The 144,179-nt window shown below is 43.5% G+C and overlaps 1 protein-coding gene across 1 annotated transcript; it reads left to right on the forward strand.

Annotated features, from left to right (window-relative positions):
* The first annotated feature begins 8,967 nt into the window (after positions 1-8,967).
* Positions 8,968-109,401, forward strand: LOC134601766 (zinc metalloproteinase-disintegrin-like ACLD). The gene is made up of 15 exons (XM_063446267.1): positions 8,968-9,052; positions 39,349-39,431; positions 45,937-46,013; positions 48,163-48,241; positions 48,818-48,894; positions 60,740-60,923; positions 61,103-61,165; positions 61,609-61,680; positions 62,437-62,606; positions 67,534-67,618; positions 76,588-76,718; positions 78,585-78,762; positions 98,798-98,887; positions 100,900-101,095; positions 109,298-109,401. The coding sequence occupies exons 1-15, from the start codon at positions 8,968-8,970 to the stop codon at positions 109,399-109,401; spliced, it is 1,674 nt and encodes a 557-aa protein (XP_063302337.1).
* The last annotated feature ends 34,778 nt before the right edge of the window (positions 109,402-144,179 follow it).

Raw genomic sequence — 144,179 nt, forward strand, 5'->3', positions numbered from 1 at the left:
TGTAATATTTAGGCCATAAGGAAAAAGAAAATTGAACTCACCGCAGGTGATGCCTGTTATTTGGTCCGCGTCTTCCCAGTGCGTGTGCGCATACGTGTAAGTAACGCAACCCGGCAAAACGTGACCCCGTTGCCATGGCTACCGTTCCATACAAAGGGTGCCCTGGAAACCTCTGTAAACAATAAGAAATGCAGTGCATAGATAGGATATCAAAGCGATAAATAGTTTCAAAGAACTGTATATCGAAGCAACAATTTGTATAGTACCCCATAAGAAGGGTGTTAAAATTGTGTAATAAAGAAATCTGCGTTATCAGCCGTAAGGGCTTGATGACAGTCTATTGAAGTGCCAGTGATTAAATGGGGCAACGACTATCCTTAACCACTTAAGGACTGAGCCAAATGTACACGTTGTGAAGAAAACAAAACGTAAACAAAACCTGGCATTTGCGCTATATGTCTGTCCAACCGTAATTCACCTCTTTCATATTAAATGCACCCCCCCCCCCCTTATTATATATCATTTTATTCAGGGGAAACAGGGCTTTCATTTAATATCAAATATTTTAATATCAAAAACTTAGCGTTAGTATTTGTTTGTGTGTGAAAAATGAAAAAAAACACCAATTTTGGCCAGTGTTTGTGACTAAGTGGCTACTAAAAAAGACTGGACATACCCCGTTTGCAATACCTTGGTTGTCTACTATTGCAAATGGTATGCCATCATAGGGGTAATTTTCATTCTTGGGCTACCATAGGGACTCAAAGGCAACGTAACCAATCTGGCGAATTTTAATGTGAAAAAAATTAAACACAAGCCTTCTATTTGACGCTGTAACTTTTGAAAACACCATAAAACCTGTACATGAGGGGTACTGTTGTACTCGGGAGACTTCGCTGAACACAAATATTTGTGTTTCAAAACAGTAAAAAGTATCGCAGCAATAATATCGTCCGTGTAAGTGCTGTTTGTGCGTGAAAAATGCAAAAAAGTCACTTTTACTGGTGATATCATCGTTGTAATACATTTTACTGTTTTGAAACACTAATATTTGTGTTCAGCGAAGTCTCCTGAGTAGAACAGTACCCCACATGTACAGGTTTTATGGTGTCTTGGAAAGTTATAGGGTTAAATATAGTGCTAGCAAATTAAATTCCCTTTACTTTCGGCATGGGTTGTCAGGCAGGTCCCGCTAATTGTAATTAATTAAGATACCTAATTATGAAGAAATATTACATAAATATATGTGTAGAATTAATATATGTATATATATATATACACGTAGTGTATATATATATATGTATATATATATATATATATATAATTTTTTTTAAATATTTTTATTTATATATAGGTATATATATAGTGATATATATATTTATGTATATATATATATATTATTTCGTTCTACATGTATTTTGATATCAATATATATATATTAATATCACAATACAGTTAGAACGAAATAACACACATCTATATATTTTTTAATTATTTATTTTTAATTATTTTTTAAATTTTATTTTTTAACGTATTTACATATTTTTTTATATTATATATAAATATATATATAACAATAATTATATATATATATTTAATCAATGTCAGTCTACGTGTAATTTGATATTAATATATATATATATAATTATATATATATTAATAGTAAAATACACCTAGACAGTGTATGTGTGTGTATGTATATGTGTATATATATACTTAGATTATATATATATATATATATATATATATATATATAATCTAAGTATATGTTTTAACATTTTTTTATTTTATTTCCAGCCAGCTGGGGGACTACCTGTCATTACAGTTAGTGTCCCTACTGGCAATGCCTGAGCCAGCTAACCCGGCCATGTGATTGTGAGGTCCTCGCAAGGACCTCACTCTCACATGGCCGGGGGGGGGGGGGGTCGGAAGAGGACGGACGTGCCGCGGGGGGCTCCCTGGGAGTCCCCCCAACCGCGATCGCCGGCGACCGGGTAAGTAAAAAAAAAATGGAATGCGTACTATTAAGCCCGGCGGCATTTAGAGCCGCTTAATATAGGGCGTAATAGTACGCCCTCCGGTCTTAAGGGGTTAATTGCCTTAATTGGTAAAGTGCCAACGTGCAAAGAGTGACTTTTGTGTGAAATACTTGCTATAGAATCACAAAAGTGTAAATTCATGCATTACAGTGACAAGTGAAACTGTGCATTAAATAGTGTGCCCACTAATTAAGCTACAGAAGTTGTATTTGATTTGTGATTTCAAGGCATGTGCATGGGGAAAATCTTCGGTTTGGTTCGGCATTCTGAAATTCGGGACTTCGGCAATTCGGGACTTCGGCAATTCGGGACTTCGGCAATTCGGGACTTCGGCACTTCAACACTTAGGAACTTCAGCACAAGCGGTGAAACTGAGCGGCGGGTGGGGGCCCTAAAGTAAAATGATGGGAGGGGGACCTATTTTCCTCTCCCCCGGCCCCCACCCTGGAGCGGCGGGTGGCTGTGTAAAATGACACAGAGCACTCTGATTGGTGGATTTCAAGCCAACCATTTAGAGTGCTGTGACAGTTTACCTGTCAGAGCACTCTGATTGGATGGCATAAACCCACCAATGAGAGTGCTCTGAGCCTAATTGCAGGGCGGGGCAAGGCTTTACAAGCCTTGCCCCGCCCTGCAGAGCTCAATCTGCGCAGAGCCCTCCATGGATGAAGAAGGATTAATTTATTTTGCGCTTTTTTTTTTTTTTTTTTTTTTAAAGTGCGTCGGTTATTATGGATTTTTTATTTGCCCTTTTTTGGGGCTGACCATTAGGTCCCCCCCTTATTCTAATTTAGGGCCCCCACCCACCACTCAGGGGTGGGGGCCAGGGGGAGAACATTAGGTCCCCCCCTTATTCTAATTTAGGGCCCCCACCCACCACTCAGGGGTGGGGGCCAGGGGGGAGGACATTAGGTCCCCCCCTTATTCTGAATTAGGGCCCCCACCCGCCACTCATTCGAACCGAAACGAATTGCACATGTCTAGTGATTCGTATTTGATTTGCGGTTTCTTATATCCTGACCGACTTCATATTTGACTTGTGATTTCTGGTATCCTGACCTCGGCTTCGTATTTGACTTGTGATTTCTGGTATCCTGACTCGGCTTCGTATTTGATTTGTGATTTCTTATATCCTGACCCGACTTCGTATTTGACTTGTGATTTCTGGTATCCTGACCTCTGCTTCGTATTTCACTTGTGATTTCTGGTATCCTGACCTCGACTTTGTATTTGACTTGTGATTTCTTGTATCCTGACCTCTGCTTCGTATTTCACTTGTGATTTCTGACCCGGCTTTGTCTTGACTCTGTATATTTCTGTATTCCTGGCCTAGATTTATTCTTGACCTTGTATCTCGCTGTATTAATACTTTAAGTCCGGCCATTCTAAGGCTCGGTAATACGTCTTTCGGATACACCTTTTGTCGGTTTCCTCTTTCCTGCGTGTTTTGGGTATGACTCCTGTGACAGTATGCTTGTATAATCATTAGTTGTGATAAAGCAGCTTTTATTTAGGTGCCATATAGTAAAGGTAAAATAGAGAAACGAAAGGTAAGTAACTACATGTTTTATTTATTTATTTTTCTTCAGAGGAGCAATAGTTTCTTAGATTTTTATTTAGTTCCTGAAACAATAATCTGATTTAAATGTAACTACCATCTAGCTGTCACAATTCTATTGCTAGGTAGATACATTTATGCAAAGGACTTCATTATGTGTCTAATCTGCTAATAATAAATCTGTAAATCTAAACTCTGTGCCAGCTAAATGGCTAGTGTGATTGTAGTCACCATCGCTGGCAACTTATAAACTCTGCCCTTCCCTCTGGCAGTTATCCCTCTTGACAGTTAACATGCTTGCCTCCCCATTTTCCCCAAAGTTGCTCCACCTTGAGCTTGGATTATGTGTGATTGGGTTTGCTGTTGGGAATTATGGAACTGTGGATTTTTATATGTCTGATGCCTCATGGGGTTTCCCAGATGTTTCATGCGTGTAAGTCACCCTGTGCCCATTAGAGGTGCAGGGTGTGTGTATTATAGTTAGGTTATTTGTCACATCTTGTGTGCTCTTATGCTCTCTACCAACTAGGTGGATAAGGCTGTGGAGCCTGTTAGTTGTAAAGATCTTGAGCCAGTTATGTGCAGTACCTAAACAGCAAGGCTTGTTAGTTTGCATATTCAGGTAGATTTGCTAATATTATATTTCTTGACAGTGTTTAACTTGATAGTGTTTATCTTCCTCACCTTTTTATGAATATTGTATTGTTGTATATGAGTGGCTGTATGATTTCACACATGATTATGTTTTATGTATTGGGTGAGTGTGTCGCCATAAGTGTGATGTAACATGCATAGGGGTTAGTCCTGAGTGTAAAAAAATTATTTTGTGCTAGTTCCATTGGGAACTCTGTGTCCTGTCTGGTTTGTTTGGGGATTTTTAGTAACATAATTTTCAGACTTGCTTGCTGGCTACACTTTTTCCTGCTTTCTTGGGATGTTTTAAAGGGACACTATAGTCACCTGAACAACTTTAGCTTAATGTAGCTGTTTTGGTGTATAGAACATGCCCCTGCAGTCTCACTGCTCAATCCTCTGCCATTTAGGAGTTAAATCCCTTTGTTTATGAACCCTAGTCACACCTCCCTGCATGTGACTTGCACAGCCTTCCATAAACACTCCCTGTAAAGAGAGTCCTATTTAGGCTTTCTTTATTGCAAGTTCTGTTTAATTAAGATTTTCTTATCCCCTGCTATGTTAATAGCTTGCTAGACCCTTCAAGAGCCTCCTGTATGTGATTAAAGTTCAATTTAGAGATTGAGATACAATTATTTAAGGTAAATTACATCTGTTTGAAAGTGAAACCAGTTTTTTTTTTTCATGCAGGCTCTGTCAATCATAGCCAGGGGAGGTGTGGCTAGGGCTGCATAAACAGAAACAAAGTGATTTAACTCCTAAATGACGGTGAATCGAGCAGTGAAATTGCAGGGGAATGATCTATACACTAAAACTGCTTTATTTAGCTAAAGTAATTTAGGTGACTATAGTGTTCCTTTAAGAAAGAGCTGGACATAAGAGCCACAAGTGCCTTTGTAAAGGCAGTAGTTGGGGAGAGTGCAGGCAGAGTGGTCGATAACTGTCAGGGACAAGGAGATACAGGCAGAGGGGATAATACCTTCCTGGAAGGAGAGAGAACGTCCAGGAAAAGAGAACTGTAACGACTTGTCCTGTGGAAAACGTCTCCACAGACCCCAGTCCAGCGCTCCAGGGTCTCCTGGTGGCAGCGAGGAAGCTGACCTAACAGACGTTCTGAGCTCCATTATAACTAGAAAATCTAGTTCAAAACTTTGTAAAAATAAAATGTTTACCTCAAATCAAAATCTGCACTAGCTGACCTATAGCAGCGGACGGTCATCCGCTCCCCAGCCCTATTTTGTTGCAAAGATAAAAAAAAAATATCTAATTATTGGCATTATAAGGACTACTAAAAGTGTGGGTTAGAAAAAAATGTGTGTCATGATTATATCTGCAGTTTCCATATATTACTTTATTGATGACTGAGTCAGTGAGTAGATCCCAACAAGCCAGGGGTACAGCAGCCCACCGTCTTTAATCTTCACAAGCCACTACCGGTATCTACTTTGAGATTCAGTTTATAACTTTCATTCATCAGGTATCCTCTGCATTATTTTTGGGAATATTTTATCTTTGAAACAGATTTGCAGATGATGTCAATTGAAGCACACATGGATCTGAGCAGCCACACAGCTATGAGTTATTTGTTGTTAGTGTCTATTGGTTATTCAGCTATCACAATGTTAATATATAAGCTGATTAAAAAGAAGCTATACCAGCATTAAAACATTTTACAAAAAGTATCTACCTCTTTCCCTCCATATGGTTGTTCTATGTTATCAGATTTCCAATTATCTGTTCCATATCTTCTACATGTTTCATGTACTTTGTTATTTTAAATCTATAATGATAAATTAATTATATTTAATATATTATAATATTACATGTGATCATAAGGTGTGTTGAAAAAAGATTTATATATAAGATTGTCTGTGTTTTTTTCCAAAGCTACAAACCTTTGGTTTTAGATTGATATATTGATTCTAATGAGCCTTAAACCAAGTTAGGCCTCACTTTAATATTTTTGGAGAAGATTTTAAAAATATTTTTTCAAAATATTAAAATATATATAAATAATATATCAACGAATTTGAAAATATGAAAATATTTTTCAAATTATTAAATCATTTGAAAAGCATATCCAAACACCTTAATGTTTGCAGTGTTAGTTCACTTCCTTGTTGAGTGTGGACAATGAGTCACTTCTACCCAACACTGAGTGTTGCGCCAAAAGCACATTTGTTTATGCTAAAGTACATTTTTTTAGGCTAGGCAATATTGTTATACATATATATAGTTCAATAAAAATAGTCCAAAAATAGACATCTTTAAATGCTGTATCATTGTAATTAATTGAAAATACTTGTATGAGTGTATGAGTGTGAGCATCACTGAACTTCATCTGTTTTACAATAAAGTATAAAGAGAAATGATTTAAAAAAAAATGTTCATTGAATTGTGATGTTCTTTTACTTAAATAGTAACAGATATCAGGGAGCTGGAAAAAGAGTCAGACCTCCATTTTTACAACTAGCTCCTCCCCTCAGATCACATGACTAAAACATGAACTGTTTCCTAGTGCACTGAATAAATGAACATGGTTCCTAAACGTAAAACATTACATGATGCATACACATCATTACATCTCCCCCCTAAAGAATAAACACTTAATCTGAGACAAAGTCTTTCCATATTTATGATTCATTAGCTCGACCAATGAGAGAAAGTAACCATTGGTTTAAAAGTAGTGGCATTGGTGTCAACTTGAGAGTAATCTTCAACATGGCGATAAACTTATAATATCTTCAGTAGATAAGTCCTTGGTCTGCAGTATATCCGTATTTGGAAGTGCTCTTTATTGTCATTACTGTGTGTTCTAACCAAGTATCCGCAGAATGTGTCAGGACGAAGATGACACTTGTTGCATCTGAATTTTTGTCCACACTTGGTTTCAATTACATATGATTTTGGTGCATCAGTTTCACTGACAATTCAAGTAGGTTCCCATGTATTCCCAATCACTTTGTGTCTCACAACTTGCCCAGCTCCAAGTGGACAAAATACAAATTTTGCTTTTTCATGTTTATATTCCGCTGACTTATTACCTGACCCTGTGGAATACTCTGCGGCTGTAGTTTTGGTGGTGCAATGGGGACTTTGGTTTTCAGTGCTCTGCTTATTAACAACTGTGCAGGTGAACCTAAACTTTTAAAAATTTTTAGTAACCAGTTCCGAATTTTCATGTTTCCAATTCCACAGTGTCAGTCCAAGACATTGTGCTGTCTGGGACCAAGACTCCATCCCTCTCCCCCCCCCCCCCTCCCCCTAAGTCATGCACGCGCACATCAACGCAATCACACATATATGCCCTGGTTGGCAAAAACACATGGGCAGCAGGTTAATTCTATTAATGTAAATGCATAAACCTTGTATATAATGCCAATGAAGCAATAAATACATAAACTTGATATATAATGCCAATGAGCAGCAAATGCATAAACTTGATATATCATGCCAATGAGCAGCAAAATGCATACATCCTGAATATCATGCCAAAGAGCAGTAAATTCTTAAACTTTGTATATTTAGATTGATGCCAGTGTGGGAATGGTGGTAATATGGAAGGTGGTGAGTGTGGGGTGATAGTGACAGTGTAGGGGGTGGTGACAGTGGGGGGGGGGGGGTGACAGTGGGGATGATGGTAGCATGAGGGTATAGTGACAGTGGGGGAGTGGGTGGTAATGTGTGTGTGAATGGTGGTAGTGTGAGGGGACGGTGATAGTGTGGAAAGTTATAATGTGAGGGGATAATATCAGTGTGTGTGGGAGGGTGAAAGTGTGTGGGGTGATAGTGTGGGAGGGGGACAGTGTGTTTGTGTGATAGTGTATGGGATGATGATAATGTGTGGGTGACAGTGTGTGGTTGGTGATAGAGTGTGGGTAACAGTGTGGGGGGTGGGGACAGTGTGTGTGGGAGGCTGACAGTGTGGGGATGGGGACGATGTGGGGTGGTGACAGTAGGGCGGATGGTGACAGTGGGGCGGATTGTGGCAGTGTGTGTGGTAGGGTAACAGTGTGGGAGGGTGACTGTGTGAGAAGTGGTGACAGTGAGAGGGGATTGTGGGAAGTGGTGACAGTGAGAGAGGATGGTGACAGTGGAGGGAAGGTGACAGTGTGGGAAGTGGTGACAGTGAGAGAGGATGGTGACAGTGGAGGGAAGGTGACAGTGTGGGAGGTGGTGACAGTGTAGGATGGTGACAGTGGGGGAGGTGGTGACAGTGCAGGAAGTGGTGACAATGGGGTGCTGGTGACAGTGTGGTAAGTGGGGGAGGTGGTGACAGTGGTGAGGGATGGGAACAGTGGGGGTGGTGGTGACAGTGTGGGAAGTGGTGACAGTGAGGGGGATGGTGACAGTGGGGGAAGTGTGGACAGTGGGGGGAGATGATGACAGTGGTGGTGGTGGTGACAATGGGGGGATGGTGACAGTGGTGGTGGTGACATTGGGGGGGTGGTGACAGTGGGGGTGGTGGTGACAGTGGAGGTAGTGGTGACAGTGTGGGAAGTGGTGACAGTGGGGGGATGATGGTGGTGACAATGGGGGGGATGGTGGCAGTGGGGGTGTGGTGACAGTGTGGGAAGTAGTGACAATGGGGGGATGGTGACAGTGGGGTTGGTGGTGATGGTGTGTAAAGTTGTGTAAATGGGGGGATGGTGACAGTGGGGGTGGTGGTTACAGTGTGGGGAGTGGTGATAGTGGGAGGGATGGTGACAGTGGAGGAAGTGCTGACAGTGGGTAGAGATGATGACAGTGGTGGTAGTGACAATGGGAGATGGTGACAGTGGGGTGGATGATGACAGTGAGGGGGATGATGACAGTGATGGTGGTGACTATGGGGGGATGGTGACAGTGGGGGTGGTTGTAGTGTAAGGAAAGGTGACAGCTGGGGGGTGGTAGTGTGAGGGATGGTTACAGCTGTGGGCTGGTAGGGTGAGGGATGGTGACAGCTGGGGGGGCTGGTAGTATGAGGGGATGTAGCAGTGGGGGGGTAGCACGTGGGGAGGCTGTTGCATAATTAAAAAACTTTTTTGTGTGTAATCTATTCCCTGGTGGTCTAGTGGTCTCCTACTCCCTGGTGGTCCAGTGGGCTAGGTATCCAGTCTGCCACTAAGTAGAGATATCGTGATCTCTGGCACTTGATGTGTCACAGCGTTGCCGTGGTAACCAATGGCAACGCTGTGTTTTGCTGGAGATCGCAAGATCTCTACTCCATGGTCTGTAGCTCTGCACCCGGCGGAGCTGCAGACCGGAGGCAGTGGTAGACTACACGGAGGGGCCCCACACCCGTCGGCATACAGGGCAAGTCGCCGGGGCCCCTGCTGGTGTTGACCCTCGGTCATGGACATAGGGCCGACACCTCAGTCAGCCAGGTTAATCACTGGTTCAGCAAACTTGTTACATTTTAGTAACAGGTTCGCACAAACCAGTGAATCGACTGAATCCCACCACTGCCTGACTCCCATTCATTTAGGAAGCACTAGACTACAGCACTTGGCTTTCACTCAAAAGTGAAAGCCAAGTGAAAGCCACAGTGAAACACGTAAAGTAATCTGTTCAAATCCTGGCTGACTCAGCCCTTTAACATTCTGAGGTAGATAAAATGAATACCATTAAATTGGACAATAGTAACAACCCCTGGATGTTGGTGCTAAGGTAACATCCCCAGGATGTACTTGAAAACCAGAGTAATCTGAATGTACCTTTCCTGGTTAAATACTTTATTATTATTATTATTATTATTATTATTATATGTAATAATTCCATTTAGAATCCCCTCTAACTTACTTATTTTATATTGGGCTATAAAAAAAAAAAACAACCATATTTCGTCTCAGATTCTAACTAGAAAAATTAAAAACTGTGGCCTGAGTATTCCCAACGTAAAGGAGATTCATGATAACATTATGTTTATTCATTACTTTATAATCTGTATAATCTTAGACTTAGTGATCCAAGTTGGAAACAATTGGAGAAAGTAACAAACTTTGACCAATCTCTTCCAAATTTGATTTGGATAAACTCGGAGCATTATAAAGAGATTAAGACCTCAGAATAGTTATCAATGTTATTAAGAGTTTAAAAATATTTTTTAAAAATATTGGAATCTCAAATAAACTATTGCTATCTACTCCTATCAATATTCTCCAATTTTGCATTCAGAATTTGAATTTAACTACATGGAAAGAATGTGACATTTTGAATTTAAATCAAATTACCCCATTAGGTATAATTCTAACACTCTACATTTTAAAACTTAAAAATAGTTTATGGACTCCTGGACTCTGAAGTATATAATTACATAAGGATTAAGCATTGTATCAATATTTTAGGGATTGAAGAAAATCCCACTTTTGAAAATTGTATAAATAAACAACATAAAAATAAATTAATCTCCAAAACTATGCAATTAAGACTTGATCTTATGATAATAAACAAAACATCTTCCATTGAAAAATGGGAAAGAGATGTGGGTAAGGTTTTTCCAATGAATATCTGTGAAGAAGCACGTTAGATCCACAAATTAGACCAAAAATTATCAAATTTATGTTGGAGATGCTCTAGTGGTATTGGTACATATATCACATGTGGTGGGAGTGTGAAAGGTTGCAAGAAATTATTAAAGGAACACTCCAGGCACCCAGACCACTTCTGCCCATTGGAGTGGTCTGGGGGCCAACTCCCACTACCCTAAACCCTGCAAGTGTAATTATTGCAGTTTTCATAAACTGCAATATTTACCTTGCAGGGTTAAGTCCTCCTCTAGTGGCTGTCTATCAGACAGCCACTAGAGGGACTTCCGTGTTCTTAGAACACGAAAAGTGTGATATACGACGCTGGAAGTCCTCATACTATATAATAATAATAATAATAATAATGCTTTCCTATGGTGAGGTCTAATGCGCGTGCCGGCCATTGCCACATATGCACATTAGGTCTCCCCCGCCGACGTCAGGAGGAGAGTAGGTGGAGCATGACCCAGCACTGAGGAACATCGGCGCTGATTCCGGTAAGTCACTGAAGGGATTTTTGGGATGGGGTGTGGGAGGGAGAGGGGCACTACAGGATCCTGCAGTGCCAGGAAAACAAATATGTTTTCCTGGCACTGGAGAATCCCTTTAAAGCTATAATCTCTCAAAGATTTTTGGTTATAATGTATTGATATACCCTCAACTATTCCTTTTTGATTTGGATTTTCCAAGATGTAGCCTTCAACAAAAAATATTAACAATACACACATTTATGGTTACAAAACTAATAATTCTTAAAAAAAAAACAAAAAAAAAAACAACGAAATCACCAGTAAGCATTTTATGGCTAGAAATACTTAATCAAATCAATTATCAAATCCAAATGGAATTTTTTTTTTATAGAAAGGCTAATAACATCTCTCTACATAATATGATTTGGCTAGAATGGGCTGATACCTGATTAATATGTAATAATACACTTCACCAAGAAACAGAAAGCTAAACTATCGGTCTAGACAGATCCCAATAATTACAATCCACACTGCGGAATAAGCTGGCGCTATATAAATACCAATAATAATAATACGATTACTAATAAGCAGTATGCCTGAATTTTTAATGTTTACACCTCGCACTATTTATGTATGTATGTTAATATGTATGTTTGTCCTGTATTGTATGTAAAACATTTTTAAAATTGCAATAAAGAAATACAACTGTGAAAAAACAAATAACCCATTCTGATGGTTCTGTGACTTTTTTACTACTCCCAACTTCTCTATTCTTGTTAATTCTTGTCTGACTATAGGCTCAAGCATTAGAGGTATTTTTTAATGGCACATGCATGACAGATATTGGTTATCCCTGGGAGACTTTCTCAAGATTTATTAACTTAAAGGGACACTATTGTCACCAGAACAAATACAGTTTAATGTAGTGGTTCTCCTGTCTCTAGCATGTTTTGCTGGCTGAGCACGTAAACATTCGGACGGCCACTGGAGGTACTTCCTAGTCCAGTGCTGCATAGTGTGCAGCACTAAGATGCTGAACGCTCCCCATAAAGATGCATTGATTCAATGCATCTCTATGAGGAGATGGTGATTGGCGCAGTGCAGCGTTTTGCCGTGCATGAAAAATAGCCTCCCAATGCTTTCTTTTAATAAACCATTGGATTGGCTGAGATCATCATGATTATCAAGCCGAATAAGAGAGTAAACATGGATGGTTTGGAATTTTTTTCATTGGTTTTGTTGCAATTCAGGGATTTTTGTTATTTTCTCAAGTCACTCAGTCCTGCATTTTTATTTATCCATGTATGGTTAAAGAAAAGAAGACCTTCAATCAGGACATCTGCAAAGATTATTTATTTTACAAGCTAATTTATTTTTCTTTTTGATTATCAGGCCCACTCACTAATAATAGGTGTGAGGGTGTATATGTCCACCTAGTTGTAGGGTTGGGGCCTGACTCGGTTCTTGAGAAGCCCCATCCAACCCTTTTTCTGTAATTAGTGTGTTAATCCCTAATGGATTAACCATATAAGGACCCAGAAAACCGTACATATCCAGAGCTATTTATGAGGACCATGAATATTTATAACACACACTTACAAGACCACAAAAGGCCTCTCCTGAACTCTTTACAGGTCACATATCTTTAAAAGTGCCCAAGAAACTGGGCATCTTCTGGGTCTTCTATGGGGGTCATAAAGTTTATGTATAAAAGGCCTTAGGAGCCTGGGCATCCCCTAGGCTGTTTACACATATTACTCTCTATCCTGCAGCCCATGGGGTAGAAAGAGAGAAGATGACAACTGCTGCTTTTTTAAGGATTCCAGATACCCTACATTTTGTTTATTTATATTTTAAATATGGAGAGAGCTGAACATCTCTCTTAGTCCACGACAAGTATGTTATTATGTATAACAATAGAGACATGTTCTTGGACAAATCTAAATATTGACATTTCTCAGAAACAGCAGTGTTTGCCACTGCCCAAGAAAAGGGACTGAATCTATGCACTAAACCTTCATTAAGATATAGTAGTTATGGTGCCTAGAGTGATAGTTGCTCTCTCTCCTCCTCCTTAGTCTTAAATAGTGTTATTCTGTAACAGCTTCCTTCACTATTTTGTGTAGCCTTTTCGCTGACAGGCTGACAGCATGAGTATAAAACTCTGAGACCGATCACTATTTAGTTACTTCCTCTACCACAATAACCACATGCAGAAATAGGAAAGGCACTCTCCACAGATGTAATTGAGAACCATGCTACACAAAGTGCTACTGCTTGCCGGTCTGCTGTGCTGCTATGGTCTAGGTGAGTTACAGTTGGTGCCCAGCTTTTATACAGACAGGGTCAAAGGTCTAAATGTCTACTGCAAGATGGTTTCATGTTTGTTCTTTTAACACCTTAAGGACACATGACGGAAATAGTCCATCATGATTCCCTTTTATTTCTAAAGTTGTGTCCTTAAAGGACCACTATAGGCGCCCAGACCACTTCAGCTCAATGAAGTGGTCTGGGTGCCAGGTCCCCCCAGTTTTAACCCTGCAGCTGCAAACATAGCAGTTTCAGAGAAACTGCTATGTTTACACTGCAGGGTTAATCCAGCCTCTAGTGGCTGTCTCCCTGACAGCCACTAGAGGCGCTTCCGCGATTTACACTGAGGAAATCACACTTATCTGACGCTGGACGTTCTCATGGACCTCCAGCATCAAATTTGATCCCCATAGGAAAGCACTGAGTAACGCTTTCCTATGTGCGGGTTTGTGTCTGGCCGCACATGCGCATTCGGCTCCACTTAAGGGGGCTGACGTCGGCGGGGGAGGAGAGGTCACCAGGGAGCCCGGCACTAGATTAAGGTAAGTGGCTGAAAGGAGTTTAACCCCTTCGGCGCCGAGGGAGGGGGGCAAGAGACTACAGTGCCAGGAAAACGGGTTTGTTTTCCTGGCACTATAGGATCCCTTTAAGGGGTTAAAGAGGAACTACCTCCAGAAATGTTATTTAATTCAAGCTTAGAATCAAAAGAGCAATATATATATATTGTGTTTTGGTGCACAGAAAGTGTAAAAAATTTGCATCAAATTATCATGTACTGTAAATGTTATTTCAATATTTGGGTTTATTACTAAATATGGGATAGTGAAAAACTGAAATACTAAAAAACAATGTTCAAGTTGGCTATTTTGATTTAACATGTGCAATTCCCTTTTAATGCTCCAGAATTCCTTGTTTAGAGAATACACCCCCATGTTTTTGAATTTTTTCCCACGCCTTATTGGGTTTTACACCTATCTCTTGTCATTTTCACAACTGCCCCTCTACATCTAAATTATCATTTTGGCAATAATGCTAGAGACGAGAAAGGATTTTCTAATTTGCTCCAACAATGTCATCATGATAATTAATGAATTGCTCTATATTACACAATGCTCTACTTGCTTAAAGGGAATCCGGTTTCCTAAAAATAATCTTTACATTATTTAACACTTGAATGACACCGTAAGTACTCTCTATAACATTTAAAAGGTAGATCCCAATATAAGTCGTTTTATTTATGAAAATAATTATTTTGAAAGTTCAACGATTCCACTGGACAGGAATGTTATTTGATGTTTTGCAATAGGTGTTTACAATCTTTTTTAGTTATGGTGTACAAACAGTCATGTTTCACTTTTATCTATATTTAATATTTTAGTCGTATTTTTCTCCTTTTATCGTATCACTATGCTTTCCTGCAAAAAACAAAACTTACTTGACTTAAAAAGATGAATTATTTTTCTCTGTAAATAAATCTTCAATCTTACAATTGCAACTGCTTTCTGAAATTGCTCAGATATGTAATTTTATGGAAATTTACTTTAAATCCCATAATGTCTGTCCCATAATTTCTACCTAATTTTGGGCACCCTCCTAGAAAAGACTCAAACGATTAAAGGATCACTATTGCCTGACACTCTGGCACGGCTAAATGCCATATTTGCAGCCTGCTGGAGGAAACGCCAAGACACTCCAGATGAGTACTCACCGCCACCGCTGCTCACGCGCTCCTGCTTCCAAGGCACATCCTATAGAGGCAAACGAGCACGAAAATGGTGCCACCGAAAGCGACTCTATCCACCAGCAAGCAATCCCACGCTGATGCACTCTGATGCGATCACCTTCTCACGCAAGCACAAGCTAACCCTATCCAAACACACCTACCGGCCTTTGATCAACGCTAGCTCCAAGAAGAGCCTGCATCCCTTCACACACAGTACCGGGACAGCACTGAGGAGCACCCGGCGGGCCCCGAGAAGCAGGTCCTACCACGGTCATCCTGTAGGGTGCCTCCAATTGCGTGCACAGCTAGACCTGATACTGAGACACGGGCGGAGAACACCCCCATGGCTCATGGGAGACAGAACCCTGCTGAGAAGTCCTCCCTGCCCTTATCCCCAGCGCACCTGTCAAGCCTCCAGAGCCGGCATCAGCTGAGTAATGAGGACTGAGTAGGGGACAAGTTATGATACTGAACACCTGAAGGCGGATAGCCTAACCATACAGCCGGTAGTTAGACGCATTTATAAGTACTTGTGACTCTCTTGCTTTATCACTTGATAATACTAGTAATTGCTCAGATTACATGTGACTTACAACAGATTAAAATCCTAATGCTATAGCCTGCCCGCTAGCCTGAATCAAGCATGATTAACGCACCACCTGTAATGCCTAATAGATAGGTCTCCTAACTACCCAACTCACTTACATATGTTATCAAATAACCACAGCATGTTACTCTACTCTTAACTGACTCATCAGTTCCCATATATGTTATATGTTTGTGTGTTGCACTATTGTTTAGCAGTCGATATGACTACTACTTTTCTTGTGAGTCTAGCTTGTTTATAACTAGCACAGTGTAGTATTATTTTATGCTGTTTGTGTATATTACCTAACCTAGCATGTCTCCTAGCCAAACAACTCACCTTTATATGTTTGCACTTAGCCTGTATCATGATTTTCAGCTGGATAGACCTAACTAGAAGTCTTACTACCCTGTTTATCTCTTGCTCATAATATCAAAAATTGTGCATGCCTTATCTAATACTATGCTAAGCCTGAGGATTGCCGTTGGGATACCTCAGGCCTCTGATGCACTGCAAAAATATTTAAAAAAAACAAACAAAAAACATTAGATTCACAGTGCACATTAGCACCTAGAAATCATTTTAAGGACTTCTAACATGATTATTATAGATCATTCAAGAAGTGGTTTTGGAATAGGAATTAGATTGTAAGCCACTCAATAAAATGTTACCTAATTCTATAAATGGAATAGGTGCTATGTGTATGTTGGTAGCCATAGCTACTCAGTGACTATTTTATTTAACCCTCACATGCTTGGAATGGGTAGACGCATTGAGGCGAAAACAGGACCGGTTAATACCCCATCCTTCCATTGGGGCATAGGATATTAAGCCCTCATATACTTTTTTCTTACTTTTAACTGTGGGTCTAGCTAGCAGTTTACAACTTTCAGTTTCAGATTTCAGCTGTCTGTTAGTAACCACACAGGCTAAAAATCAAGCAAACATTCATGGTTATTATTGATTAATATTTTGAACAATGCCCATATTGCTTAAAATGCCATTGGATTGTTGCAGAATTAAACCTACACTTTACTGAATAACCATGTTTGTCTACAACCACACAGAGTATTAAATAATAATCATCATAACCACTCCAGCTCACTTTTTTTAACCAATCATTGTTAACAGGAGTAGTCCCAGAAGATTGGAAGTTAGCGAATGTTGTGCCCATTCACAAGAAAGGTAGTAGGGAGGAGTCGGGCAACTATAGGCCAGTAAGCCTTACTTCAGTAGTGGGTAAGGTAATGGAAACCATGTTAAAGGATAGGATTGTTGAACATTAGAGATGTCGCAAACATAAAATTTTCCGTTGGCGAACGGCGAATGCGAACTTCTGCAAATGTTCGCGAACGGGCGAACCGCCATAGACTTCAATAGGCAGGCGAATTTTAAAACCCACAGGGACCCAACCAACGATCCACTCCAGAGGCCTGACCTCCCCAAGAGCTACAGAGACTATAACAAACAAGATATATATTTTACGGTTACAGCTGTTTATAACCTGTTGGCCTATAGCCATACCTAGCCCACTCTTCCCCCCCCCCTTTAAAAGGAGGGATCGGCCGCTCCAAGTCCAATTACCCCCCTCCCGGCCCACATGGGCTCTGAGTATACCTAGAAGAAGGCCATAACTCAAAAACCCGATAGGGTTACTTTAAGCCCATCATTACCACTCAGCCATTCTCCCGAAGCAGTTTACACACTCCTGATAACGTACCAATGTTGGTCCACACCTCATAATGCATAATTTTGTACTCACGCTATTGTTTACACTGTAATGTGTCCAATAATTACATGTTCTGTAAGTTTACTGTGTTTCATGACCCACATGGGTGCGACAAAAAACAAAAAGTTCAATAAAAAGAGATTGACAAAAAAAAAAACCACAGGGACTATTTCTGGCCACAATAGTGATGGAAAAGGTGTTTTAAGGGGACTAACACCTGGACTTTTAAGGGGACTAACACCTTTCTCCCATAGAAAATTACATAGTTGATGCAGAGTCTGGTTTTAATCCATAAAGGGCATAAATCACCTAACATTCCAAAATTGTTTGGAATAACGTGCTTTAAAACATCAGGTATGATGTTGTATCGATAAGGTAGTGTAAGGGTTACGCCCGCTTCACAGTGACAGACCAAATTCCCCGTTTAACGCACCGCAAACAACCGCAAACAGTCCATTTGCACAACCGCAAACTCCCCATTTGCACAAGGTTGGATACCAAGCTAGCCATGTCCCGTTCCTTTGCCCACTTGACCTTGCACAAGGACTGAGCCCAGAGACATTACGCAAGGCACGGTCACAACCGCCTAAGAGAAGACCCAGACCCCCCCGTGATGAGAGCAGTTCCAGAGTCAACCATCTCCAATGTTTTACCTTTTATTGTTTAGTTGTACTGCTGCAACTCACTCATCACACATTGCATTGCACATCTGTCTCTGTGCCCCTCTCCCTCTCTCTCTCTCTTTTCCCCCTCTTTTCTTAAATACAACCACAGCCTTGGCGCCTCCGCTTTCCCAAGAACGACAGACGGCCCCCCACGCACAATAGAACACTGGCGCCCACTCTGGTTTAACACCACTCCGCCCACCCCCGCCACCCCCAGGGATAGGGGGTAGAGATGCCACACAGGGTACGACGCCCACCGGAGCACCCAACATATGTCAGCCCAATCAGCATGGAACAACTCGGTGCCCCACGCATCTGAACATACCTGCAACACACATACACCTGCTCCCACACACACCGACACACAAGAACCCGAACTAAGGAGCATACTCACACTCTCACACTTGTAGTACACCTGGGGATTAACGTACGTGTCACTATGCCTGTCACATCCTTGTAGACCCCGGGTATGTCATCCAGCTTGCTTGCAATATAAAAATGTGCTTCCTACCTTGTCATATATGTTAACACCATTTCACTGTTCCGCTCAAATTGTCATACCATTGTATCTGTGTGATTCTGTTAACTTGTTAAACCAAGCACGCATAAATAAAGAATTTTAAAAAAAAAACAAACAAAAAAAAAAACATCAGGTATGATGTTGTATCGATCAGGTAGTGTAAGAAGCCCGCTTCACAGTGACAGACCAAACTCCCCATTTAACGCACCGCAAACAACCGCAAACAGTCCATTTGCACAAGGTTGGATACCAAGCTAGCCATGTCCCGTTCCTTGTCCTCACTGATGTCATTGAAGGTCTCTTCCTCCACCCAGCCACGTACAACACCAAGGGTCCCCGAAAGGTGACAACAAGGCCCCTGTATTTTTTTTTCAAGTGTACACTACTGTTACACCAGATATGAGTTGCACTGGTGTGACACTGTGCCCTGGCAGGCCCTGAAATGCACACGTGTGAAGGAAACTGACTGCTATTATTTCACAGTCAAATTTCTAGTTTTTTTTTTTTTTTAATGTACACTACTGTTACACCAGATATGAGTTGCACTGGTGTGACACCGTGCCCTGGCAGACGCTGAAACGCACACATGTGAAGGAAACTGACTGCTATTATATTACAGTCAAAAAAGTTTGTTGTTTTTTTTAAATGCAAGCTATTGTGACACCAGATATGAGTGGTGGCACTGGGCAAGTGGGCACAGTATACGCTGTGAGCCTGACACACACGCTGGAAGGCAGGCAACTGCAATTAGATTACAGAGGAAAAAAAAAAAACACGCTTCCACCACCTCAAGCCGCGAACCCGGCACTCAGCCAGAGACTTGCCTTTGTTTTTCCAGGTATCAGGGACTCCCAGGGTCTGCAACTGGCACCCAGAAGGGAGCCCAGAAGGCAGCCTGCCAGGCATGTCCCACTATAGCCGATCCTCCACACCATGCCTTTGATCACATGAACTGCTCTCTGCACATTAACTAATCGTAAAGTAGCAAGCGTTTAAACATGTCATTATTTCACCTCCTAAAGAGTTTATTGTCGTAGTTCCTTACATGCCTTTACCTTAACCGTTCATGTATTATGTTATTCACTAGTCTCATCTCATGGGGCGACTCACACTTGATTTATAACTAGTGGTGGAGCTTCTGATATAAATACACAGTTGATAACGTGCAAGCTACACCCTAAACATGACTGCCATCTTTCACAACAATGTACTGCTATATACTCATACCCTCAGTGCAACTAGCCATGATATACGCACGTTCAGCCTAGCATGCTCAAAAAAAAAAGGATGCAGCTTCCAAATGAATCTAAAATGGATGCTGTCCAGGAGGTGGGAGGGTCTGGGAGGGAGGGTCTGCTGCTGATTGGCTGGAATGTGTCTGCTGACTGTGAGGTACAGGGTCAAAGTTTACTCGATGACAAATAGGGGGCGGACCGAACATCGCATATGTTCGCCATCCGTGCTGAACGCGAACAAGCTATATTCGCCTGGAACTATTCACCAGCGAACCGTTCGGGACATCTCTATTGAACATCTAAAAACACATGGATTTTAAAATCAGAGACAGCATGGGTTTACTTCAGGGAGATCATGCCAAACTAATCTTATTGATTTTTTTGATTGGGTAACTAAAATAATAGATCAGGGTGGTGCAGTAGACATTGCTTACCTAGATTTCAGTAAAGCTTTTGACACTGTTGCACATAGAAGGCTTATCAATAAATTGCAATCTTTAAGTTTGGATTCCAATATTGTTGAATGGGTAAGGTAGTGGCTGAGTGACAGGCAACAGAGGGTTGTAGTCAATGGAGTATATTCGAAGCTTGGGCTTGTCACCACTGGGGTACCTCAGGGATCTGTACTTGGACCCATTCTCTTTAATATTTCTATTAGTGATATTGCAGAAGGTCTTGATGGTAAGGTATGTCTTTTTGCGGATGATACTAAGATATGTAACAGGGTTGATGTTCCAGGAGGGATAAGCCAAATGGCAAATGATTTAGGTAAACTAGAAAAATGGTCAGAGTTGTGGCAACTGACACTTAATGTGGATAAGTGCAAGATAATGCATCTTGGACGTAAAAACCCAAGGGCAGAGTACAGAATATTTGATAGAGTCCTAACCTCAACATCTGAGGAAAGGGATTTAGGGGTGATTATTTCTGATGACTTAAAGGTAGGCAGACAATGTAATAGAGCAGCAGGAAATGCTAGCAGAATGCTTGGTTGTATAGGGAGAGGTATTAGCAGTAGAAAGAGGGAAGTGCTCATGCCATTGTACAGAACACTGGTGAGACCTCACTTGGAGTATTGTACGCAGTACTGGAGACCGTATCTCCAGAAGGATATTGATACTTTGGAGAGAGTTCAGAGAAGGGCTACTAAACTGGTTCATGGATTGCAGGATAAAACTTACCAGGAAAGGTTAAAGGATCTTAACATGTATAGCTTGGAGGAAAGACGAGACGGGGGGGATATGATTGAAACATTTAAATACATAAAGGGAATCAACACAGTAAAGGAGGAGACTGTATTTAAAAGAAGAAAAACTACCACAACAAGAGGACATAGTCTTAAATTAGAGGGACAAAGGTTTAAAAATAATATCAGAAATTATTACTTTACTGAGAGGGTAGTGGATGCATGGAATAGCCTTCCAGCTGAAGTGGTAGAGGTTAACATAGTAAAGGAGTTTAAGCATGCATGGGATAGGCATAAGGCTATCCTAACTATAAGATAAGGCCAGGGACTAAGGAAAGCATTTAGAAACTTGGGCAGACTAGATGGGCCGAATGGTTCTTATCTGCCGTCACATTCTATGTTTCTATGATGTGAGGAGTTCCCAAGTAATGAGGGAAATGTATTGTTTCCTTTACTGAGTCGCTGTCAATGACACCCCAATGACGCAGTCTGAGGTGGAGTTACATCTCCAGCAACAGATGGGTTAAACGCTGTGTAGCGGAGAGCTGATTTCTCGCAGCTATTCTCCACTTTAGATCCAAGGAAGGCTCAGGAACAAGTCATTAGTAAATCCACAGCAGAGTTTCCAGCAGGTAAAAAGGTACAGAAATATCCCCACAGCACTCCCAATAACTGGACGACACACAGTTTCAGGAGTAGAACTGACAATTGTTTATTTCAGGGTTTCTTATAAAGCCTGCTCCCATGCAAGGGAGGGAACTACAATAATTATGACAGTGACCAATGCAGGGCTTGTTACCTCCCACACATCTCCTCCCCTCGGTGTGAGTCATAATCCCCTTAACTTGTACAGGACTTTACCCCAAACTTGGATGTACCCCTAAACCATCACATATCCTCAATATTAGGGTACCGCTAGGTAGCCCTGATCTGGGTGAATATAATATCCAAAATTCACCCAGATCGGACCGGTGGTTCGGCAGTTACCAGAAGGTGAAGTTTGACCGACCGCACACGAGTTGGTATCCGAAAAGGGTTCCACGTGAATGGGCCCTGCGGTCGGTCTCCGTTCGGCAGATAAAACAGACATTTCTAACAGCCATCCATACTTTAATCCACCCAGATAGTGATTCCCTCATTCGGTACTTTGTAACTACCGAATGGGGATTTGTTAGGACTCTCCGTTCGGTAGTTACGGAGCTCTGGAGGTCTCAGCGGTGTTTGGTCGTCTGAGTGTCCGATTTGGGTTCCAGACACTCGACGACACAACACCGCTGAGATTTTCATGCGTAAGATGGCCGCCGCCACGTGTACGCATGCCGAATGGCGGCCACCCCGATACAATGTTAACTTGTGGTTTTGGAGAGAATGGGAACCTTAATTGTTGGCACACTTCTCTCCGGGGGGGTCCCTCCGTTCGGTAGTTTCCATAAGTATATAGTACGGAGGGAAACTACCGAATAACATATAATTCACACTTTACATACATGAATAGCAATTCAACACAGGTAAAATTATAATGAATATAGTCACACAGGCAGTTTGCAGGACAGGCTTACGGCGTTCCGCTACACTGCTCCCCCTTGCCCACAAGCCGGCATACACAGTCTGATCCCACACGGATCGGCTTGGGGATGACCGGGGTGCTCACGGATTATTTCTCCAGATCAGTTTGTCGTGACAACCCGTCGGCGTTTCCATTTTGCTTACCCGGGCGGTATTGAATGTTAAAGTCAAAGGGCTGCAGCGCCAAACTCCAGCGCAGCAGCCGGGCATTGTCCCCAGCCACCCGGTTCAGCCAGACCAACGGGTTGTGATCCGTGAGCAAAGAAAAAGCCTGTCCATACAAGTAGGGTTGTAATTTCTTTAAGGCCCACACCACAGCTAGGCATTCCTTCTCGATGGCGGCGTAGCTTACTTCCCGAGGTAAAAGTTTGCGACTGATGTAAGCCACGGGGTGTTCTCCGCCATCGGCCCCGACTTGGCTCAGTACTGCCCCCAATCCAAACATAGAAGCGTCTGTGTGGACAAGAAAACGTTTAGTTGGATTGGGAGCGGCCAAGACAGGGGCATTAACAAGTGCATCTTTCAAGTGTTGGAATGCCTGCTCACACTCCGGGGTCCAGGTTACTTGGCGGGGAAGGTTTTTACGGGTCAGGTCAGTGAGGGGTTTGGCCAGGGCACTATAATTGGGCACAAACTTCCGGTAATACCCCGCTGTCCCTAGGAAGGCTAATACCTGGGTTTTAGTTTTCGGGGTAGGCCACTGTGCTACTGCCTCTACTTTGGCTGGTTCCGGCTTTTGTTTACCACAGCCCACTCTGTGGCCCAGGTACTGTACCTCGGCCATCCCAATGCTACATTTCGCTGGCTTTAAGGTCAAGCCAGCCTCCCTGATTCTGTCTAGAACCGCTCCTATATGGGCCAAGTGTTCCTGCCAGGTATCGCTAAATATGGCAATATCATCGAGATACGCGCAGGTATAGTCTTGGAACCCATCTAGGAGGCGGTCCACCATCCGTTGGAAGGTAGCCGGCGCGTTTTTCATCCCAAACGGCATGACCTTAAATTGGTACAAGCCGAATGGGGTGACAAAGGCGGACTTAGGGATGGCGTCCGGGGCCAAGGGAATCTGCCAATACCCTTTACACAAATCAATAGTGGTAAGGTATTGACCCCTGGCCATCCGGTCCAGCAACTCATCTATCCTAGGCATCGGGTATGCGTCGGATACGGTTTTCTCATTCAATCTCCTGTAGTCCACGCAAAAGCGGGTCGTGCCGTCCCGCTTTGGTACGAGGACTACGGGAGAGGCCCAGGGGCTATCGGAGGGCTCAATGACTCCTAACTGAATCATCTCTTCAATTTCCTTGCGCATATTCTCCCGTACCGCTTCAGGGATGCGGTACGGAGTCTGGCGCATGGGAAGTTGGCCAGGGGTTTCTACTCGGTGGGTAGCCAGAGGGGTGTATCCAGGTACATTAGAAAAGGTCTCCTGCTTTTCTTGCAGTAGTTGTTGTACCTCGATACGCTCCTGTGGGCTTAACCGATCCCCCAGTACAACTGCTCCTAAATCTCCAGCCATCTGTCCGTCCTCTAACAGATCGGGGAGGGGTAAGCTGTCGCCTTCTTCAGAGGTGGGGGCGCAGATAGCTGTCACCTCCTCTGATCGCTCTTGGTAAGGCTTCAGCATGTTCACATGGATCATGCGTCGCCCCCCATTCCCTGCGCAGTGGCCGATTATATAAGTGGTGTCACACCGTTGCTCTACCACCTTATAAGGGCCTTGCCAGGCGGCCTGTAGCTTATCGTGTCGGACAGGTTTTAAAATTAAAACTTTCTGTCCGACCTGAAAGCTACGGTCCCTGGCGCCTCTATCGTACCAGGTGCGCTGACGCGTCTGAGCTGCCTGTAGGTTTTCCTTTACCGTCTTTGTGAGAGCTTCCAGGCGATCTCGGAGGGCCAACACATATGGTACAATAGGGGTGCCGTCAGCGCTACGGTCTCCCTCCCAGTGTTCTCTAATCAAGTCCAGGGGTCCCCTTACTCTCCTCCCGAAAAGCAGTTCAAAGGGAGAAAATCCCGTAGATTCCTGCGGCACCTCCCTGTAAGCAAACAGTAAGTGCGGCAGGAATTTTTCCCAGTCTCGGTGGGTCTCTGCGAAGGTTCGGAGCATCTGTTTTAAGGTGCCATTGAACCGTTCGCAGAGCCCATTAGTCTGGGGGTGGTACGGGGCACTAATGATGGGCTTAATCTTACAGAACTTCCAGAGCTGTTGGGTGACCTCTGCCGTGAACTGAGTGCCCTGATCCGAGATGATCTCCCTGGGTAACCCCATCCGGGAGAAAATCTGCATCAGCGCCTCAGCCACCGTCTCTGCATGGATATTAGTTAAGGCTACCGCCTCGGGGTAGCGAGTGGCGTAGTCCACTACGGTCAAAATGTACCGTTTGCCTGATGGGCTAGGCTTTCGGAAGGGGCCTACTATGTCTACTGCAACCCTATGAAAGGGTTCCTCAATTATGGGTAGGGGGTGCAGCTTTGCCTTACGTTTATCCCCCCTCTTTCCTACCCTCTGGCACGTATCGCAGGTATTACAATACCTGCGCACCTCCTGGCTAATCCCTGGCCAGAAGAAACTTTGGGTCAGCCGATATCTGGTACGGCTGACCCCCAAATGTCCGGATAGCGGAATATCGTGCGCTATCCGGAGTAATTCGGTTCGGTACCTCTGCGGTACCACGAGCTGTCTTGCAGTTATGGGTTCTGACCCCGCTATCTCTTTACTCGTTTCTCGGTATAATAACTGCCTGTCCCATACAAATCTTTCCCCCTCCGCCCCAGGTTGGCTAGAGGTGACCTTGTCTCGATATACTTGTAAGGTAGGGTCAGTGATCACCTCGGCTACAAACTCGTCAGGAGAGGCCCACGGCATACAGTCTAGGGAAGGGGAGGAATCTCTTACCTGGACCTCCGGCAGTGCGTTGTTGTTGTGCTGGGTGCGGGCCTGTTGCCTGGTGACTACTGGGTGTGCTTCCTCAGTAGTTTGTGGTTCAAAGGCGGAGGTGAGTTTGCCCAGATCATTCCCTAGGACCACCTCAGCAGGTAATTGCGGCATTAGTCCCACTTCCACATTCCCAAACCCCGCACCCCAATGCAAGTGTACCCGGGCTGTGTCTAGCCGATACACGGCTCCCCCTGCAACCCTGACAGCCACAGTCTTATTCAGTTTGGCTTTGTCCGAAACCAAATGACTTTGCACCAGGGTGATGGTGGCTCCCGAGTCTCTGAGCCCCTGCATAGGCTTCCCTTCGAGATATACGGTCTGCCTATGGTGCTGTCGATTATCCGCCTGTGCTTGTAAGGGATTGGCCTCATGCAGCACTTCCCACTGTTCCACAGTCGTGACTGGAACGGCAGAGCTGTAGGGAAGTGGTACCTCATCTTGGTAGTGATGCGCGGCTGCTCTCGGTGGTGGTGGTGGAGGCCCTGGTCGGATCCAGGTGTTGCGGTCTCTAGACTGTGGACACTCTCGTTGGAAATGTCCCCACTTCTGGCATCGGTGGCATTGCACAGAAGCAGGTGTGCGGTATCTCTGCTGTGCTGCTGCTGGTGCTGGTGGAGGGAGTTGTCTTGGTGGGGGTTGAGGGTTAGGAGAGAAGGAATTCCCCCCTGGTGGCCGCATGGCAGGTTTGGTACTCACTGCCTTGGTCTGTCTGCGAGCGTCCATAAAATCATCTGCCTTTTTGGCAGCCTCGGTGAGGGTGGTGGGGTTACGATCCCTCACCCATTCCTGTAGTTCTGAGGATATCCCCTCATAAAACTGCTCCAACAGCAGCATTTGTAACAAGTCCTCCATGGACCGCGCTTTACTGGACTGCATCCACCCAAGAGCTGCCCTTTCCAGTCGGCAAGCCCACTCTGCATGCGAATCTTTGTCCGCCTTTTTCAATTCCCTGAAGCGCCTCCGGTATGCCTCTGCTGTTATTGCATACCGGGCCAGGATAATTTCTTTTACCCGGTTATAGTTCCTAATTTCAATATCAGGCACAGTGCGGTAAGCTTCAGCTGCCCTTCCTGACAGCCGTCCTGCTAATATGGGTACCCACTCTTCCCTTGGTATGTTATGCAGCGTACACAGTCTCTCAAAGTCTTGGAGGAAGGCATCTATATCCTCCTCTGCTTCCACATACGTTTTAAAAGCTTGATAGGGAATTTTGGGCTTACCCTCTTGTGCCACAGCTCCTGCTGCACTTCTTTCCGGTGTTTGTGGTCTCCTGTTTCTCATCACAAACTCCTGCACCTCTGTCATCGTTTTAGAGATGATCTCTGTTGGTGGGTTTTCTCCATAAAAGGCCAGTCTGAATTGTAAGTGCCTTTGGAACTCCTCCTGTTCTGTTTCAGGTCTTTGTTCCGTGGCCTGGACCTCTTCTGCTCTGTACTCTGCCATTACTTCGGTGATAAGCGTTGCTTTGGATTTGCTGCTGGCAGAACCACCTTTCGCTTCTAGAAGGTCTTTCAATGTGGTTCTCTTTAGCGTGGAAAGGTCAATCTCCATTAATCCTTGTTCCTCTGTGAGTCTGGATCCCAGCGCTGCCAACCAATGTAGCGGAGAGCTGATTTCTCGCAGCTATTCTCCACTTTAGATCCAAGGAAGGCTCAGGAACAAGTCATTAGTAAATCCACAGCAGAGTTTCCAGCAGGTAAAAAGGTACAGAAATATCCCCACAGCACTCCCAATAACTGGACGACACACAGTTTCAGGAGTAGAACTGACAATTGTTTATTTCAGGGTTTCTTATAAAGCCTGCTCCCATGCAAGGGAGGGAACTACAATAATTATGACAGTGACCAATGCAGGGCTTGTTACCTCCCACACATCTCCTCCCCTCGGTGTGAGTCATAATCCCCTTAACTTGTACAGGACTTTACCCCAAACTTGGATGTACCCCTAAACCATCACATATCCTCAATATTAGGGTACCGCTAGGTAGCCCTGATCTGGGTGAATATAATATCCAAAATTCACCCAGATCGGACCGGTGGTTCGGCAGTTACCAGAAGGTGAAGTTTGACCGACCGCACACGAGTTGGTATCCGAAAAGGGTTCCACGTGAATGGGCCCTGCGGTCGGTCTCCGTTCGGCAGATAAAACAGACATTTCTAACAGCCATCCATACTTTAATCCACCCAGATAGTGATTCCCTCATTCGGTACTTTGTAACTACCGAATGGGGATTTGTTAGGACTCTCCGTTCGGTAGTTACGGAGCTCTGGAGGTCTCAGCGGTGTTTGGTCGTCTGAGTGTCCGATTTGGGTTCCAGACACTCGACGACACAACACCGCTGAGATTTTCATGCGTAAGATGGCCGCCGCCACGTGTACGCATGCCGAATGGCGGCCACCCCGATACAATGTTAACTTGTGGTTTTGGAGAGAATGGGAACCTTAATTGTTGGCACACTTCTCTCCGGGGGGGTCCCTCCGTTCGGTAGTTTCCATAAGTATATAGTACGGAGGGAAACTACCGAATAACATATAATTCACACTTTACATACATGAATAGCAATTCAACACAGGTAAAATTATAATGAATATAGTCACACAGGCAGTTTGCAGGACAGGCTTACGGCGTTCCGCTACACGCTGCACACATAGTCCATGCACCATAACCACTTCAAATTACATAGAGGTCATGGTGCTCTATGTAACTGTCTGTCTGTAGTTTTCACACATACAGGGTTATTCACTGGAGTGAGAATTCAAAGGGAATACAAAGTAAATTTCAAACGTAAGGTCACTTAAAGTGGAAACATTCTCTAAATCAGCTAGGCTTTCAAATCAAGTTCTTTGGCCTAAAATGTGAAATTTCCTTTAATTCCCAGTTTAGTGAATAGTCCTGTTAGTACAGTTGCATCCTGAGATTTTAAATAAACTGTAATATAAACAAGTGGCATGGGCGCTCCTATTATAAAATATACACTAGATACAAGTTAGATAACAAATCTGACTTTAATAAAAAGAAACACAGACTGCCCATTGATGCCGTCAATGGGGATTCCGGAGATCCAGATGCCCAGTGAGCCCCATCCCTAAATCGCACAGTGCTCATATGAGTGAGTGCTCAAACAGCAAGCTATGTGCTGTTCTTTTCTATGACACTCAGTCGAGACGGGGGAGCACAACCAGTGGGGGACACGAGGTGAGCCGCAACTGGTAACTTCAAAAAAGACAGGGGCTGCCTTAAAGGAGTAGCTCATCAGTCCGGACGTGAACAAAGTGAATGGACCACTAAATAAACTGTATCAAAGTGTAACTTTCTTGAATGTTTAATATAAAGATAACGAACATGCATTTTAGTGTCTTCTATATTTTTCCTGAACTAGACTAATCCAAGTGCCTTGTATTTTTGTTTTATTTGGCTGTGCTCCCTGTACCAGACATATATTGCTGGCTTGAATTATATAATGTTAGTATGTTATGACATTTTACTTCTAAAGAAAAACAATTTTTTATCGCCGAGGAACAGTTATAAAACAATTTCACACATATAGTTGAAAAACAAGATTTTACCATGTATTGATAACGATTCCAGTGAAGCTGAAGTTTACTTTAGTTTTGTGACAACATCCTATCTCTCTAGTGCTTTTGATAGACTCAGTTTAATATTTCTGGCAATATGACTCCTGAGCAAGCAAATAGTACTTCAAATTACGATAATTTGCTAATTTGCATCCGGTTCTGAATTTTGTTAATATCAGAGCTTTGTGGATCTTTTATTTTTGTAATTCTTTATTTTTGTAGTGCATAGATAGGCATACAAGTTTTGAAGGACATTTTGTGAGAAAATAGACAATACAAGTCATAACAGTGAAACACAAAACATCAAGAGATACTGCACTATTTTGGTAAAGTAGATCATGCTAAATCTATGCATATATTTTGTGAGAAGATAGACAGTAATGCAAATCATAAAGATGAGACACAACTTCAAGAAATACTACCCTGTCTTTGATAGAGTAGAATCAGTTAAAACTATGCTTTGTGGATCTTTTGAATTTTGCGAAAGACTGTATCTGGGCAATTGCTGCAGATTGGCTCGTCCTGACAGAAGTCTGACCATATTTGGCTTTAGTTAATATTTTGTCTTGTTGCAAAGCCTATTGTTCCAAGACTTCTTTTGGACCAAAATCCCTCTGCCCTTCTTTTCTATCCTAATGTCCCTCTTTTTAGGAGCTCCACACTGTTCTTGTTCTAAATTACAATTTAGATGCAAAAAGTGTAAGTAAGTCTCCATACTTCATAATCTCAAAACAGCTCCACATACCCTCTGATATTAAAGTGTCTATCTTTGTCCATTTGAAAAGTTGAGAGGCATGTGAATGACTATAGGCTCGTAGGGTAACTGAAGGTAAATATATTGTTCTTTCAGTTAGAAGAGCCAATGTTTTTTAATCAAACAGTGCTCTCACTACTGCAAGGGATTCTGGGTAGACAAAAATGTAGTTCTTTGTTGAGCTCATTTGCAGTAACCAACCTCATGCTGATGAGTTGCCTTAACAACAAAACAGCTGTCCATGAGTGGTTCACTGGCTTTGCTCCTCTTCCTGAGTAGTGTTTCAAAGCTGTTGTATACAGCAGACACATACTCCAATGAATCCATGTATAAAGTGGAATTATGAGTCAAAAATGTGGTTCTTTGTTGAGCTCATTTGCATACGCCTACCCAGAATCCCTTGCAGTATTGAGAGCACTGTTAAAGTGAGATTTGTGTGGGAAAAGCAAGTCTTATGGCTTATGGCTTGACTGGTGTGTGTATTTGTGTTTAGCAATGTATTAACTATATGTATATATATATTTGTGTACGGCACATTCCGAGGACGTAAGGAAAACAGGGTTAAAAATAAGTAGTTTCTTAATAGCAAGTCAGTTGAGGTGTGCCGAAACTGACGTAAGGTTAGGCCTGTAAAAGAGGGCCCACCTAGGAAAATGATAAAATTGAGGGTGCGGTGGGAGGGGCACTTCAGAGATCATCGAAGACAGGTAAGCAGGGGCTCACTGGGTTTAAATAGGGAATTTAAGTGCCTCCCACAATTACAGGCCAAGCCTTCTATTTGTGTACGGCACATTCCGAGGACGTAAGGAAAACAGGGTTAAAAATAAGTAGTTCCTTAATAGCAAGTCAGTTGAGGTGTGCCGAAACTGACGTAAGGTTAGGCCTGTAAAAGAGGGCAAAAATAATAACCATTAAAACAAAATGCGTTTATTAAGCGGTACATCATTTAGTCATATCACAGAAAGCCAGCCTTATCTCTTTCTCTGGATTGGGAATGTATCTGTTGTATGCGGATGATTTCCACCTCCCCATATTTTTAATTATGTGTGTCGGTACATGATTACCTGAGGCAGCTGTGCTGCTCCAATACGAAAAGAATGGCCCGAGAATGAACGTGGGTTTTGTCCCAAGCGGAGTAAAAGGGTGCGTATGTAAAGCATGAAGATTTTTGTGGTGAGGGGTTTCCCTAGTATAGCTAGAAGTGGGCTATCAGGAACGGAATTAGCTTGGGCTGCTACTAGCTTATCCAATACACGGACGGGACACCATTTGGTTGAAGTGGGATAAAAGTTAATTTCCACTGGTGGGCCTGTTTGGCTTGTTTTGGTACGGGTAACATACAATGTGTAGTGGTCTAGTTTTTTTAATTAAGTGCTTCTTTTGGAGGCACGAGCTGAAATCAGAAGCTCTCTCTACAGTGAATTCTTTGGGCCTCAAGAAACCATAAAAGGCTAGATAAGCCGCTGATTTGATAACGAGGTTTGTGATATGTTCGAAAGGGGACGTGTCGAGTACATCGGATATATTCTTAAATAGCTTACTATCTATGGGAAGGCGTTTAGTGGGTATGTGTACTGACAAGTTATGAGTGCCTTTGAGGACACTTTTAAGAGGGTAGGAAGATAGGAAAGGAGACTTGTTGGGAAAGGAGGTTAACATGTAGTGTTGGATTCCCGTTAAGTAGAGTTTGATTGTGTTGTAAGCTAGATTAAGAGAAAAGTGGCAAAAAGTTGTGAAAGCAACCATGGTTTCAACAGAAAAAACATTTATTACACAGTAACTACGAACGAAACACATAAACAGTTCATATGCTCTGTAATAGGCTTTCCTTGTGTTAAGGGATAGACCCGCCTGCGCAAGCGTGCCGCTTAGTTGTAAGAGAGAGCTTAACGCATTACCAGGTCTTCGAATTTTGGAGGTCCCTGGGTTGCTGGGTAGCTGTAGGATGTAGTCTGAAGAACTCCTGCAAATTGAAGCGTGACAGAGCATCAGCGGCAGTATTTTGTATACCTGGGACGTGAACACAGGATATGCAGAACTGGAGATTAGCTGCTAGCCAAGTGAGTCTCCTGACTAGGTTCATGATCGTGAGGGACTGAGAGCGGCCCTTGTTAATGATGTTACAGGTAGCTAAGTTATCACAAAAACACCTGACTGACTGCCCCCTCCACTCTACCCCCCACGTGTAAGCTGCTGCTACGATAGGGTAGATCTCAAAAAGAGAGGAGGTGGTACTGAAACTCTCGAGTGATGTGGTTTCGATCGGCCAGGAGTCGTACAGCCACTCGTCTCCAAATATGGCCGCATAGCCTAAGGTACCGGAAGCGTCAGTCCAGAGTACTGGGGAATCGTCGGAAACGGGGGGAACAAACAGTGACCTGCCATTCCACGAGGAAAGGAACAGCTGCCACATTCTCAGGTCAGCTGTAGCTGACTCGTCTAAGGGTGTAGTGGAGTCATCGTCAGGTAGACCGTGCAAAAGTGAAAGGATTCTGGAAATGAAAGACCTACCCTGTGGAATTATTCTCATGGCAAAATTAAGTGAGCCTAGAAGTGACTGTAGCTGTTTCCTGGTGCAAGTGCCTAGTGACATGCAGGTGCTAATGCAAGACAGAATTCGGTCTACTTTCTCCTGGGGCAGGCTGGCGTGCATGGTGACAGAATTGAGTGTAATCCCCAGAAAAGTAATTTCGGTTTTGGGACCTTCGGTTTTGTCCAGGGCTACGGGGACACCTAAATCTTTAAAGAGAGTGAGCAAGTGATTAAGGCTGCGTGGAGTGCAGTGGTGTGGTTCAATGGTGAGGAAGTCGTCTAAATAATGAATGACAACTGGGCATCTGCAGAAGTTCAGGAGAAGCCATGTTAACGTTTCGGCGAACAGGTCAAATAACTTGGGGCTACTTTTGGAGCCGAAAGTAAGCCTGGTAGCGAAATAGTAGTTGTCTTGCCACTTAACTCCATGCAGATGCCAGAGTGATTGATGAATGGGAAGTAACTTAAAGGCGTTAGTAATATCTGACTTACTTAACCAGGCTGCCTTCCCGGAGTTAATAATCGCTTGAATGGCATCATCGATTCTAGCGTACTGAAGAGAAAAATCTTCTGACGGGATTAGTGCATTCAGGCTAGGTGTGGGAGAGGCGTGTGGTGCAGAAAAGTCAATAATAAGTCTCTTTTTGTTGTTAAACTTCCCCGTGGCGATACCTAGAGGGTTAGTTCTCCATGAGGAGAAAGGAGGAGTAGTGAAAGGGCCTATCATGAAGCCGTTATCTACTTCTTTCTGTAAGTGTACTTGTAGGGTGTCAGGGTCTGTGAGAGCTGACTGAAGGTTGGGGCACTCCAAGATGCCTGAGGGGAGAGAGACAAAGCCTGTGTGAAACCCGTGAGTGAACCCTGACGTGAGAAATTCCACCAGATGTAAAGAAGGATGATTAGCCAGGTAACGTTGTAAACTCGGTATGTTTATTGGAGTGGATGCCTTTTTAGGGTACAATTTGTTAGGGCACATCGTCTTGGCATGTGCCCTGAAACAAAGCGAGCACACATGCAGCAGTCTACAAGCACTGTAACTACAACCCCCAGCATTGAAATTATTGCAGACCTGAGCTTTGCCCAAGAACACTATTGGCCTGCCTAATTTGTCTCTTATTTCCTTCTGGTTGGAAGTTGACTGAAAATCGGAGTTGGCGTTACTGGTAGAGGGGATAGCTACATTTTCAGGACAGAAATTAATCGAGTGAGCTGCAGACGAGCATATGGCACAGGAAGGGGTTTTGAGACCTGCAAAATGCATAAGAAACAACTCCGTGTCCAGCTGACCCCAGTCCGTGACTGTATTATACTGAGACAATGAAGCGGCTGACCTAGAGGAGAATGACTTGTGATAGTCGTAAAAGGCAAAGCCCCCGTACTTATAAGCTAGCTCTATCACCTTGTGTAGGTATAAGTCTAGCTCCTCTCTGCAGAGGGGAAAAGCAGTACAGATAACGTCTCTGTATAGGCCAAATGCCAAGACAAACTCGGGAATGTTAAGTTTCCTATTCAACCTAGGGTCTCTGGCCCTCATTACTACTGATAGATCCTCAAACGTGTACGCCCTGTTTTCTACCACGTCTTGAGCCGCTATCAGTAGCGAGGCCAAGTTAACATCCTTTCCCTCTATGATGTCACGTCTGAGAGACTGCGGTATTAGGTGAATAGGATTAATAACGTTAGTAACTTTCCTAGCCGGTAGAGGGTTACTGTTACCTCCTAGGGCGGGCGTGGGTTGGGCAACCGGCCCGGGAATCTCGGGGACTGTAGGAACATTATTAGCTTCCAGGTTATCCAATCTATTATTGATAGTGGCAACTGAGGACACTAGGGAGGCCATCATGGCGTGTAACTCAGCCAGGCTATTAAGTACATTAACCTGTGAACTAGGGCCAGGCCTTTCGTTATCCTCAGTAGAGTTCAATAAACGAAAAAGTTCATTCTTCCTGGCTGAAGCCGGATAAGGGATATTCCTCTTTTTTAGTTCAGCGGTAATCTTAGGGATAGTCCAGGAGCGATAGCTGGAAGCTGGACTTGGAGGGGTTGGTTGCCTTCTCTGTGTGCCCGACCTGAGAGGGGTGCTGGTAACCGACAGATTGTCTTCTAATACCGAAGCGTTGGACATTCTAAGGGGGGCAGAGAGGGTGAGTTTAGTACTGAAATGTAAACAGCTGGAGGGACCCCGCTTACTAGGTTAGTGCCCATAGGCGAAATTGTATTAACTTAGCTTCAGTTGGTGGCAGATGAGGCCCTAACTACTTGCCAAGTGGCTATGAGAGGCACTATCTATGATTTGGCTCGTGGGGCCTTGGTGCCACTGAGGTGGGTGGCGGGGTGTTGGCCTCTCGGTGACACGTAAAAGAAGTAAAACGTTTGGCCGTGACTGGTGAGGCCCTAACTAAGTTTAGAAGCAAGGCTATAGCTATGCGTTGGGACGATTGGCCTGAACCTCCGAACGTAAGGGCTGACCTTATGCCTTGCGGGACCTCTAAACTTATAGGCAAAGAGGCCTATGGGAACATACCTAAGTTGGCGGGAGAATTACAACTAGTCCTCAACCCCCCCCCCCCCCCCCAGGACACACCAATAACATACCTGCAGAGGAAGGAATACTTTACTTGACCTAATAATGGACTATTATCCTGAAGGGAACCAACGGAACTAAAGGGAAAGAAACGTGACCTATTTATGAAACGTACTATTTAATTACAATATGCACACAAATGAACTGGGTGACACAGAGGCCTACCTCTTTAACAAAGCTGCGAACACGTATACCCGCGAAGGGCCACTTGTGAGAAGTGTCAGTACTAGTAAGGACTACAACAGAAAATAGGACATGAACAGCCATTAAATCAATGGAAACAACATACCTATTATTCTACTTTGCTATTTATGACTTTAAGGGGACCATATAAACCACTTTAAATACAGAAGTTTTAGAATACTGGGCAATACAACAAAACCGCCTAAACCCCTCTTATAAACGTAACTACTAAATTTATTGCTAAAAATGTGAACAATATCCAGAAAACGAAACAGAATGAAGGTATTGCACCAAACTGAATGAGAAACGTATGGCAACCCGGTCCGGCTAAACGAGACTACGAGGTGTAAGTGTAACTGAACGTGTTACACTGACCGAGATTGCAGGAGCGGAGTGAAGCCGAGCCCGTGAGCGACAGGGCTAAACTTACGATTTCGATGCCGTCCGTGTAAGGCAAAAGCGTTATACTCACGAATACAGCCGCAGAGCGTTTGAACCGGGCTGCCGGCGGGCGGGAAACTGACGTCACGGATCTGTAAACCGGAAGTACACTGAAGCACTTCCGAGATCGTCGAAGACAGGTAAGCAGGGGCTCACTGGGTTTAAATAGGGAATTTAAGTGCCTCCCACAATTACAGGCCAAGCCTTCTATATATATATATATATATGATGTGGATTAATTTAGAAATAAACAAATATGTTTAAATGTCTATCTGTTCCTGTCCAAATCTGAGATGATTAAATTGCGTATACGCAGAAGTAAGCTCACACTGACACATGGAGTTCAGGTTAAAAGCACTTCAGAAATTTTAATGCCATCTGGTTGGAAAACAGTTATGCAGGCCTTTTTAAATGCAAAATGACATCATCATTGGTTATCAGATAATAACAAATAAACATCATTAATTGGATTAAATGTTATGTGACTATATCAGTGTCCACCCATCAATATTATTAATTGGCTCAGGGGTTTGAGTGACTAGCTGGGTGTCCTCCCACCGGGAGGTGGTATTGTTCTGGACAAGGGTGTGGACAGAAGGCTCAGGTGCCATTTTTCCCAGCATGAGTTTTACTCGGTGGAAAGGGGGGCTTGAGCGTCATTTTACTCAGTCAGCGATGTCAATCTTGTGGTCAGGTGCAAAGTTCTTTTATGAATAGAACATTTCATTAGTACAGTGTTCTCATGGCCTTGGCTCTGGCCTTGGTTATACTTTGTTGCATGTTACAGGAGATTCAATAATTCCGGAGTCAGCTATGTCTTTATAGAAAATACAGTCTCTGTTCATTGTATTGAATGTTGCTGGGAAATTCTGTCATGTAATGTAGTTTAAGATGGAGAATCTGTCAGGTAATGAGGACAAAATGGAGGGTTTGTTACAGTGTGAGGTTAAAATGGAGTTAGTACAATAATTCAGTACAAGTTCAATAAAGATTTTTAATAATTCTACATCATATATACACTTGGAATTTTATTTTCTATTTATATATGTATATTTGTGTGTGTACATGTGCATAAATACTATATTTATTCAATGTGTATAATTATCTACTATACTTACATATATAGTTAATTTTATTAATTAGTTCAACCCAGGCAGAAGGGCCATTGAATTAAATTTACAAGCCTTATATTTAACCCTGTAACTTTCCAAAACACCATAAAACCTGTACATGGGGGGTACGTTGTACCCGTGAGACTTCACTGGACACAAATATGGGTGTTTTAAAACACTAAAACTTGTAATGATGATGATATCATCAGTAAAAGTGCAGTTTTTGTGTGAAAAATGCAAAAAAAATATGAAAACTAACTTTGACTAGTGTTTGTGACTAAGTGGCTACTACAAAAGACTGGACTTTCCTAATTCTTCTTTTGTGAATGATATGTCATGATGTAGCAATTCTCATTCCTGGGCTGCCATATGGTCTCAAAGGCAACATATGCCACCTAGCCAATCTGGCAAACTGAAATGGGAAAGCACTATATTTGACCTTTTAACTTTCCAAAACCCCATAAAAACTTCACAGGAAGGTACTGTTTTTCTCGTGAGACATTGCTGAACACAAATATAAGTGTTTTAGAGCAGTAAAACGTAAAATGACAATGATATCATTAATGAAAGGGCATTTTTTTTGTGAAAAATTTAAAAAACCAAATATGAGCGCTAATTTTGGTCAGGGTTTGTGACTAAGTGGCTACTAAAAAAGACTGGACATACCCCATTTTGTCTACTTTGGCAAATGGTATGCCATGATAGGGGTAATTTTCATTCCTGGCCTGCCATACGGTCTCAAAGGCAGCAAAGGCCCAGTAAAGCAATCTGGCAAATTTCAATGTGTAATAACGAAAAGGGAAAAGCCCTATATTTGACCTTGTAACTCTGCAAAACTTTATAAAACCTGTACACGGTGGGTACTTTTGTACTTGTGAGAAATCGCTGAATGCAAATATGTGTAATTTATTGCAGGAAAAGCTAACAGTATTATGACATTAACAGTTAAAATCCCATGCAGAATAAAATTTCTTAATTTCTCACAGTTTTTTTTAAATTGTATTCATATTAAATTACGTTTCATATATAAATATTTAATATGAAATGAAAACCCTGTTTCTCCTGAACAAAATGATATATAATAAGTATGGGTGCACTTAATATGAAAGAGGTGAATTATGGTTGAACAGAGATATAGCGCATATTCCAGGTTTTGTTTACGTTTTGTTTTGATCAGAACTTGTACAATTGACTCCGTCCGTAAGGGGTTAAAACAATATTCAAGCTTCATGTCCTTGTTTTTGTTTTCACAATGAGGCTCACAATTATTATAGTGATAACCGAGTGTATGCACATTTCATGGTCTTTATCTACAACAAATAATAAGTTAACACACAATACAGATTATTAAAGGAACACTATAGTCAACCAAATTACTTTAGCTAAATAAAGCAGTTTTAGTGTATAGATCATTCCCCTGCAATTTCACTGCTCGATTCACTGTCATTTAGGAGTTAAATCACTTTGTTTCTGTTTATGCAGCCCTAGCCACACCTCACCTGGCTATGATTGACAAAGCCTGCATGCAAAAAAAAAAAAAAACTGGTTTCACTTTCAAACAGATGTAATTTACCTTAAATAATTGTATCGCAATCTCTAAATTGAACTTTAATCACACACAGGAGGCTCTTTCAGGGTCTAGCAAGCTATTAACATAGCAGGAGATAAGAAAATCTTAATTAAACAGAACTTGCAATAAAGAAAGCCTAAATAGGGCTCTCTTTACAGGAAGTGTTTATGGAAGGCTGTGCAAGTCACATGCAGGGAGGTGTGACTAGGGTTCATAAACAAAGGGATTTAACTCCTAAATGCCAGAGGATTGAGCAGTGAGGCTGCAGGGGCATGTTCTATACACCAAAACTGCTTCATTAAGCTAAAGTTGTTCAGGTGACTATAGTGTCCCTTTAAGTTAAATGGGATGCGGGCAGAAAAACCTAGCTCTACTTTAGGATACTCCTGGTCATGCCTGGTGTACCTAAATATTATTGATGCTTTGTTTTGGGGAGTTTTTTTTATTTAATTTTTGCTGCAAAGGAAAATGTTGTTCTTGATTGTAACACAGCAGAAACACCATGCAAAAAAACTTTTTTTTTTTTTAAATTAGTTCTCAACCTTCACAAGAACTCACTTTCCTGCATGTGGTGAATAGAGTTTTGCTCATCATTTTTAATCTTTACACTATGGGGATTATTCACTAAAAAACAAATTGTAGCAAATTGAAAAGTTAATCACATCACAGAGGATAAACTATGACTATAGCTCATTCAGAGATTATTTCCAAATCAGCTAATTTAGCCTAATTTTTCCAATTTGTATTTTAATTTGTTGCAATTTAATGTTTACTGAATAACCATACAGATGGCAAATTTCATCGTTAAACTAATGGTAAAATTTTGAGTGAGGCATTGTATTTGTGTTATGTTTTAGCATTCTATTCACTCATTGCCTTTCACTCATTATTGTATTAACCATAGTGTGCATTGTTTGCCTTCTATTACAGTGTCAAACTTGCCTTCTGCAGGACAAAAATACGAGGTTGTCTTTCCAAAAAAACTTCATACTCAACACAAGAGAGACTTACAGGTAATGTCAACTTGGATTTTATTTCAGACTGACAAATTCTGCATCCTTGATGTCCACAGCCACTTTATAATTGCGGTATATGTCATAGACCTTCAGCATTTAGTCTAATCAACTGCATTTACAAACATGGATGCCTCGCACTCAGCACCTCTGACAGGAAATGGCTGACATGAGTAACAATTAGAAATATATGAGGGCAGAGGCGGCTCTAGACTTTATGAGGCCTTAGGCGAAATGCAAACATGAGGCCCCACTAACAAAAAAGTGTCACATATACACATTGATGCACTGTCTACCTGTGTATGTGCCTGAGAGTGTGTCTGACAGAGAGTATCCTTGTGTGTGTGAATGTATGTCTCTGTGAGCATGTTTGCGTTTTTGTCTGAGACCCTATGTGTATGGGGTAGCTGCTTGAAGTGTGTTGTGTGTATAGGGGGGGTGATGGTGAGAGGTAGAGACGGGTGATGGTGAGAGGGGGGTGATGGTGAGAGGGAGAGGGGAGGGTAATGGTGAGAGGGAGAGGGGGTGCGATGATGAGAGGGAGAGGGGGTGCGATGGTGAGAGGGAGCGGGGGAGAGGGGGTGCGATGGTGAGAGGGAGCGGGGGTGATGTGAGAGGGAGCGGGGGGTGATGTGAGAGGGAGCGGGGGGTGATGGTGAGAGGGAGCGGGGGTGATGGTCAGAGGGAGCGGGGGGGTGTTGGTCAGAGGGAGCGGGGGGGTGATGGTCAGAGGGAGCGGGGGGGTGATGGTCAGAGGGAGCGGGGGGTGATGGTAATGTGAGAGGGAGGGGGTGATGGTAATGTGAGAGGGAGGGGGGTGATGGTAATGTGAGAGGGAGGGGGGTGATGGTAATGTGAGAGGGAGGGGGGTGATGGTAATGTGAGAGGGAGAGGGGGTAATGTGAGAGTGAGGGGAGTGTGATGGTGAGAGGGAGAGGGGGTGCGATGGTGAGAGGGAGCGATGGTGAGAGGGAGCAATGGTGAGAGGGAGCGATGGTGAGAGGGGGTGATAGTGAGAGGGAGCGGGGGTGATGGTGAGATCGAGCGGGGGGTGATGGTAATGTGAGAGGGAGGGGGGTGATGGTAATGTGAGAGGGAAGGGGGTGATGGTAATGTGAGAGTGAGAGGGGGGTAATGTGAGAGGGGGTAATGTGAGAGTGAGAGGGGGTAATGTGAGAGTGAGAGGGGGGTGATGGTGAGGGGGTGATGCTGAGGGTGATGAGAGGGTGATGCTGAAAGTGGTGGGGGGTGATGCTGAGGGTGGTGGGGGGTGAGGGTGAGGGTGGTGGGGGGTGAGGCTGAGGGTGGTGGAGGGTGATGGTGAGGCTGAGAGTGGTGGGGGGTGATGGTGAGGGTGGTGGGGGGGTGATGGTGAGGGTGAGGGTGGTGGGGGATGATGGTGAGGCTGAGGGTGGTGGGGGGTGATGGTGAGGCTGAGGGTGGTGGGGGTAATGGTGAGGGTGGGGGGGTGAGGGTGAGGGTGGTGGGGGGTGAGGCTGAGGGTGGTGGAGGGTGATGGTGAGAGTGGTGGGGGAGTGTTGGTGAGGCTGAGGGTGGTGGGGGGTGATGGTGAGGGTGGGGGTGAGGCTGAGGGTGGGGGGTGATGGTGAGGCTGAGGGTGGTGGGGGGTGATGGTGAGGGTGGGGGGGTGAGGCTGAGGGTGGTGGGGGTGAGGCTGAGGGTGGTGGGGGGTGAGGCTGAGGGTGGTGGGGGGTGAGGGTGAGGGTGGTGGGGGTGAGGCTGAGGGTGGTGGGGGTGAGGCTGAGGGTGGTGGAGGGTGATGGTGAGGCTGAGGGTGGTGGGGGTGATGGTGAGGCTGAGGGTGGGTGATGGTGAGGCTGGGGGGGTGGAGGGGTGATGGTGAGGCTGAGGGTGGTGGGGGGTGATGGTGGGGGTGGGGGGTGAGGCTGAGGGTGGTGGGGGGTGATGGTGAGGGTGGGGGGTGAGGCTGAGGATGGTGGGGGGTGAGGCAGAGGGTGGTGGGGGGTGAGGCTGAGGGTGGTGGAGGGTGATGGTGAGGCTGATGGTGGTGGGGGGTGATGGTGAGGGTGGTGGGGGGTGAGGCTGAGGGTGGTGGGGGGTGAGGCTGAGGGGGGTGGGGGTGATGGTGAGGGTGGGGGGTGAGGCTGAGGGGGTGGGGGGTGATGGTGAGGCTGAGGGTGGTGGGGGGTGATGGTGAGGGTTGTGGGGGTGATGGTGAGGCTGAGGGGGTGGGGGGTGATGGTGAGGCTGAGGGGGTGGGGGGTGATGGTGAGGCTGAGGGTGGTGGGGGGTGAGGGTGGGGGGTGAGGCTGGGGGTGGTGATGGTGGATGAGTGTGGTGGGGGGTGATGGGGAGGGAGAGCCTACCTTTCCCTGGTGGTCCGGTGGCCACTGCTCCCGGTCTGCAGCTCGCAGAGACCGTGTAGTCTCGCGAGATTTCAGAGCGTTGCCGTGGTAACCTGCGGCAACGCTCTGATTGGCCAATTCTCGCGAGTCACATGGTCTGCAGCTCTGCACACTGCGGAGCTGCAGACCAGTGTCTGCGATGGTGGCCGGGCAGCGAGGAGGGACCTCGCACCCGGCGGCATACCGGGCAAGCCGCCGGGCCCCCTCCTGGTGTCAGGTCCTCGGTCAGTGACCGAGGACCTGACACACTCTGCCAACTGGCGGTTTAGGCGGCCGCGAGGCCCCCGCCAGCGCGAGGCCTTAGGCAACCGCCTAAACCGCCTAATTAGAGAGCCTCTGTATGAGGGACGTGTTTTACAGTTAAGCATTCTAATTTTACTGCTTAGGGTTACAGTTTGTCTTTTAAGACATTTCCTGTTTTGTCACAGGAAGAATAAGATCTAACAGATTTTGCTAATGAATACCATGGTAACAATTTATAGAAAAGCACAACAAATCACAACCCCAAATAAGGATAGATAGAAAAATAGTAAGTCATTGATACACTGATCATTTTTACTCCCTAAATGTGATTAGTATCATTTACAACAGCAATTACCATTTAGCTACCACTCCGATTATGACATGGTTTTCATTCCATATATTCATAAATGTATAGATTAAAAGTGGGCATGTTGTTTTTTGCCATTGTGTAATTAAAGAAATAAAAAAGGACAATGATTGAAACAGAGTAAGCAGTGTAAACATATATTCTTCCATGTTCTGTATTGGCATTCTACCCACAGCTGTTGTATAGAGTGTATACTAGTATTAGAGTAGATTGATTGGTTATCTTAGGTCTTGCAGTTTGGACCACGGCATAACTCTCAACATAGAGGGTTGTAAGTAAGTAATGTGGAATGAGTGTGGGCAGGCCTAAGGGGGGTGAGCTGGTGATAGAATGGAGCAAGAAAGGACATAAAATCTAGTGTGAATGCATGCCAGGCTAACCGCTGCTCACGCTGTTTGTCCTATTAAGTGCAGCTTTTCACAGAGTGCTGATACAGCGAAATTTGCATGGTCCTAGTGCCCTTAGCTCTGTTGCCTCATGTCCCCAGGGATCAAACCCAGAATTGCGAGACCGGTCCCCAAAATAGAGACTGTCCTGCTAGAGTTGGGAAAGTTGGGAGGCCTTCTAGTGGGGGCATTTTCATTTATTAGTAAGGTACTGACACACAACTTCACATCTAAATTAAAGTCATTTGGATGGCTTCAACTCAACAATCTTATTTTTATTCAACTGACTAATTCTGAGCTGTGAGTAACACTGAGTGCTACACGTTTACGATCGTTGAGTTGAGTGACATCTCAGCTCAATGTTCATGTCCACCCACCTCCCAAAGGGAATCCACAAGAGATCCATGCAGCCACTACAATACGGAAACTTTGCCGAGGATTTGATCACAACACCAAAAAAAAATAAATTGCAAATTTAATAATATATTTAATTAAAGAAAGAAAAGTGATGTTTGCCATCGATTTATAAAGGGGAATATAAATATACATATTTATACATATTCACACTCATCTCAATCTATTGGATTTCCTATATCCTGTTGGGGTAAGCACAAGCACATTCACAGTGCCTTCAGTGTCATAATGCTACAATGGGCATATTCATGCAGAGTATTAAGACATGAATCTCAGTCCTGCAAAAATTGCAGGACTGAAATGAGGAAGTGCCTCTAGTTGCCATCTGAGTGACTGCCACTAGAGACGTGGCAGTCACATTGTAAACACTGCCTTTTCTCTGAAAAGGCAGCGTTTACACTGAAACGTCTGCAGGGATAAGCTATATGACCCAGAACCACTATATTAAGCTGTATTGGTTCTTGTGGCTACAGAGTCAATTTAAGCCTTTTTCAACTACTTATATTCATGACTCTGCAATGACAATGACAATACAGCAATATGTACATTCATTTGTTAAATACTGCTTTCTAACACTATAGTTTCATTACTTGCAAAAACAGAATATTCAAGGATATAATCTTTCAATGTAGGGTAATAACTGCTTGATCCAAGGATAAATCTGACTGTCATTCTGGGGTCACGAAGGAATTTTTTTCCTAGCTTGTTGCAAAATTGGAAGTGCTTCAAACTGGTTTTTTTTTTTTGCCTTCTTTTGGATCAACAGCAAAAAACATATGTGAGGAAGGCTGAACTTGATGGACGCAAGTCTCTTTTCAGCTATGTAACTATGTAACTATGTAACTATGTAACTATGTAACTAAGTGTGGTTATAACATCGATTTTATTCCCTTTATCTCTGTTTCATTTCAATATGTTTTCTATTTTGAAAAGAATATTAGTAACCTTCTCTTAATCAAGCATTGCTCAGCGTCCCTATTATAAGTGTTCTGTAATATAAAGATGACCTATAATATGGAGGGTAAACAATGCTTGATTGAAGCAGTCTATACAGAATCAGATATTACTGAGCTCCTCTCTGAATCTATACAACAGATTGAAGCGTCTATACTATGAAAGATGACTGTGTTCCTATACACAACACAAATTATGCAGATCATTAGTTATGTAATATTTAGCTGTGCTTTGTTTTCTTTGCTCGCCACTTCCTCTTGTTTTACCAAGAATATTAGTCAAGTTATTATGAAGAAATCTTACTGGCATACCTTGTTTATTGTGATAATTTCATAAGTATTCTTCTAGAGCAGGGGTAGGCATCCTTCGTCACTTCAGATGTTGTAGATTATAACATCTACTTTACAACATAATGTAGAGTATTGCTGGCAAAACATCAGGAGAGAGTTAGTCCAAAATATCTGGAGTACCAAAGGTTGTCTACCTATTTAGAGTAAAAAATATTCAGCAGAACTATTTGGAGAAGACAATAATTGAATGTTAGGCATCACAATCTAATAAGCTTTTCTTCCTAATCTGGAGGCCTCAATTCTATAAAATGTGTATGGAATTACTTGTGCGAATCTAAGGTGTGTTTGAGGTGATAGCCTTGTTGGGATACATCCAAAATTCATATGGAATGATAAGTCTGTGAAAATCATGTTGCTTGACCTTGACATCAGGATTAAATAAATTGTGCCAAAATGTTATATCTAGTGGTATCCTTCCATGTTGTAATAAAAGAGCATTAATGACTGGCACAATTTGTGGTGTCTAGCACCGTCTCTTCTCTATTATTTGGTTCACAAAGAAGTTGGCAATACTCCTGTGATCGATGCACAACTGGCTGCCTTTCCTTGATTGTGGTTGTGGGCATCACTCTACAGTCCAGCTCATTTATCTATAATAAAATCTCAGTTTACATACATTTTAAATTAATCAAACAGGTTAAAACATAGTTTGGCATTTATTTATATTATTGGAAGCAGTGAAAATAGGATAGTTTTACCTTATAAGAGGAATACCATTGCTAAATGAAAGGTATATTCCAAGCATTATAACATCATGTGTTCCTTGCATATTTAAGGACAAGGAGGTCCCATGCCTGTTTGCACATAGTTACTTATAACTGCAGCAATTGGTAAAATGTCTTCCTGCACTGAATCCAGTTAATAAGGTTGCCATATACTCTATTTACAATTGAGGCAGCACTCTGCTTGAGTGTCTCCATCAAGTGTTACTCTTTTTCAGCCCTGGATACTTGGAGTGATTATGGCTGTCTCACCCAAACACTAGTAGATATTTAGTGAAGGGTGAATACAAGTGGTCAACAGGTGGGTGCTCTTTCGGGCTGTGCCTTGTGAAGGGTAGGGTTGGGAGTACAGTTCTTAAGTGGGCAAAAAAAATGTCTCTACGTAGTGACAGAACTGCGGTTTTGTCACAAGGATTAAGGACAGAGAAAATGTGTGAAAATATGTTAGTGTCTGTTCACAATATTATGAACATTTTAAAATGCTATCATACAAGTCCTGAAATGTGTTTAGTTGAATAGAGCACTACTCTTTAAAAATAAAAGTTTCCAATACTTGAAGTGATCATAGAAACAGGAATTTGGAATGTACTATACAGGTCCTGAGATCAAAGTAGTTCACCAATAATTGAAAGCCTCCCTTGATCTTTGTGCCCATTTAATATATTTTCTCATGTCTCCACAGAACAAGAATCCAGATGTGGTGCACTATGGTGTAGAAATTGCAGGCAAACCCTTGGTTATACACCTTAAAAAAACTGAGTGAGTGTTTGTCTTTGTCTTGGGGGTAGAAGCAGCCCTTATCATCACAGAAACATATCTAGCTCCAAGTATTATGGCGTGCCCACTGCAGCACTGATAGCAATACTCCCTGTGGTTGGTAATGACTTTTCAACAATAAGGAAGATGTAAACCAATAAAAGAAAAATCACTCGTAAACAATTAGAAGCATTTTCCAAAATAATTCTTGAGAACTTTGTGGTGCATTATTTTGAAAATGCTAAAGTAATTGTGAGGGCATTTGAAGCCGAGAGCAGAGATCTCAGAATGTACAGATTAAACTGTCAATATAATAATTAGAGCAGGATGTATCAAGGTTTCACAGACAGTTTCAGATCTTTTTTGAAATTTTATTTTCTTTTGATTTTTTGATTTATCAAATCATGTTTTTTTCAACAGTTCCATTTTTTTTTAAGCCTTAACTGTCATTTTTCTAATTGTACTCCAGGAAACTCTTCTGTTTCACTTCCCTTTTTTCTGCCACTGTAAATTTGTGCTCTTTTCTGAAATTAATATTTCTGCTAAATATCTCAGAATTAAAGTGAAACTTCCACTTCCCTTTTTTAAATTCTTCAGTTTGTGTTAAAGATTACATCAGTTAGCAATACAGTCAGGTAGATAAACAAAAGATTTATTAACGAGTACACACATTGTGAGGTGCGTATACAGTGACATTGTTAATGGAAATGTAAACATAAACAAAAAGAATAGAAAAGATACAAGGTTAAGAAAGGGAACCACATCAAATAGAACAGTTTGAAAATTTTCGACAACAAAAGTGTATACAGGATCTTAGTGTATACTGTACTTAGTAAAGTGTATACTGTACTTAGTGTACTACGATTTTCAAACTTCTTTTTGTGATGATGCATATGGAATCGAATTACAGAGCTATCTTGGCAATTAATTTGTTGTGTGCTATAGTTAATTCGCTATGACGTTTGGACAGTAGCCAGGGGTTCTTGGGTATGTCTTTTGTAGGATTTTAGATACTAGCTGCATTATGATAAGCCATAGTTGTGATATTGGGATACATTCCCATCATAGATGAAGATGAGTGCCTCTGCCTCCACAACCTTTCCAGCAAGGGTCTGAATCTGAACGACCCATTTGTTATCAGGCCTGGGCTTTTGTTTTGTTTTAAAGTTTTAATTATTTCGACCACTTCTGTAGTTATTGGTTCTGCTAGTGTTTCCTTTGCTTTGTCTGTAAGAGATGGCAAGGGGATAGATCCTAGGAATTTCTCTGTGGCTGATGTTATGTGATCGAGGTGCGTTCTGGATTGGGGGTAGTGGTCAATATAATGAGGAGTTATATTGTGGCAATTTGTACTGGGGCAAAAAAATTGTGGCAATTTGTACTGGGAGTTCACTTATCTTGCCATCTGGGGCTTTAATTTTGTTAATTTGTTTGCTTTGGGCTCTCTGCCACAATCTATGGTCCAATAGTGTATCGACTTTGTTGGATTTGTCATAAAACTGCCTTGTCCAGTTCTAGTTTTTTTCTATAACCGATTGTAATTTTTAGATCATCTGCACTATTTTTTGTCTTTTTTCTTCTTTTCATTTATGTATCTTCAAGTTCACTATATTACTGTTTTTGTGGGCTAATTATCAGCTTATGTCGTGGATGTATGCGGATTGTAAGCTTGGGGGAGTGGGAGCTACAGACATAGGCGTCCATCTTGTTCTGAGGTCAGACTCAGCCCCCTTCACTTGCCATTTTTTTTAACATTAGGTTGACTTGTTAAAAAACAATTTTAAAATATGCCTTGGAGGTGTGGAAAATAAAATTAAATGCAGAAATCCACACCACTTTATCTGGCAAGTGGACACCACCATATTAGTTCACTGTCATTGTTATAAGTTCTGGTTTTGCTCCTGTCAGTATAAAGAAAGCATGTAGAGAAGAGGTGAAATGAAACTGTTTCTATTTCTCCTCTTCATTTGCAATGCTCACCCTGGCTTTACCTTGTGTAAACTGGATTATGATGCAACTTGTTAATAGGTGATTATCAGGTCTGTTTGATTTCCTCTGCCATATTTGATGTATTTTAGGTATGCTTGCAGATGTAAACCTTATCCACTCAATAGATAAACTCATTATTGTATTACTTTTGTATTTTTTGCAGATATCTAATATCCAATGCTTACACGGAGACTCATTACACACCGGATGGTATCCCAATAACAAGCAACCCCAATATCAAGGTACCAAGAGAGTCACTGGCTTTTTTAATTTACCTGCCTACCTCCACATTTTACAAAGGACAATGTCAGTGTACACGCATGGGTTCATTACATGTGCATGTTATAATGCTGGGACCACTTTTAAAGATTTTTTTTCTTATTTTAGTACTTTTCAACTTCCATCTACCTTGAGAGACGCTCTCTTTCTCTGCAAGGAATTTTGCCTACTCCCTGTGCATATTTCATCCCACATTTTCCCACTGTGTTTTTTTATTTTTTTTATTTAGTAAAGTCTACATTAATTTATTATTATTTATAAAGCACCAACAAATTCTTCAGGGCTGTGCAATAGGTGGGCTAACAGACAAGTATTTGTAAAAAAAGATGAATTGGACGTCTCCATAAGCAGTGAATAGAGTGTAGAAAATAACTTTTGTTCTAGACTCCCCCGAACCTGTCTGCATAAGCACAGTCATGTGGCCAATATAAAATATTGAAAATGATTTCTCTAGTTAGATTTTATAAAATATACAATACAAATTACATTATATTAATGTGGTTGGTTGTATTACAGGACTGTCATTACTTCTCTTGCAGGACCACTGCTATTACCAGGGATATGTGAAGAATGACAGTGAATCCTGGGCCAGCATAAGCACTTGCAGTGGGATTAGGTGAGATGTAAGAAGAGATGTGGTTGGTGTTGGGTATTCCACTGTGAGGATAGACAAAATTGTATATCTGGGATCAGTAAAGGAAAATGGTGTTTACCCCGCTTCCTAAAGATTCTGAGTTCCCAAAATGGACATCACTAATTCATTGAATAAACCGTCTGTTAGAGGAAACTCTGGCCAATGTCAGCTTCCCTTCCAAATACAACACTCTACACAACAATTCAGCCACCACACACAAGCACATTCAACCTTCCCCCATACACATACAGCACTCCTCTGCCACATACAACACTCAGTCACCACACACAGGCATACAGCCTTCCCCCATACACATACATTATTCCTTCTCCACATACAGCACCCAGTCACCACACAGAGCCTCACTCAGCATTCTCCAAACATGTACAAACCTTCAGCCACCAGATACACTACACTCAGACACCACACACAACATCCACCTGCCCTCATTCACAATAGTGCCCAAGACTCTATGAGGGGGCCCCAATCGGATATTCTGCTTAGGGCCCTGGGCAATCGGGTTGTGCACAATTAATTTCATTAGTTGAGCATTCCACAAATATCATTCAAGCAAGTCTTTGATATATTCTAATATGTTTTAACCAGATGTCATATCTTAAGATAAGGCTAGCATCCAAATTAGAGCCTGCAGTGCACTTTTGACTTTTTGATTTAGAAATGGTCTGGAGTATAATCATTTACATTAGTTTTACTGCATGTATTCTCATTTCTCACTTTTGTTAACTGACATAATGTCAGTGGTCAGTTTGGATCCCGTATGCACATGCTGAAACATTGCTGTTTAACAAACAGTTCCAATCCTGTATCATTGGCAGATTAATAGCTCAGAATAGTAGAGTAGGGGGGCGTGGCCTAGACACTGGTGGAGTAGGACGCATATTTCCTGAGCTCCTAGGCCCCAACTCGTGCAGCCCGCTTTCAAAGCACTAAATACCCACATTAATGGGGAAATCAAAGAGATTGACAACCTCTGGACAGGCAAAAGCACCCTCCACGCGGCAACAATCCGTCCCGATGGACGAATTTTTATCCATACCGCACGGCCTACACGGCACGGGGGACCAGGGGGCCCGCCACCACCGTCCCCGAGTTCGGACAGTCAGGAGGGCTCGACCCGCAACTCACCCCCACGCAGCTCCCTTGCCCAGATCTCGGCAGATTTGGCGGCAATCACTGCCAACATGATGACGCGGGCGGACAAGAAGGACCTGGTGGTCGAATTGCGAGCGACCATCAGGGAGGAGATCACGGCCGTCAGGACAGACCTCACAGCATTATAGCAGCGGATTGATGACCTGGAGGCGGACCGACTGCAGTCCGCACAGCACCAACAGGCCTCTGATCTGGCCACCACGAGACAAGGTAACATCCTCCTTGATCTCCGCCGACAGGTCGAAGACCTGGATAACAGGGGGCGCCGGAACAATATCCGGATAAGGGGCATACCGGAGGCAGAAGATCTCCGAGAGCTCCTGACAGGTCTGTTCCACCAAATACTGGGAGAAGCTGCCCCATCTGACTTTGGCATTGAAAGGGCACACCGGGCCCTTAGAGCACCGAGGAGTGACGGCCAGCCCAGGGACATCATATGCCGCCTGACATCCTTCCCCCTCAAAGAAAGCCTCATGCAGGAATCCAGAACACAGCACAACATAACCTTCATGGATGCACAGGTGTCCCTGTACCATGACCTCTCCACTATCACACTGGATGCATGCCGGGCCCTGCACCCTTTAACCAGCATGCTGCAGGAACAGAGGATCCGGTACAAGTGAGGGTTCCCCTTCAGCCTACAGGCCAGGGTGGATAATACCTGGCACGTTATCCGTTGGCCCAACGATGTCCCACGCTTCCTCAGGGCTACTGGCCTACCTGCAGTCTCGGTGCCGAATTAAATACTGGAGGGCCCACAGGCGCGAGCTTCGGGCCCCACGGAGGTCGCCCAGAATCTAAGAATGACCCAGAGGCCTCAACGTCGCCAAGGAGGCCCCTCAGGCACGGAAGAATAAGGTAGGGCTGAGGGAACACCGAACACGCCCTGGCCTCAATAGTGACTCCCTTGCCACTCACTGGGACTATCGTGAACATTGCTGCCTAGGACTGTGGATGGGGTATGTCCCATCGGGCACCCCTAGTTGGGAGGGGTATGGGGGTTCTAGCCAGGACTATGTAACCATGGACCAGTACCGAATCAACCAGTGATACAAGTATAGGGGGAGGTCTAGAGGCTTGCACATCTGGGGACGGGGTCGCGGGAGGTGGGGCACCTGGGCCGCCGTGGGGACCGGGTGATCCGAGCCGGGTCATTGTGAGTCCAGGCCATTACAACGAGACCCAATACAGCTGACAGCAAGGCTCCCAAGGCCAGGGTCCACGGTTTCATCTCCAGCACTGGGACGGGTGGAGTGGGGGGTGGTACACGGGCAGGATGCAGGAGCGGGACGGGGGACTGATTCAAATGTACATAATGTATATAGTTGTTAGCTACGCATCACTGCACACACGCATATGTACACATGCAGACCACCCTGAGACACGGCACGCAGACCCCAGACCCCCATACAAGCCCCTGGCCTTGCCTTAGACAGGACATGTATGTACAGAGGGGAAAGGCGGGAGACGTACGACAGGCCCAAGCGACATAGGACCGTGATGAAGTAACACATAACCAACACATAATCACAAGACCCTGGACCAACCATTGATTAAATCCAGATGGTGAACACACTCTCTCTCCCCACGCTCCACCGCGACACTAAATAACCGACAGCCTCAAACACAGGTTGGGAGCCAGAGGAGGACAGAGACGACTTCCTATCACCACAGGGATGGGCCCACACTCACTGGTTTATACCACAAACCCCACTGTAACATACCCAAACGGTAAGTACTACCGGAGTTCACAGAGAAGGGCTGGTCCCTACTCTCTCTGAACACTCCCACCCGGTACCGGGTAAACGTTACACTCACCCCAGAGGGGGTAGCTGTTTTGTGTTGTGTGTGTTTTTTTGTTTTTTTCTCTTTTCTCTCTCCTCTTCTCCTCCACTGAGCTTACTACCTCTAACCAGCCCTCCCTCCCTGACCAAATCACACCCTCCTCCTCCCCTCACCAAGAATTAAGATGAGCCTTAAACCGGCAAGCCTAATCTACAGGTCCAATAATGAACACGGACTGAATGTGCCCGAAAAGAGAGTACACCTGCTCAGGCGGCTATGGTCGTGCAGGGCATCCGTAGCATTCCTGCAGGAGACGCATTTTAAAGCCAACGACGCACCCAGATTAGAAAACAACCGGTACCCGCTCGGGTATTATACAAACCATCCGGAGGCAAAACGAGCAGGGGTGGCGATACTGTTCGCTCACACGACTCCGTTCCAATGCACAGCGACACTATCAGATCCAGGAGGGTGGTATCTATTTCTCAAAGGCACTATTGCAGACCACACCTACACATTTGCAAGCATATATTGCCCAAACAAAAAGCAACATACCTTCCTATCCAAAACACTGGCCAAGTTAGAAACCTTCCGGGAGGGCCTACTACTGGTTGCAGGGGACTTTAACGTCCCACTTGACCCCCATATAGACACCTCCAGGGGATCTAGTACAATCCCCGCGCATTGCATCCGCTCCACACTGAGGTCCCTGGGTAAGCTGGGGCTGGTCGATTGCTGGAGGACGGTACACCCAGAAGCCCGGGAATACACACACTACTCGGCTGTCCACTCACATTACAGTCGAATAGACTATATCTTCATGGCACAAGAATTCCTGCCGCTGCTCCAAAGAGCCGACATAGGACCTATGATAGACTCGGACCATGCACCTGTTACAATAGCCACCGCCTCCCCGTTGTATAAACCGAAGGAACGACAATGGAAACTGAACGAAAGCCTTCTGGACGATCTAGCACTTACCACCCAGACAGAACAAACTCTGTCCCGGTACTTTGAAACCAACGAAACGCCGGACGTCTCCCCGCTGATCAAATGGGAAGCGCATCAATGCATCATCTGTGGCCACTTCATTAGCGAGAGCACCCGACGCAAACGGGACAGAACACATCGAATAACCACCCTAACGAAACAAATAGCTGACCTTGAACAAAAGCACAAAAGCACACTGGACGACGGTATTTACCTGCAGCTTACTGCAAAGCGCCACGAGCTTCATAATATACTCTCCCAGGGGCTGTTGTACAACATGAGAAAATCGTCCAGATACTTTTACGAACACTCTAACAAGAGTGGGAGACTACTGGCTAAAATGCTCAGAGACAAACGCCAGACTCAGCACATCCACAAGATTCACACCAAGAACCGAGACACCACCAGGCTCCCCGAAGGCATCATGGAGGCCTTCCGGGAATACTACTCGGAACTGTATAACCAAACGCAATCCAGAACCCCGCGGGACGCATCACAGACTACTTGGAACGACACGTCTCACGCCAGCTAGCCCCGGAGGTCGCAGCGGAGATGGAACACCCCTTGACGATAGAAGAGCTGGCCACCGCACTGAAACTTTCCAAATCGCACCGAGCCCCTGGTCCAGACGGACTACCACTAACCTACTTGCGCAAATTCCGGGACATATTGCTACCGAAGCTCCTATCAGGGCTTAACGCCATATGCCACAGCAAGCACTTCGAGACAGATACCTTACGCGCAGTGGTTACAATACTACCAAAAGAAGGTAAGGACCCCTCCGCCTGCTCCAGCTACCGTCCGATCTCCCTGCTCAATGCCGACCTGAAGGCCATTGCACTCAGACTATCTCCAACACTGTCGGACCTGATACACCCAGACCAGGTTGGGTTTATAGCCGGACGGGAAGCAAGGGACAATACCATCCGTGCCCTGAATGTCATCCACTCAGCCACAAAAAGAAAAACGGAAACGGTACTCCTGTCCACCGATGCCGAAAAGGCTTTTGACCGGGTAGATTGGACGTACATGTCGGAGACGCTGCGGCACATGGGCTACGGCCAAAATATCCGTGCGTGGGTAGCCGCACTATACACAACACCAATGGCACGAATACGCATCAATGGCGCTCTAACGGAGTCTTTCACCATCCACAATGGCACCCGTCAGGGCTGCCCCCTGCCCCCCCTCCTGTTTGCCCTCTCTCTAGAGCTCTTCCTGGAGGCGGTCAGACGGGACGGGGGAATAACGGGGTCCCGCAACGGCAGGAGCGAGCACCGGGTATCAGCATATGCCGATGACATGCTCTTCTTCCTGGAACAACCCAGAATCTCACTCCCTAACCTACTAGAAGCATTCAAGCAATACGGGGCAGTATCGAATCTAAAGCTCAATCTGGACAAATCCGAAGCCATGCCAATCTCCACGAAGGCAGACACGGCATCTCACCTCCGTGCACACTTCCCGTTCAGATTGTGCGCTACTAAACTCCGATACCTGGGGGTATGGCTCCCAGTGGACCTAGCACAAATGTACCAAATGAACTTTGCAGCCCTCCTTACGGCTATACAGGGAGATCTGAGACGGTGGACACCCAGCTACATCACCTGGTTTGGCCGCATTAATGCGGTCAAGATGAACATCTTACCGAGGCTGCTGTATCTCTTCCAGACAATACCCACTACCATCCCGCAAGCTTTTTTCCGCACCCTAACAACAGCGATACGCCAATTTGTCTGGAACAATCGACCAGCCCGGATCCACAGGTCAATACTGGAGAGGCCAAAGATTGAGGAAGGAGCTGGCCTACCCTCCATACTCGCGTACTACCACGCAACACACCTATTACGCCTGGTTGACTGGCACACTGAACCAACCTCCAAGCACTGGGTACACATGGAAAAACTACAAGCCCGGGGTAACATACCCGCCGTTCTCTGGCTTGGGGACGCTACGCTCGAGGAAGCACGGACGGACAACCCCATGATCGACGCGACCCTCAGAATATGGTATGGAATACGGTTCACCAAAAAGCTCACCACATCCCCAAGCCCACTAACTCCCATAACGCGCAACCCGAGAATCGCAGAGGGTCTACACCCGGCCACGCTTGCAAACTTCCAGGCCTCCGACTGGGTGCACTTGCGCCATTGGAGCACAGACAACGGACTCAAATCACTGACAGACCTGATGCCAGACCGCAGACCCACCACACTGGACGTATTTCATTATCACATGAGCAAAACATATTATACCAAACTGTCAGGCAAGGACCACCTCCGCAGACCCCTAGGGTACCTAGAACAACAATGTAACTCAAGACAGCAACTCGCACATGGAATTTCAGCCCTATACTCGGTCCTACAGGTGGAAACTAACAATACCCCCCTGGGTTTCACAGCAAGATGGGAAAGGGAAATGGGTGTTAACCTGATGGAACAGGAATGGACCAAAATTTTCACGCTGACGCATAAAGGATCCATCAGTACGAAATACTAGGAGAGTAACTACAAAATCCTCACATACTGGTACAGGACACCAGACGTCCTCAGACATGTACATGAATCAATACCAGGCGAATGTTGGAGATGCGGGGCTGATGTAGGCACGGGGTTACACATCTGGTGGACATGTCCCCGGATAGCGCCGTACTGGCGCATGATAAACCAACAAATCTGTGACATCACGGCATCCGACATTCAACTTCAGCCACTAACCATGCTCTTAAACCACACACATACACCGATAAAGGCATACAAAAGAGGCCTTACCATACAATTACTTACAGCGGCAAAAACACTAATCCCCACACACTGGAAGAGCACGGAAGCTCCCACCTTCCAACAATGGGTAGAGAGAGTAGAGGACATACACGACAAGGAAATGATGACAGCATCCCTGCAGGGACGCTCGGATAAATGTGCTTTGACATGGTACCCATGGACAGTATTTTCTGTCTCAGAGGGCCGCACAGACGGGACCAAGAAGGAATGAGGGGAGGAGAGGGGGCACCCCCATGGAGCCTCCTTAGATGCACGCAGAACCCTGCATCATAGGTCTGCTCACGCTACTACCCTTCCTCCCCCCACACACACCCCCTTTTTTTTTTTTTCTCTCTCTCTTCTCTTCTTCTCGCTCTCCTGTTTCAGTCCTATACACGAAACCAATGCACAAACAACTGGCAAATATACCATCCAACGAGTGTTGCCAACACCAGAACCGTCAACATACACAAACAAAAACGGCTACCCAGGGGTGGACTGACCGGTCGGGCACTTCGGACATGGTCCGAGGGCCCGGCCGGGAGGGGGGCCCGCCATCAGGGGGCCCGCCCGCCCCTTTAAATGCTGCAGCCGCCTGAGCGCTCTCTTAAGAGCCTCGGGCGGCTGCAGCTTCTCACCTCCCCTCCCCTGTAGCGCTCGCTGGTCCGCGGTGCCCGGCCGGAGTTATAGGAAGGTGCACACTGAGTGTGCACCTTCCTGTCAGTCCGGCCGGGTACAGGAAACAGAAACTCCTGTTCCGCGCGGAACAGGAGTTTCTGTTTCCTGTACCCGGCCAGACTGACAGGAAGGTGCACACTCAGTGTGCACCTTCCTATCACTCCGGCCGGGCACCGCGGACCGGTGAGCAGCTCGCCCACGCTACAGGGGAGGGGTTAAAAAGAGAGAGGGGGGAAGGGGGGTTAAAAAGAGAGAGGGAGGGGAAGGGAGGGGAGGGGAGGGGGGTTAAAAAGAGAGAGGGAGGGGAGGGGGGTTAAAAAGAGAGAGGGAGGGGAAGGGGATTAAAAAGAGAGAGGGAGGGGAGGGGAAGGGGGGTAAAAAGAGAGAGGGAGGGAAGGGGGGTTAAAAAGAGAGAGGGAGGGGACGGGAGGGGGGTTAAAAAGAGAGAGGGAGGGGAGGGGGGTTAAAAAGAGAGAGGGAGGGGGTAAGAAGAGAGAGGGAGGGGGGGTAAGAAGTGAGAGGGATGGGGGTAAGAAGAGAGGGAGGGGGTAAGAAGAGCGAGGGAGGGGGGTAAGAAGAGAGGAGGGGGTAAGAAGGGGGTAAGAAGAGGGGGAGGGGAGGAGTAAGAAGGGAGGGGGGAGTAAGAAGGGGGTAAGAAGAGGGGGAGGGGGAGTAAAAAGAGGAAGGGGGAGTAAGAAGAGTGGGAGGGGGGAGTGAGGAAGGGGGGAGTAAGAAGAGGGGGGAGGGGGGTAAGAAGAAGGGGGAGTAAGAAGAGGGGGGGGAGTAAGAAGGGGGTAAGAAGAGGGGGGAGGGGGTAAGAAGAGGGGGGAGTAAGAAGAGAGGGGGGAGTAAGAAGAGAGGGGGGAGTAAGAAGGGGGTAAGAAGAGGGGGAGGGGGGAGTAAAAAGAGGAAGGGGGAGTAAGAAGAGGGGGGTAAGGGGAGGGGGGAGTAAGAAGAGGGAGGAGTAAGAAGAGGGGGGTAAGAAGAGGGGGAGAGTAAGAAGGGGGAGTAAGAAGAGGGGGAGGGGGAGTAAGAAGGGGGTAAGAAGAGAGTGAGGGGGGAGTAAGAAGAGGGTGGGAGTAAGAAGGGGGTAAGAAGAGGGGGAGGGGGGAGTAAGAGGAGGGCAATTGCCCCCTCCCCTGTCCGCAGGCACCGTGCGGGCAGCCGGCAGGGGAGGGAGGAAGAGAGGACCCGGGAGCTCAGCCTGCAGCTCCTCTGGGTCCTTCTTGCGCGAGCACAGATCGTTGCCGCGGTTACCACGGCAACGTTACGGCTCTTGCAAGAGTAAACTCTAGCCCTGGAGCTACTGGCTAGAGTTCACTCTCAACACTGTGACCACCAGGGATTCCTGGTGGTCGCAGTGGTGAGAGTGAACTCTAGCCCCATAAACACACTGCCCCCACACACCATACACATTCACACACTGCCCCCCATACACACACACTGCCCCCCACACACCATACACATTTACACACATTGCCTCACACACCCTACACATTCACACACTACACCCCCTCACACACACTGAACCTTTCACACACACTGCACCCCTTACACATTGCACCACTCCTCCTATACCCTACTACAGCCTCATATCCCAGCAGACCCCAGGTAAGTTGTCAAACTGTTCTTAAACGGTCTGACTACTTACTCTGGGAGGAGGGCCCGGCCCTCCTGGCACCATAACGACTACACAGAGCAGTAGTGGTTATTGTGCATGGATTATTTCTTTAAATAATCTACAAGTGCCCCAGTAGCCTGCAAGCAAGCCAGCCCACAGGCCAGCCAGCCAGCCCACAGGCCGGCCAGCCAGCCAGCCCATAGGCTGGCCAGTAGCCAGCCAGCCAGCCCACAGGCCACCAGTTAGGCTTACAGCCAGCAAGCCCACAGTCTGCCAACCGCAGCCAGCAAGCCACAGCCTGCCAGCCAGCAAGCCACAGCCAGCGAGCCACAGCCTGCCAGCCGCAGCCAGCAAGCCAACAGCCTGCCAGCCACAGCCAGCAAGCCCACAGCCTGCCAGCCGCAGCCAGCAAGCCCACAGCCTGCCGGCAGTAGCCAGCAAGCCCACAGCCTGCCAGCAAGCCCACAGCCTGCCAGCCGCAGCCAGTAAGCCCACAGCCTTCCAGCAAGCCTACAGACTGCCAGCCAGCAACAGTAATTAAGGTAAGAGGAGCCAACTTGGCCTAGGTATCAGCGAGCTATGTTGTGTTGCTATATTGTGAATACGAACCAGAGTGTTGGAGAGACCCCCCTCCAGGCCCCATTAGACTCCATTGTAGTCTCTAATGGGACCTGGAGGAAATTCTTTCTAACACACTCTCTAAAGGACACTGAGATAGCGTCTGCTAGAATGCTCCCCCCCTCCATGGCCCATTAGCCCTCAATTGTAGTCTCTACTGGGGCCTGGAGGCGACTGTTTCCAGTAGGGACACTGAGATGGCCTCTGTTAGAAAGACCCCCTTCCAAGCCTATTAGACTCCATTGTAGTCTCTAATAGGGCCTGGAGGGGATTCTTTCTAACACACTCTCTAAAGGACACTGAGATAGCCTCTGCTAGAAAGACCCCCCTCCATGGCCCATTAGCCCTCAATTGTAGTCTCTACTGGGGCCTTGAAGGGATTGTTGCACTTTTGTTCCTTGTGTCTAAAGATTGTGTAGGGTGTGGCTGGAGGCGGTGCATGGAGGCGGGACATGGGTGGCGCTTGCTGCGGAGTATGGGTGGGGCCTGTAAGGGGGCCCTTGATTTATTTTGCCCGGGGGCCCTGAGGGTTCTCAGTCCGCCCCTGCGGCTACCCCACAACGTACCATATCACCCACGACAGCAAACACAGACACCCACAGGTAACCGATAACAGGACGCAGACGGATGATAGATCAAACACAAGCATAGCCACATAACCGAGAAGCGGCAAAACCCATGCCTGAGCAGACGATCTCGACCGTCTCACAAACCCAGGGCACAGCACGCTCAGGCGAGTGACTCGGGGACTTTATGTGACAGCCCCTGCTCAACATGCCCACCTGGGCATACGATCAACTACTACAAAAGACGACTAAGAAAATGATTATAGAAACCTGTAGTGTCAAGCCTAACATAAGCCGCGATAGGCACGCAACGGGTCCCTTAAGACACCCACGCCAACTCAGCATAGTGCCATGCGCTAGCAAACCCAACCACTGGCAGACCGGTAGCACGCCCCGTCGAAACGCCATAATATCACACAGTGACGCATAGAACCCCCTGCCCAGAGTCAAAAGCTATTGAGGCAACAAGACTGCGGCCGACATCGATATCAAGGGCGTTAGGCCCCGACAACCACCCTATTTGCAATACAGTGTATTTTCTCTAGCCAACAAGCAGCCCACATACTCCACTGACTCTGCCGTTTTGGATGGCACACTCGGACAGCACGAGCACATGCCCCAAGACACTACTATGCATATCGTTCTATGTTCCCAAGTTAACTTGTAATCAACGAGTATTAATAAGTTGTTAATGTTGTATTGTTACTACGTGATTGTATCGCGACTACTGCCGCATAACCCTTTGAAAAAAGGGCGCACTTAAACCTCTATGTTTATAACTTGCATAGCCAATGTCTCCATATCTTATAACTGTGAGAAAACTAAATAAAGAATGTAAAAAAAAAAGAATAGTAGAGTAGATATTATATATATATATATATAAAGTTAAAATGGTCATGGAAGAAGTATGCAAACAAAAACAAAAAAACAGAACCTAGACACAAAATGCAAAAATATAATACTAATATTGTAATTGCTATTTTCCCTGAAATTGCAACGCGCTTCTTCAGCAGAAATCAAATAAATAAGTAAAGAGGCAAAAAGGGAAGCAATGGTGCATTTGTTCCAGCCCAAACTCACCAAAATGAATAGTTGTTTTACACATTAGTATTTTAGCAATGGATCAACAAACATGCAGGCATGATACAAAGTGTGATGCCATTAAAATACAAACGTGTATTCATAATAAAAACAACATACACTCCCACTGTACAGAACACTTAATACATATAAAAGCAAATGCAACTTCAAATCAGGAAGGTTTAAAATATCATCACCAGTCCAGTAACAGGATTACTGATGGCAGACCTCCCTCAGCTCCTAATGTGTTTTATCTCCTGAAGACTTCATTCAAGGGGTTTCAGACTTTTTTAGTTTAACAGTTTCAGACTATATTAAACTTTCTTCCATTGTGTCTAAATGATTGCTGGTCCACTTTCCTTTTGTTGGCTACAGCCAGTAAGATTTGGAACGAATGCACTGTTCATTCTTTTTGCCCTTCCTGCCTTATCTATTTGAAAGGATAAATATTGACAATGGAATAATAATGTGGAACAATATAAATGCATCTGATTAGCACAAACTACATTAACATACATTATGTCTGACTATGTGATATGATTATATCATTATAGTGGGATTATCCTGACACGAGGACGTAGGTTCTTGATTGCGCCTCTAAAGCAGTCTGACACTGAGGAACATGCTGTTTACCCATATGAACCCCGGAAGGAGACACCTAGAACCTGTGGAGTGACCAATGAAACCTACTCTGAGGACACATTTAGTATGGTAGCTCAATCCAGCAGTAACACAGAGGTGAGCTAGAGGAATGGTGTGATAGACCCAGTATCTTTTTTCAAAAGAAACTGGTGATTTACACTGTAAGAGGAGGCGGATTATGAAGAGCTGGCGTGGGTTCCTGCAACCTTACTGATCCCGACTAGTGGCTTCTATCATCATTTCACTTGCAAACGTTTTTTTTTTCTTCTTACTAGAAACATGCATTCCTGCAATCAAAGAAATATGTGGAGCTATACATAGTGGCTGATAACTCCATGGTAAGAGCAGTAATTGGGGAGAATGATGTATTTTTCACAAGTTCTCCAGATGTTGTGACAAAGACTTTCATGGTGCAGAACCAGCTCACTGTCAACATGTCAATCAATCAGTCCCCACTATTTACCATTATCTGATGACTTGGTAGGAACCCACTGTTTCAGAGTTTTTGGGGTGCACCTGACATTTATCAGTTTAGTAGAAATTTTGTGTAACTTTTTATTTTAATTTAGTGGGGTGTCAGCCCATTTTGTAAGCCCCAGTGACTTATAAAAGAGCATTGCATATTCTCAACTTTTTTCCTGGATGATTTCTTTCAGGGATGAACTGGGGCCAATTTACTTAGTGATGTATAAATGTAGGATTATCTACTACACAATACGAAAACCATAAAGAGAGTGTCCCACTCTAATTAAATAATATGAATAGTTTTTTATTACCGCAGTTCATAAAGCACAAACATAACTATGAAAGCCTCAAAAGGAGAATATTTGAAATTGTAAATTACGTCAACGTGGTGAGTACACAGCCAATAAATTTTACTTACCAGTTTTAATATTGTTTTTGCTTGTTTCCTTTATTTAACAAGCACGTGTTTGTGAAATCTGAAAAAATGTAAATTTAGAGATCCACACCATTGTGTTAATTTCTATTCTGGAACTGGGTTCTTAATTTCCTTTCAATCATTCAATGTATGATGTGCCCTTGCTGTGCCAAGACTGAATTGAATTGCCATTTAGTTTTCTGTAACTTTAGAGAGGAACTGGTACTTCCAGTGTTTAAATGAATAGACCAGTGGAGGTAAGTAAAAAAAAAAAAAAAATACCTCCACCGCTATTCCACCTTTTGGGGGCTTCATTGAGCAATTATGCCTTTGGAAACACACACTTGCACTCACACGCACATGCACTGTGTGTACAGCACTGTGAGTGATGACTAATTTACATAATTTGCCCGATCTTGCATCAAAGTAATGCAAGTTAAACTATAAAGAAAGAAAAGGGATTTGGTTGTGCTAAATGTGAGTATATTTTAACTGTATTTTGCAGCATTGTCTAAAGCAATTAGGGGTGGAGGGGCTTTTAACTAGTGCCAAAGAGGGCATTATAAAGGGGGAGGTGGCAGAATGATTTAGAAAAAGAGTTGGAGTTACCCTTTAATGATTACTATGTGTATTTTGCAGTAGATGTCCATCTGATCTTGGAAGCTAAATGCAAAGTTTCTTACAGGCCTCCATGGAATAAATAATCAGACAGGTAATTCATTCTCTCAGGTGTACAAGTCCATAAATACATTTGTGGCACTGACCGGGATTGAGATCTGGGACAGAAGAGATGAATTTCTAGTGGTCTCCAATTCCTCAATCAATCTGAAACAGTTCACAAAGTGGAGGCAAGAAAAGCTCCTGCCAAGGAAATCACATGACAATGCACAGTTCATCACGTAAGAGACATTTCAAGCAGAAATGTATGTTCTTGTGGCAAAACCTCTTTATCCTCAAGATGCTAACTGATATTGTAATGTCCAAGTACAGTTCATATTGCATGCACTCAGAGATGCAGTTGCAGGCAGACTACGCTGATATCAATTCTCAAAAGTGAATCCTTCAGTAAAGACGAACTCCCTTCCCTTCTCCGTAATAATTTCACCCAGTCTCCACTCATTCAAAAAATCATTGAAAACTCACTTCAAGAAAGCATATCAATTAAACTGTTAGCAGGTTTTCACCCCCCACCCTCCATGACTCCTCTCCTGCAACTGTCAAAAATTACCTACTAAGCCCTCAATTAATACTTTTCTAACGACCTACCGTATATACTCGAGTATAAGCCGAGTTTTTCAGCACATTTTTTTTTCAGCACATAATTTGCATTGCCATAATACAGACAGGGGGCTGTGGGGGCTGCAGAGCGTTTACTTACCTCTCCTGCAGCTCCTGTCAGCTCCCTCCTCCTCCGCGGCGGTCCGTTCAGCACCTCGGTCAGCTCCCAGTGTAAGTCTCGCGAGAGCCGCGGGGTCATAGTGCGGCCGCGAGACTTACACTGTGAGCTGACAGAGGGAGCTGACCGGACCGACGCGGAGGAGAAGGGAGCTGACAGGAGCTGCAGGAGAGGTAAGTAAACTCTCTGCCAGCCCCCCTCCTACACAGTGCCCATCCACTGGACCACCAGGGAGTGAGAGCCCCCCTCCCTGCCATGTATCAAGCAGGGAGGGGGACGAGATTTTTTTTAATAATAAAATAAAATAAATAATAAAAAAAATAATAAAATAAAATTAAAATTAAAATTAATTAAATATAATAAGAAATAATAATAAAAAAATAATTAAAATAATTAAAAAATAATAAAATTGCCCACCCCCCACCAAGGCTCTGCAACACACACACACACACACTGCATTCACACACACGCACTGCATTCATACACACACACTGCATTCATACACACACACTGCACTCACACACACTGCACTCATACACACACACTGCATTCATACACACTGCACTCATACACACACACTGCATTCATACACACACACTGCATTCATACACACACACACACTGCATTCATACACACACACTGCACTCATATGCACACACACTGCACTCATACACACACACACTGCACTCATACACACACACTGCATTCATACACACACACAGCATTCATTATATACACACACTGTAAATAAATATTCAATTAATATCATTTTTATAGGATTTAATTTTATTTAGAAATTTACCAGTAGCTGCTGCATTTCCCACCCTAGTCTTATACTCAAGTCAATAAGTCATCCCAGTTTTTTTGGGTAAAATTAGGGGCCTCGGCTTATATTCGGGTCGGCTTATACTCGAGTATATATGGTACTTTGTACCCCTACTTTTACCCTTTGTGTCACTATACCCCACTCCCTCTAGAATGTAAGCTCATGGAGCAGGGCCCTCCACCCCTCTGTTCTTGTACGTCCAGTTGTCTGGTTACAATTACATGTATGTTAGTCGACCCATTGTATAAATAATAAAATAATAATAATAATATCAGGATGAGACACTCCAAAAAGTTTCTGGTCTACAGGGACCTATCTCATCCCATATTCTCCTGTAAAGCAGGGGTTTGTAAGATAAGTAGTTACCCCCATAGTGCAATTCTAGTCATCAAAGATGATGATTGTAACTGCTCAATACATAATAACTGTATCTCAACTGTTATCAGTTTACACACTGTTTGAGGTGCTGTTACGTTTCAAAGATCTGGGGCTTGAGCCCAAAGGAAATATTAATGACCCCTACACTAACATATATGTCACAACATATCCCTGTGTCTCTTTATCATGCCCCCTCCTCCCGACACATGAACAGTGTACTGCTGATGCTTCCTGGGATCTGAATTGAAGTAAAGCTGTAATGTAGCCCAGGGCCGGATTAAGAGCCCAGTGGGCCTGGTGCTGACAATTAAGATGGGCCTAATTACAGAATCTTATCGACCAAAAACACTAAAACAGTCATACCTCCCAAGCATCATGTATCTGATGGAAATGGTGTTTGAGGGAAACTCAAAGGATGCAGCTATAAGAAAACACATACTCTATGCTAATCTCTTTATCTAATTTATGCTTTCATCTTTCAAGTAAATCCATACTGTGTCGAAACTAACCTCGTCACTGGGCATTGGAGAAGCCTGTTTGCCAGCCTCCTGCCTGACTATGGCCCCTGGGAGATTTGGCCCTTTAAATACAGTATTTGGGCATATTGTATTTTATTATGCTGCTGCTGGCCCTTTAAGAACCATCTGGGGACATACTGTGACTTTTGGGAAGGGACAATGCCCCTTTAAGACTCTGTCCCCTGTCCCCCTAATATACTTTTTTGTGCCCTTTTCCCACTTGGTTCAGTAAATGGGGCTTACTGAACCAAGTACCACACAGGCAGACCACCCAGAAGTGGAAGTGTGCAGGCAATTTACCTCCCAGGCCTGCTGTAGGTAAATTGCTGACCGCTGGGGGGCCGCCGTTTGCACAAACGAACACGTGGCGGCGCCATCTTTTGTTCATTCAAATGCGGTCAGCGGTGTGTGGAACCAAATTCATGGAACTGAAATCGGTTACACAGTTCCACGAACACCGCTGACCCTTACCTTCTCCTACACTGAATTTTCAGCTGCAGAGACGAATGCATGTTCGAATGGGACTTAGTCATTTTTTCAGTGTGAAATTGACCGACCGCACAGCCCAAATCTATGGAACTGTTTTGGGCATGAAAATGTGCTTGCGGTCGGTCATAAAAGGACTTCCAGCTAACTTTTTAACCCCTGGATGGAATTGGCTGAATTTTGACTGTTTATAATTAAAGTGTGCTGAGTTTGAATATGTAATTCATGAAGATTGAATGTATATTTTTAAAGTTATAGTACATGTGTAAAAACTGTATTTCTCTGCCTGTGATAATTACATTAACCCATTGTGTTCAGTAATTATATCACAGGCAGAGGGGAGGATTTTGTGTGGGAGTGTCTGTGGGTATTGTACGTATGGATTGGTTGTTCTGCAAAACCCTGTGGGCGTTACTATGTTTGTAGAATGGGCATAAAAGCAGAGTGTTTGATTAAAAGTTCAGTTCTACTTCACCCTCAATTTGGAGTGCTGTCTCTTATTGGGGGAATCTGCTACAAGGGATTGCTATGCTTGTCATACTCCCTTGCTAAATCACTACTAAGCTCTTGTAAGAGCTTGTTCCTGCCTTGCTCTCTGGAGGAGTCTACGGTGGTTATGGTGTCGGCTGGAGTGCTTGGAGCCCTCAGGAAGCGCTAGGAGCATCCATCAACGGAGGTACCCACTCGGGGTGCCAGGTGATCCATTACACATACCAACAGCAGTTTCCAGTGAAGCAGGAAGCCAATGGGCGGGGTAAAAGAGTATGCCACTGATGCGAATCACATGACCAGAACTGCCAAAAGGGGCGAACATGCCCAAAAACGGGGTATGTCTGTCCAAAGAATTGGAAGGCCAGCCTGGCATCAGTGTCCCTATGCATAACAGTGTCAGTGTCCCCATGTCGCCCAGTCCCCTAGTGTCTGTGTCCCCATTTCTCCCAGTGTCCCCATGTCTATGTGTCCCATGTCACTAGGATACTAGGAGACACAGAGACATGGGGACACGGAGACACTGAGAGACATGGGGGCACTGAGACACTTGGGGAGACTGCGAGACATGAGGGCACTTGTGGATACAGACATGGGGACACTGGGAGACATGGGGGCACAGACATTTGGGGACACTGGGAGAAATGGGGTTACAGACACTGGCTGGGAGACATGGGGACACAGACATATGGGAGACATGGAGACACTGTGTCCCTATTGTCTCTGTGTCCCAATGTGTCTACCTATGTCTCACAGCGTCCCCATGTGTCTCAGTGTCCCCATGTCTCACAGTGTCCCCTAGTGTCTCAGTGCCCCATGTCTCCCAGTGTCCCCTAGTGTCTCGTGTCACCATGTGTTCCCTAGTGTCTCAGTGTCCCCATGTCTACCTGATGCCTTTCCCCTCATCCCTCACTTCCCTGAGCTGTAGGCTGTCTGCAGGCTGGGAGCTGCTGTCTGAACTCTCTGTGCTGTGTAGCTGCTCCTCCGCGGATCAGTGAGTAGAGAGAGGCAGGGATATGCTGTACCTTCCTGTCCCTGCCTCTCTCCATACACAGTGACCCCTACTGCAACTGGTATTGCAGAGTAATCTCCGTTTATACTGAGAAAAATATTTGCATTAGTATTGCCGGTATTACTGCAATACCATCACGGCCAGGCAGCCTCAAATACAGGCTGTGCCTAAAAATACCAGTGAGGTGGCAAACCTAAGAGTAGTGTGTAAAAAAAAAAAAAAGTTCTTTTTTTTTTTTTTTTTTTTTTAAATGGGCCTATTCCATGGGCCTGGGCCTGGGCCTGGAGCTGCAACTCCATCAGCCCCTATGTTAATCCGGCCCTGATGTAGCCCATGGATCAGCGCAGCTAGGGGAGTGGGCATTGACAGAGCCAAGAGGTAGGCATAACAGCCAAGGGAAGTTGAGTGCCATTGGAGGTTGTCTTAACCCTGCAATCAAAATTGCAATTTCTCCGGGAGTGCAATATTTTACATTGCAGGGATATGGAGACAGGGACAATGCACCCCGACCACTTAAATGAGTTGAAGTAATCTGAATGTCTGCTGTGTCCCTTTAACTGACAACACTGTTAGTGATAACGTTTAGTACAATGCTCACTAGAACCAAAAATCAGGTTTTGTAAGTTCTAATAAACACAACTCAGTCTTAAAGTGTGTTATCCATATGCATTGAAACATTGAAACAGTAAGACATGATTACAGAGATCTCCTTTTTACTCAGGAACATCGATTTTGACAAAGACAGAGTGGGAGAAGCCTACATCAAAACCATGTGCAGTAATCCCCATTCTACTGGAGTGAATCAGGTGAGAGCTACTTGTTGTTTAGATATATATCTGCTATAATGTGTTATGTTTAGCCACTAGGTAGCAATCCAGATGGATGATGGATGTTGCTGAATTACAGCTTCCATGGTAGCTGTTTATTCAATGCCAGCTGTATTTAAGGTCCAGAGGTAAGTATATAGGTATGGACGTGTTGTGTCTCTCCCAGGCTTGGATTTCTCGTTAGCCAGAGTAGGCACCTGCCTACTAGCGCATGTTTCAAACGTAAGCTGCAGGCACCTATTATCTAAAGGCCACCACCATCTCGGTTGCCCACAATGCTTTGTCATCTTCTCAGACAGCAAAGAGTCTGTGATTGCTGGAATAAGTCTGAGTGAGCCCAGGTACCAGCACTAGTACACTCATTGCTATCCACACTCACTGCTGCACTTGCACACACATCACATACAGCTACTCTTATTGCTGTTCACACATGCACACACACAGTTGCACATGCACACATGCATACATACATACATACATATGCTTACACTCACACAAACACACTTGTGTGTATACAACCTCTTTCACCATATTTAAACAATTTAGTTTTTGTTAATTTTTTCCCCCTTAGGTTTGGATGAGCAGTGTGCAGGAATTCTGTGCCTACAGGCGCTTATGATGTAAATCCAGCCCTGATCTCTCCCCTATACTCCGGTCCCCTAATGGAGTCTGTAGGAAATTGGCATTCCGTGAAATCTTTGTTTGTCACATATCAGTTTTCTTAACAATCGAATCAAGTATCTTGCAGTTTAACTTATGTTTATTCAAACATAACAATTATCATCCATCTGGTAATAACAAATGTCTTTAACAATCTTTGTCCAATACAGAGAGCAATGTTCCAGTTGTTATCCATTTTTGATGTTAAGGGTATTGGCCACGAATTCTAAACTACAATCAGTTTTATGGGTTTAAAATTCAGTTACAGAGGGGAGTATACATAAGATTGCCTTACTTTAAAATAAGTGGCTATCTTAGAAAAAGGGGTGTGACTTAGCATCATTTGAAATCTATGATTAAAGCCATACGTTATAGTTTTGGCGGTAAGCTACACAAAGGAGTTATATATGCATAGTAAATGAATAGATGCCTTTAGAAATATGAGCCATGGTAATACAGAGGGAGACTGGCTAGCAAAACTTAGGTCAAAGGTTATTATAAACAGGCCCTTCAACATCACTCTTAAAGTGAACCAGATGTGGTCTCCATTCCTATACAATGAAAGTCTGTAATACTCTATAGGCCCAAGGTATGGCTTCTCAATTTCAGTGTTCTTGAAGCAATCTGAATAAAACTTATAATATTTATATCAACACATTAAATACATTTAAAGTACATAATAATATTTTTCAAGCCCCTCTGTGATGCTTTTATGTAAATATAATGCATCATAATTTACTTATACCAATTACTTATGGGATTTTAATTTTGTTTTCTGATATTGATCTAAGTATCAGTTTACAAGGAAAACACAGCCATTTCAAGTTGTCTGTATTGCTTTTTACACTCCAAGAGGGAGAAACAAGCCATTTTAACCCTTTCATTTCTGAACTCCTAAGAATAATATTCTTGTTACAATTACCTTTACATTTTTCACTAATTCATTAATTTACCTTGGGCATTGATTTTACCTAACATTAATAATAACAGTATCATAGTTATTATGCTGTGCAATTGTATACAGTTTACATTAACCAGAAAACACAATCGGTTTGATTTAGTCCATGAAATATTGTCCTCTCCAATCGAATCCACAAGCACAGTCTCTTTGAAAGTCCATAATGTCCTTTGAAAGTCCAAACAATTTGTCCTTTTATTTAAAATCATACAGGTTTTTGTCCATGTAAAACAGTATTGGTTCTGTAATGAAAAACAGATGGCAGTTTACTATTCTTATACATTAGTACATTTCTTATACCTTAGTACATTTCTTTTACATTGATCACTAGACACAAGAATTGATTTATTACACTTTGTACCAATGTTTGCTTTTTAAACCTATAACACAGTTTGTTCTAATTTTTATTCTTAGACTAACATAAGGACCATAAGGACCTTCCCAACTTGCTTTTCATAGACCTGGTGTTTTAAATGATTTACCATTGCCTTGTAACCTGGCTTAAGCATATCTGCATAATTGCCCTGTGTTACTTCTTTATATTTATTTAATTTATTTATATAGCGCCATCAGATTCCGTAGCGCTGTACAACTTTAACACATAGTTTACCATAAGGGACGACATTTGAAGTAGCAAACTTCAAATCTAACAATAGATGTTCCTGTAATACTTTCAACTATTCAGCATGTTCTGCTGTAACTTTGAATGTACTTCGAACAAAAGGTTTATTAGGGAAAGTGATTACATAGTTCTACATGAGGTGACACTTGAGTTTGGATTTGCAGGAATATACATGAATACTCCTGGTAAATATGTTAACCAATTACTCTTATCTTAAAGCATTTTTATTTCTATTTTATTTTATTCATTTTAATTTAGAAATTAATTTATATAGAGTACCATGGTCTTTTTGCCAAAGGAACTCTCTGCAATTTTGGTTTCTAGTATTTAGGTCTTGGATTAATTGAGCACATATGAGACACTTCTGCAATATATTTATATACTTTTTGTTTTAAATTAGGATGATACAATTTATTTTGCAGGACCTTAAATAGTTGTCCTGTACCCAAATGCCCTGTGTACGATGAATGAATACAATCAGCCCTTGTAATAAGCCACTAGGTACAAATGTTTGTGTTTCATTGTGTTTAACCCTGTACATGCCAGTTTCAGTATCTAGATCCATTCTTTTTTATACTGAAAGCTACATCCTTCCATTCTCTATCTGATCTTATAGGGTATTTGTTATTTGTCTTTTACTAACAGTTGCACTCATTAGATTTTCCAAGTATTACAACTCCTCAGACAAAGTTTCCTTTGATTCCTGATCTACAAGTCTATTTCACAACAACAAGTTAAACCTTTATTTTCTTTTTCATAATTAAACAGTTCTGCCAGAATACCTGCATGTTTTAAAGCTTTATCCTGAGAATCTACCATTCCTCTTTTCTCCATATTGGGAGGTGAAGTGTTAAAGCTTTAACTACATAACTGCTGTCACTGATTATATTCACTGGGTCATATACTGTTATTTCTAGAACTTTCTTTACAAACTCTAACTCAGTTTTCTGAGCTGACATATGGCGTGGCAGTCTATCTTTGCAATTCTTTTGTTTAATCGTCATATATGACATAACCTGTGTGATGTAATCCATCAACATAAAATCTTGTTCTTCCACATACAAACTAGAAATCCCTTGTATTATTTGCTTCTCAAAAGGAGATCTGGATTATATTTCCATTTCCTTCTGACATCAAATCAGGAATAGCATATCTTTTACTGGTTTCTACCCTGGGTGGTTTATTTTGTAACTGGCTATATACTCCTAACTCAGAACAATTTTGTTACAGTTTTAGATATTTGGGGGGTTTGTAAATTTATCTGTCCAAATCCTGCCATGTGTTGTGTTGCTTCTAAAGCCCATCATACAGCCATGAGCTGTTTTACACAGGAAAACATTCCTCTTTCCACTGGATACATAATTTTAGAAAAATATCCAAGTATTCGTAAAGATTCATGCTACCTTTGCATTAAACTGCTATTAATGAAGAGACACCTGCGTAACATTGAACAATATATGGTACTGTTTCAATGGGAGCAGCTAGCACAGGCGCTTGTGTGAGAGCATCTTTTAACAGATTTAACTCTTTTCAAATTCCCCTGTCCAGATGATCTTATCTTTTATATTTTAGCATATTGCATAAGGGTTTTGCTATCCCTGCCATATAATATATGAATTCTCAGCTAACATTTATCAAGCCTATACATTTCTGTAGTTGATACACAGTCATTGGCCTTGGCAATTGCTGCAATGCTTTAACCCTTGCTGTACATGGCGTTTTACATTCTGGATCTATATTAACTCCTAGGAAAGTAAATCTTTCCTTCAAGATCTGCACTTTGAATGTGTTCAGTTTTAACCCATTATCTGCCAGTGTTTGACAATTATCACACAGTATCTGCTCATGCTCTTCCCTTGTTACTGTTTGAACCTAACAGATCATCAATATATTGCAAAATCTTATTCCCATACCCCAGGGGTTCCAATACTCGAGCCATTGCTTTATGAAAGTAAGCTGGTGAGGCGTGGAAGCCCTGTAGCAACACCTGGAACAGATATTGATGATTTTTAAAGGTAAAAGCATAGCGATACTAGCTATCTGGATTGAATGGTATAGAAAAGAACACATTGACTATATCCAATACAGAAAGTACTTAACATTAGCATCTATTTGCGCCATGATATCTGATGAGATTTACTTATTCACCACATACGTGTCTACAATTAAACCATAAGTGCCATTGGCTTGATTATTAGCCAAATGGTGACTTACATTTGGAATTACCCCCTCTCAACACTCCTTGAGATACTAATGCTTTTATCACCTGATTCACACCTTCTTCTTATTCTTTGGGATCTTATATTGTTTAACTGCAGGGGGTCTAGAACTACAATTACAACTTGCAAATTCACTATCCCACAATCTTGTTTAGACTTAGAGCACACTGTGGGGTATTTAGTTTTAAGATATGGTACAACCTCATCATCTTGTTGAATATAAGGTGACACTTCACTCTGTTTTACAATCATATAATGACTAAACTATCTTAAATTATTAGGTTTAACCACTCAACCTGTTTTGCTCTCACCTAAAGCTTGCCATAAAACCAAATTTAATAAATCCACATACAACTTTTTTTCATTGATAACATCCATTCCCATAATAATAGTACAGTAGGAGGAGAGGTGCAACTATAAATCACCAAAAGATTTTTCCTCCTTCAATCTCAACTTCATTATCAGTGGATAGAGTTGCATGTGTTCCATTAAACTTAGAAGGGATTTGTTCATATGCTTACATTTTTAAAGGCAAGCGTGTTTTATTAGAGTCATTCCTGCTCCTGTTTCTAATAAAACTCTGTTATATTTCCCTCTAGTCTTCCATAAATATATGGTCGCCCATCTTCACTTCGTTATCAGCAAGATAGATCTGATAATAGCTAGGGGTTTCACATCCCTATTTATTGGTGAGTTTAGGCAGATTTTACTTGTCGATTTGTGACACCTTTCTTTCAATGGCATTTAACATCAGTATACACTCTTCACATGAATTTGATATGTGAGGGGGGGTTGGTTGAAGATGTATGCTCTGTTTTTACAGCTGCCACTCTCTGTAGATTCTTATGGTCTGGGAAATTCAATTTTCTTTCCCTTTCACTGGGTAAGTTTTTTCTTCATATTTAGGACAATATCTCCTAACATGACCTTATTGGTTGCAATTATAGCATACCATAGAATTACTCTAATAAAACCCTATAATATCTATCTTGGGGTGTGGCCGAATAGTTTTTAGTACCCTGGTAATTTTGTTAATTTTGTGGTCTTTCCTTAAACCTCACTCTAAAATTACCATATTCAATTAATAACCTCATTTCTCCTTCTACCTTCTTCACTAGACACAATTTTAATAGGGGCCAGTCCTGCTGAAGTATCCCTAGACAAAAGTGTGTCTGTGTAACATTGTAGTTATTCCTGTGTTTTTCCTTTTTAACAATTGCAAGGATTTCATAATTTCCATAGCAGCAAATCTCTTAATCTAGCTCATTTGGTTACCCTGATATTATAGAGACATATTCACTAACACTCTGCCTATGTTACTCTTTAGACATAGTAGACGGTTTTGTGTCAGTAATCAAATTCCATGCCTTATTCCTTAAATTAGCACAAACATGTATATCATAATTTTCTCCATTTAAATTAATCAAAAATAGAAAATTCAAAACTATTCAAACCAGTTGCACACTGTACAACCATTAGCAATATATTTGGAAACAATTCCTGCAACTAAACTCTGGGCTTTTCACATTCCTTATCCTCCAACACATCAATGAGTTAATTTTTAACCCATTCACTTAATGAGGCTGGCAGCCAGATCAAACGACATCTGGTGGCTACCACATCACTAAATTTTTGTTTATTCATTTCACCTTCAAAAACCCTCATATTGTAAAAAGGTCCTCTCTGCTCATCATATTTAGACACATTTTTAATCAATCTGGCTAATCTGAGAGTGTCCATCTGACCCTTTTCCTTGCACAATTTCCCCATTTTTCTATATCTTTTCTTCTCTTCTGCCCTTTTCACACAACTTCTACTTTAATCCAAATCTTTCAGATTTTTCCACAAATATCTGTAACATTCCCCAGACTAACAATTTTTGCAAATTGTCAAATTTAGTAACAAAGTCTAATCTTGGACATGTGAGACATTGTTTTATGGGTTCTATTTAACAGATCAGTCTGATTCTTAAGCATTTATTTCATTATATTAAAATCTTAATTTCCTTGACATTACTTAATCCTTTCAACAACTGCCGAGAGTCTGAGGTTTTGTTTCAACAAATGTTGCATCCAATGCACTCACAAAAGAGAGCCATGGGGGGGCGATTTCCTTCTTTTAACACTTTTAAGGAAATTTACAGTTTAGCTAGAGGCTAGGTAAATTATAGACCTTGCAACAACACATATATTTTTCAATTGTTTTTAACAACACATTTCTTTTTTGTTTCGATGTATTACAAACATAACAATTACTGGTCTTTTTAAGTTGACACCATTCCTTTATAGAATCTTTAGTTTCCAGAAAGCCTTTTGCCAGTAATGCAACTTTTTCTTTCCCTTTTAACCACATTGCTTTGCTCATTACCAGTTAATCTGTCTAACCATTTCAATACACAATAGCGTTTTCAGGATTAACTCTTTTACAGACAGATCCTGTTACATTTGACAGCAGTCTTTTGCTGCCAATCCATAATTAACTAAACAGTTAATACAATTTGTTTCAATATACATATGAGCAACTTCTACAGACATGTTAAAGACACATACCCTTGAAGTATTTGATTTCCACAGGTGTGCGCATCATCTGATGGAAGAATACTTTTTGGAATATGTAGTTATTTCTTGAGAATCCTCCGAAATGCCATCTTCGATCTGCAATTCGTCATAACATTATTTCTTCATAAATAAAGTATGGATAAAAGGATACAGATTGTCCTCTCAATTATTATCGTCAAAATTATAATATATTATCAATATATTATCGTCATATTCTTCCGTCAGTACTGAGCATATTTCCACGTTCGAACGATTTTTCACCCTGCGCAACTCTATTTTCGCATAGTAAAGCTGAATGTTTAAATAAAGGATTTTTGGGATGCCATCCTGCTGTATCAGTCACTTGTGTTTCTCCTGTTGCAAGCCGGGTACTAAAGCTTTTTCTTCAGGGAACAATTTCAACTTTTCTTCAGTGAGTTTCTTGTCTTCTTCTTATAATCTTCTTGTAGCTTGTAGCAGTCATAATTCAGGCTTAAATCAAAAGTTTGCTGTTGGTGCCCGCATTCTCCACCATTAAATGTAGGAAATTGGCATTCCGTGAAATCTTTGTTTGTCACATATCAGTTTTCTTAACAATCGAATCAAGTATCTTGCAGTTTAACTTATGTTTATTCAAACATAACAATTATCATCCATCTGGTAATAACAAATGTCTTTAACAATCTTTGTCCAATACAGAGAGCAATGTTCCAGTTGTTATCCATTTTTGATGTTAAAGGTATTGGCCACGAATTCTGAACTACAATCAGTTTTATGGGTTTAAAATTCAGTTACAGAGGGGAGTATACATAAGATTGCCTTACTTTAAAATAAGTGGCTATCTTAGAAAAAGGGGTGTGACTTAGCATCATTTGAAATCTATGATTAAAGCCATACGTTATAGTTTTGGCGGTAAGCTACACAAAGGAGTTATATATGCATAGTAAATGAATAGATGCCTTTAGAAATATGAGCCATGGTAATACAGAGGGAGACTGGCTAGCAAAGCTTAGGTCAAAGGTTATTATAAACAGGCCCTTCAACATCACTCTTAAAGTGAACCAGATGTGGTCTCCATTCCTATACAATGAAAGTCTGTAATACTCTATAGGCCAATGTATGGCTTCTCAATTTCAGTGTTCTTGAAGCAATCTGAATAAAACTTATAATATTTATATCAACACATTAAATACATTTAAAGTACATAATAATATTTTTCAGAGTCTCTCACCTTTATCCCAGTCCCTTGTTTGTTTCTCTCTTCCCTTTATCCCAGATCCACATTTGAGTCTGCCACTATTGTGTCTCTCTCTCTTTTTCCCCCAAAGATCTGTCTCTCTGCTGTCACCCACATGGCCCTGGCTCCGGCCCCATCAATTTGTTTCACTAAGTTGTGTTCTCCATCCCATGCTTACCCTAAACTGTTAAATGTGGGTTTGTGACTGATAGCGATAGTGCTGGCTGTCATGATCTCTTTGACAATCATGTTCCATGTTTGTGTAGAGGAAACTTTAATCAGGACTCTGCTATTGAGTAAAACTCCGTAATCAGAAAGTTAAAAATGCAAAGTTATCTTTGGAATGTATGATATTTATAAAGAGTGATTTTTAAATGCATTTATTGTAGTTTAAGGACACATTACTGTGAGTAATATCGCTGTGTTCTGGCATAAATTCAAAGAATCCTAAACTCCTACAAATGAGAGACAGTGGGATAAAAAAGAGGTACAAGAGGAATTTGAATCCAAAATAGGGACTGTCTTCTCCAAACAGGGACACTTGGGGGATACGTGGAGTGAATTACTATCTTGTGTCTTCTTTTGTCAACCTGCTCTAACAGAGCCTAATAAACTCAAACATTCTACCATCATGCAATGTATTGTTCTTCTGCTTCCTTTACTATGTTGAAAACAAAACTTATGCTCTGTATCTCTGTCTACCCTTCCTTCCCAGGATCACAGCCCTGAGTCTATTGCTGTTGGTGCTACACTTGCTCATGAGATGGGACATAATCTGGGGATGGAACACGATGAAACACATTGCTCCTGCTCTGATGAAGCTTGTATCATGTTTCCTTCACTCAGGTGAATTTCCCAGAATCAAAACACCACAAATCAGTCTCTGCTCAATGGAAAGTCTGCAGATGCATATGATTCATTCAGCCCTTTGAATCGTAACTAGACCAAAGACTATTTCTTACAAGGACACTGTTGGCACTTTAACAATCTCATTTTATTAAAGTCGTTATAGTGCCTGTAGTTCTGCCAATACCCCCCCAAAACCCTTTAATTCACTAATTAGAGGGCTTGAAAGCATGGCTTCAGGCTACACCTTCAAGCCCTCTGCATATAAAAACTGGGAGTCTTATTTCTCGATCCTCATACTATGATGTCATATGTGCAGTGCCGTCACGGTTGGCAAGAGGGAATCATTGTAATCAATGATTCTTTATGGCAGAATCTTAGGTGCATCGCGGCGAGTGCTGTGCATGCACCTAAGGTCCCCAGTGTTCCTCAATGAGGAGCATTGGGTTTGCCAGTCAGCATGGAGGCACACATTCAGGATGAAATATAGAGAGGAGGAGGTATCGGCAGCTGCGAGGTAGACTCTGCGCTGGAGAAAAGGTGAGTCATTTGTTTTATTTCAATTACATTTTTTTAATTTGGGGGCATCAGAGCTGTAGCATTAGGAATATAATCATTAGGATTCCTAATGATATAGTGTTCCTTTAAACAATGGGGAAAGGCTCATTTAACAACATGCACTCATTTTAATTTCTGATTTGGACAATTTCAAGTAGTCTGTAGAATGCTTTCCCAGTGCCAGGACCCCCAGCCATTAGTTATTTTGTTTCCCCTTTTCTTTGATTTTTTTTATTTTAGCTGTGCAGAGAAAGACATACAAACTTGCAATGCCATTACAGCAATAATAAGTACGTAGGGATACATAGTAAAACAGTTACATGACATATTGAAAATACTGTATATTTTTATAATATAATCTTTTCAGGCTAGGCATTCATATCTAAATACTGGACAAAATCTAAACTTCTAGCACATAATGTAATATAAATATGGAGAGTATTGACTATGTAATGATGCAATAAAGCATGCTAGGTAGACAAGAGAAAAAGACACTGGAACTGAATACACTGTCATGTTAATGCTCCAAATAAAATGAACCTGAATTAAAAGAGAATATGTCAAATTAAGAGAAAATGGCATCAACTAAAATCAGGGGGACTTAAAGCTCAGGCAGTAAGCCATCACACAATGGTTAAGTAATATTCAGCTGATTCCCATAATCAGAAAGCTCAGGCAACACTCGGAAAGTTCGCTGGGAATATTTGCCTAATGATACAGGCCTGTTCGAGGGCCGACATCTCCAAGGCAAGGACTCAGGGGCTCACAGAGTCCAAGTCCCTCACAAGCGGGAAACGGTAGAAGGCCCTGGTGGTCTTTTGGCTCTTTCGGCTGACGGTCTTCTGCTTTTTGAGGACAATGTAGCGGGGCCAAGCCCAAGTGGCACTCAGACCAGGTAGGCCAATGATTAGAGAGGCAGGTGTTTGTTAGCCAGTCACATTCACACAGCCACACACAAGAAGCAGTCACACATTTAAACTTGCAGGAAATGGAACACCTTTTTTTTTTTTGTAAATCAGTTTTTATTAAGTTTTCTGACAATTAGTGATCATACGATAATGAAATAAGCTTGTAGTACTGCAAGTCTGAACAATAACAATTAACATAAATAAAATAAAATAAAGTGGGACTGTGGAATCATCAATTACAGCTTGTATAACCCCTGCGTATTTAGTGTAGAGAACAGTGTGCACGCAATGAACACTTAGGCATTCACAAACTATAAGCACTTTCTTGACCTTTTCCAATGTCCCTCAAAATCTATTTTTTAATATCATCTCTCACATTTATCCCCTATTCACTCTTTAGTTACAACATTCCACGTATGTTCAGCACCTGCAGTCACCAGCATTACCAAAAATTCATTTTGGAAAAAATGCCACTATGTATGAAGAACATGCCACAGAAAGAAGACATTAAGACACCCCCTATGTGTGGAAATAAATTTACTGAGTCGGGGGAGGACTGTGACTGCGGTACTGTGCAGGTAATTTTATTAGCAGAAGTTTTAGCAAAAAAAAAATCAGTGGCCAATTCTATCATTATTGTCCTTTTGTTCTACCACTACTCAACATATTTCCCACATACAATCATTGCAGATAAAAAAAATAATCATCATTTTGCCTAATTCTGGTTCTTGGTGGTTATATTATTTACTTAAATTTGAGACAATAAAGTAAATCCTTAATATACAGTGTTTATTGTGTACATCATGCATGCACGTACAATATATTATACAGGCAGAGAGAAACATTGTTTACTCATGTAACATCACAGAGTCAAGTTGCCTCATAGTTCCAGTCATGTCTGCAAATCACTTAATCTAAAATAAATTAAAAGATGGACATGGCCAGGGGAGCTTCTTATAACATAACCTGTGGATTTGCAGAGGTAGTTATGGTTTTTGGAATGTTTTCTTTCTTTAAAACAGTGTTTAGTGAACTTTTGTTTCCTTAAATGTTCCTAACTGCTGTCCTATTTAAAGGACCACTATAGGCACCCAGAACACTTCAGCTTAATGAAGTGATCAGGGTTCCAAGTCCACCTAGGGTTAACCCTTTCTGCTGTAAACATAGCATTTTCAGAGAAACTGCTATGTTTACTTTAGGGTTAATCCAGCCTCTAGTGGCTGTCTCATTGACAACCGCTAGAGGCGCTTCCGCAGAAGACGCTGCTGTCCATAGGAAAGCATTGAGAATGCTTTCCTATGAGACTGGCTGAATGCGCGCGCGGCTCTTGCCGCACATGCGCATTCAGCCGATGACGGCAGAAGAAGGAGGAGAGTCCCCCGGCGCTGGAAAAAGGTAAGATTTTAACCCCTTCCTCACCCTAGAGCCTGGCGTGAGGGGGGCCCTGAGGGTGGGGGCACCCTTAGGGCACTATTGTGCCAGGAAAACAAGTATGTTTTCCTGGCACTATAGTGGTCCTTTAATTTAAAAACTGCTTTGTGCAACCTTACTTCTCATTTCTTTGAAAGCACACTGCCGATATTTCAATTCTATATAGAATTTATAGTCAATTAGCAAATAAACCGCAATTTGAAGATTTTACATTAAATTAATAAGAACAATGTAAAAGCTGCTACTCAATTACAAAAACAAAACATTAAAAAAATGGAGTCCAAGAGAAATGGGATTATTTAAAAGTTGCACTACTGAAGGCAACAGAAAATTGCATTAGGCTTGTCAGTAAAAGCAAAAAATTCAAGAAACCACTGTGGTACTCCGCAGATGTGGCCAAAATAGTAAAAAACTAAAAGTTAGAATTTAGTTATTATAAAAAAACCAGAGTGAGGAAGACAGAATGATCTATAAGATTAGGCAGAAAGAGGCTAAGCAAGTTATAAGAGCTTCCAAATCACACACAGAAGAGAAAATAGCACAGTCAGTAAAAAAGGGGGACAAAACTATTTTTAGATACATAAATGAGAAAAGAAAAGTAAAACAAGGATTAGTTAGATTGAAAACAAGAAGGAAGGTATGTAGAAGAGGATAAAGGTCTAGCTCACTGCCTCAATGAATATTTTTGTTCGGTATTTACAGATGAAAATGAAGGAGAGGGACCTCAGTTAAGAAAAAGGATAAATTAGTTATTTATTACATGTGAGTTTACAGAGGAAGAGGTTCTATTTCAACTGTCAAAAGTAAAGACAAATAAGTCAATGGGACCTGATGGTATACACCCAAAGCTATTAAAAGAGCTTAGTGGTGTACTAGCAAAACCATTAACAGATTTATTTAACCAATCATTGATAACAGGAGTAGTCCCAGAAGATTGGAAGTTGGCAAATGTTGTGCCCATTCACAAGAAAGGTAATTGGGAGGAGTCGGGCAACTATAGGCCAGTAAGCCTTACTTCAGTAGTGGGGAAAGTGATGGAAACCATTTTAAAGGATAGGATTGTTGAACATCTAAAAACACATGGATTTCAAGATCAGAGACAACATGGATTTACTTCAGGGAGATAATGCCAAACGAATCTTATTGATTTTTTTGATTGGGTAACTAAAATTATAGATCAGGGTGGTGCAGTAGACACTGCTTACCTAGATTTCAGTAAGGCTTTTGACACTGTTGCACATAGAAGGCTTATCAATAAACTGCAATCTTTCAGTTTGGATTCCAATATTGTTGAATGGGTAAGGCAGTGGCTGAGTGACAGGCAACAGAGGGTTGTAGTCAATCGAGTATATTCGAAGCTTGGGCTTGTCACCAGTGAGGTACCTCAGGGATCTGTACTTGGACCCATTCTCTTTAATATTTATTTGTATTTTTTTATTTTTTTTATTCTTTATTTTGGTGTGCAGGTGGTCACAATGTATCGACAGACGCCACAACAGCGTATTTCAAGTTTCATACAAGTTAGACAGTGACATGCTATTTTGCACAATTTTTATATTTAACATGCTTAACTAGACAGTTGTTTTGTCTGAGTAGGGTTAGAGGAGACAAAGGAAAACATAAGCGCAAATACAGATATTGTATGCTTAACATTGCTAGGTCACCTATGATGTAGTAGTTGTGGTATGGGCACAGTTTAAATCAGGGCTGTAACTGGTTACGTAATACCGTACATATTCTCTGAAAGCCTAAATATAGCTCACTGGTCCTTTGAACTAAAACGCTAGGTCAACGCTTATGATAAATAATAGTATTAGTAGAGTAGGATCAGATGAGATAAAATAAAACATAGGCGCAAATACAGATATTGTATGCTTAACATTGCTAGGTCACCTATACTGTAGTAGTTGTAGTATGGGCACAATTTAAATCAGGGCTGTAACTGGTTACGTAACACCGTATATATTCGCTGAAAGATTAAATATAACTCACTAGTCCTTTGAGCTAAACACTAGGTCAACGCTTGTGATAAATGATAGTATTAGTAGAGTAGGGTTAGATGAGATAAAATAAAACATAAGCGCACATACATATATTGGATGCGTAACATTGCTAGGTCATGGTGAAGTAAAACAAGGTTAATTAGATTAACTATCGATAAATATCACTGAGTATTGCCGTAATAAGAGGGCATGGTTACCAACAGTAGATAAGGTTGTAGTAATAACAGACATAATAGACATATGAGTTTAACTGCACTCGTTTTTGTTAGGTGGTCTGGAGTGGCATTTTGAAAGGGGATGGCCTCTCCAACATGCTGTGCACACAGTAGTAACTGTGGACTTCACATCAATATTTGCACGGTTGCTAGTTAGTAAATTAAGGCATATTCAGCTTAGTGTGATAGCAGGTAGTATCTGCGAGTTATAAAGTATGTAGTAATTAAATAAACATTAGTATGATAAGAGCAGGAGAGATAACATATACATATCGGTCAGATGTGAGGACACCGTGTTAGTTCTTGCAGGTAGCAGACCTGGAAGGTTGCAGAAAGGACTGGATTGCGTCCATTGTGACTTAGTAAAGATAGAGGTAAGTAGGGCATTATCGGGTTTCGGGCGCCGTAATTCTTGCCAGAGTGTTTAAGGTCCCAGTGGGCTACTCAGCCGATGCCCCTTTGTGGTAGGCCGCCATAGCTTGGTTGCCAGTGTCCAGCGAGTTTTTTGCGCACTACCCTGCGGTACTGAGTGCCCAGTGCCCGGTGCCTTGTCCTCCATGGGCCGGGTCATTCCCATAGCGGGAGTAACGGGGGGATCTGGTGGTCTGTCGCCTTCTGTGGCGGTCCTCCTTCCGTCCGTGTGGACGACGCCTATGGGTCAAGCCCTTGGTGGCCCTCGGCCCAGGTGGGCTAGCTGTAGAAAGTGCAGGCTTATTCTGGTACGTTAGGCCCGAGGGTGTTCTCTGCGCCCTCCGTCTCCCGCCGCCCCGTTCACAGACTCGAGGCTGGAGTGGTTTGGAAAACAGGTGTGCCTCCAAAGCGGTCCATAGCCTTTGGAAGTGTTTATGTAGCCGCCTCAACATGCGGTCTGGAGAGCAGAGAGCTGGTGCGCGCTGCCTGTGTGCCGTTTCAGCAGGCAATGCGACCATCGCCATTTTGGTTTGTCTGTCCTTGCTCGTTAATACCTTGTGCTGGGCCTGTATGTCGGTTCTGTGCCGCTTGTTATGTGCAGTCGAGTAGGGACCGGGATAACCCCCTCCGGTCCAGTTGGGGGGGGTAGGAGATTGCTTGCTCTAGCTGGGTACCAGGAAGCAGGAAGGTCGTCCGCCTCTCCCCAGTTTCGGCGTAGTAGGCCGCAGCAGTGTCTCTTCGGTCTCCCGTGCTTAATCCGTTCCATAGAGTCTCAGGATTAGACGCTTAGTCCCCTCTGGGCTCTTAGCTGCCCGTCGGTGTGGTATAATCACGGTTTATCCGGGGTTAAGGTTGCTTTTTTCGCTTATCTAGCAGGAGCTCCAGACACACACGTCTGCTCCTCTTGCCTGTCAGGCTCCGCCCCCTCTCTTTAATATTTTTATTAGTGATATTGCAGAAGGTCTTGATGGTAAGGTTGTCAGGGTATTTATATCGGCGGACATTTTGTGCTATGATAGAAATTAAAGTGTATATTGCCTGAATCATTCTGAACAGAGCAGACTCCATTTTGTTATTTTCAAGTTAACAAAAGACTCAAGATTTCTATCCCTTCTGTAAAACTAACCACTTTGCCAGAAGCTAAGGAATGCTTAGTATATACAAACCTGTTGATAAGAGATGAGAACGGGGGATGGACAGACTGTCTAAATGCTAATGGAATATAATCAATTCTAAACCCAGACATTTGTGACATAGAAGATTAAATAATTAAATTTTACTTTCGATATTGTATAACGTCCCATTGTAAGTTTAGGGGTCATACTTAGTTATAACTGTCATATTAGAAATTATAGCAGAATTTGCCAGACACATAGTCTGGACAAAACTCAAAGAAACTCTTGAACTGACAGAAAACTTAAATTATAGATAACCATAAAGATAAGCTAAATTACGTAAAAATAGCCACCAGGAAAAGTTAACTCTTTCCTGGATAGGTATGTTTAGTGGGACGAGACTGCCCTCTATAGACCAAATACTTAAAGGACCACTCTAGTGCCAGGAAAACATACTCGTTTTCCTGTCACTAGAGTGCCCTGAGGGTGCCCCCACCCTCAGGGACCCCCTCCCGCCGGGCTCTGGAAAGGGGAAAGGGGTTAAATCTTACCTTTTTCCAGCGCTGGGCGGAGAGCTCTCCTCCTGCTCTCCTCCTCCGATCCGCCTCTTCTCCTCCCCGTTGGCTGAATGCGCACGCGCGGCAAGAGCTGCGCGCGCATTCAGCCGGTCACATAGGAAAGCATTCATAATGCTTTCCTATGGACGCTTGCGTGCTCTCACTGTGATTTTCACAGTGAGAATCACGCAAGCGCCTCTAGCGGCTGTCAGTGAGACAGCCACTAGAGGACATAGGGGGAAGGCTTAACCCATTCATAAACATAGCAGGTTCTCTGAAACTGCTATGTTTATGAAAAAATGGGTTAACCCTAGAAGGACCTGGCACCCAGACCACCTCATTAAGCTGAAGTGGTCTGGGTGCCTAGAGTGGTCCTTTAAATTGCTATCTGGAAGGTAACCACACCTCCAGTTTTCTATTGGTCTATCACCTAGTGATGAACAGAGAATGTTTCCCTTTAAAAGTTAAGACAAAGGAAAGAGAGGAAGGCAAGAGGAAGCAAAGAAGCAAGAGGTGAGTAGTCGGGGGCAATGCAGACAGATATCCACTCCAAGGCACTCAGAATTTCCTACACACCAATCACACATCCATTCAGTTCCTGAGACTACCTACTCATCAGATGAGAATGTCTACTCAACTGGTAATTATACTGGTTTCATTTAATTAATCTAAATTCATTAAAATTTTCTATAGCATGATATATGACTGGATAAATCACGATCAGATTTCGATATTTAGAAATCTTAGTTACTAAAGAATATACAATTAAGCATTCTATTCTGCAGATGGAAAGTAATAATTATATATATTAATGTGACATATCACATGTTAACATATCGTGATATTTATCCAGGTGTATTGATTTGCTCTAAAATAAGATAAAATATCTGTTTAGGCAAGTTAAAATTCTGGTTATAGAAGATGGTAGATTACCAATTCTTATTGGATGGTTCCAGGAAATGACTAATGAGATGGTTTAAATGTTATTTTATTTAAAATGACATGAGAATAGATCTTAATTACCTAGGAGGTCTAACTAGCATTGAAAGGGTTATTCTAATTGTCAGCTAAAGTTTTATGGCCTTAAGCTGCAAGCTCTGTGTCTGTGTGTAAGTTCCACTTTCGTTTCTCTGTGAAGTACAATCATAAATCATTGTCTTGACAATTAAGACTGTGTTAGCCATTGGGAGATGTTTTTACATTACCATATTGTATTGCATACTATGTTATACTAAATATTCATTGATTATTATCACGCATGTTACATATTATTATTATTTAAATTGTCACAATAAATTGTATCTAATTTTATTGCAAATTGTGATTTTTATTTATATGGAATACATTTCACTTACACGATAACGATCTTTGGGATCTGAGAATTGAAATAGTGGGCAATTCTCAACTGTTTACTATTATTATCCCATAAATATCCCCACAAGGTATGTCTTTTTGCTGATGATACTAAGATATGTAACAGGGTTGATGTTCCAGGAGGGATAAGCCAAATGGCAAATTATTTAGGTAAACTAGAAAAATGGTCAGAGTTGTGGCAACTGTAGATAAGTGCAAGATAATGCATCTTGGACATAAAAACCCAAGGGCAGAGTATAGAATATTTGATAGTGTCCTAACCTCAACCTCAACATCTGAGGAAATGGATTTAGGGGTGATTATTTCTGATGACTTAAAGGTAGGCAGACAATGTAATAGAGCAGCAGGAAATGCTAGAAGAATGTTTGGTTGTATAGGGAGAGGTATTAGCAGTAGAAAGAGGGAAGTGCTCATGCCATTGTACAGAACACTGGTGAGACCTCACTTGGAGTATTGTACACAGTACTGGAGACCATATCTTCAGAAGGATATTGATACCTTAGAGAGAGTTCAGAGAAGGGCTACTAAACTGGTTCATGGATTGCAGGATAGAACTTACCAGGAAAGGTTAAAGGATCTTAACATGTATAGCTTGGAGGATAGACGAGACAGGGGGGATATGATAGAAACATTTAAATACATAAAGGGAATCAACACAGTAAAGGAGGAGACTATATTTAAAAGAAGAAAAACTACCACAACAAGAGGACATAGTCTTAAATTAGAGGGACAAAGGTTTAAAAATAATATCAGGAAGTATTACTTTACTGAGAGGGTAGTGGGTGCATGGAATAGCCTTCCAGCTGAGGTGGTAGAGGTTAACACAGTAAAGGAGTTTAACCCCTTAAGGACCAAACTTCTGGAATAAAAGGGAATCATGACATGTCAGACATGTCATGTGTCCTTAAGAGGTTAAGCATGCGTGGGATAGGCATAAGGCTATCCTAACTATAAGATAAGGCCAGGGACTAGTGATGTCCCGAACGGTTCGCTGGCGAATAGTTTAAATGAGGGTTAGTGAGATTTAATTTCTTTACTCAATACCCGGTTTGCTCCTACTTCCTATTACTAACATCCTCCCATCCCTCTCTTACACTTTTCAGATCTTATTTTTCTCCTTGACCTACAATATAATTTTCTTTATTTTTTTCCATGTTTTATTTTTTTCAAGTTTTTCATGTTGCACAGTTCACACATCGATTTCACAATTTGACATCACTATTCAGCAAGAATATTGACAAGACATAATGCTCTTAACGTACATAACAGTGCTGTCGTGCAAAGGAAGGGTATCATGTGTCGTTGCCTTTGTAGGTTGCCAAATCAGTAGTCTGTGGAGTTCGGTTACCCTCTTATGCAATTTTCTTAAAGCCATTGGTTAGTGAACCGCATGGTTGCATAGGTGAAATTGTATGTGTGAAGGTAACATGGAACAAGTTATAACTAAACAGGTTATAATAAAACATATGATAATCAAACAAGTTATAATCAAGCATTGGTGTGCAATTGGTAGTCATTGGTATCTTAAAATCGTATGAATCTCAGCTCCACATGAATATTAATGCCGACTTTTAGACCATGTCTGGGTAAAGCGCTCCATTGAACCTTGCAGCCTATGCATTATCTCCACATATCCTCGTACATGGGAAATGTTTCCTTTATTCATGCTAATTCAGGTATATATTTGCTTTTCCACATACTAGCTAAGCTTACTTTGGCTGCTGTCAGTATTTGTGTAATTATAACTGATGAGTGCTTTGGAATATCTGGAAGTATGTGCAGCAAATATGTAGCTGGCTGGAGGGGCACACCACTTTCTACTGTTGTTTCTATCAGTTGTTGGATCTGTAGCTAAAATTGCTTTCGTCAGCGACAATGAAGGAAGATGTGGCTTATAGAGCCCACTTTCTCGTTGCATCTCCAACATAAAAATGAGATATCTTCATATATATGGGCCAAACGTTGTGGGGTTAAATACCACCTCATCCGTATTTTTTTTTAATGGCCTCTATACAGTCTAAACCAGTGGTCCACAATCCATTCCTCATGGACCACAGATAGTTCAGGATTTATGTATTTCCCTTTTTTATTCAAATGGAGATACTGACAAAACCTGGACTGTTGGTGGTCCATGAGGACTGGGTTGGGGACCACTGGTCTAAACAGTGAGTGGATGTGTTGGTTGTCCTCATAGCAGAATACCACTGTTTTTGTTCTATAACACAGTGTAGATCACATTCCCATTGTTGCATATATGACAATTTGGAGGGCTTGCTTGCCTGCAACAAGCCTCTGAAATACAACAACAAAGTTTTAGCGTTCCACGTTTCCCCTTTCTGTAACTTTACCACCTTATGCTGTAAGAGTATATGTTTTAACCTTAAGTATGTGAATATTTCCCTTTGGCTTAGGCCAAAGTCCGTGATTAGGTCTGTAAATTGACGCAGACCTGTAGTATCCATCAGCTGATACACTGTATTCAGGCCTGTGTTACACCAGGCATCAAGGGAGAGATCACTGGAGTAGTATGATAGACTGCCTAGTTTTGCTGGTTCAGGGTTTGTGGTTGTAGCTGTGGAGGTATCCATATTAGGTCTAGTATCTTATTGTTCCAGCTTGAACCAGAAGAGTGCAGCAATTTGTGGTAGTATTGAGGCATTGTAATACTTTTGGACATTGGGTACCCACAACTCACCCTCCTGCATTCTGTAGCTCATGGTGTTTAACCCCTTAAGGACACATGACGTGTGTGACACGTCATGATTCCCTTTTATTCCAGAAGTTTGGTCCTTAAGGGGTTAAGGACACCCTTGGGGGCTTTCGTTTCCATATATGTGCATTCAGAGCGCTCTGATACGAAGCTTAAATAGATTTGGGGACAGGGCCGGCGCTTCCTATAGGCGACTTAGGCAGTCACCTAGGGCGCGCCAGGAGTGTCGGCCCCCCTAATGCTGCAGCCACCTTAGCTTTATAGAGAGCCTCAGGCGATTGCAGCTAAGGGACAGGGGAGGAGAGGAGAGACAACTAAGGGGCGGGGGAGAGCTCTATGGAGAGTGGGGAGTTAGGAGAGAGCACTAAGGGATGGGGGGAGCACCAAGGGACGGGGTGAGGGGGAGTGTAGGAGAGAGCACCAGGAGAGTGGAGGGAGAGCTCTAAAGGACGGGAGGGGAGAGTAATATGGCGGGGAAGAGCTCTATGGAGAGTGGGGAGTTAGGAGAGAGCACTAAGGGATGGGGGGAGCACCAAGGGACGGGGGGAGGGGGAGTGAAGAAGAGAGCACCAGGAGAGTGGAGGGAGAGCTCTAAAGGACGGGAGGGGAGAGTAATATGGGAAAGGAGACGGGGAGATCACTAAGGGACAGGGGAGATCGCCAAGGGACAGTGGGGCAGGGGAGTGCTCTAAGGGACAGGAGGGGAGAGCAGTAAGGGACAAGAGAGGATGAGGAAGGGGGGAAAGAGAAGCACAAATGGGCTGGTAGGACTCAGTCCCTATCCTACTCCACAAACTCTCTCTTTAACACTACACATAAAATGCTTCCCTACACACACAGAAACACACCATGCTTACCTTACACACAGAGAAATATACAATGCATCCATTAAACACAAAGACAATGCATCCCTTGCACACATACACAGAAACACACAATGCATCCCTTACACACACACACACATACAAACTGTGGCGAAACCGACCTCGCCACGTGTCTTGGAGGGGGCTGATTGCCCGCCTCTTGCCTTTGGACTATGGACCAGACTTTATGGGAATGTGATACCCCAGATAGCCATACCATGGAGCCTATTCATATAATGAAAGACTATGGGAAAGACTTTAGCTCCATGGCAATTGTACTGTGTGAGTAGGATCTGCGCGCTATTCGGTAGTTTTGTGCGTGCAGATCCCAGCTATCTGGGGATAGGTGAAATGTCTGTGTGTTATGTGTAAATGTGACTTTATGTATTTTAAAGTGTTTTATGTCGTTTTGCAACCATGTGGTTAATGGAGTCTGCCTTTAGTCCTGGGTAATTGGATTACTTCTCCAATTAACTCCAGGGCAGAAGGGAGGAAACCAGGGTGCATTGTGGGGATGTTTTTCTGCCAGCCAGAAAGGAACAAAAGATACTTTTAGTAACTTTTGAACCCCTGGTCGGATTCATGCCATTTTTTAATATGTTGTTCCCCTGAATGGATTGATTGTGGATATGTATTTTTATGTGAATGTGATGTATGGTTTCAAAGTTATGAAAGTTGTGTAAAAGTATATTTTACACTGTATGCATAATGGGATTATGTGTCACACTAAGGGGAGGGGATGTGTGGGAGGTAACATCTATGTCATTGGTTCTTTTATGCCTCCCCCTGGGTGTGGCCTGTATGTGTGAGTTGGAAATAAAAGCCAGGCTGGATGAGCCAGTCCAGAGTTCCTGTTTTACCCTCAAAGTGATGTGTCGTCTCATTATTGGGGGGAAGGATTTATTGCATGCTGTTCCAGTTGACTGCTAGGAGTACAAGCCTATTCGTATGGTTCCTATTCAATGGTCTACAGCATTCATATGCTTGGGAGAATTTAAAGGTTTCTCGGATTCGGTGATTGTGGTGTCTGCCAGAGTGCTTGGAGTCCTCAGGAAGCACTAGGAGCATCCATTAACGGAGGTACCAAGTCGGGGTGCCAGGCGATCCGTTACATTGGTGGCAAGCGGTGGGATGGCGTCCTAGTGCGAGGTAAAGCAGCTCAGAGACACTGTTTGGATTTACAAATTGAGGGCAACGCTAGCAGTCGTGCAGCGCCCCTGGGAGCAGACAAGTATGGAAGGTTCTGGCTCTGGAGATGATTGGCTGGCCGAGGTGAGGCAGCGAGTGGCCGAGTATGGGGATGAAATACCCATGGAGACACGCCGGGTGATCTGGAACCAGGTCATGGCCGAGCGAAACACAAGGCTGGACCGAGATTTCCGGTTGGCGAAAGAGAGGAAGTATGCTCAGCAGCAGGAGCATTACAGCAGCCGAGTAGAGGCTGCATCCGAGGAGGTTAGCCGTCTTTCCCTGAGGCGGTGGGAGGAACCCGAAGTGGGGGTCCTCATAGACTGGTCCTGTGAGGAACCACAACAGGCAGGTAGAGATGGGACCAGGGTCTCTCCACCGGGATGCTGGGCAGCCGACCCAGATCCCCAGAAGCAGCCAGAGTTGCCAGGTGGGGAAGCAGGTGGCCCTTACTCACAAATGTTGAGGGGCCTCACGGATTGGTCCTGGGAAGACCCACAGATGGCAGGTGGAGATGGGACTGCGGTCTCTCTACCGGCCCTACAGGGATGCTGGGCAGTCGGCCCAGATCCCCAGCGGCAGTGTGCGTTACAGGGAGCTGAAGGTGCCGTTCTTGCACCCCAGCGGCAGTCTACGGTTCAGGGAGAGGAGCCTGTTATCTCCTCTCCCCAGCGGCTGAAGGTGTGTAAGGGAGAGGAGTTTGTTATTCCCTCTCCCCAGCGGCAGCGCAGCTCACCAAGGGGAGACAGTAAGCCCCTCACCAGCGCAGATGGGACCGTGGTCTCTGCGCCCTGCCTATAGGGAGTACATAGGGTCAGCCCTGCTCCCCAGCGGCTGAAAGTGTGTAAGGGAGAGGAGTTGGTTACCCCCTCTCCCCAGCGGCAGCTTAGCACACCAAGGGGAGACAGTAAGCCCCACACCAGCACAGATGGGACCGTGGTCTCTGCGCCCAAGTTACAGGGAGCTGAAGGTGCCGTCCTCCCTCCCCAGCGGCAGTGTGATTTGTTGGGAATTGGGAGCCCAGTCTCCATTCCCCAGCGGCAGAGTATCCAGCAGGGAATAGAGAGCCCAGCTTCCTTTCCCCAACAGCAGGACTCTGTGTTGGGAGGAGAGACAGTCGGTCTCCCTCCACAGAGACTGGAAGTATGTATGGGAGAGGAGATTGTTACCACCTCTCCCCAGTGGCGGATCATTAATGTACAGGGAATAGAGAGCCCAGTCTCCATTCCCCAGCGGCAGAGTGTTCTAATGGGAGAGGAGCTGGTTACCACCTCTCCCCAGCGGCAGCTTAATGTACCAGGGGGAGACTGTAAGCCCCACACCTGTGCAGATGGGACCGTGGTCTCTGCACTTCCAGCACAGGGGGTAGGGACGGTCGGTCCTGCCCCCCCACAACAGGGCTGTTTAGCCAAAGGGGAGACAGTCTGTCTCCAGCAGCAGAGCTGTGTAACTAAAGGGGAGACAGTCGGTCTCCAGCAGCAGAGTTGTGTAACTCAAGGGGAGACAGTAGGTCTCCAGCAGCAGAGCGGTGTAACTCAAGGGGAGACAGTCGGTCTCCAGCAGCAGAGCGGTGTATTTAAAGGGGAGACAGTCGGTCTCCAGCAACCAGGCTCCAACCAGACTACTCCCGTGGTAGTGCTGGCAACAGGACAGAGTACCGCTGGTCTCTGCCCCCTCAGCAACCTACCAAGGCAGCCTACCAGTCCCCCACACAGCCGTGGTGAGGCACCTGAACCTGGACAAGATTCTCCCTCACCCAGGTGTAGTAACTGTTTATTGTGGGTGGGCTGCTCTGCTGTTTCTGTCTTGTGGGTGGGCTGCTGGACTAACAAGGGCACTGACCGGCAGGAGGTCAAGTACCCTGTTAGTCTGGGGGGTAAAGGGGAGAAGTGTGGCGAAACCGACCTCGCCACGTGTCCTTGGAGGGGGCTGATTGCCCGCCTCTTGCCTTTGGACTATGGACCAGACTTTATGGGAATGTGATACCCCAGATAGCCATACCATGGAGCCTATTCATATAATGAAAGACTATGGGAAAGACTTTAGCTCCATGGCAATTGTACTGTGTGAGTAGGATCTGCGCGCTATTCGGTAGTTTTGTGCGTGCAGATCCCAGCTATCTGGGGATAGGTGAAATGTCTGTGTGTTATGTGTAAATGTGACTTTATGTATTTTAAAGTGTTTTATGTCGTTTTGCAACCATGTGGATAATGGAGTCTGCCTTTAGTCCTGGGTAATTGGATTACTTCTCCAATTAACTCCAGGGCAGAAGGGAGGAAACCTGGGTGCATTGTGGGGATGTTTTTCTGCCAGCCAGAAAGGAACAAAAGATACTTTTAGTAACTTTTGAACCCCTGGTCGGATTCATGCCATTTTTTAATATGTTGTTCCCCTGAATGGATTGATTGTGGATATGTATTTTTATGTGAATGTGATGTATGGTTTTAAAGTTATGAAAGTTGTGTAAAAGTATATTTTACACTGTATGCATAATGGGATTATGTGTCACACTAAGGGGAGGGGATGTGTGGGAGGTAACATCTATGTCATTGGTTCTTTTATGCCTCCCCCTGGGTGTGGCCTGTATGTGTGAGTTGGAAATAAAAGCCAGGCTGGATGAGCCAGTCCAGAGTTCCTGTTTTACCCTCAAAGTGATGTGTCGTCTCATTATTGGGGGGAAGGATTTATTGCATGCTGTTCCAGTTGACTGCTAGGAGTACAAGCCTATTCGTATGGTTCCTATTCAATGGTCTACAGCATTCATATGCTTGGGAGAATTTAAAGGTTTCTCGGATTCGGTGATTGTGGTGTCTGCCAGAGTGCTTGGAGTCCTCAGGAAGCACTAGGAGCATCCATTAACGGAGGTACCAAGTCGGGGTGCCAGGCGATCCGTTACACAAACACACACTGCTTCTCTTACACACACACATACACACACAGCTACTTTGTTTCATCTCTCCCTCCCTAGTTAATTAGTGAGTGGACAAGTGTTACTTTGTTACTATTTTCTGTCTATATATTTCTTATGCACATCGCAGTTTACAGTGCTATTATTTCCACTAAATTACCGAGTTATAGCAAACAGCTTTTGACTTATCTTATCTTTTTCAATTTTTGTATAATCATTTTTGTTTAATATTATTTTATTTGGATTGCTTGTCAATTTAAATATGATATCCCCCTACACCTTGTAGGAGTCTTTCCCTACCACAGACATTAACTGGATTCCCTATATTGGTGTCCACGGTTTTTAAATATTTATGCGATTACCGTATATACTCGAGTATAAGCCGAGTTTTTCAGCGCATTTTTTGTGCTGAAAAACCCCAACTCGGCTTATACTCGAGTTAATGTCTGTATTATGGCAATTTACATTGCCATAATACAGACTGGGGGCTGGCAGCGAGCGCTTACCTCTCCTGCAGCTCCTGTCAGCTCCCTTCTCCTCCTCGCCGGTCCGTTCAGCACCTCGGTCAGCTCCCAGTGTAAGTCTCGCGAGAGCCGCGGGGTCATAGTGCGGCTCTCGCGAGACTTACACTGTGACTTGCAGAGGGAGCTGACCGGACCGGCGCGGAGGAGAAGGGAGCTGACAGGAGCTGCAGGAGAGGTAAGTGCTCTCTGCCAGCCTCCCTCCCCCCTACTGAACTGCCAATGCCACTGGACCACCAGGGAAGGAGAGCCCCCCTCCCTGCCATGTATCAAGCAGGGAGGGGGGGACGAAAAAAAATAAACAATTATATTAATAAAATAATATATATTAAAAAAAAATAATAATATTACATTTTTTTAAATAATTAAAAAAAAATTGCCCAACATACACAAACACACACTGCATCACACGCACTTACACTGCACTCATACACACACACTGCACTCATACACACACACTGCATTCATATACACACTGCACTCATACACACACACTGCACTCACACACACACTGCACTCACACACACACTGCATTCATACACACACACTGCACTCATCATACACACACACTGCACTCATATACACACACTGCACTCATACACACACACTGCATTCATACACACGCTGCACTCACACACGCTGCACTCACACACGCTGCACTCATACACACACACTGCATTCATACACACACACACTGCACTCACACACACACACACACTGCATTCATTATATACACACAGTGAAAATAAATATTCAATTAGTATAATTTTTTTAGGATATAATTTTATTTAGAAATTTACTCGAGTCAATACGTTTTCCCAGTTTTTTGGGGTAAAATTAGGGGCCTCGGCTTATATTCGGGTCGGCTTATACTCGAGTATATACACGGTACATTAAAAGTTATGTTTTATTAAGGTTACTCTCTCTCACTGCCCATTAGGGCTTATCTCCTAAATGGTCAGTTCTTGAGTTCTCTCTTTTTTGTTTACTATTAGAGTAACTTGACACTCTCTCCCTAAAAGGTTTCTTTTGCTTAGTGTAACGAATATAAACCCCAACTCGCAGGATTCAACTCTACAAAAGACAACCCAGAGGAGAGGTACGTCTACCGGACCTTAGAATGGGCGGACTCAACGTATATGAGAGGAGACAGAGTCAGGAATGATCCGAGGTCAAGGGCACAAAGAGACAGCGTAAACTAGGACTAGCCGGGGTCTGGTACACAGTAAACAGCAAGCCGGCAAACAGAACAGATAAGGATAAGGATAAAGAGATAACGTAGTCACAAACAAAGCCAAGGTCAATACGAAGGAACACAACTGAACACAACAAGCGCTAAAGGGAACTGAAACAGAAACCACGATAGGGTAAATAGCTTCTAAACTAATGTGATTGGCTTCTGTCATATCCACACCCCCAAAAGGTAGTGTATGGGGAGTGTGGCATGACAGGGGCCAATGGGAGCCTTTTGACAATTTAGGCTCCCACTGTCTCTTTAAGAACGCGCCCGAGACCTGCGGCGCGCTTTTAGATTCAGGCGGGACACGTGTCACTGCCCGCCTTCCTAGTGAAGCCGTCGGATGAGCCGTGCGCGGCTCGTGCAGCAGGACCACGCACGGCTCGAAGAGAGGACCGCGACTGGCCCCTGGATAAGGTAAGTAACGCTACACTTAGTTTTTCATACTATCTAGTCCCTCAGCGTGGATTGTATCGAGAGTGGGTAGCTCTATTGGGCTTAAGAACTGGTCAACAGATTACTGCATGGGCTGGGGTATTGTGTCATCCTCTCTCAAGTTGTAGAGCTTCTCATAAAAAGAGGCAAGTTCCTCAACAATCATTAACGAATTGCTCACCCTGGTGCCCTTTGTTGTCTCCATGTATGGTATGTTTGACTAGGAGAAGGAATTTTTAATTGAGATGCCAATAGCTTCCCTGCACTGTTCTCGTAGGAGTAGTATATGTGCTTTAATTGTCTCATATGCCTCTCAGTAATATGCAGCTGTAGTTTATGTAGGTCTGTCTTTATATTGCCTACTTTGTTAGGTAGTGCCACAGTTGGATTACGTATATGCTGGGTCTCTGCTTCTGTCAAATTTCTCCTAAGTCTTTCTTTTTGTTGTATTCATATTTATTTTGTGTCCTTGCTGTATCAGCAGACCATGGACCACTGCCTTATGGGCCAGCCATGTGTTTGCAATTGAGGTGTATTCATAGGGGTTATCATGAAAAAAATGTATAAGCATTTTAACTGCCCCCTGTTCGTTCTCTAGAAGCAACTCGTTTAAGCGCCCAGTTCCCCTTCCCCTGAACAGGTAAAGAGACAGGAATGCTGAACTGACTAGGGCATGGTCCGACCGTGAGAAAGGAGCTATCTGCACCTCCTTTAGGCAGTCTAGGGAGGTAGCTATCAGACACATATCTATGCACGAATATCTTTGGTGGACCTTAGAGTAGTAGGTACAATCCTTCGCTCCTGAGTACATTGGGTGCCATGTGTCATGTAAGCTATGGTCTTACAATAGTTTAGTTAGTTTAGCACTCATGGCCTTTCTTCCCCAAAGTGTCCAAGTTGGGGTCAAGGACACAGTTAAACTCCCCGCTGATGCACACCTGTCCCACCCGTATTCTCGCGATTTTGCCAAAAGCACTTTTGAGGAAATTGATTTGGTTTTTATTTGGAGCCTATATGTTTACAAACGTCAACTGTACTCCCTTTAGTGAGCCCTCCAATCTGCTTTCCTTATCTTTAATTTCCTTGTCACAATCAAAAATCCAATCTGCATGAAACAGTATGCTGACCCCTTTAGTCTTGTTAGGAGCGTAGGAGTGGTAGGCCTGGGGGTATCTAGTCGAGGCAAAAGTAGGAGGGTTGTGAGCACAGAAGTGCGTCTCTTGTTGGCAAGCTTCTGCTGCTTTTACAGTTTGGAGTTGCTGGAATGCCAGATACCTCTTATGTTAAAGGATAGTATAGTGAACTGTTGTGCCTTTCTCAGGTATCCCCTCTTGTGAGTAGTCACGATCCTCCCTGTCATCGTATATGTCAAATATCATTGCACCTTTATCACACAGCAAAAAAGTAAAACATGTAGCAAAGAAAAAATAGAGAAATCATAAACCAAAGTATTTACAAACAAGAATGCTTTCCAGCATCAGGAAATTAGTCAAAAAGGATGTTTTTCCTCGATTGTGTACCATTTAACTCCTGTAGGTACAACCGAGTGGAGACGGAGAAGTGTATATGGTGAGTGATGGTTATGGCCTAGTCATAGTGGCAGGTATGGGTTGCCCCAGAATCAGGCATGGAAAACGAATGGGGGGCCTTGGGCATATGTGAAAAACAGATGTTATTTTTCTATGTATAATAGTGTACCCGGTGTGACCGAAAGCAAGGAATTGTGCTGGAGGGAATCTATATACCTCCCCAGATTTTGCAATGTTCCTACTTTGTGTAATTAGCCCCAGGGAAATGTGTTATGTTAAAATTAATATTGCACTTTAAATATGTGTATTTGGGCCCTGGGGTGGAGCACTTGGAGAGTAGGGTGGGCCAGTGCTCCACTCCACATTTTGGAAGTTGTTTGGAACCTGCAGGTGAGAAGTCCAGTTCCAGAGTTTCAATCCTAATTTACCTCACCTGAAAAGGATTGTTAATTACAGGTGCTATTAAGTACTCCCCTGCCAAAGGAGGAGAGAGACTGTGTTTGATTTCTGTGAGTGGAAACAGAGAGCTGAAAACCCTGAAGCAGTAAGGTTGTTGTTAATGCTTATGTTGGGAAATGGACAAGCCATCCAACCCAGTTAGCTAATTATTTTGTTTAGTTAATGCTCAGAAGAGCAAGGATTTTGTTTTATATATTTTGTTACAACCTTTTATACCTTACTGTGCATTTATTTTGGAACCACAATAAAAAGAGCAAGTCCTTTTACCTCATCCAGCGTGTGAAGTGTCTCTAAAGCCTGAAAAGACTGCGTAACACCCCAATCCCAGGACAAGGTACCAAGGGAAAGGAGTACTTTTGTCACACCGGGTATGAATGGCGTCATTCATTTTGACCCCTTCTGATAAGGTTAACTTTGGAAGTCTCTTCTCATCTAAACCATAACCCCTTCATGTAATAATAAAAAGCAAACAACTTTCATTTCAACTAATCACACATGTCCCAAACCTTGTGGTAAGTATGCATCTCAATTAGTCCCATGTGTAGCCCAGCATGCAGGCCCCAAGCAAGGCTTCTTTCTGGAGTCTCCCCCATGTTCTTGTGACTGTTCAGTCTTTGTTCTTACGAACTTTCGTCCACTTCGTGGTCAGTTTCCTTGGCAATGTGTTAAGCGTAAAATCCAGACCCTTCTTGCATAGGCCCCAAGAGCACAGGAGTTTGAGGCGTTCCTCCAGGTCATCCCCTTTAACCAGGGTGCCGTTTCTCCTTTTGGTGGGAAGCCCCATTTGTAGGAAATCTTGTGATTTCTGAGGCTTTTCGTGATGTTGATAAATTCCCTACAGCATGCCATAGTAGTAGACAATAGATCAGCAAACCATGAGATTAGAGAGTATACTTCTGGCATTGAGGTTGCTTTTCGTTTGGCAGTCAGGATCACTTCTCTTGTGTTGTAATAATGTAATTGTGTGACTATGTCCCTTGGGACGTCTTGCGCCAGGTTTCTGGGTTTTGGCACCCGGTGTGCCCTGTCGATGAGCATGTCTTTCGTCTCCAATGAGGGAAGATCACCTTGAACATATCTGCAAGATATTGTGGGATGGCATCGGCTAGCACCGTCTCTGGGCTCCCCTCATACGTGGATGTTTTTGCGGTGGTAGCGATACTCCTGGTCTGCCGGTCTCTCCTGAAAGTGCCTGTTATCTGCTTCCATTTTGTGGATCTTCTCCACTAATTCTTTGTTAGCTAGGCTCCTCCAAGTTTGAGTGCCCAGAGCGTGCAAGTCCTTGCATATATCTTCCGTCATTTATTTAAAGTCCAATCTTGCCCTCTCTTTCTTTCCTTGTGAATAAAATGTGACTCCTTGGTGTTTTCGGGGGAGCCACAGTATGCACAATGTGTTAGGGATTCTAATCCTGTGTTTTCCAATACCGATTTGCAGGGTTAGCCGGTTTATTTAGTCGCAATAGGCCGTTCTGTCACGGAGCTTATGTTACCTGCGTCACCGGATGTCCCGCCCCCTATAGTATAGATTTCTACTGGAATTAATATGAATCTATGCCTTTCCTGTGTCATTTGTTACATTAATCATATTTACTTATTTTAGCGATATTGACTCTGTAACTGAATGACAGATTCAATGGGTTCATGTTGTATTGCAGGAATGTAACAATCCGTGCTGTGAAGCTTCCACCTGCAAATTCAAGCCGGAAGCTCAGTGTGCAGAGGGGGAATGCTGTGCCAATTGTCAGGTAAGTGGATTACACAAATTCCAAAAAAGTGCTCAAGACACTTATAAATACAATAAAGTGCAACAAAGTGCATAATAATAATAAACAGTAAAGTGCAACAGAGTGTACACCACGTGGAAACGTTTTTACAGCTTATGCTTTTGTTTATTTATTTAATTTGATTAATAAATTGCATTTAATCAGGAAACGCTGTCATGTGGAGTATTCAACACTGCTGCTGCTTAAAGAAGGGTTGTATCTCCTTTAATTGATACACAAGCCCACGTGATCAGAATATTCACATATGTTCAGTCATCATTTTCTTGCTTAACCTTTTAGGGTAAGCTAAAATTTTATCTAGCGCTTACTTAATGCTTTCCTATAAGGATCTTTTTTGACGTTGGACTCCGTTAGGATGTCCAGTGTCAAATAAGTGCGATTTACGCAGTGTAAATCGTGGAAGCGCCTCTGGTGGCTGTCAGCGAGACAACCACTAGAGGCTGGATTAACCCTGCAGTGTAAACATAGCAGTTTCTCTGAAACTGCTAGGTTTTCAGCTGCAGAGTTAAACTATGGGAACCTTGCACCCAGACCACTTCATTGAGCTGAAGTGGTCTGGGTACCTAGAGTGGTCCTTTAATAACATTAAACTAATATTTAACTAACATTTATTACATGATCATTCATATAAGCCACAGCCAAATAATTTCAAAAATATTTCTTTGCACTACACACCCCACAAATTATACTTTTTTATGCAAATTATGGTGAATTGGAAATTTGGTGTATATTGGTAGATGCCAAATGAAGAGCAGGAGCACTGGGAATGGATTGCCAGATATTACTCTTCAAAGCTGTCTTCTGGTATGGCTTTTCAATTTTTAAAGCCCACATTTCTTACAAATGGCGGCTACCCCATTAGGCCAGTAACTGAGGACAACAGCACCCCTCCTTGCTATGCCCTTGATCAATGGGGATTTAGGACAGTAGATCTTATCTTAAAGATGTTATGGACTGTAAATCTCATGATGCTTATCTCCCTACCCTCAGTCCCTACTAACCCTAGGGACCCTCAGTCCCTACTAACCCTAAATTCATCATAATCTCTATACAGCTTAACATGAAACCTTGCAGACTTCATACCCCTAAACCTGGTGTACTAGATACACTGCTGAACCCTGTATCATTTCAATATCAGGAGCCATACTATTAAGTATAATTAACTATGTGATTACATGTATACAGACACACACATTCAAGAATATACTCATGCAAAGGCAGAAAAAAAGAAAATAATTATGACCAGAAAGAGATCCAGCACAAAAAGGAATGTGTGCAAGGACAAAGACATGCATATGGATACACTCAAAGACATTGATAACCATACAGACAAAATCATGCAAGGACAGAAACACATGTATTGACACACTCTTGTGATGCTAAAGGCAAACATACAAGAGAGAGAGACACAATAAAATACACATTAACAAACTTACATAGACACACAGATACACACATGCACACTCATGCAAATAGAGAGTCATAAACACAAATCTACACTTTAAGAAGCATTCAGGCACATAAATACACATACAAACCAATATATAGAAGCATACACACACATGCATTGGTAGAGGAACACATATAGACACACTCAACAAATAAAGAAAGACACATGCACACTTATGAAAAAACACATTGCCTGACAAACTCATGCACATACTTTCATCTTTCTTCCCATCTCCTTGACTTTTGTGTGTCACTGTTAACCTGTGTGTTCCATACACCTAAACCTAAAAAAATATATCATGATACCACAAGTCTACACCGTCCCACTTTCAAGAATAGAGACCCTATAGCTCCTCTCCCTAGCAGCACCTCTGTTGGTTTTCCTGATATGTTGGCAAAAGGACAAGAGATCTTATACCAGCAAGGTGGTTTTGACTACCACTGACAGCCTGTGTAACAAATGGACATGTGAGGTAAGAAAAGGCAATCACCAATTGTTTCTAAAGCATGTTGTCCTCACACAGATTAAGAAAGCGGGAATCGTATGTCGACCTGCCAAGGATGACTGTGACCTGGCCGATATATGCGATGGGGTTACAGCTACTTGTCCCTCTGATCGCTTGCGAGCCAACGGCTTTTCCTGCATGAATGGCCAGGGGTACTGCTTCAATGGAAAGTGTCCAACCCTACAGAGTCAATGCTCTGCTCTTTGGGGATCAGGTGGGTCAAAAGTCAGGGTGGTGCTATGTCACCTCATGGCTTTATATAAAAACAGGTCATTTGAAAACATCGAATGTGACGGCAGATAAGAACCATGCAGCCCATCTAGTCTGCCCAATTGTCTAAAGGCTTTCATTAGTCCTTGGCCTTATCTTATATCTAGAGTAGCCTTATGCCTATCCCATTCATGCTTAAACTCCCTCACTGTGTTAACCTCTACCACTTCAGTTGGAAGGCAGGGTTAGTGAGCCCTTCGAATTGCCGAAGTCCAGAATTGCCAAAGTTCTGAATTGCTGAAGTCTCGAATTTCGGAAGTGCCGAATCGAATTGCCAAAGTAACAAAAAAAATGTCTTACCCGAATTTCCGAACCGCCCATGTACATCCCTACTAAATCCTTTTCCTGAGATGTTGAGGTTAGTACTATATCAAATATTCTATACTCTGCCCTTTCGTTTTTACGCCCAAGATGCATTATCATGCACTTATCCACATTAAATGTCAGTTGCCACAGCTATGACCATTTTTTTAGTTTATCTAAATCATTTGCCATTTGGTTTATCCCTCCTGGAACATCAACCCTATTACATATCTTAGTATCATCCGCAAAAAGACACACCTTACCATCAAGACCTTCTGCAATATCACTAATAAAAAATATTGAAGAGAATGAGTCCAATTACAAATCCCTGAGGTACACCACTGGTAACAAGACCTTGCGTTGAATATACTCCATTGACTACAACCCTCTGTTGCCTGTCCATTTAATAATATTGGATTCTAAACTCAAAGATTGCAGTTTATTGATAAGCCTTCTATGTGTGACAGTTTCAAAAGACTTACTGAAATCTAGGTAAGCAATGTCTATTGAACCACCCTGATCTATTAATTTAGAAAAAATGCAGTAATGTTAGGCTGACATTATCTCCTTGAAGTAAGCCCATGTTGTCTCTGATCTTGAAATTCATGTAATTTTAGAAGTCCAACAATCCTATCATTTAACATAGTTTCCATTACTTGCCCCACAACTGAAGTAAGGCTTACTGGCCTATAGTTGCCTGACTCCTCCTTACTACCTTTCTTGTGGATTGGTACAACATTTGATAATTTCTAATCTTCTGCGACTACTCCTGTTTGTGAAGGCGCTCCTGTACTCCGACAGAGTACCTCCACCTAATCCACTTCCTAGCCTTTTAGGGACCATAGAACGCTTCAGCCCCAGTCACATCAGCTTGACTGGGGTCCTTCTGGAGCTCTTCCCTCCTTCTAGGCAAGTATCATCCCTCTGCATCTCTGCTTCCAGGCAGGTATCATCCCCTCTGCCTATTCTGCTGCAGTTGTTCAGGCAGGTATTGCGCTGCAGTTCTGCTTACAGTGGTTATAGTTATTACATTTACAAAGCACTTTTGACTTATCCCAGGGCTAGAGAGATCGCTAAAATAAACATACAGGACACAAGTGTCAGGGTACCTGAAGTCTCTACCTCCGAGAGAGGTAGAGACTTAGACGTCCATCCGTCCGGACGGGCTGTTTCCTCTGTTCCTCGCGGTCCATCCGGTCACGTAAACGCCGGACTCACTTCCTTTTCTAGCATGACGTCCGGAAACCGACGTCATGACGCCAACCCGGAACGACCTGTCACTCAATCCTTCAGAGACTAATCAGGACTCGTCGGAGGCGTGTCTACCCTTCCGAGCCAGGGTATTTAAACTTGCTTCTCCCATTTGCTCATTGCCCTGTCGTGGTTCTAGTCTGCCTAGTCACACAGTGCTCTTGTATTTCTGTTATCCCTTTGGTTCTGACCCGGCTTGTTTGACTTACTCTGTTTATCTCTGTTACCCTTGACCCGGCTTGTTCCTCGCTTACCTGTCTTCTCGTTCCCTCGACCTCGGCTTGTCTTTGACTATTCTCTATATTCTCCGTACGTTAGTCCGGCCATTCTAAGGTCCGGTATACGGATCCTGTACCTGTTTGTACTCTGCGTGTTGGATCCCTGTCCCGATCCTGACATTACGACAGGGCCAATGGATCCTGCAAGTACAAACAGTCAGCTTGGTCCTTCTGATCCTAGGTTCGAAGCCATGGAGCACGGAATGGATCAGATGGTGCTAGCACTACAGCCGTTATTGTCTCGTGCTAATAACCCGCCAGAGGAGACGCGTACTACTTCTATTTCTCCTGTGAGCTCAGGCCTAGAGGTAGCCACTGTAGGTGCCTCTTCCTGTATTACACCACCAGTACGTTATGGTGGCTCACCTGAGAAGTGTCGTGGTTTCCTTAACCAGATCAGTATCCACTTTGAATTACAACCTCGCTCCTATCCTACAGATAGGGCGAAGGTTGGATTTATTATCACCTTACTCATTGAGAAAGCTCTGAGATGGGCCAACCCATTATGGGAGAATGATAACCCTTTGGTATATAATTATAATGCCTTTGTAGCTGCCTTTAGAAGAACTTTTGACCCTCCTGGTAGAAAGGTCAATGCAGCTAGATTACTGTTGCGCCTGAGACAAGAGAACCGAACTCTTGTGGATTATGCACTAGAGTTCAGGTCTTTGGCGGCAGAAGTTAAGTGGAACGAGCAGGCATATATAGATGTATTTTTGAATGGGCTATCAGATGTAATCCTCGACGAGGTTGCTACTAGAGAGCTTCCTGAAAATTTGGAGGATTTAATTTCATTCATTTCTTGTATTGATGAGCGTTTAAGAGAGAGACAGAACACTCGAGAGAGGAACCTTAGACCTTCATTTAAATTAGCTCCCACATTTCAAAGTCCTGATTCCACTACCTCACTATGTCCTGAACCTATGCAGATAGGCAATACTCGCCTCTCAGAGGAGGAGAGGCAGTACAGGAGAAGGGAGGGATTATGCATGTATTGTGGAGTCAGAGGTCACCTACGCCTGAATTGTCCTAATCGTTCGGGAAACGCTCGCACCTAAGTTTCTCTAGAGGACAGGCCTTGGGTGTTTCTATTTTGTCCTCTACGCATAATTATAAAGATCACAGGCTTCTGCTACCAGTTTCTTTAACTTGGGAAAGGGGAGTACTAAGGACCATGGCTTTGATAGATTCCGGTGCTGCTGAGAATTTTATCGATCAAGCCTTTGCTACTAAACACACTATCCCATCCCAGTTAAGGGATACACCCTTGGCCGTTGAGGCCATAGATGGTAGACCTTTACTTGAGCCTGTTATCTCTCGTGAGACCATCCCAGTTAGCTTAACTGTTGGTATCTTACACGAGGAAAACTTATCGCTTATGCTTATTTCATCCCCTTCTGTTCCCATAGTCCTGGGTTACCCATGGTTGAAAAGACATAACCCTATTATTGATTGGGAGTTAGGGGAGATACTCTCATGGGGCCAGGGTTGCCAGGAGAATTGTTTACGGAGGGTTTCCCCATTGGGTGTAATTAACACACCAGGTAGTTCTACCCAGTCTACAGAGATACAGATACCGCCCCTGTACCTAGACTTAAAAGCAGTATTCGACAAAAAGAATGCTGACACTCTACCTCCACACAGGACCTTTGATTGTAAAATTAACTTACTACCTGGTACCATGCCTCCGAGGGGCAATGTATACCCCCTATCCACTAAGGAGAATCCAGTTCTAGAGGAGTATATTCGGGAGAATCTAGACAAGGGATTCATTAGGAGATCTTCTTCTCCTGCCGGGGCTGTTTTTTTTTTTGTTAAAAAGAAGGATGGTTCACTAAGACCTTGCATTGATTACCGAGGTTTGAATAAGATAACCATCAGAAATGCCTATCCGATTCCCTTGATTACCGAGCTGTTTGATCGTCTGAAAGGCTCTAAAATTTTCACCAAGTTGGACCTCAGAGGGGCATATAACTTGGTGAGAATCCAGCAAGGACACGAGTGGATGACAGCGTTCAATTCCCGTTATGGGCATTATGAATACACGGTCATGCCTTTTGGTCTTTGTAACGCACCTGCAGTATTTCAGGATTTGATTAATGAGGTTCTTAGGGAATTTCAACATGATTGTGTTATTGTATACCTGGATGACATACTGATACACTCTAGAGAGGTTGAGACCCACCACAGACAGGTCAGAAAGGTATTACACAAACTCCTGCAACATGGCTTATACTGTAAATTGGAGAAATGTAGCTTTGACCAGTCTCAGATAGACTTTCTTGGATACGTGATTTCTGGGGAAGGCTTTAAGATGGACCCTGACAAACTCCAGTCCATTTTAGAGTGGCCTTTGCCTAAGGGACTCAAGGCTATTCAGAGGTTTATTGGTTTCTCCAATTATTATAGGCGCTTCATTAAGGGATACTCTTCTATTATTGCACCTATTACCAATATGACCAGACAGGGGGTTGACACTAAGACTTGGTCTAATGAAGCTCTCGCTGCTTTCAAGACTCTCAAGGATCTTTTTGCTTCTGCTCCAATTCTAGTCCATCCTGATACGACTCTGCCGTTCCTACTCGAGGTCGATGCCTCTGAGACAGGCGTAGGGGCTGTTCTGTCGCAAAGGTTAGGGGTGGATAAACCACTACACCCTTGTGGGTTTTTTTCTAAGAAACTGTCTGGTCCTGAAAGTAGATATGACATTGGCGACAGGGAACTCTTAGCGGTCATTATGGCCTTAAAGGAGTGGAGACATTTATTGGAGGGGACCTTACATCCTGTTACTATTTTAACGGATCACAAGAACTTGTCTTATATTGGGGAAGCTAAGCGACTGTCCGCCAGACAAGCTCGTTGGTCCTTATTCCTGACCCACTTCAATTATGTGCTTACTTATAGACCTGGTTCTAAGAACTCCAAAGCCGATGCTTTGTCTCGCCAATATGAACCTTCTACTATATCTGAACCGGTTCTTTCCTCTATAGTTCCGAAATGCAATATTATCGCCAACACGAATCTCAGGATTCACTCTCCGTTACTTGCCGAGATCATTAAACTGCAACATCTAGCTCCTAAACAGACTCCTGAAGGTCGACGTTTCGTTCCTCCTGTTCTACAACTGGAACTGTTGCAATGTTTCCACAACAGCAAGGTGGCTGGACATCCTGGTATTCGCAAGACATGTGCTTTGATCTCTAAGGACTTCTGGTGGCCTGATTTACGGAAGGATATTAAGTATTTCATCGGTGCATGTGAGGTTTGTACTAAGACCAAGCAACCTCATACCCTTCCCTGTGGATTTCTGCACCCCTTAGAGGTTCCAGAGAAGCCATGGTCCTGTTTGGCTATGGACTTTATTGTCGATTTACCTATCTCTAAAAAATAGACTGTTATCCTCACCGTGGTTGACAGATTCACCAAGATGGCTCACTTCGTTCCTCTGCCTAAACTCCCGTCTTCTCCCGAATTGGCGGAGATATTCGCAAGGGAGATTTTTCGATTACATGGGATACCCTCCCAAATTGTATCTGACAGAGGTTCCCAATTTGTTTCCCGTTTTTGGAGGTCCTTCTGCTCTCAACTGGGTATCAAATTGAACTTCTCTTCTGCCTATCATCCTCAGTCTAACGGAGCTGCTGAACGCACCAACCAAAAGATTGAACAATATTTACGTTGTTTTGTTTCCGAACACCAGGACGATTGGGCTGGTTTGATTCCTTGGGCGGAGTTTGCACACAACAATCTCGTTTGTGATTCTACTCGTTCAAGCCCCTTCTTCATGAATTATGGCTTTCATCCATCTATTCTCCCTTCGGCTTCTTCTTCCCAGGGGGTGCCGTCGGTTGATGTTCATGTTGCCAATTTGAGGAAGTTGTGGGATCAGACTCGACAGATTCTTCTGCACAATTCTATGCTGGTTAAGAAACACGCTGATAAACGTAGAAGGGCGGCTCCGGTGTTTGTTCCAGGTGATAGAGTATGGTTGAGTACAAGAAACATCCGTTTAAAAGTGCCTTCCATGAAGTTCGCTCCTCGTTATATTGGACCTTACAGGGTGCTAACTCGCATTAACCCAGTTGCGTATCGTCTAGCTCTTCCAACTGCCTTACGCATCCCTAACTCATTTCATGTTTCATTGTTGAAACCACTAGTCTGTAACAGATTTTCCTCCACATCATCCTCTCCTCGCTCTATTCAGGTGGAGGGTCAGGAGGAGTATGAGGTTAACTCTATTATCGATTCTCGAATCTCCCGGGGGAGAGTACAATATCTGGTTGATTGGAAGGGATATGGTCCTGAGGAGAGGAGTTGGGTACCTCAGGAGGATGTTCATGCTCCTAGTCTCCGCAGGGCGTTTCACTCCCGCTTCCCATCTCGTCCCGGTTCCTTCCGCCCGGTGGGCGTATCTGAGAGGGGGGGTACTGTCAGGGTACCTGAAGTCTCTACCTCCGAGAGAGGTAGAGACTTAGACGTCCATCCGTCCAGACGGGCTGTTTCCTCTGTTCCTCGCGGTCCATCCGGTCACGTAAACGCCGGCCGCGAGGGACTCACTTCCTTTTCAAGCATGACGTCCGGAAACCGGCGTCATGACGCCAACCCGGAACGACCTGTCACTCAATCCTTCAGAGACTAATCAGGACTCGTCGGAGGCGTGTCTACCCTTCCGAGCCAGGGTATTTAAACTTGCTTCTCCCATTTGCTCATTGCCCTGTCGTGGTTCTAGTCTGCCTAGTCACACAGTGCTCTTGTATTTCTGTTATCCCTTTGGTTCCGACCCGGCTTGTTTGACTTACTCTGTTTATCTCTGTTACCCTTGACCCGGCTTGTTCCTCGCTTACCTGTCTTCTCGTTCCCTCGACCTCGGCTTGTCTTTGACTATTCTCTATATTCTCTGTACGTTAGTCCGGCCATTCTAAGGTCCGGTATACGTATCCTGTACCTGTTTGTACTCTGCGTGTTGGATCCCTGTCCCGATCCTGACAACAAGTTCTAAAAGGAACTAACATAAAACTTTATTTTACTTGGGACTAGCCCATATGATCATTACATATACATTGCAGTGACAAACATAATAAAATTCAAATAACAAAACATGTCACAAAATATACAGGAAATTACAATAGCATAATCACATATTTATAAAGGGATGGGGAAGACAATAACCAGCACAAAATATCTCTCCTGCCTGCAGAATTTACAATATGCAAATCTACCTCAATATGCAAATTAACTAGCCTTGCTATTCAGGTAGTGCATGTTGCTGTTGCTACCAACAGAGGGCGCTACACAGGCTCCATAGCCAAATCCACCTAGTTGGTAGCAATCCTCAGCAGTACAGGAGAGCAGGCAATACATTTAACAGTATACACACACAATATAAACAATTACATTACACACACCCTGCACCTACAATGGGCACAGGGTGACAGACATAGGAGTCATTTAGGAACCACTGTAAAGTGTCCTTCTGCTCCCAGCGATGGTGACTGCCGTCACGCTGTTAACAATGATTGGTGAATAAATCCATTAATGGTTTTGCCAGTACACCACTAAGCTCTTTTAATAACTTTGGGTGTATTCCATCAGTTCTCATTGACTTGTCTTTACTTTAGGCAGCTGAAATAGAACCTCTTCCTCTGTAAACTCACATGTAACAAATTATTTTGTCTTTTTTTCTAGCTGTGGTCCCTTTCCTTAATTTTCATCTGTAAATACTGAACAAAAATATTAATTGAGGCAGTCAACTGGACCTTTATCCTCTTCTACATACCTTCCTTCTTTTGTTTTAATCTAACTAATCCTTGTTTCACTTTCCTTTTCTCATTTATGTATCTAAAAAATGTTTTATCCCCTTTCTTACTGACTGGGCTGTTTTCTCTTCTGTGTGGGCTTTGGAAAGTCTTATAACTTGCTTAGCCTCTTTTTGCCTAATCCTATCAATCTGTCTATCTTCTTCACAGTTTTTTTTTTTTTTTTTTATAATTACTAAATGCAAACTTTGTGTTTTTTACTATTTTGGCCACTTCTACGAAGTACCACAGTGGCTTCTTCATTTTTTGGCTTTTACTGACAAGCTTAATGCAATTTTCTGTTGCCTTCAGTAGTGTAATTTATAAGTAATCCCATTTCTCCTGGACTCAATTTAAACCACTCCGGTCTGACAATGACATCTTTATGCATATTAACTCCTTTACGCATATTTGGACCACCTGGAAAAGTGATTTAATGAGTTAGTAATGTCCTGTTGAGGTGGGTTATGAATATCTGCAAATGACTGAGCAGCCGTTTAATCCACTTTTCATCTTTAGGTGCTTCGGTTAACGATGAATGTTTCGACAATAACATAAATGGCAATAACTATGGGAAATGTCAACAGTTTACAGGAAATTTCATGAAGTGTGCCTCTAAGTGAGTATAGAGATATTTACATCTGTCTGCTGATTACTAGACAGGCTCAGGTGTGGTCTCCCTGAATATAAGGACAGGCTCAGACATGACTGAAATGGACCTTAATGTGAGGACCTGCAGCTATGATAAATTATTCTTCCCCTGTACATTGTTTAGTCGACAATGCTCGTGTATGACCTTCTGGGAGTTGAATGTTTGCATAGAAATTTACAGTACAGGTTTATTTTATGTTGAGTGGTATCTTTAAGTCATCATGATGTACGATAATGTTTCTTAACCTCGGGGTCGGAATACAATATTGGATTTTTTTATTTTTTTTTGTGGATCCCTGCTTTTTTGATCAGGCACAACAAATTTATCATACGCTAGGCAATCACTCGCAACAAGGTGAAAACTAGTCCAGCTCGGTCTTACCTACTACAACAAGACTGTTAGACACTAGGAGAAGTCTAGTGAGAGTATAGGTCTTGTCTAAACGTATTGAATATGCTGAATGTATGGATATGCTTTACTAGTGCTAACGAATGGTGGCAATGGTAGGATAAAAACAGTAGTAGGGATTCAAAAATTTTAGTAACCAGTTCTGAATTTTCAAATGCAATGCACGCAGTATGTACGCATGCACACACAAGCATATCGACGCAGTCACACTTACCGTATATACTCGAGTATAAGCCGAGTTTTTCAGCACATTTTTTGTGCTGAAAAACCCCAACTCGGCTTATACTCGAGTCAATAGTCTGTATTATGGCAATTTGCATTGCCATAATACAGACAGGGGCTGTGGGGGCTGTCAGAGCTGTAACTTACCTCTCCTGCAGCTCCTGTCAGCTCCCTCCTCCTCCGCGCCGTCCGTTCAGCACCTCGGTCAGCTCCCAGTGTAAATCTCGCGAGAGCCGTGGCTCTCGCAAGACTTACAGTGGGAGCTGACAGAAGAGCTGACCGGACAGCGCGGAGGAGGAGAGAGCTGACAGGAGCTGCAGGAGAGGTAAGTTACAGCTCTGAGAGTCCCCCTCTCCACCCCACTGAACTGCCAATGCCACTGGACCACCAGGGAAGGAGAGCCCCCCTCCCTGCCATGTATCAAGCAGGGAGGGGGGACGAAAAAAAAAATATAATAATAATAATAAAGTAATAATAATTAAATTAAAAATAATAAGAAGAAATAATAATATAAAAAAATTTAAATAATTAAAAAAATAATAAAATTGCCCACACCCCACCAAGGCTCTGCAACACACACACACACACACTGAACTCATACACACACTGCATTCATACACACACTGCACTCATACACACACACTGCACTCATACACACACTGCACTCATATACACACACACTGCACTCCTACACACACTGCACTCATACACACGCTGCACTCATACACACACACTGCACTCATACACACACACTGCACCCATACACACACACTGCATTCATACACACACGCTGCACTCATACGCACACGCTGCATTCATACACACACACACTGCATTCATTATACACACACTGTAAATAAATATTCAATTAATATATTTTTTTTTAGGATCTAATTTTATTTAGAAATTTACCAGTAGCTGCTGCATTTCCCACCCTAGTCTTATACTCTAGTCAATACGTTTTCCCAGTTTTTTGGGGTAAAGTTAGGGGCCTCGGCTTATATCCGAGTCGGCTTATACTCGAGTATATACGGTATATATCCTGGGGGGCAAAAGGAATAGTATTTCAAGCCAATGTGTAGTAAAAGCATGAACTGTGTATATCATGAGAATGAGCAGTAATGTATAGACCTTGTATATCATGCCAGTGAGCAATAAATGCATAAACTTGGTATAACATGCCATAGCCAAATCCACCTAGTTGGCAGCAATCCTCAGCAGTACAGGAGAGCAGGCAAAACATTTAACAGTATGCACACACGCATTATAAACACCCTGCACCTATAATGAGACATAGGTGCCATTTAGGAACCACTGTAAAGTGTCCTTCTGCTCTCAGCGATGGTAACATACTGTTAACAATGCTTGGTTAAATAAATCCGTTAATGGTTTTGCTAGTACACGACAAAGTTATTTTAATAACTTTGGGTGTATCCCATCATCCATGTTCCCCTCCTCTTCATGTCCTCCTACCCCTTCCATCCATGTTCCCCTCCTCTCCATGTCCCTCTACCCCTTCTGTCCATGTTCCCTTACCCATTTCATCCATGCCCCTCTTTTCCCCATGTCCCCTACCCCTTCCATCCCAGTTCCCTTAAAGCTGCACTGTCATGGCCGAATCCAGGTTTGTTTGTTTTTATAATTATTTTTTCAACTTGGCAGACATAGTGAAATATCATCCACATTTTGGCTTGTGCAAAAGCCAGAGAGCATGTTATACATTTGAACAGTGGTTAGATAGCCTGCTAATCAAAGACATTGCATGGACATCATGTGCGATTTCTTCATCACCATCCACCAAGGAGTTTTTTTTATTTTTATTTTTTTTTATTTTTTATAAGAACAATTTATTAACAAAAACTAAGAAAGTTCGGTTCAGGTGCTTGAAACCTTGTAGTAAGTTGTCGCTGGCCCCAGGGAGGGGGCAGAGGGAATAGACCAGAGATAGAAGGACAGCATAGGGAGTGGTGTGGATGGAAGGCTTCCAGTGGCATCGGTGAGGGTTAGTGTCCCGTTCTATTTCTCTAGGCCTGATTGACCCGCTGTCAGGCGCTAGTGCGGGGGTGGTTTCTTTCCCATGGTTTCATAGAGATGGGGATACGGGTTTGCTGCCTAGCATTTCTGCTAGCTGATTCTCTCCCGGATGGGATGTTGCGAGATTTTTTAATTTATTTATTTATTTTTACCGGCTCGCAGCTCCCTCCTTGTAATATGTAAAAATAGAAGCGCCAGGGAGCTGTGCTCCCCGCTACTTTATAGCCCCCCATGTTCTCCCTCACTCTATGGGGGTCAATATAACCCCTATATTAGCATAAGTCAGACTGAAATCTCCCGAATGCCCCTACTCACTATGCCGCGAGTAGGGGCATGTTAACTGAACAGTGAGCAGCCTGTTTCTGCTCACTGTTGTAAAAAAAAAAAAAAGCCCCCGTGGTTGGGCATCTATTAACTAGCGGGGGGGACATAGTGCCCCAGGGAGGGGACAGAGGGAATAGACCAGAGATAGAAGGACAGCATAGGGAGTGGTGTGGATGGAAGGCTTCCAGTGGCATCGGTGAGGGTTAGTGTCCCGTTCTATTTCTCTAGGCCTGATTGACCCGCTGTCAGGCGCTAGTGCGGGGGTGGTTTCTTTCCCATGGTTTCATAGAGATGGGGATACGGGTTTGCTGCCTAGCATTTCTGCTAGCTGATTCTCTCCCGGATGGGATGTTGCGAGATTTTTTAATTTATTTATTTATTTTTACCGGCTCGCAGCTCCCTCCTTGTAATATGTAAAAATAGAAGCGCCAGGGAGCTGTGCTCCCCGCTACTTTATAGCCCCCCATGTTCTCCCTCACTCTATGGGGGTCAATATAGCCCCTATATTAGCATAAGTCAGACTGAAATCTCCCGAATGCCCCTACTCACTATGCCGCGAGTAGGGGCATGTTAACTGAACAGTGAGCAGCCTGTTTCTGCTCACTGTTGTAAAAAAAAAAAGCCCCCGTGGTTGGGCATCTATTAACTAGCGGGGGGGACATAGTGCCCCCCCTAGTCCCCACCACTGCCCCAAGAGTGGGGGCTATGCAACTAAACAGGGGACATAGGGTCCCCCTTGGAACCCACCTATGAGCGGTGGGTGGGGGTCCTAAAAGACAATGGGGGGAAAACCTATTGTTCCTCCCCGGCCCCAACCCATGAATGGCGGGTGGGGGCCCTCAATGAAATTGGGGGTCCTATTGTCCTCCCCCGGGCCCCCACCCATAAGCAGCAGATGGGGGCCCTTAAAGACAATGGGGGGACCTATTATCCTCCCCCCGCCCCCACCCATGAGTGGCAGGTGAAGGCTCTAAAAGACAATGGGGGGGACTTATTGGCTGCTCATTGTTTAGTAGACATGCCCTTACTCGTGATAAATACTAATAAAAGTACCGTATAAACTCGACTTTAAGTCAATCTCGTGTATAAGTCGAGTGCAGTTTTTTGACCAACAATTGTGAAATATGCTATGAATCATGGATAAGTCGAGGGTACGACTTTCAAATGGAATTCAAATGGAATTGTTCCCCTTCTGCTCGGTTAACGAACAGACTGTTTGGTCAGCCTTGTTAACACCTCATAATCACTGACATCTATGTCCCCTATGCATTTTATCCATGTCTCCCTCCTCTCCATTCCCCCCTACACCTTCCATCCATGTCCAACTCTTCTCCAAGTCCCTCCAACCCCATTCATCCACCCCTCACCATGTCCCCCTCCCCATTTCATCAATGTCTCTCTCCTCTCCTTATCCCCTTCCATCCATGTTCCCCTCCTCTCCAATTTCCCTAGCCCATTCAGTACATGTCCCCCTCTGCTACATGCCCCCTACCCTCCATATCCCCCTCTCCTCCATGTCCGCCTACCATCCCTGTTCCTCTCCCCTCTATGTCCCTTTCCGCTTCTCTCCATGTTCCCCAACCATATAATCAGTGTTTCAGCAACCATACATTATTATCTTTAAAAACGTATTTTATTGGAATTGAAATGCTGACTGTATGCTGTTGCACAACTGCATAAAATATAGAGCTTCAAACAGATGGCTGTGGCATTTGGAGCGGGCTGGAGCTGGCTGTGGTTGACAGTTGTGGGCTTACAGAGCTAGGGTTCCATACCTATCTCCTTTATCTTCATCCTTTCTCGCTGCGCAGCTCTGGGATCACTTCCCCCAGCTCAGCACAGTACCAGTGGGGAACTGCAAAACCAACAGAGGCCTGGTCTCATGTGCAGACATATTGTTAAAGCGTCTGACTCTGCTCCTCATTAGAGATGCCCATCAGATGGCCCTAAGCGTGAGGACCACCTGATGGGCTCCCAAATCTTGTGGGACTCAGGACGGCTCCACCGCCAGTAGTTGTGCACTAAGCTGTACTCCCCTGATAGTAGCCATGCTGCCCTGGATACCAGCAGGGAAGAGGTGGGGGACCTGGTCGCCATGCAGTGCCACTTCACCCCAGCACCAGGTGTGATTTGTCCTCCTCTGCTCCTATGCCTCAAACCTTGAAGGTGAGAAGACTTTCCAGATAGGTGAGCTAGACAGCCACAAGGCCCCAATGAATGTGAGGCATCAAGCTAACTCACCTAATTAGAGAGCTGCCTTTTGTGTATTTCACAAAGACATGATTGTCAGTCTCTGCAACCTTGCATCATGCTCTCCCTCGTCAGTGAAAGTTTTCACTGCTTTACATCTCTCCATTCATTCCCATCCTCAATTCTACAGGCAGTCATTTGTTTTTAAGATACAAAAATATGGAGTATAGGTGGAGCGCAAAATTAAAAGGAAATACAATTACAAACCCATTGTGTGAAAGAAATGTAAATATAAATGCAGATACTTAGCGTTTACTCAGATAGGATTCCACGTAGGATCATATATAAGAGAGAAAAAGAGAACAAACAATAGTGTAGTCTGTATGGCCCATATACAAAGTATTAAAGGTATTATAACAATTTATTGGTTCAAAAAAAGTAATGAAATTAAATTTCATTAAACAACAAATGTGCAGTTGCTTACAGGATGAAAGTAAGTGAGCATATGCGTTTTAGAGACACCGCTACTCACAATAGATGGTATGGTAGGATATCCAACAGCGATGTAGAGACCCAAAAGCTCTTCGAGCGACAAGGTGACTGCAGATATAAGGATCCAAATGCTTAATGTTGGTGTCGGTATCCTCTCTGCTACTCGATCATCAAAACAGCACAGTTTGTAGATACAGTCTCCAATGGAGTAATTTGCGGGATTCAAGCTCCGCCAACAGCATGATGTCAGTGCATCTATGCGTTTCGCCTTCCGGCTTCATCAGGACGTCAGGTGAGTATCGGACATTGGTGAATTGGGCATAATTTAAGGGCAAGATAATTCCATCCCTTTCATTTTGATTGGATAAAATTGAAGTCTCTCATTTGCATATAGCGGACCGGACAAATCTCACATTTAACACCCAAATCAAGTATACAGAATACATAATCGAAACAAATTTAAAAATATACAAAACATAATAATTGAGTGTGTACCAAGCATTATAAATATTAAACAATTGAACAGAGAATAGTTAAAAATATGAAAAATAATTGAAAAATCATGTAAATAATATGATAAAAAATATAATAAATGACTCCCATATGGGTAAGTGTCACTTAAAGTGGTGGTAAGTGCCATTTAGAGTGTTAGCTGGGACAGTTAGGAAATGAACTAATAAAAATTTAAAAAAACAACACTAAAATTCTGGGAATATGTACATAGAACTCCAAAGTAGAGTGGGACAGAAGAAATATATCTGGAAATTTCTCTATAATGACAAACTATAAAATTAAAACATTTTAGTTTAAAAAATGAGAGCTCAAAATCTTTGAGTCTGTATGGGATTAAAGTATTACATTAAGAAATATACCTCATCTCTGCCTTTCACAGTTTTTTAATATAATCACCACTTCTCCAATCATGATTCACCTTTTGAATGCCCTAGAATTGTAAAAGAGATGGATCCGCATTGTGGTGGTCTCTAAAATGCAATGATACTTGATGTTGCTCAAACTTACATTTATGATATATACGTGCTCACCTAGCCTCGTGCGTAAAGGTCTAGTGGTACGTCCAATATAGTTAAGACCGCACGGACATATGAGCATGTATATAACCCCACTAGAGTGACAAGTAATACATTCTTTGATGTTATTACAGTTGCCATTGACTTCATATTGTAAGATGGCATCTTTTAGATTTTGTAGTTTGGCATACTTTGCACCTACCACAACCAAAAAAAAACCAGATTGTGTTAAAAAATTACTGATCCGCTCCTCTTCTTTTTAACATAGTATTGTCGGTTAAAACTCTTTTAAAATAGGCAGACCCCTATGTATAATTTTGGTGATACTGGTAAAAGCTCTTTTAGAACTGGGTCATTTAATAGCAGGTGCCAATATTTCTTAATAATATTCCTTACTTTGCCATTGTGATTGCCTGAAAACTGGCAAAGGAAAGGGACTGAATCAGTTTTGTCATTAACATCTTTAATTCTATATTTTAATAGTTCCTCTCTTTCAGTATGGTGTACGGAGTCCAGAGCCTTACAAAAGAGGTTATTATTATAACCTCTTTCCAAAAACTCCAGTGTGATTTTCTGTCCTTGGTTGATAAAAAATTCTTGTTCTAGGCAGTTGCGTTTGGGTCTAATATAATGGCTCTTCGGAACATTTTCAAGCCAAGGACTAAAGTGGCAGTTGTTTTTTTCAATGTAACTTTTTACATCAACAGTCTTAAAGCGGCACTGTCATGCCGAATCCCGTTTTTTTTTTTAACCCCCCTCCCGCCTCCACTACATCCAATCGACCCCCTAGTCACCCCCAAATTCCCCTTAGCCCCCCACATTACCTATGTTTTTATTCTTTATCTTCTGCCCCGATCTATATTCAGGGCGCCGCCATCTTTGTGTGGGTAGGTGAAGTCCCTGTGGGACACGTCATCTACCCACACTAGACAGACTGTAAGATTCCTGCACATGCCCAGTGAAACACCAGGACATGCGAACGGGAATTTCACCTATTCGTTCATTCATCAGACAGACGAATGAATGAATAGAAAGATCAGACGAACAAACTAACACTGAGTATCAGTGTTCGTTTGTTCGTTCAGTTTATTACAAGGAGGGAGCTACCGGCGTGCAGCTCCCTCCTTGTAATATGTAACTATAGAAGCGGCAGGAAGCTGTGCTCCCCACCACTTCATAAGCCCCCCAGGTCCTCACTCCATGGGGGTCAATATGACCCCCATAATAGCACAAGGGAGATTAAAATAAGGGGGGGGACCTACTGTCCTCCCCCCGGCCCCCACCCCTGCGCGGTGGGTGGGGGCCCTGATAAAACAATAAGGGGGGGGACCTACTGTCCTCCCCCCAGCCCCCACCCCTGAGCGGTGGGTGGGGGCCCTGATAAAACAATAAGGGGGGGGACCTACTGTCCTCCCCCCCCCTGCGCGGTGGGTGGGGGCCCTGATAAAACAATAAGGGGGGGGACCTACTGTCGTCCCCCCCGGTCCCCACCCGTGCGCAGTGGGTGGGGGCACTGATAAAACAATAAGGGGGGGACCGACTGTCCTCCCCCCTGGCCCCCACCCCTGAGCGGTGGGTGGGGGCCCTAATAAAACAATAAGGGGGGGGACCTACTGTCCTCCCCCCCTGGCCCCCACCCCTGCGCGGTGGGTGGGGGCCCTAATAAAACAATAAGGGGGGACCTACTGTCCTCCCCCCTGGCCCCCACCCCTGAGCGGTGGGTGGGGGCCCTAATAAAACAATAAGGGGGGGACCTACTGTCCTCCCCCCCTGGCCCCCACCCCTGCGCGGGGGTGGGGGCCAGGGGGGAGGACAGTAGGTCCCCCCATCTTTAACCCCCGCGCGGGGGGGGGGTGTTTATTAGTTTTTTTTTTTTGTTTTTTTACAGTGAGCAGCCACAGGCTGCTCACTGCTTACTAGACATGCCCCTACTCGCGGTATAGCGAGTAGGGGCATATTATTTACTAATACTAAGTAATCTTTACTTAGTATTAGTAAAGTTGGCTGAAAGACCAATTTAGGTCTTTCAGCCTTTTAGTAGATAGCTCCCTGATACCGTGGGAATTAGGGAGTTATCTACTAAGCGGCTGCAAGATGCAGCCACAGCAATGAATAGGATCGGAGTTTCATTCATTAGAATGAAATTCCGATACGATCAAAGTACCGAATTGCATCCTAACACCAATGGAGAAACAGTGCTCATTCTGTTAGGATGCAATTCGGCAGTTTTGCTGGCGTTCTGTCTAAGTGACAGGACGTTCGGCAATACTGACAGGAGGCATTGTGGGAACAGGGAGGAAAGCTAGGGATCATGGGAAAATTGCTCTGACCAGCGGAAATGAAGCACACTTTGCTCCTCCGCTGGTCAGAGCTGGTCAAGCGGAGAAATCCTCCATAAGACAAAGAGTCCCTACTTTGTCTTATGATTTTAAAGAAAACTTAAGAAGACAGGAAGAAAAGAAGAACAGATCCTGAGAGAGGGGGAGAAGAGGAAGAGATTGAGGAAAGGTAAGTTCGGCATGACAGTGCCGCTTTAAAGAAGGTTTTTTTTTTGTTATTGTGTCATCTTGTATATAGATAGAAAGATCTAAACAAATCTATTTCTGAACTACTATATTTGAAAGACAAAGTGATGCCCAGTCGTTAGTGTTAACATAACTGATGCATTGTTGGAGTAGTGATTACTCACCTCTCCAAATAATTAGCAGGTCATCTATGTATCTCTTATAGAGCACCCGGGTTGGCTGCCCTGCCATTTCCTTCACCCAGGTAAACTGATTCCCAATGTGCCATGAACCAGTTGGCATAGCTGGGGGCAAACCTGGTGCCCATCGCTTGATATCGTATATCCTTGGTCGGATCTGATGGCAATTTTTGGTAGGTGGCATTGTCATCTAGAAGCCTAAAGGATTCTCCAAGGTATAACTCATGACTCATGATGACAATACCACCCCCCTTGTCGGCCGGTTTGACAACTATATTGGTATCTTTTCTTATGTCATCTAAAACTTTACGTTCCTGTACATTGCATTTTAGTTGATATCTGTTGAGAGGTTTAATTGAATTCATTTCATGGGTAACCATTTTTTTAAATGCTACCATGTCATCCGACATATGCCATTTTGGAAAGAATTGTGATTTATCTTTTAGTGTTGTATGTACAATACTGGGATCTTGATCTGGCATTTTCTTTTAAAAAAAAAATAAAGAAACTTTTTCAGGCATAGATTTCTCTAAAAAATCTACAAAAAAACTTAAAGGATCACTATAGTTAAAACCCCTTCAGCAGCTTACCTTATTCCAGCGCCGGGCTCCTCGGCGCTGGTGACCTCTCTGCCAACGTCAGTGGATCCGAATGCGCATGCGCGGCCAGTGCCGCACGCGCATTCAAAGTGTCCATAGGAAAGCATTTCTCAATGCTTTCCTATGAACGTCTGCGCGATGGAGGCATAATATGCCTCCAGCGTGGCAGATGCGCCTCTAGTGACTGTCCAGAAGGGTTTAACCCCAAATGTAAACATAGCAGTTTCTCTGAAACTGCTATGTTTACATCTGAAGGGTTAAAACCTGAGGGACATTGCACCCAGACCACTTCATTGAGCTGAAGTGGTCTGGGTGACTATAGTGTCCCTTTGAATTTATCACTTCCCCTTGAGGGGGCAAATTTGAGGCCCTGGTTTAATAAACTGATGTGATTATTATCTAGATTTTTTTTAAATAGGTTGAAAATCCCTATCAGTTGAAATCCTATGTTCTTTTGCATTGCCCTCTTATGCCTGCCCTATTGCCTCTTCCTCTCCCCGCTTTATTCTTTTGGTTTGTGAAGGAGGCGGGGAAATTCCAAGTTCCTCCTTCCCTAAAAAAAACATTTCTTTGGGGGGCGGAGCCTGGCAGCCAAGCAGCCCAGACGTGTTCAGCACAAGCTCCCACGTCTGGGGATGAAAAAAGGGGTGTTTCACCCAGAAATTGGCACCTACGGGCCGCAGCTTATAAAAATTCAACCTGGGGGAGGCTGCTGCACCAGACGGTACCTCTCCCGAACTTTTACGACACCGGACCGACCAAACGAGGCTTGCGGCCTACCAAGGGCTGAGTCCGGGAGAGGCGGCCGCTCTCCGGGATCTCAAGCAGAAGGTGGGCACCCTGAGCAGCAAACTCCCCCCCCCCCGAACCGGCGGGTCATCCCGGTCCACATTCAGCAAAGGCATTCACCTTATGGACAACGGGCAGCCAAGACTGCGAGAGGCTGTCACACGGCATTCCTCCTCAAAAATGGTGGATACACCTTCCACAAGCGACACGAGGCTGGCCACGCCAGACGGCTGCGCCACGATTGATCGCATGCTGCTACACCTCGACGGGATCTTCACTCGATTCTGGGAGCAGTTGGAACTACGCACAGCACGGGTGGCTGGGGGACAGAGGAGCGGACGGAGGCAAGCGGGAGAAGGGGTGTATAGGGCCCCGTCAGGCACCGCTGCACACCCAGCATCCAGCCTGCACACACACGGTTCACCTGGGCAGAAAGCCAACAGGGAAATCATCCCGAAGCAACAACCGACGCACCGAAAGGCACCGCAGCAGCCGACAAAACACTCCCCTCTCAAGCGGATTACAACCCTGCAGCAGCAGCCCATGGCCCCAGCACTGAGGAAGGCCCCAAAATGGCGGCGAGTAAAGCGGCATACTCCGCATCAGCAGCGGGCACCACACGAGCGGGCATTTTCGACCCTTAGACCAGTCGACGCGCCAGAGGTAGGGGTGGAGGCATCGACCCCGGTGAGTGGCTTTCCCCTACAACCCACTCTGAAGCCTGGAAGCGCAAGACATCTTTCCCAAAGACTGGACTATGCTCTGCCCCTCGAGGGCATAGGCTAAGGTGAGCTGACAAGTGAAACTCACTGGGACTAATGACCAAATATTGTTTTTCTTTTGAGCTCTGATTGTTTCCTATTATCTTTATTTTTCTTTTCATATGATTATCCCAGCAGTCCTGATAGCCGACATACTATTTTTCGGCTCTCAATTAATAATTTTTTTATTAAAAAAAAAAAAACATTTCTTTCCTCATCTCTTTGAGATAAGGGGGCATACCTATTTTTCAAAGGGATGGTGTCGTTTCTTCCACGGGTAATGTGATTGGCCTTATTTGATCTATTCCCATGGTGTTTCTGGACCTGCCAGTTCCAGGAGTCCATTGCCTCATTTTCTCTGTTATTAGGAGGTCTCTCTTGTATTTCTCCCTGTACCTTTAACATTAGGTTTTAAAAGTGTAGTCATAGATGTCTCTTTTATTCTTCCTTTGTTTAATGCTTATTACCTCATTTACTATTTTATCCAATTTTTCGCTCATTTGTTGTGAGTATTCTACAAATTCTCCATTTGATTTCTGTGTTTCACAGTCTAGTTTAGCCTGAGATATTTGTTCATCCAACTCTCTAAGGGTTAATTGTCTGCGTTTAATGATAAGGGTCATGGTCTGAATGGAAAGATTGTTCATAAAAGCGTACCATTCATCCATGAAATCTTCATAATTTCTATCAAAAGTGGGAAGCTTATTAAAACGTAACCCCCTTGGTACAATTTTTTCTTTAATATACCTTTTTTAAAGTTGCAATCTCACACTTAATTTTTAGTTCCTTGGTAAAAGAATTTCTAGTTTTTGTCACAATGGTTTAATGGGATCATTTTTAGTTATTTCTTGGTTCTCATTATTATAGTTAGTATATTTAAATGCATTTTTAATGTTAGTTCCGAAGTTAGATCTTCTATTAAAAACATCCATTTTAAAATATGAATTGGCTGCTTTTAGAAACTGAGGAAAATAATACAACATACAAAGTAATAAAAATTTTTAAAAACGCTAAACAGGCATTCAAAAGGAGAAAAAAGAAGAAAAACAGAAAGTTTACGGAATATACCGGTATATAAAAGCAGTGTTGCGAAATATATTAAATACTGCTGCTTCACATTCAAGTGCTAGTGCCCCAGAAGGTGATTAGCACATATCAGGGCCGCCATCAGGGGGTGACAACCATGACTGTTGTCACGGGCCCGGCAGCCCTGGGGGGCCCGGACTGCTCTGGCAGTCCCGGGCCCCACTTTCCCTCTCTGCACACATAGATAGCGAATATCGCGATCTATGTGTGCAGCCGCGGGCCCCCGGCTCCCTGTTACCGCAGAGGGGGCCCAGCACACTGCCTCTTCTCCTCTCTTCTCTCTTCCTATAACTCTCGCGAGACCCGGTTGCCATGGCAACGCTCCGCGGGTCTCGCGAGAGTTATAGGAAGAGAGAAGAGAGGAGAAGAGGCAGTGTGCTGGGCCCCCTCTGCGGTAACAGGGAGCCGGGGGGGGGGGCCCCACCGGACCACCAGGGATGGAATCTCCCCCTCCCTGGACCAGGTAAGCAGGGAGGGGGGAATAACATTTAATGAAATTAATTTTTATTTGTGTGAAAATGCCCCTTCCTCCCCTTCTGTCTGCTTTGGACTAATAATCTCATTATGCTAAGCCAGAACAACCTGCAATGTATTATTTGGCCAGGGTTGCCATATGGACTGCATAAAAATCAATAATACTCTGCAGGGAAGTGATGGCTTAACCTCCAGAATTCCTGATCATTTGAACTACACTTCACATAATGCTCTGCCAGCCATTAAAGGGTGTACAGACTACAACATCAGGAGTGCCAGAGGGTTAAGCCATCACTGAAGAAGAGAACACTTTCTGATATAAATAGCCTTCCCAACTGTAGGAGGACACTCAAAGGGTTAAATTATGTGTCTTGTGATGAAACAGTCAAAAATTTATTTTGCTTGTACATCACAGACTCTTGTATTTTGTTATGCTACAGAACATATACATTTTACCCCCCCCCCAGATTGCACATTTACACACACACACACACACACACACACACACTACATACACTGACACAACACACACACACTGCATACACCAACACAACACACACTGCATACACCAACACAACACACACTGCATACACTAACAACACACACTCTGCATACACTGACACAACACACACTGCATATACTAACACAACACACACTGCATACACTAACACAACACACACTGCATACACTAACACAACACACACTGCATACACTGACACAACACACACTGCATACACTGACACAACACACACTCTGCATACACTAACACAACACACTGCATACACTAACACAACACACACTGCATACACTAACACAACACACACTCTCCATATACTAACACAACACACTGCATACACCAACACAACACACACTCTGCATACACTGACACAACACACACTGCATACACTAACACAACACACACTGCATACACTAACACAACACACACTGCATACACTGACACAACACACACTGCATACACTGACACAACACACACTCTGCATACACTGACACAACACACACTCTGCATACACTAACACAACACACACTGCATACACTAACACAACACACACTGCATACACTAACACAACACACACTGCATACACTAACACAACACACTGCATACACCAACACAACACACACTGCATACACTAACAACACACACTCTGCATACACTGACACAACACACACTGCATACACTAACACAACACAAACTGCATACACTAACACAACACACACTGCATACACTGACACAACACACACTGCATACACTAACACAACACACACTGCATACACTAACACAACACACACTCTCCATATACTAACACAACACACTGCATACACCAACACAACACACACTGCATACATGAATACACTAATACAATACACACACTGCATTCACTAATACAACATGCACTCTGCATACACTACACACTAACACACTTACTGCATCCACTATACTGACATTCGCTACACATTAACACACTCTGCATTCACTACACTAACACACACTCTGCATCCGCTACACACTAACACACTCTCTGCATTCACTACACATTAACACTCTGCATTCACTACACTAACACACACTCTGCATCCGCTACACACTAACACACACTCTGCATCCGCTACACACTAACACACTCTCTGCATTCACTACACATTAACACACTCTGCATTCACTACACTAACACACTCTGCATTCACTACACTAACACACTCTGCATTCACTACACATTAACACACTCTCTGCATTCACTACACATTAACACACACCCTGCATTCACTACAAATTTACACACACACTACATTCATTACACTGACACACTCTGCATTCACTACACCCTAACACACACTCTGCATTTATTACACCCTAACACACACTCTGCATTTATTACACACTAACACACACTCTGCATTCACTAAACTATGCACACACTCTGGATTCACTATACTGACACACACACTCTGCATTAACTGTACACACAGCATCCACTACAAACACTCTCTGCATTCACTACACAATAACACTCTGCATTCACTACACAATAACACTCTGCATTCACTACACAATAACACTCTGCATTCACTACACTAACACACACTCTGCATCCGCTACACACTAACACACTCTCTGCATTCACTACACATTTACACACAGTCTGCATTCACTACACATTTACACAAACTCTGCATTCACTGCACTAACACACACACTACATTCATTACACTGACACACTCTGCATTCACTACACACTAACACACACTCTGCATTCATTACACACTAACACACACTCTGCATTCACTATACTGACACACACTCTGCATTAACTGTACACACAGCATCCACTACACAAACATCCTGTATTCACAGTACACACACTACATCCACCACAAATTGAAACACTCTGCATTCACTATACACAGACACTGCGTCTAATACACACACTACAGACACTGCATCCACTAAACACATTTAATCTAGTACATACAAACACTACATCCACTACATCACTGTACACACACTATATCCACTACTCAAACACACTCTGCGTTCACTATACACACTGCATCCGCTACACAAACACACACTCTGCATTCACTGCACAAACAGTATCTAATACACACACACACTACATCCATTACACACATTCTAATTCACTTCCACTATACACACCACATTCAGTCTTGCATCATTGTCAGCGGACTAGGTAGGGCGTGGGCGGGCCCGGGAGGGAGCGGGCGGGGGGGGGGGCAGACTTTGTGCTTTGTCAGGGGCCCCAAAATTTCTGATGGCAGCCCTGGCACATATGAATACAAGATACAAAAATATGGAGTATAAGTGGAGTGCAAAATTTTAAGGAAATAAAATTACAAACCCATTGTGTGAAAGAAATGTAAATATAAATGCAGATACCGGTACTTAGCATTTACTCAGATAGGATTCCATGTAGGATCGTATATAGGAAAGAAAAAGATACAAGATGTCATATCTTACAATATGAAGACAATGGCAACTGTTATAACATCAAAGAATGTATTACTTGTCATTCTAGTGGAGTATATACATGCTCACATGCCCGTGCGGTCTTAACTACATTGGACGTACCACTAGACCTTTACGCATCAGGCTAGAAAAACACAGTTTTTCTATATATTCTGTATCCTTTTTATTTTTCTATTCTTCTTCTTAAGGAGACCGTTTTACCCATTTTTTTTCTCCTTTTAAATGACTGTTTAGCGCTTGTACAATTTTTATTACTTTGTAAGTCATTTTTTTTAATTGAAGATAAACTGATTTCATCATCAACCTGCCATTAGCCATCTAGCATATGTATGTCTTTCAGTGAATGTATATGTCTGACACTGAGTGTATTTGTATCTGTCAGTGAGTGTTTTGTCATTGTGTATCTGTCAGTTAGTATATGTGTGTCTAACACTGAGTGAGTGTGCATCTGTCAGTGAGTGTGTATCTTTCAGTGAGTGTGCATGTGTGTCTGGTCAGTGAATGTGTGTCTGTCAGTGTATGTGTCTGTCGGTGAATGTGAGTGAGTGTAACTGTGAATGAGTGAGTGTGTATGTCTGTGAATGCGTATGTTTCAGTGAAAGTGTGTGTTGGTTAAACAGTGTGTGCGACAATGACTGTATCTGTCAGTGAGTTTATGTCAGTGTATGCATCAGTAAGGTCGTCTGTCTGTTAGGAATAGAAATTTTGAGAGGGAGGTTGCCCTAGTTTTGTCATGCCTAGGGCAGCACAAAACCAGAATACAGCACTGGTCGTGTGAGCTCTAAAGGCATGGAGAATCTTGTAAAAATTGATGGCAAGATGAATGCAGCATGTTTTCAGATAATACTGGCAGACAATTTGCATTCTTCTTCACCAAGGCTGCGCATGGGACGCTCTTTGACTTTCCAGCATGACAATGACCCTATGCACAAGTTGACTCTCCAGTGGTTACAGCAGAAAAGGTGAAGGTTCTGGAGTGGCCATCACAGTCTCCTGACCTTAATATCATCAAGCCACTCTGGGGAGATTTCAAACGTGTGGTTCATGCAAGATGACTTTGCATGACCTGGAGGCAATTTGCCTGATACTAAAGGGGGCAATATACAGTATTAAGTACTAAGTGTATGCAGGTTTTTGAACATGGGTCATTTCATTTTTTTTCTTTGTTGCCATGTTTTGTTTTATGATTTTACCATTCTGTTATTACCTACAGTTGAATTTGAATCCCATAAGAAATGAAAGAAATGTGTTTAAACTGCTCACTCATGTTCTTTAAAAATGGTACATATATTACCAATTCTCCAAGGGTATGCAAACTTTTGAGCACACCTGCAGATGGATGCAGGGTAAAAATAGCTGAGTATACGATTAAAATTAACTTTATGATATGAATAACAGATACACTTATAAAATACAATATAAACCAATAAAATTATAATGGAACGTTTGTATGGGACCACACTTTATGCGTTTCACCACTCAGGGCTTCCTCAGAAGTGTGATAGTCTGGTAGGGTCCTGAAATCTCTAAGTATATAGATAGGTAGATAATCGCAATCATAGTTTCCTAGTGTGCTGATTAGAAACTGCCTTGTATTTCATGGTTAAACACACGCGTGACACAGGGTAAAACAGTGCTGATAGGTTCAAAAAATGTCATGTGATATTATGTGTTCCAACTTGAGACGCAAAGGTCATAGAGAGGGGCACAACGTCTCTTAGTAACTATTAACTAAGATTTATTTGCTACTTGCTTGTAGCAAGTTCTCTCTATTTTTTGTTGATATATAATGGGTGTCCCTGTTAAAAAAGAACTCCTGCTGTATGCTAATATTATGTATCCACAGGGATAAAAAATGTGGAATGCTTTATTGTTCTGGTGGCTACAAAGAACCCTTGATTTATGGAACATATTCTACTTCTGCAACCTGCAAAGTTGTCATTATTCCTCTAATTATGGTGGGAAATGGAACTTACTGTGATGAAGGAAAGGTAAGCGCGCAGTGATTCTATCACAAACATGCCAGGGCTTTGGTTTAGGTTTCCCTAATGAACATGCATAGAGAAGCCAAAATTGTAGACACTAGTACTATTATAATGTAATTTCATGATTTTTTTCCCATGTAATAAATGATCATTCCATGCACCAGAGCCACTACTGCACACTGAAGAGCCCTAGCACATCACAGTCTAAGTAGTCAAACCATTTGGTAACCATTTAATTTCTTATTTCTATTTCCTCTCTCATTGCTACATGGTCCCAATCCCTCCATTGTCTCCTCCTCCATTGTTCATCTCTCACCCTTAGGATATGGTGCTCTGCTACAAACTTCTCTGTGGTTTTTATATGGGGGAGTGGTTGGAAGCAAATGAGAAAGCTACTGATGTAGATTAATTTAGAAATAAACAAATATGTTTAAATGTCTATCTGTTCCTGTCCAAATCTGAGATGATTAAATTGCGTATACGCAGAAGTAAGCTCACACTGACACATGGAGTTCAGGTTAAAAGCACTTCAGAAAATTTAATACAATCTGGTTGGAAAACAGTTGTGCAGATCTTTTTAAAAGCAAAATGACATCATCATTGAATATCAGATAATAACTAATAAACATCATTGATTGGATTAAACATTATGTGACTAACTTCGTGTCCACCCACCAATATTATTAATTGGCTCAGGGGTTTGAGTGACCAGCTAGGTGTCCTCCTACCGGGAGGTGGTATTGTTCTGGGCAAGGGTGTGGACAGAAGGCTCAGGCGCCATCTTTCCCAGCATGAGGTTTACTCGGTGGAAAGGGGGGCTTGAGCGTCATTTTACACAGTCAGTGATATCAGGCCTCATGTCCAGGTGCAAGGTCTCTTATGAATAGAACATTTCATTACTACTGTGTTCTCGTGGCCTTCAAACTATACTATCTTACAAGTCCTAAGGAGTAGCCGGCAAGTCTTAAGGAGTAGCCAGCACCTCCTGGTACTTGTCCTTGTAGGAAACACGGTCTTTGTCTACTGTATTAATTGGGTTGAGAAGTTCAGTCACGTAAGGTAGTTTTAAAATGAACAAGTTAAGTCATGAGGACAAAATGGAGGATTTGAAGAAGTCAGGTTAGGAGGACAAAATGGAGGATTGTCACAATATAAGGTTAAAATGGAGTTAGTACAATAATTCAATACAAGTACAATAATAATTTTTAATAATTCCACATCAGTCCCCCCTATGAAATGTTAGATTCTAAGAGATAAAACTTTATTATGTTAGTATCAGAAGACGTGTTAACCCAAAGGCACAAAAATGACTGGAGTAACGGTTCTCAAAGTCTTCTTAGTTCTTCAGAGGGACATCATAAATAGACAAGCTTACATTACCATATGGACTTGTGTTATCTGGAATATAGGCACAAGTAGTCATGGTGACAGGTAAACGTTGTTGGTTGCAATAGATATAATACATGCAAATCAAAATATTATTATTATTATTAGCAGTGACGGTTGGGAAAATGGACTCAAACTTTCCTTTTACTGCAAAATCATCTGGTACCCCCCTTGGCACACCTATGGCATCAATATATATATATATCAATCAAACTTTCCCTTTAGAGGGGTGCTCCTCTTTATGTTCTGAAGCATGAATGTGGTGTGTCAAGAGTACCTTGTCATGTATTATGTGTATGGACATAATAACCTTGGCTAGGGCGCATTTGCTTATGCATTGTAGTATTAAACCTGTCCCACGCTACATCAGCGTAGGTGGACTCGGATCATTTAGTCAATATTAATATCACCACAAACTCAGGATGGGCAAATAATCCTGAGGAAGCTTGGCGTTTGGATCTCTTTAGCTTCACGAGGTCTCCTTTTGGGGTCCTCGGCTTTCCATCGATGGCAGGTGGTCAGGCATTATTATGGCCATCAAACACCTACTTGCTGGTATCTTTTTATTTAACAAGTCATTTTTTCTTTAGAGTCAAAAGTGTGTCAAAATCAACAAATGTCACTTCTCATGTTGCAGAGAGAGTCTTGAATCTGGAACAATGAATCCACTGAGTGATCTCTGCAACTTTCACAATGCACTACTGGGTATATGGTCTTGGATGTCACATTGATGACCGGCTAAACTTCTGGCCATCCTGACAAAATGTCTATGATAACTAGTGCATATTTGACCCAGTAGCTCTTTGTCATCTGGATTCTTGAAAGGGATATTGAGAGTTAGCTAGGTGCTTAGGGGTATTTTAGAGATCAAAGAGTTCATGAGGGTCTTGGATAGGTATAAAGTTCCATGGGCTCACTGCCCAGTACATGTTTTTGGGTAAACAGAGCTTAAGAGCGTTGGAGTACAGCCCGTCTTCAAGGGTTGCCCCTTTCTGTTTTTCCAGCTTTGTATTTCTTCAGGGTCAGTAGCTGCTTGTCATTCTTTCAGAAGCTTGAGATCTGTAGGTAGGATCTACATGGTGAGTATAGAAGTTTCTTTAGCGGACACCATTCTGTCCACTTCCCTTGGTGCACTTGTGGCTTGGTTGGCAGCTTTTAGTCAGCTGAGTGGTGCTTCTTATCTTCCAGATTGATCCAAAATAATGTGCTGCACCCAGGGCATGTCTTGAGTCAGTGTAGATATTGGCATGTCTTCCTTCAGGCATTTTGTATGCCACTGAGAAGGCTGTCAATTCAGCGTCTTGAGCAGATGTGAGTGAGGAAAGTGAAGGTGCTTGACGTACCTGATCTTCTGTAGCAACAGCAAATCCAGTATGGTACCTTTCCTCTTTATCCGCAAACAGAGTGGAGTCAGGATCTGGTAAAGCTACTGCATGCTCTGTTGAAAGGTGTCTTGTTTCTTCTTTCATCTGTTCAAAGCAACCATGAGGAGCAGTAGAAGAGGTTTCCTCACCTATTTCTGTGTGAGATTCGGGGGTATTTGTCTTTCTATTCACAGTTCTCTTGCTGACCCCCCTCTGTAGAGATCTGTAAATTGAATGTTCATGTTTTGTTCTAATGAGTCAGGTTCCTTTCATGAGATTTCTGGGGACTTAGTGTAGAAAAAACATGAGGGACAGCCACCTCCCTTACAGGTGTCTTACTTCCATGGGAATCTGGGTCAGGACCGCACTATTTCTTTGAGAGTGCCCAAAACAGTTCTTTCATGTCTGAATAATTTTAATTTTTCGTTAGTGTGGTATTCCCCCCTGGGAAGTGGCGGAAGAGTGGCCAGAGCAACTTTTCTTCAAAATATAATGTTGTCAGGTAGAGGCAGAGTCGTCTATGAGTGGAGGAAATTGGTAAGGAATAAGAAGGGAGGAAGCATATAAAGGATACAGATATGGTGGTGGGGAGATGGAAGAATGAGTAGCGGATAGAGTGAGAGGGAAGAAGGTGGAGTAGGAGGAGGAGAAGGAGGAGTAGAGGAGAAGTAGGAGGAGAGAGGAGAAGGTGGAGTGGAAGGAGAAAGTGGAGTAGAGGGAGGAGTAGGAGGAGGAGTAGAGGGGAAGTAGGAGGAGAGAGGAGAAGGTGGAGTAGAGGGAGGAGTAGGAGGAGGAGAAGAGGAGAAGTAGGAGGAGAGAGGAGAAGGTGGAGTAGAGGAAGGGGTAGGAGGAGAAAGTGGAGTAGAGGGAGGAGTAGGAAGAGGGGGAGGAGTAAGAGCAGGAAGGAGGAGTAGGAGGAGGAGAAGGTGGAGTAGAGGGAGGAGTAGGAGGAGGAGTAGAGGGGAAGTAGGAGGAGAGAGGAGAAGGTGGAGTAGAGGGAGGAGTAGGAGGAGAAAGTGGAGTAGAGGGAGGAGTAGGAAGAAGAAGGAGGAGTAGAGGGGAAGTAGGAGGAGAGAGGAGAAGGTGGAGTAGAGGGAGGAGTAGGAGGAGGAGAAGAGGAGAAGTAGGAGGAGAGAGGAGAAGGTGGAGTAGAGGAAGGGGTAGGAGGAGAAAGTGGAGTAGAGGGAGGAGTAGGAAGAGGGGGAGGAGTAAGAGCAGGAAGGAGGAGTAGGAGGAGGAGAAGGTGGAGTAGAGGGAGGGGCAGTAGGGGAAAGTGGGGGACTGCAGATGAAGGGGAGGGATCGGTGGGAGGAATAAGCGGGGGTGGGCAGGTAAGGGAGCAGACAGGTGATGTAGCAATGGAGGATACATCAGAAATCAAGACTAGGTAGAAATGCAATGGAGGCTGCAAATAGCCCATGTACAACAACTATTAACTGGCCCTATGCTTTCCCTAGAGAAAAATAATAAAAGGCTAACATGCTCATCTTGTCTCCACAAGCCTCGAACGTTTCACTCCCATGGGTGGCCCATGATGGCTTGCCCACCACTTCTCCACACGGGGTCTTGTGCCCGCGGAGACAGACGCTATCCCTGACTCTCGTTCTTAATTTAATAATTTATAATCTAACATCTCAAAATTTAATTTCTACTTATATCACAAATATACATTATCACAATTTTATGTCTCGTAAATGGGATAAAATTTATTCTACTCTTTACTGATAATGTATTTTTAAAACATACAAAATAGACAAATAACATTGCCTTCTGCAAAATAAATGGAAAAGATAATGGAGATTTTGTTAAGCTTATAAATGGCTATACATTAATTCACATTTCTTGTACTCCAGTTTCTGGCTGTTAATGACAATGTACAATGTAATAGAGCAGCGGAAAATGCTAGTAGAATGCTTGGTTGCATAGGGAGAGGTATTAGCAGTAGGAAGAGGGAAATGCTCATGCCATTGTACAGAACACTGGTGGGACCTCACTTAGAGTACTGGATACAGTACTGGAGACCATATCTTCAGAAGGATATGGATACCTTAGAGAGAGTTCAAAGAAGGGCTACTAAACTGGTTCATGGATTGCAGGGTAAAATTCACCAGGAAAGGTTAAAGGATCTTGACAGGTATAGCTTGGTGAAAAGACGAGACAGGGGAAATATGATAAAAGCATTTTTAAATACATAAAGGGAAACAACACAGTAAAAGTGGAGACTATATTTAAAAGAAGGAAAACTACCATAACAAGAGGACATAGTCTCAAAAATAGAGGGACCAAGGTTTAAAAATAATATCAGGAAGTATTACATTACTGAGAGGGTAGTGGATGCATGGAATAGCCTTCCAACTGGAGTGGTAGAGGTTAACTCAGTAGAAGTGTTTTAAGCATGCGTGGGATAGGCATAAGGCTAAGCACTTGCTGCTAGTAACAGATCTAGAATTAATATACTATAATGCCCAAAGTCTCAATTCCTACGCATATGCAATAATAAAATATCTAGGCTTACAACAAAAATTATGTTAGTCAGTCTTTAAACTTGGCTTATTCATTTGTTCAAGAAATCTTGGTTTATTAGAACTTTCTTTTAGTAAATGTTCTTTAAGATAACCCTTCTTTCAGCATGTTATCAATCTTTGTACACAAAGCTAAAACACACTTGTTACTTATACGTGAAACGATAGACATATATATTCTATCTACATATTAACCAATACTTGTCACAGACACCTTCCTGACACAGGGAAACTAATAGCAGGATAATCCTAGTAACCGTAACCTTTTTGTTCATAATATATGGGAATTAAGGAAGACAGCATGTCTTTAAGATAGGATGAGCATGACACAATACACGGGCGGAAAATAAATAAATAAATAAAATAAATAAATAAACTCACGGAATGCAAACAATATACCTACAGCCATTAATCACTTTTCCTCTTCACAATCTAGCTTAACAACTTTGCATATTCCCTCTATCCACATTGCATAGCAATGCAACAAATCACACTTGCCTTTACATTTTTAACTCGTCCAAATAATTCTCTATTCCTGCATCAGATTCACTTTCCTAACCTTCGTAATAAACACTGAGCTACATCCCTGACTCCTTATCTTATACAACAGTCTTGGAGAAAATACTTTGTTCCATTGCTAAATCTTATTAGTTTCTGAATAATTTTACTGAACGCAGAACTGAAAAACCAGGAATGTCACCCCTCCCTCTCCCCCCTCGCGTCTCACAGAAGGCAAGGAGAGAGCCAGCATGAAGTTTTTTAACCATGTCAGCGCTGGAAAGACAGTTACGTTACAATTATTGCAAAAGCAAAGGGACACAAAAACACAACATTTAATAATACTCTTCAGTGAAACTCAATACAAAACCCCCACCCTCTACCAGGGTAATGGCTAACACAAAATACAAAAACAATTATTATAATATACATACATTCTTAACCCTTTGTGATCTAGTTCTTCCTCAACCCTACCTTCTTGCTGAATAGCATTGCTACTCTGTACCAGTAAGCTTGCTTACTTCTCTGTCAGTAATCTACCACATGAAGGCACAGCAATTTTACACACTTTAGCAATCTCTATCTTCAACTAGATCACACGCGCTAGCCAGCCCTTATTGGGCTTTTCTAACCCTGTTCCATTCCCCTCCTATACAGGCGTCCCAGATATAGGGGGAAAAGGTTTTAAACAGTGTCTACAATGGTGGACTGACACTCGAGAGGGGTGGGTCCCCCCCCAGTGCGTCTTCCCAAAACGTAGACTAGTCACTAATTGGAGGTGAGAAGTGTGTGACCAATCACTTCTCTCACAATAGAAATAGGAGAGGATAGAATAATAATATAGGAAGTATAGAAAAGGGAAAAGGCAAGGAAAAATCCTTAGAGACAGACACAGGAGTTCATGAGACTCCTAATTAAACAGACAAGACAACAATACAATTGAAATACAGTGCATGCGTTACAGTTCAAATAAAATCAACAATAATTCCTTTCCTTTACTCGTGTGCTTACTCCAAAGTCACCTCCCTCAACCTCGTAGTGTCCCCGCTCGGAGAACGACTTTCATAAGTCTCACTACCAGCGGCCACGGAAAACAACTGACACCGGTCCGAGTTCCGTCAGCCTCCCTCTACTCTGCAGTCCACAAGAATGTGGCCACGTCTATCCTCACTCCCGTAGTGCCCCTATAAAACCCACTTTATAAGTCTCACTACCACGTGATGCGAAAAACAAGCAATGCCTGCCTGAATTCCCCCAGGAAACAAAGTCCCCTGCCACAAGGCTAAGTCTCCTACCACAATTAAATAATCAGTGGACCTTCAGCTCAACTAGAGCCGAAGGGTCCGGGTCAGGACGTCCCCAACTCAACTAGAGCTGGATGGTCCGGGTCAGGACGTCCCCAACTCAACTAGAGCTGGATAGTCCGAACGCGCACAGTGAAGCTAGCTAGGCTATCAAAGTGACACAAAATTGGATCACAGGAAACTATGATTCTACACAGATCCCACAGTTCCACAAACTTCTTTTTCCTTACAGCCACAGCCACGAGGCTCCTAAAAGAAGTAAACAGGCAACAGAAGACCCCCAGGAACACATCCACAGGTCAACCCCCCTTTTTCCTTACAACCACAGCACCGTGGTTCCTAAAAGAGGTAAAACAGGCAACAGAAGACCCCCAGGAACACATCCACAGGTCAACCCCCCTTTTTCCTTACAACCACAGCACCGTGGTTCCTAAAAGAGGTAAAACAGGCAACAGAAGACCCCCAGGAACGAATCCACAGGTCCACCCCCCTTTATCCCAAAAGGGGTAAAATACAAACAGATAGACAGACACACTGAAGACCCAGGCAAATCCCCTCAGGTCCACCCCCCTTTATCCCAAAAAGGGGAAAACAAGCAAGACAGAACCCCAGGCAAATCCCCTGCAGGTCCACCCCCCCTTTATCTCAAAATGGGGAAACAGGCAAACAATTCAAACACACCCAGGCAACAGATAGACTAAAATGCAGGTAAACAAATGAGTAACGAGACACCGGGCAAGATATTACCTGTCTTTGATGTCCTCCCGGGAAGCAGTCACAGACACGTGGACGGGTCAATCAAAGGGGCCGGAACATACCGGTGGCTCTGCAGAAGTCTCTACCGTGTACTTGGAGGTGATCAGTCTCCCTTCCTACCCCCAGGATTCCCCCGTCCAACAGCATCTTCCTTAGGACGGCTCACCGGCCAGACATAGCCCGATGCCCCACGTTGGATGCGCCAAATTGATGTAGATTAATTTAGAAATAAACAAATATGTTTAAATGTCTATCTGTTCCTGTCCAAATCTGAGATGATTAAATTGCGTATACGCAGAAGTAAGCTCACACTGACACATGGAGTTCAGGTTAAAAGCACTTCAGAAAATTTAATACAATCTGGTTGGAAAACAGTTGTGCAGATCTTTTTAAAAGCAAAATGACATCATCATTGAATATCAGATAATAACTAATAAACATCATTGATTGGATTAAACATTATGTGACTAACTTCGTGTCCACCCACCAATATTATTAATTGGCTCAGGGGTTTGAGTGACCAGCTAGGTGTCCTCCTACCGGGAGGTGGTATTGTTCTGGGCAAGGGTGTGGACAGAAGGCTCAGGCGCCATCTTTCCCAGCATGAGGTTTACTCGGTGGAAAGGGGGGCTTGAGCGTCATTTTACACAGTCAGTGATATCAGGCCTCATGTCCAGGTGCAAGGTCTCTTATGAATAGAACATTTCATTACTACTGTGTTCTCGTGGCCTTCAAACTATACTATCTTACAAGTCCTAAGGAGTAGCCGGCAAGTCTTAAGGAGTAGCCAGCACCTCCTGGTACTTGTCCTTGTAGGAAACACGGTCTTTGTCTACTGTATTAATTGGGTTGAGAAGTTCAGTCACGTAAGGTAGTTTTAAAATGAACAAGTTAAGTCATGAGGACAAAATGGAGGATTTGAAGAAGTCAGGTTAGGAGGACAAAATGGAGGATTGTCACAATATAAGGTTAAAATGGAGTTAGTACAATAATTCAATACAAGTACAATAATAATTTTTAATAATTCCACATCACTACCTTCATTGAAGCTGACGGGGTAAACATGTGCTGCACATTCAGAGCAATGAAGAGAGAGTATCAAATATGCAGAATTTAAAGGATCACTATAGGGTCAGGAACACAAACATGTATTCCTGACCCTATAGTATTAATAGCACCATCTAGCCCCCCTGGGCCCCTCATGCCTCCATAAATATAGCAAAATCTTACTGTATTCAAGCCAGAAGCTGTAACTCTGCATGCTGTTTGCCTAAACAAAAACAAGCAGTCTGCTGACATCATCAGCAGTGGAAGCCTGATCCAATCACAGAGTTTCCCTTATAGGATTGCCTGAGACTGACAAAGAGGCAGATCAGGGGCAGAACTAGCATGATTCAAACACAGCTCTGGCCAATCAGCATCTCCTCATAGAGATGAATTGAATCAATAAATATCTATGAGGAAAGTTCAGTGTCTGCATGCAGAGGGAGGAGACACTGAATGTTTGGATGCATTTTAGGCAGCCATGACCCAGGAAGGATCTCTAACAGCCATCTAAGGAGTGACCAGTGAAGTTATCTCTAGGCTGTAATGTAAACACTGCATTTTCTCTGAAAAGACAGTGTTTACAACAAAAAGCCTGAAGATAATGATTCTACTCACCAGAACAAATTCAATAAGCTGTAGTTGGTCTGGTGACTATAGTGTCCCTTTAACCCCTTAAGGACCAAACTTCTGGAATAAAAGGGAATCATGACATGTCACACATGTCATGTGTCCTTAAGGGGTTAAGGGTTAGATCTCATATTGTCTCTATGTGCAGCTACATAATTAAACAGCCCAATTTCCACCCCCTAACACTTCCACTAACCTCCCCAGATGGACCAGTTAGACCTAAATAACAGATTGGAAGTGAGAATTGGCATTTAATGACATTCACAAACCAACAAATAAATAATAGTAGTAACTATTATTAGTAACTATTAAAGCTACAAGACCAAAGAGGATGTGGCTCCCACCAAAGCCTCCAGTGGGGCTCCCATTGCTTCCACCCAAGCAATGGAGATTTTCCACTCTTCACCAAGATGGTCTGGACTCTGGAAAGGAACCCCAACTGCCCATTACCTGATGGGGGAAACAGCCTAAGTGAGAGCTGCTCCCATCCTCCTTCTCTGCATCTCACCCTGGAGCAGCAGCCTATCGTAGAAGATGGAACTGTGAAAAACACTGGAGCCCAGTAGAGCAGTGGGCGGTCAGAATGAACCAACAGACAGCAATCATATCAGAGGCTAGATTATATGACAGTCACTGAGAGGATAACTCAACTAAGCCTGTCCCACCACAGGCAACTAAAACCACTCTTACTGAGGAGAGGAGAGAAACTCAGTGCCACACCTATGAACACCCTATAATGGGCAGGAAACCCGCAAAGATGTCCAAAGACAGAGAAAAATGGCAGGCTGAATCGGCCTTCAAAAGGTAAGAGGAGGCCCCCCCTCCCTACTACCAAGCAAAATAACAGCATAGCTGCAATCCCCTCCAATAAGACAACCCCTAAAATGTTAGGTGTCCACTCCCATTCTCCTTTGCTCCTGACCACACCTGCTTCGAACTTAAAGGCCATCTCCTTTTAAGCTGATGTAATGATACAGGTTTTATCAGTGTTATAATAGGTAGTGAGTTGTAAATTCCATTGATTTTTTTTTTATAACTAGCTTATATCACTCTATTTACAGGTGTGCTCCAGAGGGAAATGTATCAGCATTGAATCTGCTTACAGTACTGCACAATGCGAGGCTAAGTGCCCAGAACATGCGGTGAGAACCAATCATTGATATAGTGAAGATTATGATGAAGCAATAAACCACATACAATGCTGGATTTACAAAGATCAAGGGATCGTCCATAGCCTATTCTCTTTAAATTAGTGTAGTGCACTAGTTATAAACAATAGAAAACTAAAAACAGAATTAAATACTTATCAGTAGTGATGTCGCGAACACAAAATTTTCGGTTCGCGAACGGCGAACGCGAACTTCCGCAAACGTTCGCGAACTGGCGAACTGCCATAGACTTCAATGGGCAGGCGAATTTTAAAACCCACCGGGACTCTCTCTGGCCACAATAGTGATGGAAAAGTTGTTTCAAGGGGACTAACACCTGGACTGTGGCATGCCGGAGGGGGAACCATGGCAAAACTCCCATGGAAAATTACACAGTTGATGCAGTGTCTGGTTTTAATCCATAAAGGGCAGAAATCACCTAACATTCCTAAATCACAATGGATATGGATTGACACCTGACATATGACATATTGACACCTTGACATATGGATTGACGCCTGTCCTCAGAGACCCTGATACACACTGACACAGAGCAGAATAGGGACTGTTCCCCCTACATAGGGTCACTTGGCAGATATGGATTGAAACCTGTCCTCAGGGACCCTGATACACACTGACACAGAGCAGAATAGGGACTGTTCCCCCTACATAGGGTCACTTGGCAGATATGGATTGACACCTGTCCTCAGAGACCCTGATACACACTGACACAGAGCAGAATAGGGACTGTTCCCCCTACATAGGGTCACTTGGCAGATATGGATTGACACCTGTCCTCAGGGACCCTGATACACACTGACACAGAGCAGAATAGGGACTGTTCCCCCTACATAGGGTCACTTGGCAGATATGGATTGACACCTGTCCTCAGGGACCCTGATACACACTGACACAGAGCAGAATAGGGAATATTCACTAAATGCCAAACATTGTTATACAGGGGAATATTCAGTAAATAAGGATAAGGGGGGGGGACCTACTGTCCTCCCGCCCGCCCACACCCGTGAGCGGTGGGTGGGGGCCATAAAAATAATGAGGGGGGACCTACTGTATGATGTTGTATCGACAGGGCCGGCCTTAGGCATTTAGACGCCCTGTGCGAAAAATCTTCACAGCGCCCCCCCCGTCATCCATGTATGCTGTAATGTTTGTGTTGTCTGTGTATGTGATAGTAGGTGTGATGACTGTGTGTGATATGTATGCTATGTGTGATATTTGTAATGGGTGTATTAACAGTGTGTGATATGCGTGTATTGGTTGTATGTGACACACACACACACACAAACAGAGTCAGACGGCCATACACACACACAGGAAGACATCCACACACACACAGGCAGACAGTCATACACACACACACAGACACACAAAGGCAGACAGTCTCACACACACACACACACACACACACAGGCAGACAGTCAGTCATACACACAGACACAGACAGTAATACACACAGACACACACAGAGGCAGACAGTAATACACACAGACACACACACAGTCATACACACAGACACACACAGTCATACACACACACACACGCAGACAGTCATACACACAGACACACGCAGACAGTCATACACACAGACACACACAGGCAGACAGTCATACACACACACAGACAGTAATACACACAAACACACACACACACACACAGTCAGACAGTCATACATACAGACACTCATACACACACACTGACAGTAATACACACAGACAGTAATACACACAGACAGTAATACACACACACACAGAGGCAGTAATACACACACAGAGGCAGACAGTCATACACACAGACACACAGAGGCAGACAGTCATACACACACACACAGACAGTAATACACACACACACAGAGGCAGACAGTCATACACACAGACACGGACAGTAATACACACACAGGCAGACAGTCATACACACAGACACAGACAGTAATACACACACACAGGCAGACAGTCATACACACAGACACACATAGGCAGACAGTGATACACACAGACAGTAATACACACAGGCAGAGAGTCATATACACACACACACAGACAGTAATACACACAGACACACAGAGGCAGACAGTCATATACACACACACACAGACAGTAATACACACAGACACACAGAGGCAGACAGTCATACACACACACACAGACAGTAATACACACAGGCAGAGAGTCACACTCACATGACAAGCACACAGTTACCTGTGGAGTTCATTGTGGAGGCAGTGCAGCTCCTGGTGACTGTTTGGTGGGGAAGCAGGGACTCCTTCCTGCTTCCCCTGCAGCAGTTTTCCGTCGCTTTTAGCTCCGCCCCCGCCGCACGGTAAGCTCCGCCCCCGCTGCAAATTTAAAAAAAAAAAAAAAAAATTTTTTTTAAATCCCGGCCGGCTGTGCGGCCACACGGCGCCCCCTGCTCCATGGCGCCCTGTGCGGCCGCACAGCTCGCACACCCCTAAGGCCGGCCCTGTGTATCGATCAGGTAGTGTAAGGGTTACGCCCGCTTCACAGTGACAGACCAATCTCCCCGTTTAACGCACCGCAAACAACTGCAAACAGTCCATTTGCACAACCGCAAACTCCCCATTTGCACAAGGTTGGATACCAAGCTAGCCATGTCCATTCCTTGTCCTCACTGATGTGATTGAAGGTCTCTTCCTCCACCCAGCCACGTACAACACCAAGGGTCCCTGAAAGTATGCTAATAAACTGAAAAAAGAAAAAATCTCCCAAGAAGGAGATCTAAAACTGGCATAGGAAAAGGTTAGACAATTATAATAAAGTGATACCTACAAATCCTAGTGAGCATAGGTGTATAATAGAGGGAGAAAGGGAAAGCAGAGTCATGCTTCCTAATACCGTGGTTAGTACCCTTTGTTAACGTAAATTGAGTAATGGACAAAAGTCTTTATTGTATCATTTATAAATAACAAAGGGATACTATACTCATTCCCCAATAGTGGCTAATTGTGTAATAATGGTAATACTATTACATATTATATAATATTGGCAGGGGCAAGGAAATTCCCTCTAAATAGATGGGTATAGGCAGAGAGTATGGAGACCGGAGTGATAAAGTGTCAATAAGGTGATATAAAGTTAAATGTATCACAGACACACAGCCACCCTTTCTCTTAGCTAGTTTCCAGAAATGCTGGATAGGTAGAAGGGCTATAAAGACTCAGAGAGGTCTAAGAAGAATCCTCTAAACTAGCCCTAATCTCCTTAAACACCTTCAAGGGTGTTCTAAGCTAGAGCTCAATCTAAACGTTTAGATGACTGCCTGATTTCCCATCACAGATGCTGGCTAGGAATAACACTGTGCAAGACAAAGAGTGGGTCTAAGTGCCCATAGTGCAGTGAAAAAGAGAATAACGAGCTGGCGCCCAAGAGAATAACGAGCTGGCGCCCTATCAGGGGACGTGTATATGGCATCGATTTTAGGAACCGGGAGATGTAAAAAGATGCTTGGTCGGTCCTCCTACTTCAAATTTGGGGCACTGCGCGTGCAATCTAATGTGCCACCAGATAGGAGTGGTGTGTTAAGTAGTACTATTCCTATCAGTTTAATCCCTGTTATGTGCCTTTTTTTGGTTTGGTTTTTGAAGCCACAGTGCAGCACCAGAGGCCCGAAAAATTAGGCATGTACACATTACATTAGGTATTGTTGCAGCCGCTGCTGTAGCAGCAGCCAGAAAAATTGATGTTTATTTCCCAGGCAGAAAGTGCCCTAAAACATTGCGGCTTGAACCCTAGTAGGTGGCGGATAAGTCACGCAAGTCAACCGGCATTCAGGGCTAAAATACAGCAGCGTGTGGACCATTTTTAGCCCAAGGAAGCTCATCTCATCAGGCCTTTTTTAGTCGAATGTATCGCCCACTGTCAGTCCCTTCGGGATCCATCCCTCATTCATCTTAATAAAGGTGAGGTAATCTAGACTTTTTTGACCTAGGCGACTTCTCTTCTCAGTGACAATACCTCCTGCTGCACTGAAGGTCCTTTCTGACAGGACACTTGAAGCGGGGAAGGCCAGAATTCTATCGCAAAATTGGGATAGCTCAGGCCACAGGTCAAGCCTGCACACCCAGTAGTCAAGGGGTTCATCGCTCCTCAGAGTGTCGATATCTGCAGTTAAGGCGAGGTAGTCTGCTACCTATCGGTAGTGTCGTTCTCTGAGGGTGGATCCCGAAGGGCTGTGGCGATGCGTAGGACTTAAAAAGCTCTGCATGTCCTCCATCAACAACACGTCTTTAAAGCGTCCGGTCCTTGCTGGCGTGGTCGTGGGAGGAGAAGGATGACTTTCACCTCTTCCCCTGTTAGATTCCCGTTGTGCTGTGACATCACCCTTATACGCTGTGTAAAGCATACTTTTTAATTTATTTTGCAAATGCTGCATCCTTTCCGACTTGTTGTAATTCGGTAACATTTCCACCACTTTCTGCTTTTAGTAGCGTGGACACCCAGTACAGGTCGTTCTCCTTCAGCCTTTTTATACGAGGGTCCCTCAACAGGCACGACAGCATGAAAGACCCCATTTGCACAAGGTTGGATGCCGGCCTGATCCAGCACTCTTCGCAGGGCACGTTCCAGGAAGAAAACAAATGGTATGATGTCGCTGACGGTGCCTTCGGTGCGACTGACTAGGTTTGTCACCTCCTCAAAAGGACGCATGAGCCTAAAGGCATTGCGCATGAGCGTCCAGTAACGTGGCAAAAAAATTCCCAGCTCCCCAGAGGCTGTCCAAGCACCCCAGTCATGCAAATATTCATTAACGGCTTTTTCTTGTTGGAGCAGGCGGTCGAACATTAGGAGTGTTGAATTCCAATGTGTCGGGCTGTCGCAAATCAAGCGCCTCACTGGCATGTTGTTTCGCCGCTGGATATCTGCAAAGTGCGCCATGGCCGTGTAGGAACGCCTGAAATGGCCACACACCTTCCTGGCCTGCTTCAGGACGTCCTGTAAGCCTGTGTACTTATGCACGAAGCGTTGTACGATCAGATTACACACATGTGCCATGCACGGCACATGTGTCAACTTGCCCAACTTCAATGCCGCCAACAAATTTGTTCCATTGTCACAAACCACTTTGCCGATATCCAGTTGCTGCGGAGTCAGCCACTTTTCCACCTGTGCGTTCAGGGCGGACAGGTGTGCTTGTCCGGTGTGACTCTCTGCTTTCAAGCAAGTCAAACCCAAGACGGCGTGACACTGCCGTATCCGGGATGTGGAATAGTACCTGGGGAGCTGGTGGGGTGCCGTTGATGTGGAGCAAGACGCAGCAGAAGAAGAGGACTCAGCCGAGGAGGTTATGGAAGAAGATGGAGTAGGAGGAGTAGAGGAGGTGGCAGCAGGCCTGCCTGCAAGTTGTGGCGGTGTCACCAACTCCTCTGCAGAGCCATGCTTGGCAGCCGTCAGCAGGTTTACCCAATGCGCAGTGTAGGTGATATACCTGCCCTGACCATGCTTTGCAGACCAGGTATCAGTGGTCAGATGGACCCTTGCCCCAACACTGTGTGCCAGACATGCCATTACTTCCTTTTGCACAATCGAGTACAGGTTGGGGATTGCCTTTTGTGCAAAGAAATTTCGGCCGGGTACCTTCCACTGCGGTATCCCAATAGCCACAAATTTTTTGAACGCCTCAGACTCCACCAGCTTGTATGGTAAAAGCTGGCGGGGTAATAGTTCAGACAAGCCAGCTGTCAGACGCTGGGCAAGGGGGTGACTTTCTGACATTGGCTTCTTACACTCAAACATGTCCTTGACGGGGGGGCGTGGCCTGACCGATGGTGTGAACGGACGCTTCCCTGTATAGCTCCCGATCAACCTTACCTTAAGAAGCCGCTAAATCGTTTTTCACCACATCATGGGTAACAAAAAAAAGCAAGCTGTCCCTCAGGAGACCCCAGGGCCACCCTCTGGCAAAAAATCGGGTGATCTGGACCGCTACTTCAGAGAGAAAGTGCGGGTCCTGACGGAGGAAGAA

The sequence above is a fragment of the Pelobates fuscus genome, chromosome 3 (genome assembly GCF_036172605.1).
Source record: "Pelobates fuscus isolate aPelFus1 chromosome 3, aPelFus1.pri, whole genome shotgun sequence".
Classification (NCBI taxonomy): domain Eukaryota; kingdom Metazoa; phylum Chordata; class Amphibia; order Anura; family Pelobatidae; genus Pelobates; species Pelobates fuscus.

Bases quoted from the DNA above. Each gene is read 5' to 3' on its own strand.
- LOC134601766 (XM_063446267.1), top strand. From the start codon at position 8,968: ATGATGACAGTGGTGGTAGTGACAATGGGAGATGGTGACAGTGGGGTG. The intron at 39,432-45,936 runs GTAATGTCAACT...ATGTCTCCACAG, and splicing joins AACACAAGAGAGACTTACAG to AACAAGAATCCAGATGTGGT. The intron at 98,888-100,899 runs GTAAGTGGATTA...GTCCTCACACAG, and splicing joins AATGCTGTGCCAATTGTCAG to ATTAAGAAAGCGGGAATCGT.